This window comes from Triturus cristatus, chromosome 7 (assembly GCF_964204655.1).
Source record: "Triturus cristatus chromosome 7, aTriCri1.1, whole genome shotgun sequence".
Taxonomy (NCBI): Eukaryota; Metazoa; Chordata; class Amphibia; order Caudata; family Salamandridae; genus Triturus; species Triturus cristatus.
The window spans coordinates 1,841,819,072-1,841,963,250 of NC_140590.1; the positions used below are offsets into that span (position 1 = coordinate 1,841,819,072).

The 144,179-nt window shown below is 46.1% G+C and overlaps 1 pseudogene; it reads right to left on the reverse strand.

Annotated features, from left to right (window-relative positions):
* Positions 1–5,743: 5,743 nt before the first annotated feature.
* Positions 5,744–86,939, reverse strand: LOC146813394 (olfactory receptor 1f45-like; annotated as a pseudogene).
* Positions 86,940–144,179: the final 57,240 nt, after the last annotated feature.

Sequence of the window (144,179 nt, forward strand, 5' to 3'; positions counted from 1 at the left end):
TCTGTCAATAAATATGGTACCTCACTTGTGTGGGTAGGCATAGTGCCCATGACAGGAAACGGGCCAAAACGCAACATGGACACATCACATTTTTCTAGTGAAAACTGACCTTTTTTGCAAATTGTCTAGCTGTGTATTTTGAACCCTAGCTTAGCCGGCACCCAAGGAAACCTAGCAAACCTATACATTTCTGAAAACTAGATTCCCAGGGGAATGCAGAATGGGGTGACTTCTGTGGCTCTCACTAGGTTCTGTTACCCAGAATCTATTGAAAATCTCAAAACTTTCAACAAAAAACACATTTTCCTCACAATTCTGTGATTGAAAGTTCTGGAATCTGTGTGGATCCACAAACTTCCACCTACCCCGCATTCCCCAAAGTCTCTCGATGAAAATGGTACCTCACTTGCGTGAGTAGGCCTAGTGTCCATGACAGGAAACAGGCTAAAACGCAAGGTAGACACATCACATTTTTCCAATAAAAACTGATCTTTTTTTGCAAATTGTCTAGCTGTGGATTTTGAACCTTAGCTCTGCCGGCACCTAGAGAAACCTAGAAAACCAATATATATTTTTTTAACTAATTCCTGAGCAAGGAATCCTACATTTGTCCATCGGACGCCTATAAGCAAATGGCTTCCAGCGTGTCTGGCTACTCCTGATTATGTCAGCACGGGCTGTGCACGCTGATGTCACAGGATCACTGAGGGGGGTCGGGGTGGCAGCGGAAACTCTTCCGCTGCCATCCCTGCTTGGGAGTGTAGATGGGCTGCCCATGTGGGGAGCGCTAGCGCTTCTCCCATGGGTGGGTGCCATGACGGAAAAGTTCCGTCATGAACACACGCCCATTGTGGCTCATGACAGGACCGTTCCGTCATGAGCACAGAAGGGATTAATTGTAAAGTTGTTTTTTTTATTACTATTCTAAAAATGACACTTGTGGGAAGTTAGGCACTTTCCTGCTTTTAGTTATTTGGTGTCTGCTACTTGTCTCTGATCACTGGCTGGGATGGGTGGCAGTTCACTTTTTGTATTCCCTATAGACAGAGAGCACAAAGGAAGGCTGGGTGTGACTTCATGCATCTACCTGGGAGGATGGGAGAGAGAAGCTGGGCACCACCTCACACTTACACCTGAATAGGCTGTGTCTTCTCCATACAAAAAGGGCTGCATCCCCTGCAAGGGTTGTAGTGAGTCTTGAGCCAGTGCAGGAAGAAAGGACGTCCTTGCACTTCAAAGACCATTACTTGAAGTCACTCCCACTTCAAAGGCACAACTTGGTATAAGTACTAGATCTCCTGTGCCTGCTTCTTTGGAAGTGAACCCAGGTGATTGATCCAGAAGAACCGACGCATCCTCTTTTGCCAGAGCAGAATCGACACATTGCACTTGGAACCAGCGCATCGCAGTCCAGAACCACCATATTGCCTCCACGACAAGAAGAGATGATCGATGCATCCCCTTGTCTGCGTGGTGAAACGCAGCGCATCGGCTTTAGAACCAATGCATCTTGGAACGGGCACTTCATCTTCAGAACCAGTACATTGCCACTGTTGCATGGAGAAGATCAACGAATCACCTGGACTACGAGATCGACATCTGGCTGTTTGCAACGAGGATCAAGGTGCATTTGCTCACCGGGCCCTGCATGGGTTCTGTATCTGGCCCACATTCGATTGTGGTTGGCCTGAACTCTTGACTTTGCTGTGTTCTCTTTTATTCTTTAGAAAATTATATCTTGACTTCTACTTATTGGATAGTTGTTGTTTTGATCTTATTTTATTTATTAAATTAAGAGATATTTTTCGAACTTGGCATGGAATCTTTTTGTGTGGTGTTTTCACTGTTTTACTGCCTGATGTGCTGCACAAAAACTTTACACCTTGCCTTTTAAATTTAGCCTGACTGCTCAGTACCAAGCTACCAGAGGGTGAGCACAGGTTAATTTAGGGTGTGTTTGTGACTTACCCTGACTCGGACTGTGGTTTCTGCTTGGACAGGATGCATACCTCTGCCAACCAGAAATCCAATTTCTAACAATCCTTCACAAGAAGCCTAAAGATGCAGGATGGAGTCTTCAGATTTTGTTTCAAGTTGTTTCATGCACTTACTCGAGTATGCCAGTCTTAGAATATTTCTATTGTTGAGTATATCATCACTATAAGGGTGTGAAAAGTATCAGTCAAATATCCACCACATTCTAGAGACCAGTAGAACTCTTATAAGACAGAAAAGAAGACTTTGCAGTCAGGCGGAGATCTCCGCTTGGTAAAGTATAATGAAAAATAGAAAAGTTTATTGAACTATAGAATATATATTTAATCATGGTAAATAATAATTGGGCATTAATTTCATATAGTCACTCTAAATGTATTTTGCTGCATCACTAATAAACATATTTTAAATTGAAACGTTTATTAATGAAATTATATTACATTTTTTTAAAATTTGAAATAGGTTGTTAAAATATTTTATAATTAAATATCAAATATATAGAATTTTTATTTTATACAATTAACTATCATTTATTTAAATTTGTACCTATTTTAGACAATTTAATTTAACATTATTTCCTATGGAGTTTTATTTCAAGTCCCTACCTTTATTAATTTCTATGGCGGGTGCTGCAGCACCAGTGGTTTGCAATGTGCTGGACTTATTACTGTCTTTTATTTAATAACTTACATTCAGAGGGCCTTATTCTCAAAGGTAACTTAGACTTTTGGTTATGTTTACCTCTTTTTGGTATTCACAAACTCCAAGTATAAGTTACTACTAAGGGGCCGATTCCGATTTTGGACGGAAGGGCTCCGACCGACGGTCGGAGCCCTTCCGACCGATTCGGATCATGACGGCCGGATTTCTTTCCGACCGAGCCATTCTCATGGGCTCGGTCGGAAAGGAATCAGACCAGGATTTCTGGATTGCGGATGACAGGCTCGGAGAGCCCGTCTGCCGTCCAGAAATCCCTCAGTTCTCCCCCGGCCGCCTCTTTGCGTCCAAGGGAGTACGATGGCAGTTTTTTACTGCCTTTTCGTGCGGGTTTTTCCGGCACGAAAAGGCAGTCAGCAACTGTCTTTGGGGGCCCCCAGTTGAACCCCATGGGTGCGAGGCTGTGTATGGCAGCCTGGGGGCACCTATGGTGCCCCTCTGTGGATCTCTGCACCCAGTGGCAGGCACCTTGGGGGGCACCCCTGCTTTCCACGATGCAAGCATGCATTCCACTTGGAATGCATGCTTGCATTGTGTTGTATACTTGTGCGACCGAACCCCTGTTTGGTCGCATTGTACTAGCAGGGCTGTAACCGACGACAGCAGGTCGGTCGGTTACGGCTCCTGACCGATGTCGGACGGACCTGAGTCCATCCGACATCGGAATCAGCGCCTATTAAGGAAAAAATAAGTAAGTCCAACACTGCTCATGTTCATGCCCAACCACTGGTTCAGCAACACCCCTCCTTAGAAAGTGATGGCGGTAGGGACTTAAAATAAAACCGCATAGGAAATATTATTAGTGTATATAACATTATTTAAAACAGTTAAAATATAAAAAAATAAAATGAATGTTAAAGATATTTTAAAATAGTACATACTTATTGTTTAAAAATTCATTCATAGCATATTTTAATAACCTATTTTGAATTTTAAAAATAATTTAATTATACATTTATTTAAAAAAATGAAAATCATTTTAATTGAATACATCGCTTTTAATAATATTAATACATCAAAAAAAAATTTTTTTTTCCTTTAGGTGCTTATTTGTTACTTTAAACTTCAGAAATATAAATTATGGTAAATATAGTATATTGCCTGTAATTAAAATTTTAATTCAAATGAATGTAATAGTGTTGTATCATGTTTGGATTTTGTTCTTCCTTTAAAGTAAATACATCAAATGAATTTACTTTAAAATGTGACACAAAAATGCCTTTAATATTTGTTTTTGAGTTAAATAAACCTTTTTCCCTATTCAATACCATGCAGAGATCTCAACCCACACTGTAAAGTTGTCCCTTATTTTAGAATTAAATCATACATATGTACTATTTTTATAAGTTAGTTTGAACATTCATTTATATTTATTTCTATTTTTATCAATTTTAAATAATTCAATATAATTTAACAATATTTCTTGTGGGTTTTATTTTGATTCCCTTCCACCATTATTTTCAAAGGGAGGGTGTTGCTGTACCACTGGTTGGCCATGTGTAGTGCTAGACTTACTCCTGTTTGTTGCTAGTATTTACTTACACTCACAGTTCATGAATTCCAAAAGGCAGTAAACTTACTCAAAAGTGGAAATGTATTCAAACATTTAAATTATCTTTGTGAATAAGGCCCTAAATGTGCAAACTGAAACTACTTCGGAAGGTCTAACTAACCACTGTAGAACAAATTTATTAATTTCAAATGTGTCATCTTTCTGTAAATAGCTTCCTGCACCTATAAAACAATATGAGTTGCACTCAGCCTTCGAGCCTTTATTTGAAAATGTATTGAAACCATGTATTTAGCTATTTTGAGCACTAACCATTACTTTGTTTTGACAAACTGATACCACTCATTTTGTTCATTTAATGGAGTCATTTCCATAAGACATTCTTTCAATTTTAGAGCTCTAACTCTAACAACATGGCATCCAGATATGCCTTGCTTTGTCATGAACACTGAATTGTAGCTCTCTAGTTGTTCATTTGGACTCTGTGGTGACGCTATAGTAGAACAAAAACTCTGGACAGCCATCTGGAAGGCTGCTGCTGTTGGAAGTACACGATCAGCATGCCAAAATTTGTTTCCTCCATAGCTGAGGAAGATATTTGTGCATTTCTTGAAAATATGTCCACAGTTTACCTTCTAGAGATCCTTATATAACTTCTATGAGAAAAGTAGGAAAGTAAATGTTTTTCATCACGCATGAGTTGTCAGATTCCAGCAGAATGTCACCATTCTTCACAGGCTAAAATCACTGTAGAAACACCACAATTTCTAATATTAGTTTGGTACCACCAACAAATGATTTATATTGTGTCTAGAATCTGCTATTACTCTGTCGATGCACTCCTTTTTGTGCACTTAAATCCAGATAATTGATGCAATGAATTTCAATGGGACAAAAGTGACAGACCATTTTTACCACAATAAATCCAACATATATGTTTCATGCAGCCTCCCACAAAAATAGTCCAAATAAAAACACATCTAAACATTTTGTAATTTTGTTCACAAACAGTCTAGTTTTTCAATAGCCTTGATCTTGCTGACTCCTCCCCTGTCAAGAAGTACCTGGGAGTGCTGCCCTCCTTGATAACTATTGCTTACATAAACAGATGGATGTGGCCAATCTACGTAATGGGGTCCCTTTCAATTAGTATCCTTTACAATCACATTCTTTGAAATAACAGTGCATACATGTTCCTGTTCTGGTCAATAAGTAAACAATTTATTTGCAAAGTTCGACATGACAACATGCTGTACACCTTTAGGTAAATTGATTATTGTGCCTCATAACATTTTTGCATTAATGTGTGAAAGTTGTTGATCAACGATTAAGCTTTGTTTTTTTTAAAGTCTCAATTAAAGAAATTCTTAGATGTAATTTATGTTTTGCTTTATTATTACCAATTCTTCTTTACGAATGTTTATGTCCATCTGCAAGGGTTAGTTTCTTAGTGCATTGGTAACATTTACTTGACACAATAGTAGATAAGACACATCATGCAACTTAATGCAGGGCATTATCTTAGCAACATATCTTCTTTCTGGTTTTCTGCAGAGCTCTTTTTACCTCGTTGTTTCTCAAACTATAAATAAATTGATTTAACACTGGAATGACAATAGTAAACATCACAGCAAACAGCTTGTTTTTTTCCAGTGACACCTTGGATGTTGTTTTCATATATGAACCAAGTTCAGTTCCATAGAACATAATGCCAGCAATCAGGTGGGCGGAACAGGTGGAAAATGACTTTTGCCTCCCGCCGGTGGAGGATATCTTCATTATATTTATAATAATTAACACATATGATGTAATTGTTAATATTAATGGACACAGTGCTGTTACAACACCATCAGTAAAAGTTGCTATATCAATGAAAAATGTGTCTGTGCAAGAGAGTTTCAGAAGAGCAGTAAGATCACAAAAGAAGTGATTGATTGCATTGGATCTACAGAAGGATAAATTTGATACCAAAACAGCATGTGGTATAACGTTCAGAAAGGAAAGAGCCCAAGAACCAACAGCCAGCAATCCCACAACTTTCTTATTCATCATGGCTGTATAGCGGAGGGGGTTGCATATAGCAATGCACCTGTCCAGCGCCATGACAGAAAGCAAGAAAATCTCTGTGCAGAAGAAAGAAGAGCAAAAATAGAACTGGAGAATGCAGGCAAAGAAAGTTGTGAAGAAGTAGGATACACCAATTGATTATATATCTTCTTTTTTCAAGATATACATTATCCAAGGCCTCATCCACAGGACATCAGGCATCAACTGCCTTCAGGTGTTCATCTCACCAGTCACCGTGTCATCACATTCTGTTCTACAGTTAACATTCTATTGCAAGATAACCAATTAATAACATTACTATGCATGCCCAGAATTAAAGAATACCACACACATTCCCCCGAACCAAAAATTAAAAAAACAGTTATGAAAAAACAGAGCAAAATTGAAACCAGAACTAAAATTACAGTCACTTTAACACATAATCATGCAAAGCTGCTGAGACTCTGACTACACGAGAGCTCCTACGCAGAGAGGCATTACCAACAGTTTTGCTAGACTGAATAACAGAGTCAGGCACCTTGCTATTACACTCGGACAAAGTAACAGAAATAGTTCCAATCCTATTTAAATTCCATATACGCCCATCATTCAGTTTAACCGCATTTCTAAAAAGTTTAACAACTTTGAGAGGAGAAGAGAACTTTGATCCAGAGGATTTGTGAGGACACCGTACCCTAACACGATCTCCAACATGCACACTTGTGTAGGCAACAGCATGCCTAGCGTCAAAATTAATTTTCCTTTGAGTAGACTTGACTTGTTGTTTGGTCAACAACTGTGCATCACTAGGATTTCTAGCCTCAACACCTTTTTCCCTCATCCATGACTGAAACAATTAACTGTTCGGAGTGCGGCCTCTAAACAGCTCAAAGGGAATCCCACCAGTGGTGAAGTGGGGTGTGATTCTGTAGACCCTGACTCTCTCATGTATTTCAGCTACCCAGTCTTTACCCTGTACTTTAGCTAACTGGATAGATTCCTTCAGCACACGGTTGAACCTCTCCACCATTCCGTTTCATTCAGGGTGGTAGAGAGAGCAACGTTGGAGCGGATGTGACGTTTTGCATTTCTAACTTTTATAAAATGACTTTAGAACTAAACCTAGAGAAGAAAGTAGTTAGTTACAAATGTTATTAAAGAAGCAGGTATTGTGTAATGAGAACGTGAACATAGAGTTATTAATGCAACAAGGATACACCAATTGATTATATATCTTCTTTATTCAAGATATACATTATCCAAGGTCTCATCCACAGGACATCAGGCATCAACTGCCTTCAGGTGTTCATCTCACCAGTCACCGTGTCATCACATTCTATTCTACTGTTAACATTCTATTGCAAGACAACCAATTAATAATATTACTATGCATGCCCAGAATTAAAGAATACCACAAAAGTGATTGATTTGTTGCCTGTTAAACAAATTTCCAGCATTTTCGGAATGGTGCCAGATGTTCAACAAATATCTAGAAAGGACAGGTTCATGAGAAAATAATACATGGGCTTCTGAAGATGAGAATCAGTGCATATTATTGTAATTATGACAATGTTTCCGAGCAGAGTCAGTAAATACATTTGTAAAACACAATGAATATTGGAACCTGAAGCTGAGGATTTTGTGATAGCTCCAGGATGAAAAATTCTGTTAAGAAAGTTTGATTGATCTTTTCCATAGTTGTTATGCTTTTCGGTTGCTGTTCAATGAGCAGAATGGTGATCTGAAGAAGCAAATACACATATTTTAGAAAGGCAATGATACTGAAATACAAATACTTTTGTCTCTTTTTAGTATGCTATTATTCAATCAGAGAAGAACAACAAAGTACATGAGAAAGAAAAAAGGACAGTTGTATGTAGTTGTCCTACTGGATCTTAACTTACACAAAGCAGTACTGAACAGACTAACATCATGAACAAATGATGGTTTTCACGAAATTCAGAAATCAATACAAATCACAATTAACTCATTTAAATCTTTCTTCTGAAATAACATCTGCTGAATAACAAAAAAACATTAAATAACTGTAAATCACATCACTCACATCACTCAAATTATCAGGTACAACATTGTCATTATCATTTAGTTATCATATTGCTGTGACTGGTGGGCCCCAAACTGCTGCAAATATTTGTAAGCAACTTGATTATTATGTGGGGTAAATCACTGCCTGCCTCAAGGAATAATCACAGCTCATGTCAGGGTGAACCTTTAATGTCACTAAATTAAATTGAGCTCAGCTATGTCACAGAGCAGACAGGCTTAATTCAGGGCAAGGTCTAAAGTATTTATGCATTGCCAAAACTGCAATAAAGGCAAGATGCAAAACAATAAAAGTCTGAACTGAATTGGAAAATGTAATTAAGAAAAATATACCAAAATTACAAAAACCCAATAGGTGTTAAGTATGATTAGAGGCAAGTAAACTTTAAGTAGCAATGATAGTGAATAGTTATGGTAGACTGCGATCAAGGTGGAATTTCAGGCTGACCATAATAGAGCCCGGGCCAGATGCACCAAGAGTATTGGTACCGGTGAAAGTTTGTAAGTCAGAAAGTTTGTAAAAGTTCCCACTGGTCTGGAGGGAAAGTTTTCCAAATTTTACAACTTTTTCTTCTAATGCCCAGGAAGCTACAGTAGTTCTTTTCTAAAGCACCCAGAGGAGGCACTAGGAGTCTTACAGGATGCCACTTAAAGGCCAACTGTAGTGTCCAGTATAGATCCAAGTGCCACTCATCAGCAGAACACTTTCAGGAATGGGCCTCTCGCAGCTTGTTATCTCTCTGTGGCCATGCAGAAGGAAGGCCAACTGATGCTTGGAGTTCTTATCTTTGCCCTAGGGGTAAGAGGTAATGAGTACAATACTTCAGAGCTCCTCTAATGACATAGTCAGCCAGTCCACTCCTTTTCTGATCTTACACAGGTCTAGAAAGTGTTCTGTCCTGGTGTCTTGGAGTGCCAAATGTATGCTTTTCAACAGCTAGTGGGTGGGAATGGACTAGTGGACAGTGTCCTCCTACATCTAACTCCAAAATCCAATTTTAAGCAAGTGCGGCACCCACAACATGCCCAGAGACAGAAGTCTAGTAGGACAAAAGCATGGTACTTCACCAACCAAACAGGGCAGACACAAGAATTATCTTGGATTCCTGTTGTCTCCCTTTTGAGTGTTCCAAAACAAGATGTGTGGATCAAATGTCCTGTCCAGCAGGATTTGACACTGTGGTGTCAAAAGTATTCCCACAGCTTTAGCTCAGATGAGTGATTTGTGCCAATCAGGGTAATCTATTGTTTGTTCCTGGAAGGCATTTCATTAATTTCCACACCTATTCAAGGTTGAGGATAGGCTGGTGGCTGGCAGATGCCAATGCAAATTAGACTTCTGAAAGCTCAGGCAGGAATGTACAGGCAATTTAAGTGTGCCAATAAGAGATAAGCCAGGTTAACCATGTCAACCCAAGTTTAAAGGGGGAGCACAGACCCATTAACACTATCTAGCAGGGGTAAAGTGCACAGACATCTACACCATGCAACACTTTCGTCCCAGAAAGGTAAAAAAATCTGGGATGTGACTAACAAAAGGTGGATTTGCTACACTTTTTATGTAAGGGCCAACTGTAATCCACCAAGAAAATAGAGTATATACCAATACTACATACAGTTGACAAGCTTTGGGACATACCTCTAGTCACCACTCTTAATATTTTCTTTACTTTTCTTCTTCATTAAAAAGTTTTCTGGGCCCCTCCTATATATTCATAAAAGAGTAAAACAAGTAGCCTAATGTCTCCTTGTTGTAACAATATATTTCATTAAGTGTTGCCATTTAAATATTTTTTGTAATTATCTCTAAACAACTAAAAGCATACGTTTGTGTCACATTCGGTTACCTAATGAGGAGGTTAAAAATATGAGAAACCTCTTCACAAGTATTGTAACCTAGCATAATCTAGCAGAAGTTGTCAAAGTTTGTTCTCACTACACTTCACTTTCATTTCGTGTCAATGTGTTTCAACCGTAGATATATTTACTTGGCCTCTTCAGAGGAATACAGACCTAATCCAACAATCACCATGTCAGGTGTCATTAATAATTGAAATTATGAAAACGTAAAAGCAGCACTGTTGCACTGTGCTTCTATGCATGAATATTTTATGTTAAAAAAAGAGTTCCAAGCACCAAGTATAAATCCAAAGACTTTGTAGTCCACGCAACAATGTAATTGCTGTTGTCTCTTTATGTTCATTCTTCTTGAATGTTCAACGGAAATAGCAACATAAGCTCACAGCCAAGGATTCGTAGCCAACACGTGTTTTGTCTTACGGTATTGTTATCGATGACTTCATCAGTGCTACATTGCAAACAATAATCATCCTAATTGATCTTTATACTTTTTCTTATATTCTCTTAATCCGCCACGGAGTGAACAGTGGTGTCTGTGGGATAGTGCAAGATCATATCACGATTTTATTACAGACCAATCTTGTGAACCAAGCAGTAATAAAAATATACAGTGATAAAATCATAATGTTACAATAATATTCCTATTTGTACGAGTATTTACTCTTGTCTCGGCTTAGATCACGGCACATATGTGAGTGATGATTAGTAAAGTTAAAGGTAAAAATAAAATAGTAATACATTTTTTTTTTTTAAAGTGTAGTGAAATTTCGAGAAGTACAGTACAAGTCACCAACCCAAGTAATGCATAACTATATATATATATAGATATTCCATGGGCTACGGAGTCCATGTGGCATTGCTGATCCCAGAGGGCAACCTTGAAGCTTACATTTATACGTGAGGGATGCACCCCCGCGAGGATGGCAGCGGGTCGGTGAGATGAGAATCATGCTCAGTTTGCAACGAGGGGACAGCGCCGGAATGAGTGACTCCAAAGCACATGGAGCCCATCCAGGGCATGAATTAGTGACTATGGGTTGATGGCACCTATTCAGGTTTTATTGGCGCCACACTACTAATACCACAATGCTGTGGGAGACTGCTGGAACTGCTCAATGAGTGGGAGCCTATCAGGAGGCAGCACATTTGAATAAAGGTGTGACGCTTGATGTCATTACACACATAGGAACGGCCTCTGAAGAAGATTGTTTGAAACTTGTCAGGCTGCATTCCATGGGCTACCGAGTCCATGTGGCATTGCTGATCCCAGAGTGCGTCCCTGCCAGCTGGGCAACCTTGGAGCTCACATTTATACGCGGCAGGCCTTACCGCGAGGGATGCACCACCGTGAGTATGGCAGTGGGTCGGTGAGATGAGAATAATGCTCAGTTTGCAACGAGGGGACAGCGCCGGAATGAGTGACTCCAAAGCACATGGAGCCCATCCAGGGCATGAATTAGTGACTATGGGTTGATGGCACCTATTCAGGTTTAATTGGCGCCACACTACTAATACCACAATGCTGTGGGAGACTGCTGGAACTGCTCAATGAGTGGGAGCCTATCAGGAGGCAGCACATTTGAATAAAGGTGTGGCGTTTGATGTCATTACACACATAGGAACGGCCTCTGACGAAGATTGTTTGAAACGCGTCAGGCTGCATTCCATGGGCTATGGAGTCCATGTGGCATTGCTGATCCCAGAGTGCGTCCCTGCCAGCTGGGCAACCTTGGAGCTTACATTTATACGCGGCAGGCCTTACCGCGAGGGATGCACCACCGTGAGTATGGCAGTGGGTCGGTGAGAAGAGAATCATGCTCAGTTTGCAACGAGGGGACAGCGCCGGAATGAGTGACTCCAAAGCACATGGAGCCCATCCAGGGCATGAATTAGTGACTATGGGTTGATGGCACCTATTCAGGTTTTATTGGCGCCACACTACTAATACCACAATGCTGTGGGAGACTGCTGGAACTGCTCAATGAGTGGGAGCCTATCAGTAGGCAGCACATTTGAATAAAGGTGTGGCGCTTGATGTCATTACACACATAGGAACGGCCTCTGAAGAAGATTGTTTGAAACGCGTCAGGCTGCATTCCATGGGCTGCTGTGTCCATGTGGCATTGCTGATCCCAGAGTGCGTCCCTGCCAGCTGGGCAACCTTGGAGTTTACATATCTATATATATATATATATATATATATATATATATTCACTGAAAAAACCATGGGTTTCACGCACGTTATAGTTAGGAATTAGCATTTAAAAAACCTTAGAAATTCAATGAAAAAACCAAAGGTTTCACACATGTTATAGTTAGCTGGACATTTCACTCGTAAAAAACCAATGAAATTCCCCCGTTATAGTTAGTTCAGCTAACTATAACTCGCGCGCCCGCAATGCACTACTGATGACGTCACATATTACATCACTCATGACATGGTCAGTGACATCACTCATGACATCACTGATGACATCTCAAATGACATCACTGATGACATCATCCAGTGAATGTGTGTTTTTCTGAAAATTAAATATGTTTTATATATGTATATCTCAAGGTCGATGGAAGAATAAATGAGTATATAAGTGTCTAAATGGATGATTTGTTTCTGAAAAATTGATTGTATAACTGACTGATTAAGTGTATCATAGTGAATACATGGCTTAGTGAGTAATGTTTAAATGTGTAAATACCTGTATCAGTCTCTCACTTTGTATATAAGTGGCTGCATGGGTTGGTGAGTAGCTACATGAGTGTCTATATAGGTTAATAGTTGGTTTTTTGAGTATCAGTATGAGTGTCTGAGTGTCTTCATGGTGCGGTGGGGGGTATTACGTAGTGCATAGATGCATGAATGAGTGACTCACTGTTTGTATGTGTTGAAGACAGCATGTGTGCAGGACTGTATGGGTGGATGAGTGTGTGCATGGGTGTGTTAGTGAGTGAATGACTGTCTGAATAGTGTATTCATAAGTAACTACATATGTTTTAATCTAGTATATGTGACTATTGGTGTTTATAAGTGAGTATATGTGAGAGTGAGAGATTGGAAGAGTTCCTGTATGAATAAGTATGTGTTTCTATAAGTGATTGTTAAAAAGACTAAGTATGTGTAAGTTTCTGTAAAAGTAAGTGTGCTGGTGTGTGTATAACTGCATATGCAAGTAAATGGATGTTTGATTCTTTATTAGCATGAGTGACTATGTGTGTGAGTAACTCTATGGATGAGTGGGATTGTGTTACAGGATGTTTAGGTGTATGAGTACATATGATGTGTGAGTACATGTATGAGTGACTGTATAGGATTGTTGGTGGATGAGTGGATGTGTATGTGGATCTTAGAATTACTGAATAGGTTGTTGTAACTGTTATTGGTATGTCCATTGTTTTGAAAATTTTAGTCTCTATTTTTGAATGTTTGTATCAAAGGTTATATTAGGGTGAGAGGAGGTCTACCACTCTGTCACAAGGATAATGTCATCAGTGATGTCATTTGAGATGTCATCAGTGATGTCATGAGTGATGTCACTGACCATGTCATGAGTGATGTAATATGTGACGTCATCAGTAGTGCATTGCGGGCGCGCGAGTTATAGTTAGCTGAACTAACTATAACGGGGGAATTTCATTGGTTTTTTACGAGTGAAATGTCCAGCTAACTATAACATGTGTGAAACCTTTGGTTTTTTCATTGAATTTCTAAGGTTTTTTAAATGCTAATTCCTAACTATAACGTGTGTGAAACCCATGGTTTTTTCAGTGAATTTCAAAGGTTTTTTAAATGCTAATTACTAACTATAACGTGTGTGAAACCCATGGTTTTTTCAGTGAATTTGCAAGGTTTTTTAAATGCTATTTTTTTTTTTTTCTTCTTTTTTTTTTTTACATATTTTTATTTTAATTTTCTATCCTTTTTTAAAGACTATGGATAAATTTTTAAAATTCTACAATATGTTTTTTTAACATATTTTATAAAATAAACAGGTAAAATTTATTAGCAATACATTTTTTCCTTTTTTTTAATTTTTTTTTAGTACGCGTACCGTAAGCTTACGGTAAGCGTACGGTTTACGCAATGTCCGTAATTTATCTACGCTGTTTGCGTATAGTTACGCAATTTGCGTAGCCGCGCGTACTCCGCGTGGGGCGCGTACGCGTGTACGCTACACGCGCACGTTACGCGGAAGTGTCGGGGAGTGACTGTTATGCGCATGCGCGCAAGCGCGTGTCTTTTTTATGCACATGCGTACTTTTGCCATAAGCATACCGTAAGCGTACGGTAGGTCATGTGATCATGAAACACAACTTTTGATTGGTTGAAACTACTTTCAGTTCTAGAACTCTCCTACACCACACCCATTCCTCTCATTTCTGCTTGTGATCCCTTAGGAGAAGGAGCTGGGTTGTCTTTGTGATACGATGGCAGAACAGCAGAGCTCTTCTGAGAGTGAGGCTAGCAGCACTACCTTGAGGCAGAGAGCGAGGAAACAAAAGACCTCTTACGTATGGGAGTATTTTACTTTTCCAGAAGGCCAGCAAAAGGTAAATGCACCCTTAGTGACTTGCAAGCTGTGTAAGCGTGTACTTTCAAGAGGTAATCCTGACAGGAAGTATTCCTTTGGGAATCACACCATGATGAGACACCTTAAGGATGTACACAGAAGGACACATGCTCGACTTACTGAAGGTAACCCTTCAGTAAGTCAACCAAGCACATCCACAGCAGCTCAGCCTGGACCATCATCTGCAGAGCCGAGTCCTTCTTCTGCAGGTCAGGTGAGCCCTTCATCTGTGGGGGGAGCATCTCCTTTTTCTGGTCCTCTGGAAATTAACCCTCGGTTTGCGAGGGTTGAAGTACGGTGCACCAATTGTCACGATCTAATTACTTATAGGCAGACCAGTATGTCCCTAGTGAACAATAAAATAGATCAGCACACTTGTCGTACCGTCTAATATTCCCATTCTTTCTTTTCTCTGTCCCTGCATAAACACAACGGCTCTTTTAAGAGCCAACCTTACCTTTCATCTATTTTTTATATATGTTTTTAAAAACTTTTTTTATTTATTTTTTTACCGTACGCGTACGGTACGCGTAATTATTATTTTTTTTTTTTAAAACACTAAAAATCAATTATCACATTACAAGGTCCTTGAGAGACTACAATTAAAAACTGCAAATGTGATTGTAGAGAAGTGGAAAAAAGGGACCATGACATTATTGACTTACCATACCCACTCAAAAAAAGATTTATTCATTTAATTTATTTTTAATTGCTTTTAAAATGGTTCTAGTTTTCGAAAATTTTCTATCTCAATCTGAAAAAAAAGAAAAAAGTATTAATATTTAATAAAACATTTAATAATACAGTACACATATTTAAATATTTTTCAAAAAATATTTTTGCCTTTTTTTTGCTGTTTTCAGAAAATATTGCATTTCACTATAAATTGTGAAAGCAATTGCATTCATCATTTAACAGCAGGCAAAAAAAAATTAACAATCTCAAAGATTGTTTTTAAAAAAGCCCACAATCTCTTTTTGCATAAACATAACTTTATAGAAATGCAAAATATTCTTAAAAAATATCATCTAATATCAATACTTATTTCTTTAAAATACCGTCTGATATTTTTGTTTCAGAAGTATAATCACAATAATATATGTCAAATAACTCCACAATACATCTGGTTCCATTTCCTTTAGGCCAAATAGTAATTTTAAAATTCTTTTTTTGTTTAATTTCCAATGGTAATCCAATAAAAAACAAAAGTTTAAATTGTACAGATGTCACCGATTCTCTGTAACATTTTGGTTTCCGAAAGATTAATTAATAATTAAATAAGTCCACAATAGAATTGTTTACTTTTCCGCATGGCCAAATAGTAATTTTAAAAATCTTTTTTGAAAAAATTTCCAATGGCAATCCAATAACATTCCAAAATTTAACTTGTGCAGATGTTACCGATTTTTTCTAAATTTTTGGTTTTCCAAAGTTTCCTTAAAAAATGGAAAAATTCCACATTACAATTGGTTACCTTTCCATTAGGCCAAATGATAATTTGTTAAATCTTTTTATTTGTAAATTCCAAATGGTAATCCAATAAAATGGTAAAATTGTTTTGTCCAGATGTTGTCAAATCTCTCTAAAATTTAGGTTTCAGGAAGATTAGATAGGAATTTGCTAAATCAAAAGGCAAACGTTGCTTAAAAATCAATTGGGAATCATTATACAGTGTCCAGCCTTTTTCACATTTAAGATAAACTGTGTAATGACCAGAAGTTACAGTAGGTCCATCATGGAAAATTATTGCAACTGTTACAAAAGTTTTTCCTGAAATTGATAATTGCTGTCCTGTAAACTTCTTTATTAAAGTATCCAATTTTGAACCATCAGCTCTACATCGTTGCATCATTAAAATTACATACTGTCTGTATTCCTTTAAAATTAATGTTGAAAACATGTCAGATTTACACTCACCGCATTGCATGCTATGATTAGCATCTTTAACTAATTTAGCAAAAGTGACTGTTTTACTCTCTGGCAATGTTAAATAAATAAACCTTTCAGAATCAACATTAGAGCCACATATATTATAACAGTTTTCACAACTATGTTCCCATTTATAAGAGAGACAAAATAAATTTTCAATGTTAACCCCTTCTTCTTCCAGTACCTGAAGAAAATAAATCAAGAATTCCTGTGCGTCTTGCTGTACATTTTGAGAAAACTGTGTTCGTCCTGAACATACATCTAAAACTTTTCTAATTTCAGTAGCACTTTCTATTTGAGTTTTATCATTACTCAGCTTTTCAAAAAGGAGACTCAGCACAGTACAGAATCTTTTTCCCTGATTTACTATTATCTGCTCTTGCAAACTTTCCAGATAAAATGCAACATTCAGCACTACATTAGCGTAGCAGTTGACACCAGAGCTATTTTCAAAATAACATCCTACAACCTGTTCTTCATTTTCCTTATTCTTTTTGCTTGCAATTACATCACTCCTCTTTTTTTTCCTCCTCTCTACATCTTCATTACAGATATTCTCATTTCTCCTTTTACGAGGAACTACACGTTTCTCCAACACAGGATACTGACCTAAATGAGGAGCATAGCTTCTTCTTAATCTATTATACTCCTTTACACAATTTGTATCAGCACTAACTTTGGAATCATCAAAGTCTATCATGAATAAACCTGATAATGTTTTCACTTGTGACAAAGCAACATATGCCATACCTTCTTTGAACACAGTTGAACCAATGTTCACAAATGCACAATCTACAGTCAATCCTTGAGACTTGTGAATAGTTACAGCATATGCTAGCGAAAATGGAAACTGCTTCCTACGTACATATAAGTCTTTCACAAGCATGAAACGAACTGTACAACGACAAATGTCTTTAACTTCTTCTATCTGATCAAATTTTATTTTTAAACATTCAATTCCATCTTTTTTCTGAAAATAATAAAACCCACAACTCTTCCCATAGCTCCATTAACTAAACCTTTTTCAACATCCAAATTTCTCCTTAAAAATACTCTACAGTTCATGCAAACATATAGATTTTTTTCTAATCCAGCTGTTTTGGAAATCTTCTTCTCTAGTGAATCCAATTTATTTTTCAGTGTGCCTGTTAATGTGACAGTAATTCTTCCATCCTCAATTTTGTCCACTGCTTCCAATTTCCTGATATCTTCCTTTTCCAATTTCAAAAGCTCCTCATTGAATATTGAGCATTCACGTAGAGTTGGCATTAAGCAGATGACACTTTTGTTTTCTGCAATGTTCTTGTATATCTTCTCTGCAACTATTTCTTCCTTTGGAAATAAATTATGTAGCAGCCGAGTCTGTAATGCTTTTTTGCCAGCTTCTGTGAGTAGTCCAATCCTGATATCTTTCAGAATACTTCCATATTCTTCATCGTTTGCTTGTCTCATATTAGTTGTAAGTTCCTTGTACTCAAAGAAGGACCAAATATTTGTATTACCGATGCTTCCCAATGACTTCTTCGTGTCTTCATGTGTCACAGTATTAAACACTGGTTGTCCTTTAACTGGAGTAAGTTGCAAAAGATCTCCAAAAACTATGACGTGTTTTCCTCCAAATAACACGTCATAGTCTGACTTCAGAATTTGCTGCATTCTTAAATGCACAAAGGCAAGCATTAAGTTCGATACCATGCTCACCTCATCAATAATGAGAACTTGCATCTTCTTCAATACTCTTGAAACTTCCAAGCATGCTTCTCCAGTTAGCTTGTTGTATTGTATTTTGTTCTCATGCTCCACTGGTAACATTAGCAAACGATGTAAAGTGATTCCTTTTATGTTATATGCTGCTAACCCAGTTGGAGCAGTAACCACACAAGACAAAGTAGAATCCGTTTTTTGCTGTAGGTAGCTTCTGATGACTTTTATTAGGAAACTTTTTCCAGTTCCAGCTTGTCCGCTTACATACATCCTGATTGGATGAAATGATGTGCATGAGCACTCTTTTTTTTCATGTAGAAATCCGTGATTAATTTTGTTTCTGATCTCTTCATAAATTTGTTGCTGCTCTTCGTTCAGTTGTCTTTCCAAATTTTGTAAGTCTATAAATTCTCCTTGAGCTTGATTCATAGCCGTTTCCACTTCATTCATGGCTATTGATGCTTCATTTTCAATGATTGGTTGTCCTAGGGGATCTTGACTGAGTGTTCCTGAACTTTGGCTGTCCTGAGAACTGTCTCTAGCTATTTCTGCTGCAATTGTAGTTTCCTGTTCAATTTCTTCATTTAACATTTGCAGATAAGTTGTGAATGTATTGCATTGTATGCTGTCTTTGCAAGCATTAAAAGAATCTTCATAGCTTTGAAATTCTCCCAGTAGTTCATCCTCTGTACGCCATGGTTTAAACAGCTGTAAAAGAGCCAAGTAGTAAAATTCCTTTTTGTCAGTAGTGTCGCAACTCAGCTTCCGGTGATTTATCAAACTTCCTTTTGTTTGCTTCACCAAACATCCTTCCTCACCAATGACTTTATATTTTCCATTTTTGATGTCTTCTGTGGCTGAATGTATTTGCATTACTGACTGAAACCTCAAACCCCACTCGCTTGTGAATACTGTGCATGATTCCACATGGTAAGCAGCTACCTGTGTGCTAAGAGTCTGCTTCTGCACCAAAAAATGGCTACCCCTTTCCATCTAATGCAACTGTGAAATCACCAGAGCAATACGCAATAAATCTCTGCCTGTAATTCCTATTTGCACACAGAGTCATGTTTTCACATTAGTCACAAAACGAAATTTCTTTGCCAATTTGAAAGCACACTTACTGCTCTTTTTTTTGGCAAGTAATAAACACTTTTAGAGACTGACACATTATGAATCCACTTTTCAGATTTTTTAAAAAGCACATGTCCAAACTGCTTTTTCAGACCAGCATCATTTGTAACCTGGGTGTCTGCCTACACTCCAGCAAGGGCAACCAGCCTTAGTGATGCTGAATGTATTTGCATTACTGACTGAAACCTCAAACCCCACTCGCTTGTGAATACTGTGCATGATTCCACATGGTAAGCAGCTACCTGTGTGCTAAGAGTCAGCTTCTGCACCAAAAAAAGGCTCCCCCTTTCCTTCTAATGCAACTGTGAAATCACCAGAGCAATACGCAATAAATCTCTGCCTGTAATTCCTATTTGCACACAGAGTCATGTTTTCACATTAGTCACAAAACGAAATTTCTTTGCCAATTTGAAAGCACACTTACTGCTCTTTTTTTTGGCAAGTAATAAACACTTTTACAGACTGACACATTATGAATCCACTTTTCAGATTTTTAAAAAAGCACATGTCCAAACTGCTTTTTCAGACCAGCATCATTTTTAACCTGGGTGTCTGCCTACACTCCAGCAAGGGCAACCAGCCTTAGTGATGCTGAATGTATTTGCATTACTGACTGAAACCTCAAACCCCACTCGCTTGTGAATACTGTGCATGATTCCACATGGTAAGCAGCTACCTGTGTGCTAAGAGTCTGCTTCTGCACCAAAAAATGGCTCCCCCTTTCCATCTAATGCAACTGTGAAATCACCAGAGCAATACGCAATAAATCTCTGCCTGTAATTCCTATTTGCACACAGAGTCATGTTTTCACATTAGTCACAAAACGAAATTTCTTTGCCAATTTGAAAGCACACTTACTGCTCTTTTTTTTGGCAAGTGATAAACACTTTTACAGACTGACACATTATGAATCCACTTTTCAGATTTTTTAAAAAGCACATGTCCAAACTGCTTTTTCAGACCAGCATCATTTGTAACCTGGGTGTCTGCCTACACTCCAGCAAGGGCAACCAGCCTTAGTGATGCTGAATGTATTTGCATTACTGAGTCCAACCTCAAACCCTTAAACTATTCTTTTATTATACCAGTACACCTTAATTTATTGTGAAAACATAGTCCATATTATTTTACTTGTTCCTCACATTTAAATTTCTCCCAAAACAGAAAATAATAAACACAACTTCAACAAAAAGAATTGCATTTCAATTATTCATTTCTTAATTTACCATATACATCCCCTCTCAAACTCTAAACTCACCTTTAAAATTAGTTAGTTGTGAAAGAAATGTGGCACTCAAACAGCAGATTATCAGAGCCAGGATCTCTGTTCTTTACACCTCTCTCCTCTCAGCAGAACCAGATAATGGCAAATTTTCCCTCTCTTTTTCCACACATATACATGTTAGTTTCAAATCTCAGTGCTTGCCCCTTTTTTTCAAATGTAATCACACATTTCTATTGGTTGAAAACCAACCCTTTTCCAAAAGTACCCTTCCCCCAACTTGACTTCTGCCTAGTACCCTTCCCCCAACTTGACTTCTGCCTGCTACCATAGCAACAGCTCATGGAACACTGCTGTGTGGAGTCAGGTCAGAAGTTCGCCAAACAATGTTTCAATTCCACAGAGCAAGAGTGCTTGACTTTTCAAACCTAACAGCAAATCCATAGTACTGTTCTTTGGTAACACATTTTTCTGTACCAATACAAAACATGCTTCTATTAATTTACACATACAGCCTAGTTTTTATTCTAGAATGCCAATCAGTTCTTTTTTTTATGAAAAAAATATGTATGCCTCCATTTCCAAACTGTCTTTCTTTTCATATTGCCATTCTACTGAATTACACCTCCTGAGTGCATCCAGTTCTCCTTTGAAGATGTTCACAGTGTGGATTGTAGGGCACAGCTATGTCTTCTGGAGTGAAAAGTTTGCAGAGAAAACAGGTATGGTGAGAGACCTTGCTTTGCCAAATGTAGACATTAAATGGATTGGTCAGAGAGGGTTAAAGTGGCACCAATTGATGCCATTGGTGAAATCCTTCATGCACATCCAACACCCTGACCTCATAATAGTGCACTGTGGTGGCAATGACCTAGGCACTTTGACTGGGGTAGGTCTGGAAATGCTTATGAAGAACACCTTTGCACAACTGTTTTCACTTTTCCCTAAAACTGCCTTTGTGTTTTATAACATATGCCAAAGGCAAAAATGGAACTGGTCCAATCATTTCTGTCCGCAGATTGACAAAGCAAGAAAGCACGTCAACAAATCTGTTTCTGCTTTCCTCCGTGACTATGGTATGGGTTCTATTTACCACAACAACTTGCGTTATGACATGCAAGACATTTATAGAGGAGATGGTGTACACTTCAATGATGAAGGGAACAGAGTCTTCCTCTTGAACCTTAGACTCTGCATCGGTACTTACTTGTAGGTACCACTAAAAAATCACTTCATAAACACAACGGCTCTTTTTAGAGCCCCCTAATATCTAAACACTTAAATCTGATTTTCATTTCTTTTTTTTTTTTTTTTTACCGTACGCTTACCGTACGCGTACACCGTGATTTTTTTTAAAATCAATAAATGTTTTCTTTGTACTTTTCTGTCCTTCTTTGACACCCTTACAAATGTTAGGGGGTCTGTAACTCTCCTCCTTGCCCCCTTTTCTTGTTATCACTCTTTTTTTTCTGAGTGAAACACACGAAATGGCGGCCGCCGCTTCCTGGTTTCGACCGATTCGAATGTTTACTAAGATCTAAGAGCCAATCAGAATCGCGCTCGCGCACGCCACCGTACGCGTACGGTAAGCGTACCGTAAGCGCACCGTAAGCTGGCTCAGATATATATATTGATTTAAAGGCAATTTTCTCAGAATCTACTGAACAGATTTACACCAAACCTACAAAAGGCACTTCCTTGACCTGAGGACTACCTCTCTGCCAAATTTCTAGTAATTCTGTTCAGCCGTTCGGGCTGTAGCCCTGTCTAAAGGTCCTATGGAAAAATGCATGGGAAAAACGCGTTTTGGGACCCCCCTTTTATCTCAGCCCCCGCTTGACGAATCCCCCCGAGACTTTCAGGGAAGGAGCGGAGCGTAGCGCCCCACCTATTTTGAAAACTTTGCGAGGATTCGTCGACCGGCGCCAAAGTTATTCAAAATAGAATGTTGCGGATTTCCTATGGAAACGTGGTCCTAACTATAACTACCTACTGGCGACCGCCAGTAGGTAATATATGTATATATATGTGTATATATATATATATATAGAGAGAGAGATATATATATATATATATATCTTGTGGTGACTAATGTTATTTAGTTATTTTCGGCATAAGAAATAAGCCAGCACCTGTGACGAAAATAATGTCACACTAAAACTTCCCCTAACACAAGTAATTCTGGAAAATCATCCAATGTACAATATTGTTTCACCAGTTCCTGAATACATAAAATAATTTTGAATATCAGAAATTTGCTATATCACAATATATAATATAAATGATGTAGCTAAGAAAGCACGTCACTTGTTCCCTTACCAGGCAATATCTAGTAGCCATTATATAATATGCTCAAAAGGGACCACGTCCTAATTTCCAAATGTATCCATAATCCAACTTCCAGTATTCAAAATATATTTGTTAATATAGAATAATTATATACTGTTAGTATCAACACTATCCTAGCTTAATCAAATAGTAAAGAGAAATGTTATGAGTATTTTCATGAATGGTATCTCTGGTGTATTCTCTATGAACATACAATTGGTATCTAACTTAACCAAAATCAGTATATAAGAAATATTTGACTCCGACTTCTTAGTCACAATTTATAAAACAAGATTCCCTAGGGTGTGCTCCTTTTAACACTCTCTCCTCCTATGACTCCGACTTCCTAGTCACAATTTATAAAATAGCAAGATTCCCTATGGTGTGCCTATTTTATTTGTCTCTCCTCCACTCAAGCCCGAATTATGCTTGAGTGATTGTTAAGATTGTTAACCCATAATACATATAAAAGAAACTAATGTGCAGAATCACTAAAATTACAAAATGTTATCCTCTCCTCGGTAATTATGTCCTGTGCAATGGAAAGTATTCCGTCCGCACTGTATCGCTGTGATACAACAACGCCATCTTGAAATATATATACACTCCTGCACGTGCCCCAATATAAGTACGTATATGAATGGTACCACTAATCTATTCTCTTATGAGCGTATGATTGATATATAACTAACCAAAATTAGTATATAATAAATATGTGACTTGCACTTTGTTAGTTATATTTCATGTAATAGCGAGAGTCCCAATAGTATGCTTAGTAATCCGTCTCTCATCCACCCAAGCCATGATTGTGCTCGAGTGATTTTAAGAGCATTATACCATAATATATAAGGAAAGATTAATGAGCTGAATCTCTATAAACATCAGAGTGTTATCCTTATCTCAGTAATAAGTGTCGTGCAACGGAGAGTATTCTGTCTGCACCTTATCAGCGTGCTACACCGTCACCATTTTGAAATGGCTATATATATACTCTTGCACATGCCATGGTAGAAAATGTAGTGTCCTACACAATTTATTTGCCTGTTGCCATCTTAGTATGGAGTGTGGTACACATACTCCTGCATGTAAATAATATCCAATTCCTATTTGTATACACAGTAAATACATAGACTGTCCTTCCTGTCTTATTTTGCAAGCCACTATGGGATAAGTTCCTAATTTAGTATTATAACATTTTACATCACTATTCCACATATAATTCACTAGTACTCACAAACATAAATGGAGAGTTGGAAGCATAAATCCACGCCCTCTCTAAATAGCTAATTGTATCACTGCGCATGTCCCTTGTAGTGAGAAAACCATTTAACCCCTTCAGCGCTGCGCGGATTTCCGCGCAGTGCTGAAGGTTCTGAGCGCGGGCGGGGCCATGACGGAACGGTTCCGTCATAAGCACAGCCCAACCGACGTGCATGACGGAACCGTTCCGTCATAAGCGTCGAAGGGGTTAATAAGTCTATTCGGACAACAACATCTTCTTATGGAGTATAAATACACATACTCCTAGATATAAGCAATGTACATTATATTAATATGAAATATAATACAATTACTAACCATCCCGGTATGCAATCTTATCGGTCGGCGCCATCTCTGTGTCTCATGTCAAAATAATGAACTCGCTAGTGCTCGTCAAACAGAAGGAAGGAAATGAGTGAGGTTGGAAACACACCTAACAATCTCTGAAAATTCGATCCCAGCATGTCGGCAAACCTCGGCATATAATTATATATTAATATATATAATTAATCCTCATCTCATCTTGACTATAATGTTCTGCGCCTATGGCTAATAATATATTGTATGTTTTTATAATAAACCTGTATATGAGTTTAAAGTACATAGTGCCCAAACTGTTCCCGAAAGCTATTCTCAATAATGCATCCGGATTGCAGTGTACTTATACCAATATTTGCATATTCTAAGTTCAGCTATGAATCATAAAAAGACAGATGATAGCCAAAATTACAAATTCACGGAGTAGATTCAAAATCCCTCCATGCTCACTAGTAGAGTACCCTTTATGGTACCATGTAATCATGAACAAGAGAAAATAAAGAGGAGAGGAGGATTATCTGTGTGAATGAGAGACAGGAATTCAAAGTGGTTCTTAGTCACTTTATAAAATTGTATCAGTTATGGGTGAATTATGTGCCTAAAACTTATTGGAGCTCATGATCAAAATCTAGACCCAAATCCACCTCATGCAGTCTCATTATCCACCATGCCTTACATTGTTGTAGCCTCAGTTCATGGTTACCCCCTCGCACGTCCTTCTGGATGGATTCAATCCCGTGAAACCTAAAGCTAATTGGTATATCCTGAGCCTCACAATCTTTTGCATGTGCTGACATCACCTTGCTTTAATGCTCTGAAATGTTCTGGGATACGATCCTTAGGGGACCTAATAGTGCTTCCGATGTATATCCTGTCACATTTGCAAATCAGAACATATACAACAAATGTGGTGGTGCAATCTCGGTGTGTGTGCATCACAAACGTCTGTGTGTTATTATAGGAAAAATCAAAAGCACCATTAGTAGCTAGTCTACACATATTACAGTGCCCACACTTATATGAGCCTCTAGCCTTTTTGTGTAGTTATGTTTCATTGATCTGTTGTTAAGGGTAACTGGGATTGATAATTGTTACATATAGTATTGCCCCTATGATATGTAATCCCAGGGAAAACATTTAGAAATGGTTGTAATGTCAGGTCTGTCGTAAGCAAGGATCAATGTTTCCTAAGCTTATTAAACACTTTATGTGAATATGGATATTAACTGGTAATCAGCCTCAATGGTGTCTTGCTGCGTTTACTTTTTCTCATAACATCCTTGAGTGTATAGATTCGTTTTAATACGTGTGACTTCCCACTCATTTTGGAGATCACACTCTTACCATAACCTCTTGCTTGTAGTCTTGCTCCGATATCTTCGAAATTTTGCAAGAGTGCCTCATCATTACTGATATTGCGTCTTGCCCATCCATATCATCAGACAGTCATCTACATAGTAACCCCAATAATGTATATGTCCATTCCATTGGCACCCAAAGGGCCCCAGATATGCACTGCCTCGAACCATCCCATGAAGAGGTTTTCAAAAGACGGTGCAAACCTGCAGTCCATTGCAGTCCTACACCTTTGTTTATACTATTTAACATTAAATAGAAATGTTGTTTTTAAGTATTAACTGGGACATGACAATGAGCCTCTCTGAATGATCATAATGCTCTATTGGTCTATTATAAAGAAAATATCTCATAGCTTAAATGCCATGTTAGTGTAGTATATTTGTATATAACGATGTCACATCCATGGTAACCAAAATCATATTGTTTTCCCATGTCACATGACTGAGAACATTAAGTAGATGTTTGGTGTCAATAATGTGTGATGGCAGATTGGACACAAAGGGGTGTAGAAAAATATCTACAATTCAGACAGTCTCTCGGACCAGCCTCCAACACCCGAAATAATCGGTCTTCCAGATGGGGAAAGCAGGCTCTTGTGCATTTTAGGCAATATATATAAACAGGGGAATCTTGGATTATCTATCAATAGGTAGAGATATTCTTCTTCATCCAGTAATCTCAATCCTTGCCAACGTTTCAGGTTAGTATTAATCAGATTAGAAACTTCTGGTATATGGCTATAATCCATCTTCAAATAGCACTTAACATAATTCAGTTGTCCATAGGTCCCTTGGTCATATTCGCTTTCATCCACTACCAGTATGTTACCCCCCTCCCATCTGCTTACCTGATAATCACATTGTGATCCAATCTCAATTCCTTCAATGCCTCATCTTCCTGAAAAGTGAGGTTATTATGGTGGTACCAGGTCATATTCTGAGCTGTCCTATTGTCCCAACTGTCAATTTCTTCTATGACTGTTTTGAAAAACAGGTCAATGTTATTTCCTCCTGACAGTTGAGGAGTTCATTTAGATTTATGTTTAAGACCACTGTTTTAACTAAAGTCAGTACAGAATTCCATATACTATTACCAAGTCTTGAAAGCTTCTATTGGAAGCGTGAAGAATATGCTAAAACCCATCTATGAAGGAACAACCGACCCATGGCTAAGTTATATGCAGAAAGCAATGGAAACATTGACTCTGGAAACACAGAACTGGGGACAAGAGGGCCTTAATTACGCTGCTATTAAAAATGCACTCAATAAACAAATTCACCAATTGACGTGCAAAACAGACTTAGCAAAGTACATATTGGGGGAGGTCTCCTGGGCTGATTATTTCATATACTGGGTAAAAAATACAGCCTTACTTGAGACAAGCATTGGGGAGGAACGTTATAAAAAACATTCATTGGGCCAGATTAGTGCCCCTTCCAATCAAAGAACTAAACCCCGGATGGAGATCCCTTGATTTTATAACCAGGTGTAGAATTTGCAACTATAAAACTGAATCCCTGCTACATTTGGTGTGCTGTTGCCCCAGACTGTCACAGTATCGTCACAAGCTGCTAAAACCAATGTGGCTATCCATAGGAGCTCGGATATGTAAATAAGCAGTTTTGGTTCTGTTCTCCTGCACTGCACTGACAGTCTTGGCCAAAGTTGGGTGATGCATGTCTGAGCGTCAGACTTACCGAGAAAGAAAGCTCGGGAGATACCAGAGGAATTGGAATAGCAGCAAGCCATCAAATAGAAAATAGATTTGCTCTTATTTGTTTAAAGCATAGTTTTAAAGGACATATGGAACTTTGTCACCATAATTCCAGCTGCGCTCACATATCAGTGGTGCCAATACAGAGTTGGATGTAAGATACACTTTGCTATGGAATCTGAAATTAATCTTCTTCTTTTAACTAGTAATGCTGCTTATACAACTGATTGTAACACAAATAGTGTTTTTCTTATCACCACAATCAGACAGAATTTCACCAATGTGCTCTTTTTTTAGATGTAAGATGTATTGCAAATGATTTTAAAGCAATTGTGCTCTTTTTATAGATGTAAGATATATTGCAAATGATTTTATGTAATTGTGCAATACAAGATGTTTTCATTCAAGCAATTCCATATCTTGAAATACATTGTGGATAGTTATTGGATCATCTTCACATTCAGTGGTGGAAAGTAACATAGCCATATCGTGAACATCCAGTATTGACTTACTACAAAACACATTCTCCTGTGCATACATTTTGTCTTAGGGTTAGTGGCAAAAAACCTCTTCAACTTAAGTTGTCTGACAAATGTAGAGATTTCAATCTTGGTGCTAATAATATCATGATTGGTAGTGGAACAGAAACTCAGGGGCCGATTCACAGAACTAACTTAAGACAAAATCCTAAACTTACTACTTTTGGTATTCACAGAAGTTAGGATTTTGTCTTAAGTTTGTCTTAAGACAAACTTAAGACAGACTTAAGACAGACTTAAGACAGACTTAAGACAAACTTAAGACAGACTTAAGACAGACTTAAGACAGACTTAAGACAAAATCCTAACTTAAGTCTGTCTTAAGTCAGTCTTAAGTCTGTCTTACGTCTGTCTTAAGTTTCTCTTAAGTCTGTCTTAAGTTTGTCTTAAGTCTGTCTTAAGTCTGTCTTAAGTCTGTCCTAAGTTTGATTTAAGACAAACTTAAAACAAAATCCTAACTTGTGTGAATACCAAAAGTAGTACGTTTAGGATTTTGTCTGAAGTTAGTTCTGTGAATCGGGCCCTCATACTTTATTTGAGCAAAGAGATCATGTCTTTTCTCAACATTTTGCTAGATAAATTTACCACATTGTACATCCAAAGTTGGATTCTTAGTCACTACTTGTTCTTGTTCCAAGATCTTGTCTGCATCGCTTTCTTTTCTTTTGAAACCCCCTCTTCCCCTTGCTCCCCTCCTTGTCTTTCCAAATCTGGTCCTATCATTCTGCTGATACGGTGTGGACGGAATGCCCTCTGTTGCAGGTCATTAATTTACTAAGGTAAGGATAACACTCTGTGATGTTCACAGGGATTCCTCTCACTAATCTTTCTTTATATATTATGAGATAAAACTCTTAAAATCGCTCGAGCAAAATCAAGGCTTGGGTGGATGAGAGATGGATATATTAAGCCTACCATAGCAATCTCGCTATTACACGAAATATTACTAAGAAGTGCGAGTCATATATTTGTTATATACTGCTTTTGGTTAGATAGATATTGATTGTATGCTCATAAGGGATTAGACTATAGGTACCATTTATAAAAGTACTTATATCATGGCATGTGCAGGAGTGTATACATATATATATAGCCATTTCAAGATGGCTGTTGTAGCACGCTGATACCAAGCGAAAGGAATACTCTCTATTGCACGGGACATACTTCCGGAGGATAGGATAACATTTTGTTATTTTACTGATTCTGCACATTCGTTTTTTCATATGTATTACGTGTTAACATTCTTAACAATCACTCCAACATAATTTAGACTCAAGGGGAGGAGAGACTAATAAAATAAGCACACCTTAGAGAATCTTGCTTTTTTATAAATTGTGAGTAAGAAGTCAAAGTCATATATTTCTTAAATACTGATACTGGTTAAGTTAGATACCAATTGTATGTTTATAGAGAATAGACCATAGATACCGTTCATGAAATTACTCATATAATTTCTCTTTACTATCTGATTAAGCTAGGATACTGTTGATAGTAACAGTATATAATGATTCCATATTGACAGGCATATTTCAAATACTGGGAGTTGGAGTATGGATACATTTGGAAATTAAGACATGGTCCCTTTTGAGCATATTACACAGTGGCTAATTTTATTTAGATTTTTCATTAATATTTTGATTTTTAATTCTAACTTTAACAGTACTAATCATCACTCACATCTGTGCCTTGATCTAAGCTGAGATCAGAGTGAATACTCGTACAAATAGGTCATATTCCTTAAGAGGAATATTATGGTGACACTGTATATGTCTATTGCTGCATGGTTTACAATATTGGTCTGTGATAAGATCTAGGTATGACCTTGCACTATCCCATGGACACCACTGTTCACTCAATGATGTAGTCACAGAATATAAGAACACATTTAAAGATTAATTAAGATGATTATTGTTTGCATTGTAGCCCTGATGAAGTTGTTGGTAACAATACCGTGAAACAAAACATGTATTGGCTACGAATCCCTGACTATGAGCTGATGTTGTTAAACTATCCTTAATCAATAATGTACATAACTCAAAATATGCCTCAAGCTGCTCCAAAATTCAATGTCCTATGACTTGTTAAATCTCATCCCGAAGAAATTTGTCATCCTTCCCAACAGCTATAAGTAATAACAGATTCAAGAGAGGTCATCCAAAATAAAATTATACAACTTTACCATTGACATTTGCCATTCAATATGAAATCACTTTGATCCACCCTTGAAATATCACCTCAATAGGAAACCCACACGAGCACAGTATCAGAAGTCAATTTCACACTTAAACCCTGGTCTTTTCCTACCTCGATGGAAGCAATGCTCAATTTAATGGCATCTCAAAATCCACTTTGGCAGCTCTGAATGGCATCCTAAGAGCTGCATTTTGCATCTTCAAACACTTAAAAAAGTTTGACTGCATTACCCCAACACTGATAGAACTATAATGGGTCCCCCTCCAGTCCTGTATTATCTTGAGGATCAGAGCATCAACTATGAGGCCATCAGAAATGACTCACGTTCATACCTGGATAAGTAACTAATGACCTTAGGTGGACAGCACCACACCCGTAGTTATGACATTGCTCGGTGAAAACAAAATGTGCCCTTTAGGCAAGCTTTATCCATCTATAAATCTAAAATTTGGAATGACATCCCATAGATTTCAGAATAGCTCTGATCCCCTACAACTTTGAAAATAACCCAAGACAAATCTTTAATGGTGAGTATTACACTCTATTAGTAGATCCTCCGTCACCTGCTCTGTTGTAAACTGCTTGGATTGAATATTGGGCTATTGCTCCCCTTTCAACCTACCTTTGCTTCCAAGCTGGATTTTTGCGCTACACAAAAATGCTCCATACATAAATATAGGAGCAATGATATCATGGACCTGGTGAGGTGAGGGAAGAGAAGGCAAGGTTCTGAAATAATTTCAGAGAATTGAATGACATCCTGACAACTGTGGTAATTTTAGGTCTGCAGCTAAGGTCAGAACCAAGGATGCAACCAAGCCCTTTCACTGTTGTTGTAGTGTAGGTGATTTCCCAGTTGGAAGGGCCACCAGTCTAGAACCATAGTATGTGCCAGATACCCAGTGTTCTCCCTGCATTTTATTTCAGAAGGTTTCTAGCCATGCAGTCTTGGATGGTGGCAAGGAAGGAGCTGAGCGCAGATTATTCAGCATCTGAATATGGATCCAGTTTCAGTGAGATGTTTAATTGTAGAAGTGAGGCTGAAGGATTCAAGGTGTTTATAAATGTTCCAATGTTCAAAATAGACAAGGATCCAAGTATGGAAACATCCTTGTGGAATGCCAGCTTAGATTGAAAGAGATGTGAAGGCAAAGGGTCAACTAGTATGAGGGTGGCAGCTCCATTGTGTTGTAATGAATGTGCTTTTCAATAAAATGACACACCCAACCCCTGCACTCCCACTTTGGAGACAAATATACCACTGCACCTTTAAATAATGCACTTTGAGCAGCACTCCCTAAAGATGAGGAAAAAACGCAGCACTCCCTTAGGCGATGCAAGAAAACAAATCCTGGCGCATTTAAAATACAACACACACGTTTATTAAGGCAATATTTTAGAAAGACAGGCTGAATATATCCATAATTGCAGACTCCCAAAAATCAAGTGAACAATTGAAATAAAATGCAGTATATACAAGTAGCAAAGAGTAGAAAATATATACAAAATGGTTAGGAACACCTCACTGAATTTGCATCATCCTTGCCAACTCAAGCTGGGGAAGCCCTGTAACAGCCCAGGAAGGAGTTCAATCAGGACTCAAGTTCCGTCACCTCCAGAGCAACACATCTATTCTGTGGTGAACTTCCACCTGGCCCTCGAAGGCTCCCAGCTTTAAAACCATTACTCAACGTAAGATGAAGCTTCTAGAAAACCTCGCCCCCTTCTCATGAGAAAGAACCGAGCAGGCTGTACCAGTCTGCGTCAAGGCCAAGACGGGGGCTAGCCAAGCTCCCGTATTTTGAGTTAGAGGCAGAGTTGCACATTCTACAGATAATGTCCAGTTCACTCTGGTCAGTGAAGTGCGAAAAACAAGTGAGGAGCAGAAACATGCCCTCCCCACTTTGCAGCTACGTGCGAGCAGCAAGGCAAAGTCAGAAAACAAGATGACATGAGGCCATGTCAAAGCCAATAGTAAGCACTTAAAATTCTCATAATCTATACAACTTATATGCACCACTGTGCACGCAGAAGCAAGGCTAAGTCAGAAAACAAGATGACATGAGGCCATGTCAAAGCCAATAGTACCGTTCTGCTCCGTGACAGCTCCCACTAAAAGGCAGCAAGATTACAAGACAGAAGAGAAGCAGGCATATGCAGGACTGTCCTACGTTAAGGCTAGGGTAAAATAACACACTAAAATCAATTAAAATGGTGGTAGTCGAAGGTCATCATAGGGTGCCAAACCACAAGAGTGCCTCTTTCATTACATGTGTTCACCTTATATCAGAGGTTAACTCATGTGGCAATGAAAGAAGATTCTGTCCCACAATGGAGGTGAAAGTAGGCAAGGGTTTCAGCCAGAATTATCTGCACATTAATGCTGCTGTTAAGTTTAGTGAAAGCTGATTTTTCTATCAGCTATCCAATAAAGGTCTTTCAACAATTAATCTGTTGTTTTTTGGGTTCTGGGGTCAATTGTAATCTTCAGGAGTGTCTTGATGTTTGAGTTTTTCAGGGTGTCCTGTAGACTTTCTTCCTGAAAAAGGTTGTTTTCTGTCTGCATTTATCTGAGACAAATCTGTATGAATGGAAAACGGAAAACCTTAATCTAATAACTGAATGGGTGTTGTGTTTAAACCTATATTCCTGGATGTAATTATTTGATTGGAGTACAAAGGTTTCTCTAGTATACCCCTCAGAACGCTGGAAAATGGCAAATGAGTCAAGAGTACTTCTATACCTGTGGCTGATGGCATGTCCATTGAAATTAAATGTGTGACAATGGGCTGAGAGCTGCAGTATCACAGACGAGACTCTATATGGCGTTCATAATAGCGCTCACAGATGGTCTTGATGCTGCATTAATCTAATTCAAGTTGATTATTTCTACTGCTGAAATATAACGTCAACAAAAGATGTTGATTAAATATTGCCTACAAATGAGCTTAATATCAACATAAAATCACCAAATATAAACATACCAAAATATCTATATGTAAAAAGAGCGGAAATCAGAAATATAATAACTTCTCATTTTTTTAGGGCAGAGTAAATTTACAATTCTGACTCCAGTTCTACAACAATTATTATATATAGATATTTGATAATGAATGATGAACATATGTAGACATTATTGAAACTGGCAAGGGGGTTCTATTCAAAAACTGTAGTTTTTGGAGTTTATTTAGTAGTATTACTGTAATACTTCTAAAGAATCAGAAAATTCCTTTCTTGAACCTATGAGTGTAAATCATCCCCTCCACCTATTTTTTCTATGAGGATATCCTCATATATGTAAGTTTACAACTCAGGGGTCGATTCCGATACCGGGTCGGACAGCGCTCTGAGAGCTGTCCGTAGCCTTACCGTGTAACCGACACGTACCCGTAGCCGGTCCGTCCTGCAGAGGAAGTACGATGCGCATACCTGCCAAAAACACGACCAACACGTAGGCTGTGATTCAAGCTCCATTCTCCGTCCGAGCCGTAACTCCTAACGCTGAACCGAGTAGCCCGGAAGCAGTATCCATAGCAGTTTCCAGCATGACAAGTACGATGCGTACTTCCTACGTGCCGGATGGGTTGCCATGTACAGAGCGTCACAGCATCCGGAAAACAAGCATATCAGCTACGATTCGCGCCACAACTCAATACACGGCTACGAGACGGACCAGCTTGCAGCAGTTACGAGATGGAGCAACAAGCAGCGTGTACGACACAAACACATCATGAATCCCATTCGACAGGTCATACCAGTACTCTACATCTATGACCGGATCAGGAACCGACGCCGACGGCGCAGGCGGTACGTCAGACACCTACCACATAAACAAATGACACGTACCCGCAAAATGGTACACACACACAGGGGATCCACATCATGGCTACTAACAACAGGTCACCATAGGGGTTGTATGGCCAGCACCACTACCAACCCCACTCGTAGGGCTTATGTTGCCCATCACCCCTGCCACCCCCACTCATAGTGGACCTGTTGACCATCACTCCTGCCACCCTCACTCATAGGGCTTATGATGCCCAGCACCCCTGCCATCCCCAGCCATAGGGCTAATGTTGCCCATTACCCCTGCCACCTCCACCCCTAGGGGACCTGGTGCCCATCACTACTGCCACCCCCACTCATAGGGGACCTGTTGCTCATCACCCCTCTCACCCCCAGCCATAGGGCTAATGTTGCCCATCACCCCTGCCACCCCTACTCATAGTGGACCTGTTGACCAGCACTCCTGCCACCCCCACTCATAGGGCTTATGTTGCCCAGCACCACTACCACCCCCACTCATAGGGGACCTGATGCCCATCACCCCTGCCACCCCCAGCCATAGGGCTAATGTTGCCCATCACCCCTGCCACCCCTACTCATAGGGGACCCGTTGCCCATCACCCCTTCCACCCACAGCCATAGGGCTAATGTTGCCCATTTCCCCTGCCACCCCCACTCATAGGGCTTATGTTGCCCATCACCCCTGCCACCCCCAGCCATAGGGCTAATGTTGCCCATCACCCCTGCCCCCCCACTCATAGGGGACCTGTTGCCCATCACTCCTGCCACCCCCAGCCATAGGGGACCTGATGTCTATCACTACTGCCACCCCCACTCATAGGGGACCTGTTGCCCATCACTACTGCCACCCCCACTCATAGGGGACCTGTTGCCCCTCACCCCTGCCACCCCCAGCCATAGGGCTTATGTTGCCCATCACCCCTGCCACCTCCACCCCTAGGGGACCTGTTGCCCATCACTACTACCACCCCACTCATAGGGTACCTGTTGCCCATCACCCCTGCCACCTCCATCCCTAGGGGACCTGATGCCCATCACTACTGCCACCCCCACTCATTGGGGACCTGTTGCCCATCACCTCTGCCACCCCCAGCCATAGGGCTAATGTTGCCCATCACCCCTGCCACCCCCACTCATAGGGGACCTTTTGCCCATCACCCCTGCCAGCCCCAAGCCATAGGGCTTATGTTGCTCATCACCCCTGCCACCTCCACCCCTAGGGGACCTGTTGACCATCACTACTGCCACCACCACTCATAGGGGACCAGTTGGCCATCCCCCTGCCACCTTCACCCCTAGGGGACCTGTTGCCCATCACTACTGCCACCCCCACTCATAGGGGACCTGTTGCCCATCACCCCTGCCACCCCCAGCCATAGGGCTTATGTTGCCCATCACCCCTGCCACCTCCACCCCTAGGGGACCTGTTGCCCATCACTACTGCCACCCGCACTCATAGGGGACCTGTTGCCCATCACCCCTGCCACCTCCACCCCTAGGGGACCTGTTGACAATCACTACTGCCACCCCCACTCATATTGGACCTGTTGCCCATCACACCTGCCACCCCCAGCCATAGGGCTTATGTTGCCCATCACCCCTGCCACCCCCACTCTTAGGGGACCTGTTACCCATCACCCCTGCCTCCCCCACTCATAGGATGGGTGATGTGCCACACATCCATCATACTCCAACATTAGGTATGTCAGCAAAATACATCCCCCTAACATCATGACAACAGTGTGTAGTCTGTGACAAATGCCCACAACAGTGATTATGACTTCGAACATACAATGTAATTAACAGCACATCTGTGACCAACAAATGAGTGTGCCCTACACAAGGCAGGCATCACCATAGCACTGTGGCAATGTAAAAAGAACACCCCTTCACTGAGTAGAACAGAAGTTAAGTGTGGACTTCCAAACTGCAGCAGATGTTGAGCATTGTGGTGATGGGGTCTAAACCCCCCTCATCACAGTGACCAAAAGGTAAAGTGTCATCATGGTCAAAGCTGCAAATAACAAACAGCATGTATGATCCCTGCTCCCAGCACATTAAACACTTCTGGGGCAAACTAGTGGGTGTGTCCCGTTCCCACAGAGATGTGGTGAGGCTAACAGTGCTGTGAAAACCTAACACACTCTCGGCCATGTGCAGACAAGCACCACACATGGGGGCTGACAATGCATACAGTGTACAATGACACAAGAGCAGAAGTGACCATCACCAAGCATACACACATCTCGAAAATAGACACATCAATCAAAACAACCTGTGTAGACTGTAGGTGTCAGGTCACAAACTCCCATTCCATTCCAGCAATGGCACCTAACAACCAGGATGAATGTGCACAATGATGTGATATGACTCACAGGGACAGCAGGGAAAATCACAGAAACAGCATCCAGACAAAGGCCCACAACAGCAATACCAATGCACTGATGCAGATGCACAAACACAAACAGGCAACCTCACACTGCACATCTGACACAGCATGTGTGTGTGTGTGTGTGTGTCACAATATCCCCAGGCAACTACAGAACACATGAGGGGGGCTGAACCACCGTGACACAGATGTGGACACAGTGCCATACAAAAGTAAACCATCATTGGGACACCCTTAGTGGACAATCAGGCATTGTGAGATGAGAGGGAGCACAAAAGACACATGTGGCACAAGCTGGAATGAACACCAACTAACACAGCAAGAGACTGACACACAACAGCACTACCCCCAGGGACCAGACATTGGGGTGACACAAGCATGCATGACACCTCCACTGTGATGACAAAGGCAGATGTCGTACAAACTGGGAAACCCAGACATGTGTCCTGTTCCATAAATGTACATCACACAAATCACTCAGCATGGCCCCTCATCCATGGGCAAACGGGAGCTAGGGGACCATCCATGCAAACATTTACATCAGTCCAGCCCCAACACCACACACCCTGAACTGCAACAATGTGCATCTGTGAAGCCCACATGGACAGATGACATTGCACATGCACCCATGACAAACACAGGAATGTTGGTAGGAACTAAGGTGCACAGACATATCACACAAGGACAGTTTACAACCCTGGGGATTGACAGACATACTGCACAGTATGCGGTACATGGCCATGACTTCAAAGCTCACGTAACCTTCAGAATACCTGCCACACTCCCAGGACAATACAGAAGCCAAGGAGAACCACAAGGCACACATGCTGACACCTGCCAACATTGCAGCCATGAACTCGACAAGTGGGAGCAGTCACACACACACACACATACAAATGTGTCAATCCCTGAAAGGTACCACCTAGGGACAACTACATGATTTTGCAAATAAACAAGTGCCTTGGGGAACCCTGACTGTGTCCTATCTGTGTCTGATAACATCATCACCCCTCAGAACTGACAAATCCCAATGATGATACACCAATTAACAGTAGTGTGTCATGCACCCACACATCTGGTAGCCCATGGCAAAGTAGTGGGATGAACCCAGTACCACTCAGCAAGCATCAACAACAGGAACATATCAAGGGAACACTGCCTGTGTATGAACAGGGATGTGGACACACACACACATGCTCATACAACACACACCATGGGCCCAGGCTATGTCATGGGACAACACGCTTACTTGAGGGGACCCAACTCCTGTGGAAGCCCAGCTGTGCCAAACATATTCACAGCACCTCTCACTCATGTCTGCAGAACACTTGGTCAGTCAGCCATCAGTTACCACACAATATAGGCTTTGGTCACAACAGCCTGGGTACGGGAGTGTCCCCTAAGTCATCTACAAATACTCAAAACATATGTCTAGCAAGTTGCACAGAGGACCCAGTTGCTCCTATACCAATGATGCCCACACCTGTAGGTCCGGTGGTGATGCGCACAAAGTTTGTGGAATTGACAAATTGGACAATGGGAAGCACATCATATGTGCATGGGTGCAAGCCAGAGATGTGACCATGCAAATGAAATGTTCACAGAGATGTCCACAAATAGTTGATCATGACACACCCAGGTAGCTGCAAAGGATGACATGGATACTCACCAGAATGGGATGCATATCTCATGGACCACATAGAGTACCTCACAGCAACACATCAGTATTCAACATTGGAAACCAAGCATTACAGGTGCAAGGGCATGTTAAACATCATCAACATAATGTACAGCTAAATCAAGTTCACAGGGATAAAGAAAAAAGCTTTATTCAGCATATTAAAAGTTAAATGTCCGTTCAAACAAAAGGCCAATGGCCAGTCCATGTCCAAATGCCAAGGAGTGAACTAGAGTGACAACTGTCACACATTGCTTGCCTGCACTGCTAAGGACCGGGGTCATCCCTCGGAGGGGCAAACATGGGGGCAGGCCAGGCACGCAGGGACAGGATCAGGGTGCAGCAAAAGGAGGCAGTGAAGGGGTGGTGGATGCAGGCGAGACACTTGCACCTGCAGTGGAGCTGACTGAAGTGGTGGGTGCTGTCACAACTGTGGGGCACAAGTCAGATGGGGTGGGTGCCGGCACAACTCCAGTGGGCAGGTCAGATGGAGTGGATTGGGACCCCACTGCAGGGCCCAAGTCAGACAGGGTGGTCGTGGACTCCACTGAAGTGCCTACATCCATGGGAGCGGAATGGGGGGCAGGTGAGGTCGGCAGGACAGGGGGGAGACATGGTCCCCACATCAGTGGCACTAACCATCTAACCAGGTGTGGAGGCGCAAGTGGTAGGGGGGGTGGCCTTAGCATTTTGGGGATGGTGTATCTAAGGGTCGGGGAACATGGGGCAGGGAGTGGCGGGGGGACCTCTGGAGTGGTGGCCTGGGGGATGGAGGACGGAGACTTTGCCTTGGAGCTGCATGGTGGCGGGGGGTCTTGCTCTTCCAGCTCCAGGGGGACTTGCGGGTGGGGGTCTCAGTCTGACTGTGCCTGGGGGAGGGTGTCTGGGTGTGAGGGGCACTCCCCTCTGTGTGTGGGGACTTCCTCTTCCCCTTGTAATCAGGATCTGCTGGGTCGGTGGGGAAGAGGCCAAGGTTACAGAGGAAGAGCTTCTGGGGAGATGGGGTTGCAGGTGATTCAAGGGAAGTGGGCTGCGAGGGAGAGGCCTCGGAGGACTGCAAAGTGGTTGTGGATGACTGTGTGTGTGTCTGCAAACCAGTCCCTGTGAGTGTGGTATCAGTCACCTGTGCTTGCTTGTGTGCACGTCTCGACCTTGGTTTGGATGTCTGTGTGCTTGGGACAGATAGGCTTCTAGAAATCGTGGGTGGTGCAGGGGTAGGAGGGGTGCAGGACTGTTGGAGGAGGGACACTGCTGCCGTCAAGGAGGAGGCCATGGACTGATTGGTCCTCTGCAGGGCAGACATGCCCGAGGAAATGCCCTCCATGAACGACACCAGTTGTGTCAACAGACTTGTGTGTGCATGGAGGACCTTCAGCATCGACGTCTGCCCTACATGGATCTGTCTAAGTAAGTCCACAGACTCCTCACTCAGGGCAGCAGGGGACACAGGGGTAGGGGGTGCGGTGCCTGGCACAAAGGAGACATGCTCACGAACACGGGTGCCTACAGGGACCTCTGGGATGGGAGCCGATGGGAGGGTGGTGGTGGTGGTGGTGGTTGCGGGAACAGCCTCACTAGCTGGGGTTTGGTGGCTGCTGACACCCATATCCACAAGGGAGTCATCCTCAGAGCTGCTGTGGCCCTAAGCTGGGGGTGATGGTGCTGACGACTCCTCTGTGTGGCTCCACTCACCCTCCGTGCCACTAGGTCCCCCCGACTCCTCTCCATCTGTCCCTGTCAGGCTCTGTGGCTCCTCCTGGTCCATGGAGCTGTCCCCTCCTGTGGCCGTGGATGTATCTGGATAGGAATAGGAAGTAAGAGAACAACATCAGTCACCTGCACCGACTGCACACACCACAGTGAGTTCATCACAGGGTAAGCTCTGGCATCATCAGCTGAACACAGCTCAAAGTGCCAATACTGTTTAGAATAAGCCAATTGTCATTCTCAACATCACCCATGGCACACATATCCCTCCTTGACTTTCACACATATGTCTGTTGCATGTTAAATGCTAACACCCCAATGTGCCGACATGCACCACCCACACCTCATTTGGAAATGCAAGTGAACATGTAGGAGTATGTAACTATACACACAGCACATCTCTTGCTACTGACTCAGTACAGGTGTCCGGATGAAGGGATGGGCAGAGACTCATTTCACATGCTTGTGCTGCATGCCAGCAACACACACTATGATGTTCTCATGACCTGATGGGCAATGCCACAATGGGTTGCATGGTGCACACTTGAACACAATGCAGGTTCACTCATAGCAAGTTAAATGCCATGGCACTGGGATGCCCAGAAAGTCAGTCAACACTGTCTCCTGTCACAGGGGCAGGGCATCCAGACAACAAAAAAATATGCCCTGACTCACAATCCTAGCTCAGGGGTAAAGCTAACTCTGCAGATGACCAGCGCACTTGCCCATCCCCTGCAAACAACATATACAGGACCCAGAAGACCCCACATCATGCAAATCATACACACGAGTCTCTGCAAACACAACTCCCTGTACATTAACACATCACAGTCTGCCATGCATGTAACCCAGCTGCATGAAGGACACAGTTGCATACACCATTGTGCGCAGTCAGATGATCACACACCTATATGTCACACAGGTCTTGTCTCTCACAGTCACATTCCAGATGTCATGCTGACCCTCTGAATCATGGACACCCCAGTTGTAGGTAATAGCAAGCCACACCCTAATGACACAGAGGCAGACACCTGAGGGCACATGTCACTAAGCACAACCTGTTATTTGATACACAGGAGTGGGATTACAGAGTGTTTCTAAATGCCCTTGAGGAGCCATGACTGGCCAGGTCTCCATGAAACAGTGTTTGGCCCTGGACAGTAGTCAGGTGGCTAAGCAAGTGTGACATACTTGATATACATACTCCTGAGGCCCCAAAATTGGAACCCCCTGCTGCATGGGTTTGTTTGGCATACCCCAGCCACATGTGGCGAGTCAGACCCGCAATTGGAACACATCTTAAGGGCACACACAGATCACATGTCAGATCTCAGGCATTGGGTAAACAATTGACCCACCCATGAAACACACCCCAGAGTCACGGGAACAGATGCTGTCCGGTAGATGAAGCATAGCTGACTACAGGGACACAGTGCCCCAGTGACACAAGCAACAGACTGTAGGGGCCAAACCTGTGGAACAGATGAGGAGGGGGCATCACACAATTGAGGGACCTGAGTATTGGACTACAAGACCTACGTAATGTGGAAGTGTGACCAGGTCAAAAGACTGCAATTGGCATGTCAGACATAGTACACAGATTAGGCATGGACTTGCCCCCTTCCTGCTGCTGTCTGGCCTTCAGCTGTCTATCCAGGTCTGGGAAGACCACCGCCAGGATTCGGAGCATGTGGGGGGTCAGGGTCCGGTGTCCGCCCCTCCTGCGCAGAGGTGACAGCTTCAGCTGGACTCTAGCTATCCTCCGGGTCCAGCCCCGAAGGACCTGCCACCTCTTCTGCCAGTTGCGGATCCGGCGCTTGTAGACCCCCACCGAACGAACAGCCCGGGCGATGGTCAGCCAGATCTCCTGCTTCTGGTGGGCATCCATCAACCTGTGAGGATGACAAAGTGAAAAGTACATTAACACACACGCCCCAGATTTGTGCGTTACAACAAACAAATGATGGACGGAATGCTGACAATGCAGACATTCTCCCCCAGTCAAGAGATCTGGGTTAAATCCATCGTTCTTTTGCCCACTACGCCACCCCAGTTCAGACATGGCCATATGCAAATCAGTCTTGACCCTGTGCCTCATGGGAACAGTCCAGCCCGAACTGCCAAGCCATGTCTTCCCTGGACCGGAATCAAGCATCCTAGGACCGGTTTCTGGCTATCAGCCGTCATCAGCCAGGATAGCTTGACTCCAGTGGCGTAGTGAGCACGGGTCCCACGTCTGGGAATACCCATCCCACTTAGGGCGAAAAGCGTTACAACAAACAAATGATGGACGGAATGCTGACAATGCAGACATTCTCCCCCAGTCAAGAGATCTGGCTTAAATCCATCGTTCTTTTGCCCACTACGCCACCCCAGTTCAGACATGGCCATATGCAAATCTGTCTTGACCCTGTGCCTCATGGGAACAGTCCAGCCCGAACTGCCAAGCCATGTCTTCCCTGGACCGGAATCAAGCATCCTAGGACCGGTTTCTGGCTATCAGCCGTCATCAGCCAGGATAGCTTGACTCCAGTAGCGTAGTGAGCATGGGTCCCACGTCTGGGAATACCCATCCCACTTAGGGCAAAAAGCATTACAACAAACAAATGATGGACGGAATGCTGACAATGCAGACATTCTCCCCCAGTCAAGAGATCTGGGTTAAATCCATGGCATGTAAGGCTGCATTCCCTGGGTGTTTGGGGGGGGCACATATGGTTTGTGCAGCCACTCCCAGGCTGTGCACGTGTACATGGGGGCAGAATCCTTTGTGTGTTGTTCACATTACCACTGTGATGTGCAATTGTACAGTAATGGGCATGAGTCACGGACACAGTTTCATGTTGGATATGTTTGGGGCATGTCACATACACCCTGAGTCCAGGGGCTGATGGCATGTATGTCACAGTGTGACCTGTAGCCACACTACTGATGTGCACCCACAGTCTGTGTGCATGTTGTGTCTCAGATGTGTCTGATCAAATGTGCCCAATGGTTGGCAGTCTCCACATCCATGTGGTATATGCATCAACCTTGATGGTGTGTGTGTGTCTAAGAGATGTACATGTAGGGCCGGCAGGAACAACAGTGGCCACTACCTGTGGGACTTACGCTTGCCTTGTGGTGTGTACGTGATACGCTATGTCCATGCCAGTGTCGATGTGGCAATACAGGGACCCTGGGTTTCTGCATGGCAAAGATCTGTGATGCCTGGGAGACATCAGGCCTCACTAGTCACTGTGGTGTGTGTTTGGAACGTTGCAGCAGTACATAGGTTGGGTGACACAGCCAGATGATTGGCCATTGCACTACATGAGACTCATGTGGACATGTGGAATTGAGATGTGAGGTGGTGGTCATGTAGGTGACATATGTGTCTATGCACAACAGCACACACCTCAGTACATTGTGTAATGTCATGATCTAGCATGTGATTTTGAGCCTGGTCATGGCCACATGGGTGGATGAACTGACAATCTTCCTTTGTGCATCTCTGTACTGCAGGGCACCAGCTGTCCATCGACCGTTCCCAGACCTTGCAACCATGCAGGAACGCGACTGCATCAGACGGTACCGCTTCACCAGGCCGCTGATTGAGGAGTTGGCGGAGCAGTTGGCGGAGCAGTTGGCGCCACATCTGCTACCTGGCCGGACATACCCTACAGCACTGACCCCAGAGGTCAAGGTGATGGCAGCCCTGAACTTCTTTGCTACTGGTACCTTCCAGTACACTGTGGCTACTGCTGGTGGTATGTCGCAAACGGTGTTTAGTCGGGTGCTACGCGATGGCTTGGAGGGGATGTTGCATTTCCTAGACCTTTACATCAAGTTCCCTTGCCCAACTGAACTCCTGGAGATAAAGGATGCCTTTTATACACTGCGGAGGGTGCCGAACGTCATCGGATCTATTGATGGGACACATGTGGCCCTGATACCACCACAGGCACATGAGCAGGCATACCGGAAAAGGAAGCACTACCACTCCATCAATGCTCTGGTGGTTTGTCTTGCTGACATGTCTATCACACGTGTGTGCACGGTTCCCTGGTTCTGCGCACGATGCCTACATTATGAGGAGTAGTCGCATTGCAACGCTGATGTCACAGATGCCAGCTCAGCATGCCTGGCTTGTCGGTGTGTACTGAGTGTTTCTCATTGTGTTTTTGTCAATGTTGTATTCCGCACTCCTACAAAACTCAGCTACTTGTTCATTTTTGTGTGTGTAGGTGACTCCGGATACCCCAACATGCCGTGGTTGCTGACAACCCTCAGGAACCCTTTGACACCAGCCGAGCTGCGCTACAATGAGGCACATGGTCAGAGCAGGAGCGTAACTGAGCGGATATTTAACCTACTTAAAAGCCGCTTTCGCTGCCTGGACAAGACCAGTGGGGCCCTCCTATATGAGCCTGCAAAGGTGTGCAAAATAATCCTTGTATGCTGCATGCTACACAACATGGCAGTGCGGAAAGAGGTGCCTCTCATCCAGGATGACGATGACGATGACCAACCGCCGGCACCTGTGGAGGATCCCGGGCTGGGCCAAGATGCCAGTGATGATGAGGATGAGGGTGACGTCTTCTTCAGCTGAATGTGAGTTTCAAGTGTTTTTATGTGAATGTATGGAGGTAGCCTGGAATGTGTTGTGGCAGCTCTGTTGCTGGCTGAGTGTGTCTGTGTGCCACTTGACTGGATGCGTGCAGTGATGTGTCCATTCCGGTGGTGTGTACTCCACAATAGGGTAGTACTGCTAACTTGTTTTTGTGTAGGTTTCTTGCGACATGTTTTGTGCATGTGTATTGCATTTCTCTCCTTTTCTGCTGTGCTTTTGACTGTGTCTTGTGTCTGTCCTTCCCAGGGTACTTTGCCTGTTGTTTGGTCAACACTGACCCCCAACACCCAGAATCCAACACCAGTGTGGAAGTTGTCAATTCCCATCAACTGACGTACCACACATCCCTGGACTTCAATTCTCCAACACTTTGTGAGTGTGTGTCCACTGTTAAGTGGAATTACCGTGCAACTATTGTGGAATAAACGTGTTGCTGATGTGTAATGAACCTGTGCTACGCTTTGTTATGTGTGTTGTCTATCTTCCCACATCTGCTTACCTCACCTGTGGACGTGTTACCACTGACTGGGGTTGGTGTTGTGTCTGTGCATGCCAATGTGTTTCAGGTCAACATCATTGTGTGTGATGAGTAACATGGCCATGGTGAGTATGTGTTGTGGTTCCATAGTGGTGTGTCTCCCTCACATGTGTCACATCACCATGACTCACCTTACGTTGGTCACATTGTTGCAGTATTTGGCATGCACTGTGTTGTGTAGCAGATCGACATCTCTCTGAACATGACAAGTTGAAATCACAACAGAGGCAAGTATGGTGTACTGGTGAGTTTATTTTCAAACATGTGTGAGGGAAGTGCACAGGATGGTCGGTGCTGTACATTGTTTTTGGAATCCAAAGTTCACATTAGAGTTGGAAGTGCTGGTAGATGAGATGTCCAGAGAAAAGTCCACAGTCATCTGCTACATTGGCCCAACATGAACCCTCCATGTCATGTGGGCGAGTTGTGTGCGATTGGACAAGGTGAATGGGTTGCGCACAAAGAACATTGTCCAGAACAGGTTTAGAGTCCCTGGGGGATGTGCTGGGACATCTGCCTCTCACATGTCCTTCTTCGTACGACCCCTCTTCTTCCAGGGGGGATCCTCATGTGCAGGCCTCTGCGGTGCAGGGGACTCTCCACCAGAGTCCTCCTCCCTCCCTGTGGCGCTGGCAGATGGTGTTGCGAGAGATGTTGTGGCCACCCAAGGAGGTGTGGACAAGTTGGTGTTGATCTGGCGGAGGCATTGGAGTATGTCCCGATGCACCACAGTAAGGGCATCCCACTTGTCTTCCATGCAGGCATGGTGGACGACCTGCTCATGTTACATGTCCTTAAGGATCCCCACTACCTGGCCAAATCCTCCGGTGCTATCCGGGTACGCATCTAGGATGCGTGCCAGATAGAGGTCATCATGCAGTCCAGACCCCTCTGCAAGGCGCGCCCTCTGCCTCCCACCCCTCCCAGCACCCCTATCCACAAGGGCAGGACCAGCGGCGGGATGCACAGGTGACACTGGGACCCCTTGGGTGGTGTTGCTGGTGGTGTTTGCTGTGGCTTCCTGGGGGTCCTGTGTCCCTGTGCTGTGGGTGTTCATTGGCCTTGGTCTGTCCGTGTTGGCGGGGGTGCCCTGTCAGTGTCCAGATGCTGGAGGCGTGGGTACAGGGGATGCAGATATTGATGCTTCTGGTGCTGCATGATGGCTCACACCAGAGGTGCCAGGTTGGTCGTCGTCATCCGAAGAGGACAGAGATAGAGTCAGACCAGAGAGCTCAGTGTCCGCCAGAGTCTGGGCCGGAGAATCCTAATCATTTGGTACTGGGTGCCCAGCGCCACCTGTGTTTGGAAGAGACACACAATGTGAATTATGTTTCTACATGCATTGATGGTTCACAAACATGACATTTTCTACTTTTCAAACAGATACCTGCCTGTACACTGATTTTTCCCAGCTTGTCATGGACAGAGTTTGATATTGTTGTTGGCCATTTCCCAGCATGGCCTTGTGCTCCCCACAACAGAGCCCAGTGTCAGACATCTTGTCAGTCCATTCCCACTCCCTGTATGGCGAACATGTTTCAGTGTGAGCTTGCTGGGCCATGTGGGTGGGGGAAGATTGTCTGTGAGTTAGACTCCCATCATACTCTTGGCTACACCCCCCTTCACAGCATATACATACGTCCTTCCTCTTGACTCTGCTTCCCTGTGAGGGGGTGTGACAGCAAGATGGCTGACTGTGCAGTCCTGGTGTTTGTGGTTGGCCATTTCCCAGCATGGCCTTGTGCTCCCCACAACAGAGCCCAGTGTCAGACATCTTGTCAGTCCCTTCCCACTCCCTGTGAGGCAAGTATGGTTCAGTGTGAGCTTGCTGGGCCATGTGGGTGGGTGTAGGTTGTCTGTGACTATGACTCCCATCATACTCTTGGCTACACCCTCCTTCCCAGCATGCCCATACTTTCTTCCTCTTGACTCTGCTTCCCTGTGAGGGTGTGTGATAACAATGGCAAGATGGCTGACTGTGCAGCCCTGGTGTTTGTGGTTGGCCATTTCCCAGCATGGCCTTGTGCCCCCCACAACAGAGCCCAGTGTCAGACATCTTGTCAGTCCCTTCCCACTCCCTGTGAGGCGAGTATGGTTCAGTGTGAGCTTGCTTGGCCAAGTGGGTAGGTGTAGATTGTCTGTGACTGCGACTCCCATCATACTCTTGGCTACACCCTCCTTCCCAGCATGCCCATACTTCCTTCTTCTTGACTCTGCTTCCCTGTGAGGGGGCGTGACAGCAATGGCAAGATGGCTGACTGTGAAATTCTGGTGTTTGTTTGGCTTCAAGTCCAAAGAGAGCCCCTGTGCTTCACACAGCAGCACCCAGTAAGGGGTATCTTTTGATGATATTTCAATGAGGTGTGTGTCAATGCATTCTACCCGGTGAGTTGTGTGTAGTTTGTGTTGAAGGGGGTGTGTCTCCACATGCTGGTAAGTATGGTCAGGGCTTTCAGTCCTCCTTCCCATCATGAAGCATGCTTCCATTGTAGGGTGTGCAAGTTGTCTTTCAGGATGTCAGTCAGTGGTGTCCTGCTTCTGATTTGCACACAACCCCTAGCAGGGCCTTGTGCTCCCACAGCAGGAGCCGGTGTCAGCCATCTTGTCAGTCATTTTCCACTCCCTGTGATGTGGGCATGCTGCAGTGAGGTCTTGATGGGCCAATCAGGAGGGGGAGCATTCTCTGTGACTACAGGCCCCATCATGCGTTTGCATATACTAATTTCATCTGCATCCCCACAATTCCTTCCTGTCAGTCAGCTGCACTGTGAGGTAGTGTGTTTGTGGTGGCAAACTGTCTGGCAGTGTATATTTAGCTTTCTGACTAGCATATACATCTTGGGATGATTATCTATTGGTTACTGTGGCTTTGCTTGTGGTGCATGCTTTCACTGTCCCCTTGCCACACAATCTTGGGAATGTTGTTTGTGTACTCACCAGGCTCTGGTATGTCTGTTAGGCCATGGGCGCTCTCTGGTGGTAGGATGTCCCGCACCTTCTCCTCCCAGGTCCTGAAGTAGACTGGTTTGGCTGGAGGGCCACCGACGGTGCACTGACTCAGGGTGTGATCTTTTTCAATGAGTTTCTTGACCCTCCTGCGCACGTCATACCACCTGTTCTGGATATCGTCCTTTGTGCACCTTGCTGGTGCTTGTGCGTTCACCTGGTGTACCTTACATCTTCACAGAATCACTTTTTGGTATACTTGAGGTTGTGCCCTAAGTGGAATGGATATGTCCAGATGTGGGTCCCGTGCACACTAGGGCACTCGAACCAGGCTGTACGCAACTGATGGGCCCATACCTAGGGCAAAACTGGTCCTGGGTTACTTGTGTTCTGGTTCAGGAAGACCATTGCTTGGCAGTTCGGGCTGGACTGTTCCCATGAGGCTCAGGGTCAAGACTGATTTGTATATAGCTGGGTCTAAACTGAGGTGGCGAAGTGAGCTAAAGAATGATGATGGATTCAACTCAGATCTGTGACTGGGGGTGAGTGTCTGAAACGTTCCAGCGCTCTGTCCATCATCTCCTTGTGTTTGCTTTATACCTAGGTCCAAACTGAGGTTACATGATGTGCAAAACAATAATGTATTAGGATGTGGCTTCAAATAATTACCAGTGGCTGAAAGTAATTCAACCATTCCATCTATAACTTTTTTACTCACTTTAGTCTGTCACCCTAAGTGGGATGGGCACAGACATGGGACCTGTGCACAGTGTCTCATTGGAACCAAGTTGTACACAGCTGAAGAACCCATCACCAGGGTGAACCGGTTCTTGGTTGCCTGTGTTTCAAATCAGGGAGGACCTGGCGTGAAAGTTTGAGCTGGTCTGTTCCGACTAGAGTAGGGTGAAGACTGATTTGTATATAGCTGGGTTCAAACTGAGGTGACTTGGTGTGCAAAATAACGATGGATTTGGATGAGGCTTGAGTAATTATCACTTTTTTGTATACTTTAGTGTGTCACCCTAAGTGGAATGGGTATGCCCAGACGTGGGCCCCGAGCACACTGTGGCACTGGAACCAAGCTGTACCCAGCTGATAAGCCCATAAGTAAGGTGAAACTGGTCCTGGGTTGCTTGTGTTCTGGTTCAGGGAGGACCTAGCTTCAAAGTCTGGGCTGGACTGTTTTGATTGGAGCAGGTCAGGGCTGATATGCATATATCCAGGTCCCAACTGAGGTGACATTGTGTGCAAAATGTTGATGGATTGGGATGTGGCCCAAGTAATTAAAAGTGGCTGAGATTAATTAAAGCATTCCATCAATCACTTTTTTGTATACTTTAAAGATTTATATTGGTGATAGCACACAGAAGGTGAAGGCAAGGATACTGCAACATTGGAGCCGTATCAACTGTAAACCAACTGGAGCACTGTTGATTAAACACTTTTAACAACATAGCCACACAATGAATGAGAAAAAGTAGCAGTCGGTGGAGGAACCGTATTTTGTCCCAAGAGGTTAATTAACTTAAATAACAGACTACTGGCGCTGGAACGCTGATGGATTGAACGGTACTATCTACATGTGATGGACTAAACACACAGGATGAATGGAGTTTTTTAGTGTTTACTTGTTCAAATTATTAACATCATGGTCCATTTAATGCCTTCTGCATATACGTAATGTTTCAACAAAAAGGCTTTTTCAATGCTCCTGCTTGTATGTCAGTTTGGTCTTTTAAACATGTGGCTGCGATACAAACACTTTACCCCATTTTTCTCCTGAGCAGGCTTTTCACCTTGCATTGCATGAATAATGCATGAATTACACATGTGTTTGCTTTGTGAATATAATGCTGCACTTTTGGCAGATACTGAGCGAGTTGGTTCTTGTGTGCTTTGTTCATATCTTCTTTTCTCTTCTGGATTTGCTCGTGACACAGCCAAGTTGAAATGGTTTACTGGAATGCGCTCTAGTTGTTTGGATAACTGACACCAGTTTGTCCTTTTCTGATTCTGGCTCCTTTTTATGCTATGCTCATTTGCGGTCAAGTTGTGGGATGCAGAAATTCCACCACTGTGTTTCCCTCACTGCGAGCCTAGACAGTGCGCATACACTGTCTGCAAGACCTGCTATATTCCAAAAGGACTTTGTTCCCGCCTGCTGCCTTCCCATTGCTTCAATGCAGTGTTGCTCTTCTTTCCTGCTTCCTAAATGGTTCATGCAGTGATGTCACTTCTGTTTTTTCGCACAAGAGCACCGTCCAAGTACAATCTCCTTCCGATTCCATTGTTAATGTGTTGTTTGGGTGCAGTCTTTTTCCTGTTTCCGATGCACCATGACTTTGGGTGCAGCCGCTTTGGTTTTCACCAGTCGCTGCTTCACTGCGTGCAGCCTCCATCTCGCGGCTTGTTCAGACTGGACAATGATTGACAGGTCTGTCCACGTGCTCTTGGGGATGACTACAACATTTGTCACATATATGGTGGCAGGGGTGGGACTGCAGGAAGCCTGCTTAAATGCTATGAGCGGTGGTCGTGTTCTCGTTGCTGCCGATAACCTGAATTGGCTGTTGTCAGTAATCATCATATGATGCTGTCAGTCACCCCGCTGGCTCCTGTTTCCATGGCCAGTCCCCATATAACTGCACTCTTGACCTCAGGTTGGCAGCGTGCCATACCAGATGTGTGGATGTGCAGGGCCAGCCACTCTCTGGTCCCAATGGCAGAGCTATCATAGTATGCGCACAACGTGACATTCACTCCTCCCCAACTTCTGTCACCTTACCGCCCCGCTGAGCCCAAGAACTCATAGAATTAGGGTTTGTTGTCCATGGCGTAGCCTATTTTATTCACATCGAACCTGGTAATTCACCAACAACCATTACAAGAGTAAAAGTATCCTACTTGGATATATAAAAATGATTCACCGCATCACACTTTAGCGGCATCAACATGTCAAAAGGCAGTAAGGAAATTAGGCATGACATCACACTTGAACTTCAATTTGGCCGTACACTTGAACTTGGCCGTACACTTAACCTCCCAACTTGGCTGTACACTTGAACTGGGCCATACACTTGACCTTCAACTTGGCCGTAGGCGTACACTTGAACTTGGCCGCCTCGGCCCACCAAGCACCCACTCTACTGCGCACATTGTGCCAGCAGGCCCCAATGCGCTACAGCAAACACTTGCACTACTTGAAATCGAGGGCACCACATACCGCACCGGCCCACTGGGGTACCTGAACACAGGCAGCCTCCCCAATATTCTCATCAGTCCATACGTTGTGAGCAGTAGAGTCCAGGACCACCAGCAGGTCAGTCCCTCCTCCCCACCTACCGTACTCACACATTTATCTTATCCCCTCTGGGGGTCCATCGAGTCACTGAACCTCCATTGTTGTGCATTTCCCTTTGTTGTTAACTGTCATTGTGCCTGCCACAGGGCGAGAAGCTCCCTGGCATACTCGCCCTCCCCCCCTGGCGCTGGCTGTGCTTCCCAAGGGAACTGCTTTTGATTCTAATGATTCCCCCTGTACCTCAGACCCGGTGCCCAAACGAGCACAATTGTGCAACATTTTCCCAGTGCTTCACACAGGGGAGTCCCTGCATGATTATAATCAGGCATTGATACGCAACTTTACCCACTTCTTAATATCACTCCCTGTTAGGGGACGTACCAATGACTCATGAATCCAGGGCACCAACTAGTGCACCGGCCCTGCTGAGGTACTTTAAGACTAAAGTTGCAAACCAGACATTGTAGGACAGGAGAGTCCAGGACCCCCAGCAGGTCAGCCATCTCTCCCCCAGCCCCATGTCCATAGGCATAAACATGCTAAGTGCTGACTAACCATGACAAAGCCAATCATGTTCCATACCCACGCTCAGTCATTTGTGAACGATTTCTTCATTGGTTGCACACAGTTAAGAGGCCGCGCTGAAAAGAGCCTGACTTTGCCTTAGGCAGTGTGCAGCACTCCAACCATGGAACACTGTTGAATGGAAGACACCCGACACCAAAGAAAACACTGGAGACACTCCTTACCCCGTCTCCGTTTACCTAACTAATATTTCTGACGGACGTCACATCTGCCCATATTTGAGTGCTGTGGGAATGATTAAAGTAGCCACACTGTTCATTTCCACAGTAAACTAACAGCATTATTGTGAGAGGTGATAATCCCTTATTTCCACCGCCGCCAACTCTACGTCGGTCATATTTCACCTATAATAGTTTATCAGATTTCGGTAACTTGTACTGTCAGACTCTCTGTCAGTATGTAATTTGAACAACATTGTTGTGCCCACAAACCGGCAGCTGTCGCAAATGAACGTTGGCGACCAAACCACCAACACTGAATAGATTTGAGTCCTTGCCGTAGAGCCTTTATACTCTGTTAACCGGCATACTCTGCCAATGTGTTCCCATGCAAGGTACGGCCTTCCTCCTATTCTAGTCTCCAGAAGGGGATTCTGGTAAGCCCCCCTGGCTCAAGATTAAGCATTTCTCTCCATATTTAGCATTCTCTAAGCTGAGAGTATCCAAACATTGAGTAAAAATACGAATGTGAATGAGCCAATCAACTATCTAAACAGACAGTTGATAATGTATGGTGACTCGTCTCCAATTTTGTGGAATGTCCTTTCCCAGATAGGAAGACAGATTGCAATTTAACAAGTATTCGTCCGCTGTAGTCCCAATAAAGCGCCAAAGGTAGAGATACCACACCCTTGTGCGCAGGTGAAACGATGCTGCCCAGGTTTAACTATCCGCCACGCCCCCGGGTTGTTACCGTTAGCAACAGTGTAGCACAGGAGATACAGGTCAGTTGAACAAAACCCCTGTGGATATATTATTAAAATACACAGTAATGGTTAGCTGGGGAACATGCCAACTGACAACATTAAGCTAATAAGACTCCTTCCTGCTCTAAAATAAGCTATAGAGAGTTCTTCATACACCACGACTGTCCCTTTGTCTCCTTAACAACAAGGGGAGAGCAACCGCACTTGCTTTTGATGTAACTTCGAAGAAATATGTATGTGTATATATAGCGCCAACTTGGAGCGCTTTACATGAGCACCATTTACATTACCCAAGATATATTCCTTTGGAGAGTCACCGGCTCGAAAGCCAGTAGCTTTCGCCGATGAGTGACATCTGCTCCCTTTTTACAATGAGCAGCGCAACCATTGTGACGCTGGGGAGTTGGTCCCGGGGCTCAGAAGCGTGGCGGCCATCTTGGGGGTGGATCAGACCCGGAGCGCTCTAGTCGCGCATAAAAGGGGCCCAGATCCCACGCGCCAGTCTGTGTGATTGCGTGTACCCCTCCTGAGGCGGAAGCCGGGAGGCTGTGTGCTCTGCTGTTGTTGCTCTGTGTTTTATGCTGATATTGCGAATATTTGCACATTTAGTCGACTCGCTTTTTAACTTCTTAATTTTTAACTTTTGATAGCATCTTTGCACTAGGCAGACCTCCTCACCTTGGTGTCTTCCCGTTTCCCGCTGCCTGGCGCCCTCTCACTTGCAGCTGACTTGTGACGCTGGGGAGTTGGTCCCGGGGCTCAGAAGCGTGGCGGCCATCTTGGGGGTGGATCAGACCCGGAGCGCTCTAGTCGCGCATAAAAGGGGCCCAGATCCCACGCGCCAGTCTGTGTGATTGCGTGTACCCCTCCTGAGGCGGAAGCCGGGAGGCTGTGTGCTCTGCTGTTGTTGCTCTGTGTTTTATGCTGATATTGCGAATATTTGCACATTTAGTCGACTCGCTTTTTAACTTCTTAATTTTTAACTTTTGATAGCATCTTTGCACTAGGCAGACCTCCTCACCTTGGTGTCTTCCCGTTTCCCGCTGCCTGGCGCCCTCTCACTTGCAGCTGACTAGTGACGCTGGGGAGTTGGTCCCGGGGCTCAGAAGCGTGGCGGCCATCTTGGGGGTGGATCAGACCCGGAGCGCTCTAGTCGCGCATAAAAGGGGAAGGGCATGACTTCGCGCAGCGAACGCGCTCAGCGGGCGCGCCTGACTCGCGCCGGAGTCGTGCCAGAGTCCTGCCCGTCTGCGCCCGTCCGCGTCTCGGACGCGGCCACGCCATGTTCTATCCCCTTGCCGCAGGAGTTCCTCAATCCCATCATTTACAACAGGGAAACCCTTTTAGGCCTTAATTCAAATTCATGCTCTTGGTCACAGGCACTCCAAGCACTGTCGGACGACCTGAGTTCCCTTGTTTTCAAACCCTGCTGCGTACGGCATACTGATGACACTTCTCACCCCGCTTGCCATCTACGTCAGCCCGTACACCGTCAACCTGTGAGCGGCAGGAATACTTCTATCAAAGCAGGACTCATTAATTGTCGCTCGTTAGTAAAACATTCGTTAGACATAGCCCAATCACTCGAGGATAACAGGTGGGACATCCTTTTCCTTACGGAAACTTGGTTGGGAGATGACACCAATCCTGCCCTCTGTCTCGCTATTCCTCCCGACTACAAAATTCTGTGTGCTAACAGGCAGACTTCCCATCCTGGTGGAGGAGTGGCCATTATATACAGATCTATTTGGTCGATCTCCTCCTTCCCTCATCCTCAAATAGAGTGCATAGAAGCATTACCTTTCTGCATTAAACTGGCCGCTAACTTTACCTACTCAGGTTTATTGGTTTACCGTCCCCCCAAATCTAAAATCTCCTATCTTCCGGCCCTTATTGATCTTGCTTTACAGGCATCTTTCCGCTATGCCAATTTCACCCTCTTGGGTGATTTTAATCTGCACGCTGACAATATTAATGAACCTAATGCCTCCAACTTTTTGTCAGCCTTATCTGATGGTGGCCTAAAGCAACTCGTCTTTGGCCCTACACACAAGGGCGGGCACACCCTGGACCTGATATGTACCAACCTTACTGATACTATTTTAGGTAAGCCCACCCCCGTTGTCTGGTCGGACCATTTTTTAATCCCTTTCTCCATTTCCTCCCGCTTAGTGGATCGCTCCAGATCTCAGTCCAACACCATGGGGCGGAATTGGAGGAGAATCTCTCATGAGAGTCTAGGCCCTCATCTCTTCACGACCTCCCCAGGGGAGGCCCACGATCTGGACTCTCGCGTGGCCAGTTTCAACCACTGGGTCACTTCGGCTCTGGATCTTTTAGCACCTATGAGACCTATTAAATCCCTCCGTACCTCTCCCTCGGCACCCTGGTATTCTGAGGAATTGCGGCTACACAAATCTATCTGCAAGAGGCTGGAGAGAAATTGGAGGCGATCTTATTCTCCTGACAGTAGATCCAAATACAAAACCTCCCTTAAGGAGTACAGAAGAAAAATTATTGATCATAAAAGATCATACCTTGAGGAGAAAATCACTAGGGCTAAGGGTTCATCTAGAGTCATTTTTGACGCGGTCAGAGCCTTTACCGACCCCGTGGCCCTTAAGCGCCAACCATTGGTCTCCCAGGCTCTCTGCGACAATCTTTCGAGCTATTTTGAAGACAAGATCGCTCTCATTCAGAACTCCTTTCCCAGCAACATCACTCCTCCTCAACTGAAAGCAGATTTAACTAGCTCTAATCCGGATAAGGTCTTTTCCAAATTTGAGCCGATCTCCCTAGAACAGTCTCTGGCGGAATTACTCAAGTGCAAATCTGGCTCCCCCCTTGACCCGTGGCCAGCGAAGCAGTACAAATCCCTGGCTCCTTTGCTCAATCCAGTATTGAACGAAATATGGAATGACTCTCTCCTGTCAGGTATCTTTCCAGACTCTTGGAAACATGCTCGACTGGTTCCAATCATTAAAAAGGCTACCGCAGACCCCTCTGAACCAGCAAACTATCGCCCCATCTCCTTGCTCCCTGCCCCAGCCAAAGTGCTGGAGAAACTTGTATATGGCCAGTTGGCTGGTTTCTTTGAGAGGAGCGGCGCCTTCCACATCTCCCAGCATGGTTTCAGGCCGGGTCACAGTACCGAATCTGCCCTCCTAGAGATGGCGGACGCTATCAGGTGGAAAGTTGATGAGGGTTCTAGAGCGGTGTTGGTGCTGCTAGACCTGTCAGCAGCATTCGACACCGTATCTCACCCTATCCTCCTCGACCGATTACAGGCAAAAGGTGTTCAGGGCAAGGCCTTGGAATGGCTTGCCTCCTTTTTGTCCAATCGGACTCAGGCTGTATTTACTCCCCCCTTCACTTCATGCAGTCGACCCCTTAAGTGGGGCGTCCCTCAGGGCTCTTCACTAAGCCCTCTTTTGTTTAACGTATATTTTTCCCCGCTGGCCGAGATCATCTCCCAATCTGGAATACAGGCCACATCTTATGCGGATGATATACAGCTTCTTTTTTCATATGATTCCCCGTCTGAGTCTGCTTTCGACCCACTAAAAAATTGCCTTCGGAGCATTGCCAACTGGATGGATAACAACTGCCTCCGGCTTAATGCTGGCAAAACCGAAGTAATATTTTTTCACCAGCCCTCCCCACTGGATGCTACTCTGTGGTGGCCTCTAGACTTGAGTGCCCCTCCTTTGCCTAAGGACTCCGTCAAAAACCTGGGAGTTATTTGGGATAGTGATCTCTCCTTCAAGAAGCAGATTCAATCTGTATCTGTGGCCTGCTTTTCTAAAATGAGGATGATGAAAAAATTCATCAACTTCATCCCTAACCAAACTAGGAAAACAATCGTGCAGGCGCTAATCACCTCCCACCTTGACTATGCCAATGGCCTATATCTGGGACTATCTAAAGGTCTCCAGAGGCGCTTGCAATCAGTTCAAAATGCCGCAGTCCGTCTGGTTTGTGGTCTCCCCCTTAGAGAACACATTACCCCCCACCGCCTCAGGCTGCATTGGCTCCCAGTACATAAAAGGTCGGAATTTAAGGCCCTCACCCTTGCCCACCGTGCCATCAACGGGAAGGGTTCTGCTCATCTGTCCTCATGTCTCTGCCCTTACAGTAACGCCCGCTCACTCCGATCGAGCTCTCAACATCTTCTTTTTACCCCAAGGGCTAAAAAGGCTCGATCCGGGGGGAAAACGTTCCAAGTCTGCACTGCCTCCCACTGGAACAACCTTCCCTTGTACATTAGGAGCATTCAAGACGAACCTCCCTTTCGGAGAGCTCTGAAAACTTTTCTATTCGGCTAATTCTTCACCTTACAGCGAGCATTACACACGTTCTCACACAAGCGCCGGGACACCCCGTTGGGGTATCTGTGCGCTATACAAGCCAAATAAATAAAATAAATAAATAAAACCATTGGCATGAAAACCATCCTAAGAAAATATGTTACCAAGTGATATAGAAGGTGCGTCTTGGTGAGGTTGAAAAAATTATTATCGAATATTGCTTGTTTTGCAGCCGCCCCTTCCACAATGTAGCGCTGCTGCCTGAGAGAGAGAGGGGCATATTATCAAGAAACATAGTTAAAATTATCGCCGCTTGAGCGGCAGAAAACTGCCGCTAAAGCGGAGATAATGGGCTTGATAATATGGCCTTGAGAATTCCCATAGAAGCCCAGGTTTTGGTGACAATATGGGCTTCTATTGGAATTCTCTGCGGCATATTATCAAGCCCATTATCACCGCTTTAGCTAAAGCGGCGATAATTTTAACTCCATTCTTGATAATATGCCCCATTGAGAGCGAGCATGTGTGTGCATGCACATGCGCATAAGCTTGCCCTAGTTTGGGCTGTACAACCCTTCCTGGAAGCGGTGTTTGTACTGTTGCTGGTAAGTCGACCTCAGAGTATACGAATGCTTTGTGCTGGTGCGGCCTTCAGGACACTAAATTGTGAGGCTATAAAGTAGGGTTGTGTTTCGTAGCTGCACCAATTTAGGTTTCAGCAATGGTGCGTCGGTATCCATACAGGCCCTGTACTGAAGGCTTATTTTTTTTTTTTTTTTTTTAATTTTTTTATTTTCTCGATTCAGCAGCACAATTCATTATTTACAGACCATTGTTTTTAACAAAAAAAATAAACATAAGCATACATAAAAACGAAATACAACAGTACAAACAAACCAAAAAGAGCATTATTAAATACATCGTATCATATCATTGCTGTATCCAAGTTCTAACCGGTGCCCAAATGGCCGCCCCCAACTTTTTCTTTGCAATCCCTTTCAGTTTATATAATGCCCATTCCATGTTATATATAGCGATAAGTTTTGCTCTCCAGCTTGTGAAAACAGGTGGCTCTGAATCCAACCACTGGGATGTTATACAAGACCGCAAAACTGACATGCAGATAAATTTAAATCCTCTATCCGATATCGACTGCCTACCCATATCAGTGCTGAATTCTATTCCAAACAGAACCAGAGAGGCTGTAATAGATATAGGTATTCCCAGCGATTGTAACAAAAACCGTTCAATATCCAACAGTAGTGGCTGTAAGGCAGGGCAGGAGTAAAACATATGTAATGAGTCTGCTGCGTAGAGTCCACACCTTGAACAATTAGTTCCCTTACCAGCCTTCCATTTTGCTATTCTTCCTGGCGTATAATATAAATTAAACATGGCCATATACGATTGACTTCTGAGACTACCAGAAAGCAAGATAGAGCTAGCCGTTCGCATTACTAATTGTAAGTCCAAATTAACTATCGACACTTTCTCCTCCCATATTGCCTCCTGTCTTCCTAAGTCGTCAGTTTGTATTAACATAAGCTCTGCATATAATTGCCCTATTTTACATTTTCCTTTTATTAAATCCAAGACATGAATTTGTAATGGGTAGCATTTTCCCCCCACAATTGCAACCTGTAAAGCACTTCTTAATTGCAGATACTTAAAGAAATCCGCTTTTCCAACCCCACATCTACTTTGTAGAGTTGAAAAAGATACGATCTCGCCCTGCTCCAGCAAGTCACCAACTAGCCTAATAACCAGGTGTGACCACCTTCGCATAACGGAGTCCTGAAACACCACATAGGATAAAACTGAAGAGTCTAACGGTGTATACCATGTAATACAAGGAATAGAGAACAGTTTACGAAATCTCTTCCAAACTACATAGGCCGCCTGAATAATTTTAAACCTAGTCTTTTTGTAGTAGCTTGGCTCTAATACTTTTAAAAGTAACCCTTGTGCTGAATTTCCCAAACACCACTCATAGATAGATGGAGAAAAAGCAGAGTCCGACACCATCATCCTACCCCAAATCAAGACACCCATTAATTGAAACAGCGAGGCTGAATAATACAAATAAAAATGTGGGATAGCCAGACCTCCACGTTCCAATGGCAAATATAGCCATTTAATTGCCCTTCTAGAGTGGTGGTATCCCCAGAGAAATCGTGAACACATCCGTTCTATTCTGTCAAATAATTCTTTTGGAAAGAGAATAGGGATGGCCCTAGTACTGAAGGCTTATAGCTGAGAAAGGTTTACGCTCCTGATTGTCAGGGCATAGAAGATGTCCACAAATGTGTGTTCATCAAGCCCAGATTCACTGGAACAAATGCACTTAACGCACCACAAGTCATCCAGCGAGTTCTACACAAAGCAGATATTGTAGGGTTAAAAGGAATAATGGTTTTCCTGGTTGCATCTACAAGAGGGGGTACTTATTAATACCTTTCATTAGAGAATTGGGTGGTATTTAGCCCTTATTATGTGAAGATATAGCCACTCACAAAAGCCATATGTTGTCTTCTTTGCTAGCTATATGAGAATTTAGATACAATTAGTGCCTATTGTTGGTATTGAGAGATGCACAAAGATAACTTCCTTCCACCCGAGTGACTCGCATTACCAACACTCTCAAAAGAACCTCTAAAGACACTCCGGTAATTACACCGAGGATTCATAATTTTAGGAAGGGGTGAGAAGGTAGATAAACTCTTAATAGATCTATATAAAAAGTGTTCATGAATGTACTCAGTCAATTACACTCAGGATTATTCTGCGCGTGTCCAATAAAGAATTGGGTGGTATTTAGTCCTCATTATGTGAAAATATAGCCACTCACAAAACCATATGTTGTCATCTTTACCAGCTATATGAGAATTTAGATACAATTAGCACCTATTGTTGGCGTAGAGTGACGCACAAAAATAACTTCCTTCCACCCAAGTGACTCATATTACTGAAACTCTCAGAAGACCCTCTAAAAACACTCCGGTAATTACACCGAGGATTTATAATTTTTAGGAAGGGGTGAGAAGGTAGATAAACTCTTAATAGAGCTATATAAAAACTGTCCATGAATCCACTAAGCCGATTACACTCAGGACTAATCTGCCCCTGTCCAAGCGCCCACTAAGGAGAGCTGCCTCACCCACGTAATGCCCTAAATGCATTCAATTTATCAACCGTAGTAAAGAAGAGAGGCTTATGGGGCATCGTACTTGCGCCCTGTAGAATTTTTTTTTAAGGTCTCGCATAGGCAGCGCTTGGGCTGCCTCTATGAGGCATCAAGTAATCTTTATATGTTAGCAAGCAGCCAATAGTTTCTCCTGCCGCTTGACATTTGGTTCTGTTAGCTGGCTTTTTACTGGATTTTGATGTCAAACTGACTTCCATGTAGTCTGAAAGCAGCGGCCACTAACTTCAGTTTTCGCCTGCCTGATCGCACTTTTTTTTTGTCGCACATCTTGCCTAATGTAAACATGGCAGTGGTGCATGCGCGTTCTACACCATATTCAGTGCTGTACTAAGCGGCCCTGCAAAGTTGTATGTTTGAACATGGGCCCAGCTGGTGTCTGTCACGGAGGCTGCTTTGCCTGCGCCTAATTGACCCCACGGATCAGCTCTACAGCTCGGTGTGCGTGTCGGCGCACAGCTGTTGTCTGCAGTGGGGTCTACATTGCCAGCTAATTGCAGGATACTGGGAGCCACCTGTGATTCACCACAGCAGGCCCGTGAGCTCGAAAGCGCTGTGTGTGTCACCGCCGCAGGCCCGTTAGCGGGACGAGAGTGTGTGTCGAGAAGCGACGACGCGCCCTGATCATCGGTTGCCGATCACCACTCCGGCCCGAGTTCCAGGAGGAGGACTGCGTCACTGGAGAAGCCGTGCCGTTGCTGGGTAACCAAGGACGCCTCAGCGAGGAAGCGCTGGCAGCGTTGCACCCCACCGAGCAGGACATCGACAACCGGAAGAGGAGCTGCGCTCGTAGTTGGGAAGGCTGCCCCAGCCCCGATCCCTCTGTGAGGCACCTTCGAGGGAGGAGTCCCATCTGCTGATCGCCCCGGCGAGGGCCGCAGTACCAGAATAGCTCCTCAGGTAAACATCTTCTACCAGCATTGCCGCTTCACATTTCCTTAGCGGGTTGGAAGTTAACGGGTCTGCCGAGGGTGGCTCGATGACCAGGGATTATTGTGTACACTTATTTTGACTGCGTACCTGCCTTATACTGTGCCAGCATTGCGCCAGGGAGAAGCACGGCCTGTCCTGTTGTTGGCAGTTGGTTTCTTCATGCCTGGGTGGGCAGAGTTCACCTCACACTGATAGCCCGTATCGAGGGCTGGGGATCGTGCGCTGTTTTAGAAAGCGAAAACAGTCCTTTAAAAGAGTAAACTTGACTTCACCAAGTGCCGTAATTCTTATCAGATCATTTTTGCTCATGTTTCTGGCCTAATACATCTGGAACAGTGTTTCATTGTGCATGTATGCTGGTTTGGAAGTGGTTCAAATGGGCTTTTTACAAGCTGTTTGTTGGACTTGGCCCTTCTGGCAGGTTCACCCCTAAACTTTTTTGCTTTTATTGGTGACTTGGTGATAGTGGTTTTTGGTTTCTGCGCACTTTCCCTGTGTCCCAGGGTAAAGTGCGTGCGCCCTCTGAGTGCATGTGGTGAGATAGGCCTGCCCTCCCATAGGAATGCATGGGGAATGTATGTGTCCCTGGTAGATCCTGATGCGTGGGGTGTGCATGGTCGAGTTTGGTATGTGCGGACTCGTGTGATTGAATGCTGCGCGATGATGCGTGCGGCGTGCGTGTAGCTAGTATGGAAGTGCCACTTCTAGAAGTGGGCACTTCGGTGTGCAGTGTAAAATGTGTGCCTTGTCTGGCGATTGGCTGGTTGAGGTCATGTGACGGGCTAGGGATTCCCCAGAGTCAGGAGGAGTCACCCGGTGGTAAATAGGGAGATCAGCAGCTAGATGGGTGGGAGGAGTACACCTGGGTCCTGAATAGGGCAGGGCTTTCCCCACACAATGCTGGCTCCGCCCCCTGTGGTGCGACTGATGACCCTAGCCTGCCAGTGAATAGAGTGAGGGGCTGAGCACATCAAGGGTGCTCCCCAACCAGCTGCGACTGGTTTTCCCCCTCACCCTGAACCAAGAACAAAGGGTTTTACTGTATAAAAATGGGGCTGTGTCCCCACAGAAGTTGTTCTCTTCCAGGATCCTGAGGGGGGCTGCTGCTGCTGGAGGCGAGGAGGAACCGCCACTTTGGACTGCCTTCCTGCCTGGAGGGCCCAGTGAGCTGGCCCCTGGCCCAGCCTTGCCCCCTGCCCACCTTCCTAAGAACTTTGCTGGACTTGGTGGATTATTTTGCCCTAAAGCGCTGGGAGCGCTTTATCTGTGTCCCTAAGCGCCTGGAAGCACTTTGATTTGCCTTTAGCGCTCAGGAGCGCTTTATTGCTGCCAGCCGGTGCCCACCCGGCGTTTACCCCGCTTATTTAATTATTTGATCCAGCGGGAGCCCACCCCGCATTGTGGTGTGCTTGCGGGTGCCCACCCCGCTTATTTGGTTATTCTTACGGCGGGTGCCCACCCCGCCGTATATCGCATCATTGAGGGAGCCCACCCCTCTTTGCCACCGTAAAGAAAGTCACCGCCGCGGCCCCTGCCGAAACCCAGGAAGTCAGGCAGGCCTTTTGAGACATGGGCGTGGCAACCAGGAAGCAGCCGGGAGCCTACACTGCGCTGTCCCGGACAAAGCAGGAAGAACCACAGAGAGCGAGAGAGCCCCAAGGAGCGGGAGCTCTCTGGTGCTGCCTCGCACTGTCCAGGAAGAGTCCGGTGTGACGGGAGCTCCGGAGGCTCCCTAAGCGAAGCACAGACCGGCAGCGAGAGGAACGGAGTCCCCCTGCCAGCGGCCCGGTGAGTAGGGGAGGGCCCGGGGGGCTCCGTGGTGCCGGTATTCTCTATTCTAGAGCGCTTAGATGCTCTAAACGTTTGGGGGCTTTGTTCTTCGTTTGTTCTTGAGCCCCCGAGAGGCTCCGACGAAGGGGGCAGACGTGTCCAAGAGCCCCCGAGGCTCCACCTTACGGGGGCATTTCTTTTATAAGGCGGGCGGCCCCGGAAGGCAGCGGGCCGCCCCAACGTTTCTGGGGGCATTATTCTTTAGCATTGCAGAGCACGAGTGGCGCTCCAACGTAGAGGGCACTTTTCCCGTGATCAGAGCGGCCCCGGAAGGCAGCGGGCTGCTCCAACCAAAGGGGCACACTATTAATTTCAGAGCCCACGAGGCTCCAATGACGGGGGCAGTATTTCGTGGAGTCCAGAGGGACTCCCACGAGGCGCATTGGCGTAGAGCTCAGTGTAGCTCCAACGTTGGGGGCAAATTACTTGTTTAAAGAGCCCCGAGAAGGCTCCCAGTGCGACAGATTGCTTCTAAAGGGCACAGTGGTGCCCACGCCCCTTTCCCCAGCTGCCCAGCACTTAGTGGGCAGCTGCAACGTGTAGGTTGTGCCTCGCGCGCCCTGGTCTGCGCAGCCTGCGCAGTCGCGCCCTGACTTTGCTGGACACAGGGTGTTTGAGCCCCGACAAGGCCAGTTGGCCTAGGGACTGCCACAGGTGGTGGCGAATGTACGTTTTGCGCTATTGTTCCTAACCTGAACCTCTGAATGTGTTTTATGCGTCAGGTGCCATGTGTTTACACCTCTGAATGTGTTTTTATGCGTCATGTGTAATGTGCTATTACCCCTACAGGTATTGTGATACTTAGGTGGTTGTTTGTTTACTCCTAGCACAGGTGGTACTAGTGAGGTCCTGATTCCCTGCGTAATATTTTCCTAAGGTGGTTAGGGTTGCGTAGGTGGTACTTACATGTGACCAGTAGTTACTGGTTGTGTGCTACATTTTCTATTTAGTGCTACAGTGATTGTATGTGCTATGTTCTAAAGTATTATTCCTACGTTCTAATTGCTATTTCTACAAAGTGCTAATTCCTGACAGTGGTCCATGTGGCCCTGTCCCCTGTATATATAATCCCTTGTATATTCTGCCCGTGCCTGTTGGCACATTGTAAAGTGTGTGTTTTTATCTAATGTGTTTGGTATAATACAAAGGTTATTTTTATATAATACCTTGTGTGGAGTTTCCTTTGTGGTGGGCCTTGGGTGTTGTTGCTGGGTGCGCGCGCAAACGCTTTACACATTGCCTCAGAGATAAGCCTGACTGCTCGTGCCAAGCTACCAAGGGGGTGAGCAGGGGTTATCTTTGGCGTGTACCTTCCTTGCTCTGACTAGAGTGGTGGTTTCTGCCTGGCTTTGGCGCAAGCCCTAGCCAACCAGAAATCCCATTTCTAACACTGTTGATGTCAAACTGACTTCCATGTAGTCCGGAAGCAGCGGCAACTAACTACAGTTTTTGTCTGCCAGATTGCATCTCTCCATCTCGCCTATGCTGAAGCTCGAACCCGGGTCCCCCCAAACCGTAGTCTACTGCTCTGCCTACTGAGCCACCCCCCTCAACATGCGGACTCATCCTGCATGGCCTCCTCCCAATTCCATCGCTCCGACAAAACGGCTGAACTAACTAACATTACCATAATCGCAATTACATTTCTCAAACAACTGCACCTCTGTCCCTTAAATAATACCCAATACAGTTATGAAATAACACTGCATCTTTTCATCACGCCTACGATGAGGCTCGAGCCCGGGTGTTAATTGAGGCATCCCTTTACACGACGCATTACATTTTGAACACTGCTTCCACTATGCCATGGCCCCCTTGAACCCCCCAGTGCTACACTCCACCAGTAGTCAACCTGGAAACTACGCTGCGTCGACGACTCTCCTGCAGCTTGGTTGGGGGTCCAAGGGGACAAAGAGGACGAAACCCCTGGGGCGTGGCCTTAAATAACCTACTGGGTTTTCCCTGAGCTCCCTGATGATGTCACCTGACCCCTCCTTCATCAGGCCCCCTTTCTTGCCCCAAAGGAGGCTCAGTCCCATGGAGCTACTAAGGGCGCCTCTCCCCTGGGCAGGGGGTGCCTGTTTATTAGGGTTAGAGATAGGATGGCACCGAAGCTCTGGGCCTCAGATGCCCACTACGCTCCAATTATTGCTGTTTTGCACTGGGGGTATCCTTGCTTGTATTAGAGCCCATGCACTCCTGCCCCTTCTTATGTCATTGTCAAGTCAAACAGATCTAGGTTTTCCTCATTTATCTCTTCTTTCACAAGTTTTGGCTTTTTTGGTGCATATCACTAAGCTGTACAAACTGAGCCACCACCTCACTGTTTTAGCCACCACCTCACCCTTTTAACCACCACCCCACATTTTTGGCTTGTCTGTAACATCCCTGTGCAGCGGTTTTCCACCATGGGTGTTTTGTTTGCGCTCATATTCAAGGTCAAGTTCAACTTTTGGAATAAACATGGCTTCCGCCAGGGCAAAATATAGAACTCTACTTTTATCCTTTGGACAACGGCATTTCACTGTGAAAAAGTGAACCCTACAAAGTTATGGTACCAAATATGGATGTGCCCGAACAATTCACAGCACAGGTAATCCTCTGGTGCAAACACGCTTCCTTGTTCCTTTTTAGGTCTCGCTAGACTAGAGCCAGTGCATGCGCTGTTCTGGCGAGACATTTAGTAAGCGGGTTTTTAAAGTGCTGCCAATGTCAGCCACCAGCTTGCTGTTACGCGCACAAGTGCGAGTGCCCCGCCCCGCCTCTCTAATGTACTGTTGCTTGTTGAACTTGCAGCGCAAGGCGTGCTTGCTTTTCTTTTCTTGTTTCACTTTTGCCGGCGCATGCGCACCACTCGCGTGCGGCCATTTCATTCTTGTTCAAGATGGGAGCTATCCACGAGACTGTATTGGCAACATAGTGTGCATTTATTTACATGCAGGGAAAACACATCGGAGCATAGAGCACTGCCACTCCAAAAGGGAAAGTCAAACATCCCTTTGAGACAGTCAGTGCTTTCTTAATTTTGTGCTGACTCATTAGCACACCTGATGCTGTGTCTATAAATCAACACTTCACAGACCGGAAGCCATCAATCAACGCATTATGCACGTGAGCCCGTCCAGTGTGCCTCAGTGTTTGGACGGGTAACTTTATTTATTTAATTCTTTATTTGCATTACATGCCGGTTTGTAAGTGCTCTGCGGCATCTAATTTGTCTCGAAAGGTTGCAATGAATTTGAACAAAAAGACAAGACGTGGGGCACACGTTAACCAGATTCTAAGGCAGACGACAGAGGTCTCGTGATGTAAAGACATTGAGGATGGCGATTTGCTGTTTTTAATTGATTCCGAGCCGAGGCAGCGCACACGCTGATTGGATGGCAGGTATATTTTACGCCATAATCGCAATTCAGAAAGCCACTTGTATGCGTAAAAAAAGCGCACAAAATTGTCGATGTGCTAGAATCACATTGCATACGTTTAAATGTTTCTACATATACCGAACATAAAACACAGATCACTACAGTGTTTTAAATACATTTAGATGTACTGGTAAGGCGCCACACGCACATTTCGTAAAACACCTTCTGATCAAAAGATTTACACACAAACACCCACTAAATAAACTTCTGGCAAGGACATCACAGCCAGCCGTAAAATCTACAATTGTAATAGGTGAACCATTTAGACTGCCCATGAAACAAAACAAACAGTAAAATTAAACATGTTCCTGTGAATCAAACTGAAAACTGAGCCTTTGCTGCCACCTGGTGGCCCATTGAATATTGCGGTGAAACATTATTATCTCAACAGCTTATGTAATAGATTTTTGGACAGCGCACAGGCCTTCCTCGCTGCCCGTCACTACAGTGTGTATAAGATTAAAGTTCTGAGTGGTTCCCTTAGGATATTGACAGAAAGAGGCAGGGCATTGGCAGTAACCAGGGTGACCAGATTCTCAAAACAACAAGCATTGGTATAGTCAATAGGTCTCGCCTTTGGGACCTTATAAGTGTTTAGCCATGCAACAGTTGATGTTGTTGCACTAAGGATATTGTGCTGCATAACTAAATACTTATAAGGTCCCAAAAGCGAGACCTATTGGCTATGCCAATGCTTTTTCTCTTATATTCCTCTCTCCATGTCTCTCCCTCTCTTCCTCCCATCTTGTCTATATCACAGGCCCCACTCCCCGTGTCCTTATTTCCATCCCTCCCATTCCGCCTCTTTATTTACTTGGCCCCAGTGGCTCTATTAGCATCTCCCAAGCAATGCTCCTAAAATCTATCTCACAATAGGACAAGGACAGTGGGAACCTCTCCACTTGGTCAAAGATAGCACACCTCTTAAGCACAGTGTGGGAGGCATCATGTGGACAAGAATAATTTACATGGTCTTCATGGCCAAGCACTATAATTAAAGATTTTCTTAAGTTGTTTTACGTCCATTTGGATCTTGTCCAAATCACATGTTACCAACAGCCGTAATTGAAAGAAAACAAAATACAAAAAAGTAAGGAACTTATAAGAAGTCGGGATAGCACACCACAGGCACATGGTTTATAAAGTTGCTAAGTGTTTTAAAGAGAGCTTTTGTGGACTTTCCTGTTAGCTCAATTTTCATTGTAATAAAATCTCTCTGGGCAGTCTTCATATTATGATGATAAGCCTTAAGCAGCAGTTTTAGTGCTCCTTTAATGGAAAGGGATTTAGTCCTACGACATCACCTTTCTAGCTTTTTACACATAGATTTTTCTAGTTTCAGGTTCGGCAGAAACCAGGGTGCATTGTTTCTTCTGGGGGTAACTGACGACTTTTTGAGGGGTGCTACTAGGTCAAGGGTCTGAGTGAGAGAGCCATGGAAGCTGCCTAAAGCATTGTCTATGTCTACGGCACTAGCAATAGAGAGGGAGTAAATGTCATAGCAAAGGAGGCCATTGAGACAGATTTCCATGGTCTTTTAGCCTGCCTGGTCTCTTCTTTGGGAGGCACAGGTTAATTTGCGTTAGGGACATGAAAATGTATTAGGGAATGATCCATCCAAAGGAGAGGTAAAGAAGAGTCATACCAACGCTAAAGAGAATTGGTAAAGATTAGGTCTAGGGTATGACCTGCCAAGTGGGTGGAACCCACCACGATCTGAGTTAAGCCTAACATCTCCATGGAAATTAAAATCCCCTACAACTACAAAGTGCTTGGAAGCCAAACTGTGAGGATTGATGCATTGTGCTAGAAGTTAACTGAAGTCTCTCTTTGCACCATGTGGCCAATAAATTAAATCACCCTTATAAAAAGTGGTGGTTGAGAGCTAAATTCTAAAGACAATCATTTGTACCCACTCCGCTTACAGGGTCTCAAATACTACTGTATTGACTGTGTCTTTGAAAGCGATAGCCACGCCTCCTCCTGGTCTGGTCTCTCTGGTCTGGGAGGGGGAATAGTCATTCGGGCTTCTGATTCTTTATAGAGGTTGGGCTCTGGGAGTTAACTGGTATGGAACTAGCCGCTAGAACAGCACTAGGTGGAATGGGAATAAAGGAACTGGAGAACCTGCATGTTAAACAAGAGACGGGACGTTCTAAGTTAGAAGGAAAATTGCCAGGGCAGCACAAGGGGAGTGAGTCAGAGTAGAGATGGAGTTCTGCAGAGGAGTAGTTTAGATTTGATAAGGAGGCAGCAGATGTTCAGGCTCGGACAGGGGCAGATGGGCTTGCCTTTGCCACGCTATGGTGTACCCGCTGCGCGAGCCCACTGCATGTTTGGTTTTTCATATGCCCTAAATAGGCATCTCTGGAGAGTAAGCAGAGATGCCTAGACCACTAACCCACTCCAAAATGAATCAGCACAGAATTGCAACCAGCAAGTAGGCAGCACACAGGCACTCTCTCCGCAACAAACGGCATGTCCACAGTAGAATGAAGAGTGCAAAAAGTGCTACTGCTAAATTTAAAAAGCAGCAATAAATCCCCCCAAAAGATTACAAAAATTGCACTTTTCCAAAATGAGATTAAAGTATTTAAATTAACCCAAAGCATTGAGGTAGCCTGAAATTGGTTCTGCAGCCCAGAGTCTGTACCCTGGGGCTAAACTGGAGTCATCATTGAGTCCTTGCTCCCTCGCCACTCTTTTTGGGCCTCTTTTCTTTTTAAACAAACTGTATTGAGTTTTATATGCAGACTTTGCTGTTACAATTGGTATCTGTCCCATGGCATGAGTGCACATGTATAAATATCACAGTGCGAGTGGTACAGTTACAATGCTGTAATAAAGTTGCTGCCTCTTGGCATTATCCTACATTTTCAAAATTTGTCCTCCTCATATTATGTCTTTATCCACCACGAATCTACTATATACGATAGTTATAACAGGAGGTAAATATTCCTATTACTTGTACTATTATACTAAACAATCCAGGTCCCCCCCGCCCTCCAACCCAAACTAACTGGGCATCACAATTGGTATCTGCACTGGCTTTAATAAAAAAGCAAACATAACATTACTGGCAGGCAGCAGGCAGGAAACATTTGCAAGGAGCCAATTTCCATTTTACACTTCTTGATCATAGGTCACATTGCTCATTGTACCTTTACATGTGGTTTCTGTGGCTTAGGGCAGTACAGTTGCAGTGCTGTTGTGTATTAGCGGTGTGGGCGACTTGCGCATCTATCTATGCAATAGCATCTGCGGACACTGCAGTTGTTTGTGTATTTCTGTCCCATGATTTGAAGGATTCCCGTAGCATATCCCAAACCATTCCTATGGGTATTTTATGATGCCCTCGCTGTACCTACCTGCGTATTGCTGCGCTCTCAGCTAGGCTCCATTTCTCTACGTCCTCTTTCCATGCATCTATTTTTGGTGGTCTTGTTTCTTTCCGCCTCCTTGTAATAAGTCTTTTGGCAGGTATTAAGGCTAGGTTCGCAAGGCGCGCCTGCATTTTGTATCCCTTTGAATGTGGGTAGAACCCGAGTACACAGCTTTTAGCTGTCTTCCACATCTGCCCACCCACAGTAGTCAGCCAACGCTGGGCAGGACAACAGCACATGGGCGAAGTTTGCGTCTCTCTCTGTGCATCTAGGGCAATTTGCTATAGCAGTAGGGAACATCTTTTGGAGCCTGTGTGGTGTTAAATATGCCCTCTGCATTATCAGGTATTGAATGAACTTGAAGCGCGCATTGCGTGAGACCGCTTTAGGATAAGCTAAGAGAGATGTCCATTCTCTGTCTGTTAGTTCCTCCCCCAACTCTTTGTTCCATTTGGCTCACAGAGCCGTTAGTGGGGAGGCCTGCGTCTCTCTTATACTTGTATACAGCCACTTTGTCAGGTGTCTACCATTACCCATTAAGTGCAACATATATACTAGTTTATTGGTGGTTCCTGTCCATACTGGGCACACACCTTCTTAATGTAATGAACCAACCCAGCATGCAGCAAAAACAGGGTATCAGGAAGGCTATGGGTATGTATAAAGTGTGCATGTGATAACAGGGTTCCCTCGTTGAATAGCGCCCCCACTGTGGTTTTCCCTCCATCTTCCCACCCTGCTAGTTGGCCGTGTGTGATTGTTCCCATTGGTATGGGGAGTCCCAAACGCAGGGTATTTGGTGCTTATGGTAATCGTGGCTGTGTGCACCTCAGTGCTTGTTTCCAGTATGGCAGGGCTACCTGAAGTAGTGGTGACCCAGTGTTATCAATTGGGTGCATGCGGTGCAGCAAGGAATGCACTTTCCCTTGTGCCAATAGCCTGGGCGTAAAGGCAATTTCCTGCAGGTTGCGGCCAGCTAGCCAGTACGAGAGCCATTGCAGCTGACTCGCCATGCAGCAGGCTCTGAAGTCTGGGGCTCCCATTCCCCCTGCTGTTGTCGAAAGTTATAGCTTCTTCAGGCTTACTCTACGCCTACCTGTACCCCATATTAACTCTGTCTGCAAAGAGTCTAGTACTCCGAATACTTTCAGAGGGATTAGCATTGGGAGCGTTGTAAAATAGTACAGTAACCCGCGCCAGCATAACCATTTTTGCTATGGCTAGGTGTTAGACGGACCGGGAGGGTCGGCCGAGGACAAGGGGAGAGGTCTCCGGGGAGAGCCGTCTCCAGCGATCGTACAGACAAGTAACTTCCCCCCCACAGAGGTACACCACACAAGGATAAGATTTAACTTCTTTATAAGCGATTTCTTGAGGTACGATGGAATGGTACAAGGAGGTCTGGACTCCGGGGTCCCCTCGATTATAGTCTCGTAGCTTGGGGAGAAGGGTAGCGGGACAGTCTGGTTACCAATCTGGTAGATGCGATGATGGGTAGCTCACAATCCTCGAGCTCGGTGTTCGGGCTTGGACGGGCCGCGGCAGCGCCAGCAGGTCCCGGTGAAGGTGGTAGTTCCAACGGGCCGCGGCAGCGCCAGCAGGTCCCAGCGTAGATGGTAGTTCCAACGGGCCGCGGCAGCGCCAGCAGGTCCCAGCGAAGATGGTAGTTCCAACGGGCCGCGGCAGTGCCAGCAGGTCCCAGCGAAGATGGTGGTTGCAGAAGGCCACGGCAGCGCCAGCAGGCAGCACGATAGTTCACAAGGCAGGGCTACGGCAGCGCCAGTAGTCCGTCAAGGATGAGTTCTTCTCGGTGTCTCTCGACTCCAGGATACAACTGCCGTCCTGCTCTGGAGCTGCCCTAGTTATAGGTCTGGCGCTCTTTGATGTCCGGACCCTCGCACTTGGAGGTCGGAGGGTCCGGGATGAAGGTGTCCAGACACCCAGCAGGGGGTGGAGCCAGTGCCTGGGGGAGCTGGAGGCGATCGGCACCTGGCGGGGGAGAGCCCTTGACGCTTCGTTCTCCCATTGACCTGCCAAGTGGTCCGCTCACCTCCTGGGTGGATGGTGGTGCCGGGATGTCGGGGCCGGCAAGGCCCAGGGTTAGGGTCGGGTCGAGGCCACGCGGCCTCGTGGCGCAGGGCCCAAGATGGCGGCTTGATCCGGCCGGGGGAGCCGGTGGTGGCTCGGTCCCGTGATACATGGAGGTCCGGGGGCAGGAGTTCCGTCGGGAGACGGGGTGCGGGTGATTCTTGTGGGTCACGCTTGGCTTGGGCCCTGTCATGCGGGGAGGGAGCAAGCCCGTTGTGTGGCCTGTCCAACATGCGTCCCCCCCAGCTGAAGGCGGGGAGAGTCACCCATCTTCCTGGGGACTCTCCTCGTCGAGGCGGAAAAAGCGTGACAGGCCATCTGCGTTGGCGTGGTCTTGGCCCGGTCGATGTTCCACAGTGAAGTCCATCCCCTGCAGGGAGATGGACCAGCGCAATAGTTTTGGGTTCTCCCCCCGCATCTGCATCAGCCACTGCAGGGGTCGATGGTCGGTTTGTACCCGGAAGTGGGTACCGAAGAGATAGGGCCGGAGCTTTTTGAGGGCCCACACCACTGCGAAGGCCTCCCTCTCGATTGTGCTCCAGCGCTGTTCTCGGGCCAGGAGACGTCTGCTGATGAAGGCCACCGGCTGGTCATGACCCTCAGGGTTCAGTTGGGAAAGAACCGCTCCGATGCCGTGATCGGAGGCGTCTGTCTGTACAATGAATTCCCGACTGTAATCGGGGGCCTGGAGCACAGGGGCGGTGCACAGGGCGGCCTTCAGCTTTTCGAAGGCCGCTTGACAGTCGGGGGTCCAGTTAATCCGCTTCGGCTGGTTTTTGGACGTGAGACCCGTGAGGGGCCCCACAATGCTGCCGTAGTCCCTTACGAACCGCCGGTAGTAGCCGGTGAGCCCCAAGAAGGCTCGGACCTCGGTCTGGGTGACGGGGGGCTGCCAGGACTGGATGGCAGCAATTTTAAGTTGCAGCGGGGCCACCAGCCCGCTTCCCACCTGGTGCCCGAGGTAGGTCACGGACCCTTGACCAATTTGGCATTTGCCGGCCTTAATCGTGAGGCCGGCCCGCTGGAGGGCCTGCAGGACCTCTTGGAGGTGGAGGAGGTGGTCGGACCAGTGGCGGCTGTACACAGCGATATCGTCCAGGTAGGCGGCGCTGAACTCTTCGAGCCCCGCCAAGACCTGGTTCACTAGACGTTGAAAAGTAGCGGGGGCATTCTTCATGCCGAAGGGCATGACCTTGAAGTGGTAGTGGCCATCGGGGGTCAAGAAGGCGGACCGTTCCTGAGCCCGGGGTGTGAGACCGATCTGCCAGTAGCCCGCTGTTAGGTCGAAGATGCTGAGGTAGCGGGCGGCCCCCAGCCGGTCGATCAATTCATCCGCTCGGGGGATAGGACGAGCGTCGGTCCGGGTGACAGCGTTCAAGCCCCGGTAGTCGACGCAGAACCTCAGTTCAGGTGTGGCACCAGGGGCAGCGGCTTTGGGGACCAGTACAACTGGGCTGGCCCAGGGACTGTCCGAGGGCTCGATGACCCCGATCGTGAGCATTTTGGCCACTTCCTCTTGGATGCAGGCCCGTACCCGATCTGGCACGCGGTAGGCCCGGTGTCGGATAGGGGGACTGTCCCCGGTATCCACGTCGTGCAAGCACCAAGGGGTGATCCTGGGGGTGAGGGAGAACAGGGGAGCGAACCGCAGCAGGAGGTCCCGGCAGCCCTGGCGTTGCTCTGGGGTGAGGGCATCGGAGAGCCGGACCCCGTCCACGGAACCGTCGCTCTCCTGAGTCTGCAGGAGATCCGGGAGGGGTTCGGAGTCCTCCTCCGCCCCACTGTCCGTAGCCATCAGGAGGCTGAGTTCTGAGCGCACAAAGTGTGGTTTGAGTCGGTTGGTGTGGAGGACCCAAAGGGGGTTCCGGGGGGTCTCCATGTCGATGAGGTAAGTGACGGGGCTCTTGCGCTCGACCACTTTGAAGGGCCCGTCCACTTATCTTGCAAGGCACATGGTTCGGTGGGGGACATCACCCACACTTGTTGACCAGGTTCGAACTCGACGGAGGAGGCATTGTGATCGTACCATTTTTTCATGTCCTCCTGACTGGCCTCAAGGTTCGCCTTGGCCATCTCCCTGAAGCGCCGTGTCTGATTGCGTAGGGCCAGGAGGTACTTGAAGACGTCTGGAGGGGTCTTTAGGGGGGCCATCTCCCAACCTTCTTTGACTAGGCTGAGGGGCCCTCGCACAGGGTGCCCGTACAGGAGTTCGAAAGGGCTAAAGCCGAGGGACTTCTGGGGAACTTCTCGATAGGCGAAGAGGAGGCACGGGAGTAGTACATCCCACTGGCGACGGAGGGGCTCTTCCAATCCCCCAATCATCCCCTTGAGGGTGCGGTTGAATCGCTCCACTAGTCCGTTCCCCTGGGGGTGATAGGGGGTCGTGAATCGGTAGGTGACCCCGCACTGTTGCCAGAGGGACTTCATATATTTTGAGATAAAGTTCGTGCCTCGGTCGCTGACGACTTCTCGGGGGAAGCCCACCCGGGAGAAGATCCCCATTAGGGCCCGGCCAACCACCGGAGCTGTTACAGTTCGTAGGGGTACCGCCTCGGGGTAGCGGGTGGCGTGGTCCACCAGTACCAGGATGAACCTATGTCCTTGTGCCGTGCGGGGGTCCAGGAGCCCCACAATGTCTATTCCTACCCTCTCGAACGGGGTGGTGACCACTGGGAAGGGTTGCAGAGGGACTTTCAGCTTACGGCCGCTCTTCCCACTGGCCTGGCACGTGGGGCAGGACCGGCAGTGGTTAAGGACGTCGTTCCGCATCTTTGGCCAGAAAAAGTGAGTCACTAGGCGACTGTAGGTTTTGTCCTGGCCTAGGTGTCCAGCCAGGGGGACATCGTGGGCCAGAGTTAGTAGGAAGTCTCTGAAGCGGAGAGGTACCACCAGCACTCGACTGGCCCCTAGCTCCGCGATTCTTTGTTCGCTGTATAGCAGGTCGTTATCCCAATAGACCCAATGAGTTCCGGTGGAGTCCCCCGCGCTCTGGGCGCTGGCTTGCTGGCGGAGTCCCTCGAGGGAGGGGCAGGTCTTTTGCTCCTGGCGGAACTGTTCTTGGGTGGGCCCCCCTTCTTGACGCCACTGAGCCAGGCCGGGGAGGTCCTGGGGTTGCGCGACCCCTTCGGCCGTTGGTTCTGGGGGGTTGACCTCGTCGTTGTCCTCTACGGGGGCGACCGGGGGCGGAGGTGCTGGCCATTCTGGTTCTTCTGATCGGGGGACGGCACGGGCGGCCATGGACCGGGTGGTTACGCAGGCCCAGTCCGGGAGGCCCAGCATCCCCAGGTGTTCTCTTCTTTCGACGGTGGCCCACGGGGAACTCTCAAGGTCATTCCCCAGGAGGCAGTCCACGGGGGCATCATCCCGGACCGTCACTTTCAACAGGCCGGAGACCCCTCCCCATTCGAAGGGGACGCAGGCCATTTGACACAGACTTTCGGAATTGTCGGCTGAGCGGACGGGGCAGAGAATGTTCGGCAGGATCTGCTCGGGCTTCACCAGGTGACAGCGGACGGCCGTCACACTGGCGCCTGTGTCACGCAAGGCCTCGGCCCGACGCCCATTAATGGTCACCCACTGGCTGTATTTCCGGGTGTTGGCGGGTAGGGGAGCCCGCGGGACCATGTCCTCTCCCCCTAGGCACGCTAGAACCATGGCGGCCGGTTCCCACTCTTGCTGGGCCGGCTCATATTCTTCCTGTTCCTTTGATAGTCGTTCTTCCCCCAGGGCGGCGGCAGCTACCTGGCGGGGCCTTGGTGTTTGGTTCTGCGGGCAGCTCGGGTCATTGGCGTAGTGGCCGACTCGCTGGCATCGGTGGCACGTGACGTTGGCTCGGAACCCCGGGCGCATCGGGGGGTTGCCCCGGCCGGCCGGGGTTGGGGTGCTGGCCACGGGTGTTGCCGGGATGGTGTCTCTCCCTCGCCCCTGGCCTCCTCCTCCTCCCCGGGGACGGTGCTGGCCTTGGTTGTTTCGGCTTTGCTCGTGTGGTCCTCTCCGGCCCACTCGGGTGCTTTCCCATCGGTCAGCTTCGGCGGCGAGTTGCCGGGGGTCAGTCAATTTACTGTCGAGGAGGTGCTGCCTGAGCTCGACGAAACAGTTGTTCGACAGGTGCTCCCAGACCATAAGGTTAAAGAGTTGCTCGTAGGTCGTTACATGGCTCCCCTTGATCCAACCCTCGAAGGCTCGGCTGAAATAGTTGACGTACTCCACCCAAGTTGTACCCGGGATCCGGGTGCAGTCTCTGAACCTCTGGCGGTACATCTCGGGTGTGAGGCCGTAGCGGGTGAGGAGGGCAGCCTTCATGTGGTCGTAGGACGACATCTGGTGATCTGGGAGCTGCAATAGGGCATCGCGGCCTTCGTTGACGAACCTCCCCCATAGTCCGGCTCCCCAATCACTCCGGTCGATCCGGTGGGAGGTCATGGCGATCTCGTAGGCTTTGAACCACTGTTGTATGTCGTCCTCTCGGACATACTCTCGGACAACATCCTTGGGGATGTGGACTTTTTTCTCGGTTGCTCCCGGGGTGTGCGGTCGCTCAGGCACCCCCGGTTCTTTATTCTGTTTCCGAAGTTCTATTTCCGCCAGTTTGCGCTCGTGTTCGAGTGTTATTCTTTTTTCCTCGAGCTCTCTCTGTCTCTGTTTTTCTTCTCGTTCTTCTCGGAGCCGTAGATGTTCTAGATTTAGTTTCTGCTCGGCTAACTTCAGTTCACCGTCCATCTTGAGTCGCGCCATTTCCAACTCATGTAATCTGGTTCTTTCTCTTTCTTGGATCTCTTCCTGCGAGAGGCCCGTTCCTCGCTCCTCGGGAGCTGTGGCGTTCCCCTCTGGTGCTACCCCGTTTCGGTCGGGGGATCCGGCGGCCCCGGTTCCCGCCCACGACTCAAGGGCGTGTTTCAAATCGTCTTTGGTACTCAGGCCGGTGGTAGCAATGCCTAGTTCCATGCAGAATTGTTTAAGTTCACGATGGCTATACTCTTCTAATTTATCCATCTGGAATTTCTCGGTGGAACCGCTCTCTTGGGTTGACATCGTGGTTTGTCGTGGGGTGAGCTACTCTCTGTACGATTACGCGTTGATTCGGAACGCGCCGCTGGCCACCAATGTTAGACGGACCGGGAGGGTCGGCCGAGGACAAGGGGAGAGGTCTCCGGGGAGAGCCGTCTCCAGCGATCGTACAGACAAGTAACTTCCCCCCCACAGAGGTACACCACACAAGGATAAGATTTAACTTCTTTATAAGCGATTTCTTGAGGTACGATGGAATGGTACAAGGAGGTCTGGACTCCGGGGTCCCCTCGATTATAGTCTCGTAGCTTGGGGAGAAGGGTAGCGGGACAGTCTGGTTACCAATCTGGTAGATGCGATGATGGGTAGCTCACAATCCTCGAGCTCGGTGTTCGGGCTTGGACGGGCCGCGGCAGCGCCAGCAGGTCCCGGTGAAGGTGGTAGTTCCAACGGGCCGCGGCAGCGCCAGCAGGTCCCAGCGTAGATGGTAGTTCCAACGGGCTGCGGCAGCGCCAGCAGGTCCCAGCGAAGATGGTTGTTCCAACGGGCCGCGGCAGCGCCAGCAGGTCCCAGCGAAGATGGTGGTTGCAGAAGGCCGCGGCAGCGCCAGCAGGCAGGACGATAGTTCACAAGGCAGGGCTACGGCAGCGCCAGTAGTCCGTCAAGGATGAGTTCTTCTCGGTGTCTCTCGACTCCAGGATACAACTGCCGTCCTGCTCTGGAGCTGCCCTAGTTATAGGTCTGGCGCTCTTTGATGTCCGGACCCTCGCACTTGGAGGTCGGAGGGTCCGGGATGAAGGTGTCCAGACACCCAGCAGGGGGTGGAGCCAGTGCCTGGGGGAGCTGGAGGCGATCGGCACCTGGCGGGGGAGAGCCCTTGACGCTTCGTTCTCCCATTGACCTGCCAAGTGGTCCGCTCACCTCCTGGGTGGATGGTGGTGCCGGGATGTCGGGGCCGGCCAGGCCCAGGGTTAGGGTCGGGTCGAGGCCACGCGGCCTCGTGGCGCAGGGCCCAAGATGGCGGCTTGATCCGGCCAGGGGAGCCGGTGGTGGCTCGGTCCCGTGATACATGGAGGTCCGGGGGCAGGAGTTCCGTCGGGAGACGGGGTGCGGGTGATTCTTGTGGGTCACGCTTGGCGGGCCGGGGCTTGGGCCCTGTCATGCGGGGAGGGAGCAAGCCCGTTGTGTGGCCTGTCCAACACTAGGCAACCTGTGGCGGAAAACAGGAGCGTTGTCCAGAACGCTATTTGTGACCGTAGTGCGGCAATCGTGCTCTGAATATTGCCGTCCGGCGTAGCCTGTTGTGTATTGTATATCCTCACTCCTAGGTACTTGAATGTGGTTGGGGTCATCTGCACAACATTATCCCCGAACCTGATCATGTGGGGTGCATTGGTTTCTTTAAGAGAGAATGCTATTGATTTATCAAAATGTATACATAGCCCAACACCTCACCAGTGTATAGTACTATATCGTCTACATATAGTGACACAGCATGGACCGCCGGACCAACAGGTATGCCCCATTCCTGGGCTGACGTGTGAAGTTTTTGGGCTAGTGGTTTCAACGCTAATATAAAAAACATGGGAGAGAGTGGGCATCCCTGCCTAGTGCCCCTATAAATTGCATACTTTCTGGAAACATACGTACCTGATCTTGCATGAGCTGCACAATAGTCTGACCCAGTTTAGGTATGCCAAGGGAATACCATACCTGCCCAACACCATCAGTATGTACTCCCAACTCAGCGTATCAAACGCTTGATGGAGATCCAGTGAGAGACACCCCGCGATTTGGGAGGTGGTCTACAGAGGCCCACATCACCTGGTATACCTTCTCACATTGTGTGCTGTGCTCCTGCGTGGTGCAATCCCACATTGGTCTGCATGTACCTACTTTGTTGAGATATGCCAACAGTCGTGATGCTAAGATATTATCTGTATTTTGCACTCCGTGTTTAACAGTAATAGGGGTCTGAATGCTGTAATGTGAGTGCCAACCCACCCAGGTTTCGGCAGAGAGATCACCAACTCCTGGTTTGTGTTCGGGGGTAGTGCACCCTCTCCTAGCGCCGCCACATACAGATTTTCCAATTGGGTGCCAACTCCTTCGCATATGTTGCATAAAATTCTGTGGGAAAACCATCCAGCCCTGGGGTTTTATTTCACGGCAGGTCCCTGATTGCTCCCTGGATTTCGGTCGCTGTGATAGGTGATTGCAGTTCTGCCCTGTCTGCTTCCTCCAATGCAGGCAAACTCACTCCCTGGAGAAAAAAGCAACTCTCCTGTGTGTGTGTCTGTGCAGGGGCTCTGTACATGTGCTTATAGTACTTCTGGAATGCCTCATTTATTGCTAGTTGAGTGTCTACTACACCACATGGGGGTATCGGATCCTTGTTTTTGGGGTTGCGGGGTGGTCCCGTATTATCCTTGCTAACAATGTTCCTGGTTTATCTGCCTCTGTATGGGCTCTTTGGATATACGTTCTATAGTTCAACACGCGCAGCCTCTCAAGTAGCTCCGCATAGGCTATACGCACCTTTTGCAACTTATTTGCTCTGTCCAGGGACTCTGCCTCTTCTTTTTCTAGAGGCCCAAGCTGCGATTCTACCTCCGTTAGGCTTCGCACTATTGTTTGTCTTCCCCTATTGCTGCTCCAATGGTTGTGCCCCCCACCACCACTTTAAACGCATCCCACTCTATCAGTTGGGAAGAGGCAGTGTCGGCATTTTGGGAGTAGTCATTTTTTATGGTGCTCGATATTTGTGTTTTAAAGGTGCCGTCCTCTAGTAGGTGGGGGTGAAATTTCCACGTCGGAACTCGGGTGGGGACATGGCCCCATTCGATTGTAAGCTCCATTGGGTTGCGGTCCGATACAGTTTTCCCTATATACGCAGTATCTAGCACCTGCGTAAGTAGGTCAGGGGAGCATAAAATGTGATCTATTCTCAAGAATACTTGCGCGTTGCTGCGCTCTTGCTGTGCCATACGTCTGTCAATTCCCACCCTCGTACCCATATTTCCAGTGTCTTGGCCTGCCATGTTGTTATTACTCCCCTAAGTGGAGGGTGTGATCTATCTAGTTGCATGTTCAGTACTGCATTGTAGCCCTCCCCCAGTATCCATGCGTATTGTACCCAATCCGCTAGGGCAGCACTCACTCTCTTCAGGAACCCCTCTTGCTTTGTATTTGGGGCATATATACTACCCATCACCATCGCCTAACCATTGAGTTCCCCTTTCAACAGCACATACCTGCCCTCCCAATCTATTCACTGCTCTAGGAGGTTGAAAGGAACTCCCACCCTTATCCACACCACTGCACCCCTTGCAAACGCAGAATATGTTGTGTTTTGTAATTGGCCCTCCACTTTTTCTGGAGTTTACCGGCCTCAGCTGCATTTAAATGTGTCTCCTGTATAAAGACTATTTGCGCCTTACGTCTGTTTAGCTGTGCATGGATACGATACATCTTATGTATCACCGAAGAACTCCAGATCTCCAAACGTACTTGCCGGAAACTGGAGGAGAAATGGCTCCACGAATGAACACCGGACAACCACGCAACCCAAAAGGACGCCACCCGCAGACACCACCACCTCATCAGACTTGCCAAGAGATCTTCCTTCAAAACCCGCTTGGACAACAACGCACATGACAGCAAAGAGCTCTTCAGCATCGTGAAAGAACTCGCCAACCCCAGCGCCAATCCCACCCTCACAAGCCCTCCCTTCCGCTCCGAAGCCACCAACATCATCAGCGGCGTACCCCAGGGATCTTCCCTCAGCCTGACGCTGTTCAATATCTACATGGCCCCCCTCGCTCGAGTCGCCCGCCAGCACGACCTCAACATCATCTCCTACGCCAACGACACTCAGCTCATCCTCTCCCTCAGCAAGGACTCGCACACCACCAAAACCAACCTCCACGAGGGAATGATGGCCGTCGCAGAATGGATGAGGAACAGCTGACTGAAGCTGAAGTCGGACAAGACAAAGGTCCTCATCCTCAGACCCACCCCCTCGGCCTGGGACGACTCCTGGTGGCCGACCACGCTGGGAACAGCGCCGACAACCACCGATCACGCACGCAACCTAGGATTCATCCTCGACTCCTCCCTCTCCATGTCGAAACAGGTCAACGCCGTCTCCTCCTCCTGCTACAACACCCTCCGCATGCTTCGCAGAATCTACAAGTGGATCCCCATTGAAACTAGACGGACGGTGACACAGGCCCTCGTCAGCAGTAGGCTGGACTACGGCAACGCACTCTACGCAGGAATCCCGGCCAAACACCTACGACGACTGCAACACATCCAAAACGCCTCCGCCCGACTGATCCTCAACGTCCTTTGCCACAGCCACATCACCCCCATCTGAGAGACCTCCACTGGCTCCCCTTCGACAAGAGGATCACCTTCAAGCTACTCACCCACACACACAAAGCACTCCACAACACCGGACCGGCCTACCTCAACAGCAGACTCAGCTTCTATACCCCCACCCGACAGCTCCACTCCGCCAGCCTCGCCCTCGCCACTGTCCCCCACATCCAACGAAAGACCGCCGGCGGAAGATCCTTCTCCTTCCTCACCGCCAAGACCTGGAACACCCTCCCTACCCACCTACGGCAGACCCAAGACATGCTCACCTTCAGAAGACTCCTCAAGACCTGGCTCTTCGAGCAGTAGCTGCACCCCCTCCCCTCCAGTGCTTTGAGACCCTCACAGGTAAGTAGTGCGCTCTATAAGTACTATGATTGATTGATTGATTGATGTATAGAGCCAATGCCCTGCACATTCCATGTGTGGAACTTACTTTATATGATGATCGTAATGACATTTGTATTATGTATGATACCTAGTGTCTGCCTACGTGTTTTCGCTCTTTTTCCCAGCAAGTCCTGCATTGTGCCCAAATGTGTGTCCTTGTAACTTCTAACTATTTGAATACAAACAACCCCAATACTACGGTCCAACCTCAAACTTGTGCTCAACCAAACAGCTGCCAGTAACGGCGACAACTCTAACATTCTATTTGCAGTCGCTAGGCGGGAAGGTACGCCAGCCGTGGACCCTCTCACCACAAGCCAACTCTCTTGTGCTGCGTTCAAGGGCAGCATTCTGATGTACGTACAGTGGAATAGGACATACGTATCCCTACCCTCCTCTTCGCGGACGACACCCTTTTACTCTCCAAATCCCCTATGGGCCTCCAAAAATTACTAAATAACTTCCAACTCTTTTGCGCTAAACGGGGCCTGGTAATCAACACTGACAAAACGAAATATCTTGTGATGAACCCCCCCAAAAAACTTGTGCGCCCTTTGAAATTAAATGCCGTACCTTTGGGGAGGGTGGATGTGTTTGATTACCTAGGGATCCGCTTATCTCATAATATGCAATGGGCCCCCCACTTATGCAAGATGTTGCTAGCCCACAAGAGGGTAACAGGGGCCCTATTGAAGGAACAGCGCTCCTGTGCTATTAGACCTATAGCCCCTGTTATGGAAATCTATGCAGCAAGGGCAGTCAGCTCTGCTCTTTACGGGGCCGAGCTGTGGGGTTCATGCAATATTAGCGAGTTGTCAAGAGCTGAGAGAAAGTTTTGTAGGGCCATCATGTCACTCCCTCAAGGTACTCCCACGACCCCACTGATGCTCGATCTAGGATGTCGTCCTATTAATGACCTGGCGAAACTTCGCCCTCTACTGCTATGGGCCCGACTATGGCGAGTCCCGGAACTAGCTAAATATGCCAAAGGCCTCTCCGAAGTTATGTCACTCCCCGGATGGCACAAGATAAAGTGGCTGAGCGACATGAAAATCCTCTTGTGCAATCTGGGGCTAAGCGCAGCATGGGAAAACAGGTCTTCCCCCCCGAAAGCTACGCTTAAGTCTCTATATTGGAATTGGATTGCGACCCAACGAAACACGAACTGTACATTGGGTAGACTCACGGAGGACTTTCTGGAATTCAAGGATCAGCCGATCCGGGAACTGTATCTTGACATTATTGAGAGTCCTTTTGATAGATCTCTTTACTTTAAATTTAGGACCGGGACTCTCCCACTTTATGTTTTTACTTCCCGGTGGAATCCCCCTGCCCAGACTACTGAATTTTGTCCTTTTTGTATATCTAGACAAGAGTCTGTGGCCCATTTTTTATTTGAATGCCCACAGTATGTATACCCAAGAAGAAGATGGCTTAAGCAATTGTGCCGTTCCTTAGGTACTAGGCACTACATTGAGGCGTTACGTATTTTAATGTCTGACTCCCGCCCTCTGTATGCTTGCGCCCTATCAAAATTTCTATCTTGGGCATGGCGCATCAGAAGCAAAAGGCTTAAAGAAATTGTTTAATCCGTTCTTAACATCTATTTATGATATGTCTTTCTCTTATTGAAAAATTTGGATTTTAACCTAAATGAATTTAAACTCTTTTTTAATTGTAAAGCTTTTATGATATGTTTTTATCGAAATAAAGCCTTTGACTGACTGACTGACTGACTGACTGACTGACTGAATAGGACATAGGAAGAAGAGAAGTATAAGAGGGTTTAAAAGAAAGGGAAGAGGAGAGAGAAAAAGAAGAGAAGTGGAAGAAGTGGCCTCACATCCCTGGCCCGGAGCCCGCCCCCCCAGCTCCCCCACAAAATCTTACTTAGAACATAGAAATTACATCCGCGCCAATACATGTATCAACAGTGGCCAGTTACCGCCTCTGGGCTTATATCTGTCCATAGCCATACTTTGTTTTCATTTGTCCTGTGCTGTGATTTTATTCACAGGACAAATGACACCACAGACAGTCCCGGGCTGTCTGTGGTGTCAAAGAGGGAAATAGAGGCTGGCTACTCTCCAAGTCCATTGCTGGCATTCCATCCGAGGACGAGTCACGTCTGATGGTTTCACCTGTTGTCCTTAATGTCACCACAGTTTGCAATTCCGCTCTCCTACTTTCTATTTTTTGACCCAGGGTAGGCACGCTCTCATTCCTTAGTCCTTGTATTTTAGTTGTCCACTGCTTGGTGCGCCTACGGCGTTGGCTTAACTTTCGGGGCTGTTTGTGTTATCGCCAAGTTCGGGAAATTGACTTCTATCCACATCCAGGGTGTCTCCACGTCCTCGAAAAAATGACTGGCATTGTCATGAATGATCTTGAGCTTGGCTGGGAATATCAATGCATATATAATGTCAAATTTATCTGGGGGTAGATCTGTTTGCGTAGGGCTGTCTGGAATTTCTTCCTGCGTTAGCGGCGAGTCCCTCACTGGGTTGGTACTAGAGTCTCCAGTTGGACCCTGCTCCGCTTGTTATCCTTTCGGACTTCCCATTATGGTTCTACTCGGCACACAAAATGGTGGCTAGAATGTTCTGTAACTTGACCATGCAGGAAGTCTACTGCACCGTACACACACTGCCATTATGCGTTGCTGCTCCTTAGATGTATTGGCCGTGACGGGCTGTGTATTATGCAGGAATGTACCCTCTGCATCCTGTGTATCCGTTCTCACAGTTCTGCAGGGCAGTGGCACACTTTCGCAGCCTGTCACCTAAACAGAGAGCCTCTAGGTATTATCTGGGCATCTGGCTTCTCTTCAGTGCATGCAGCCCTTCAGCACACAATAGGAGTGGCACTCAGCCCAGTTCCACCTTGTTAGGCTCCGTCGGGTCTCAGCCCCACACTTCCGGACGCCCTGCATGGTTAGGCCTCACCTTCTTTTCTTTGTCTGGTGCGGCTTCTGATTCCAGGGTGCCATGGAAGTCAGCTCGGGTGATTTTCCATGCACGTTCCCTCTGGCGCCTGCGGGCACCAGGGTTGCTATTCCGGACGCGGTGAATCGCTGTTCCAGGAAACCTGTGGCTGTGCCACCACCAGAGGCACCTCATCTCCTCCGGCAGTGCTAGGCCCCAACTGGCAACCCTGCATAGTTCAAAGCCCGGCCGCAGGTCAGGTCCCCGTTCGCTGGTGTAGCGCTCTTGTGTTTGCGCTCACAGAGGGCTGCTTTATTTTGTCGATCCCCTCCACGCTTCAGCCGCACATAGTCTCAGCGTGGATATGTGCTATACTGAGGGATATGGGAGAGTTATCGGCCCGGGAGCTCCCGCATCAGGCATCCGCCATCTTCCAAAGCTGGCCACGCCCCTCTATTTAGGCCTCTTTACCCTTACTTTGGGAGTGATACTCCCACAAATCTGACCTTGCAAGGCACCCAGGGTGGCTGCCCTTCCCAGCTCTCCTGACACAAATGGCAACTCATTCCCCAGAATGCAGTCATTAAGCATCTGGGGATTAACTTTGAACCATCTCAGGGTCACCTCCCCACACCCCCTCCAGGGATACCAGTGCCATGGAACTGAAAAAATCCTGCCCTTGGGCCTGAGTTACTCCACATAACTGACCAGTGTACAGCTCTGAAGACACCAGCCTTTCTACTAGCATGGTCTAACAGGTCTGGTTGTCCCTCAGAGCAGTGACAGGGACTCCATTCACCTTGCCCTGGGCATCACAAGTCTACCCTCTAAATTCACCACCGATTAAGGAAGAGTAGGGCATGATCTACCTCATATCCCTGGGACTACTTTCCATTAAGGCCATAGTGGCCACCCCTGTATAGGTCTTAGCAATGGGTGGTTTCTTAGGACAGGAAGAAAACCCCTGCTTGTGTCGTAGCTGAGAAAATCAAAGGAGAGGGGTTGGAAATGGGGCACCCTAGGCGAACCCCCACCAGAACCACCTCTCTGTTTCATGAACATGAACATGAACCACCTTTCTTGGGGTCACTTCCAGGGACATTCTTATGGACCTTGGTGCTTAGCCAGTGGTCCACCTCCCTAGCAAGCTTCTTGAGGAACAGTGAGCTTACTCTCAATCAGGTGCTGCTGCAGATCTGCAAAAAAAGATTGAACTTGTGCCCTTATGCAATCAAGTTATGCAGCCCCTGGTAAACCTTCACATCAGTGCCCTTTATCCAACCATCAGGTTCTTTACAAAAGGAATCTACACAATCCACCAGAAGTTGGGGGGGGTCAGCTTCTGGCTGCCCCTAAATGTTTGCCTATAGTTTTCACGTTTTGGACCATATTTCCTGTCCTCCTTCTCTAGGGCAAGTGGGGCATCCCTTACTAGAGATATGCTTCTAGAGGCTAGCCTCTCAATCCTTCTCAGGGATCCTATGCATCTGCAAAGCTACCTCATAAGCTTCAAACCGTTTGTCAATGTCATTCCCAACAACAAAGTCAGGCGCCAGTACTATATGAATGTGGACCTTCTTGTCCCCAGAGGGAACTGTAGGTACACTGCCACCATCACTTCTGGACCCTTCCTATCTGGCCTAGATGTCCAGCTCCTTAAGACACATTTCATGAACCAACAAACTTTTTCTCTCCTCCTAAGGTTCTCTCTGCCTCAGCCTTCTTTTGTTCTGCCTCCATGGTCAGTTTTTCCTTTGCTAAGGCCCTCCCAGCCTTCTTTTCCCCCATGGCCAGTTTATTTTCCACTAAGGTCAGTTTATTTTCCTACATTCTTAACTGGGCCATCTGCAGGCGAAACTCCCTTTCGGCCCTCCCTGTCCCTCAGCTCCTCTGGAGACAGGCCTTGAGAAGTCATACTGCTCTCTGCTCTGGCAGGGATCTCCAACTCTGGAGACAACTCATCCCCTGCTGCCTGCTGCATCTCAGGACCTCCATCCGGCTCTGGCTCCCACAAATCATCTTTTCCATCCTGGTCATCTGGTGTGACTGGCAATTCCTGGGCCTCCACCCATGCCCTCTGTGTCTTTTGGAGCTCTGCCTTCCTGATGCTCCTTTTGACTGGCATCCCCCCTCCATATAAAATTCCTTACCATCATCCACTGTGTAGCTCCCCAGATTGAGGAGCTCAAATTCAATTCTTGCAGGTGAAGCGACAGATGCAAACAGTTAGGTAGAGTAAGGGTGAATTTGGGAAAAAAGCAAAAAGGCCAATCAGGAAGAAATTTAAAACTTGTTTTGGTCTCAGATTATTTATTTGGGTTCAGCGTAACACAAAATCACTGTATGGCTGATCACAAATGTAAGAAATTGGGTTACTGGTTGAGAGATGTGAAACCCTTCTTAAGCAGCATTCATAGACTTTGTCAGGGTGAAAATGCAACACAAAAAGATGATGGACGGAATGTTGAACATTGTCGAACATTCACACCCAGTCACAGATCTGGGTTTAATCCATCGTATTTTTTCTCACCACGCCACCCCAGTTCAGACATAGCCATGTGCAAATCAGTCTTGACCCTGTGCCTCATGGGAACAGTCCAGACCGAACTGCCAGGCCATGTCTTCCCTGGACAGGAATCAAGCATCCTAGGACCGGTTTCAGGCTTGCAGCCATCATCAGCCAGTATAGCTTAACTCCAGTGGCATAGTGAGCACGGGACCCACGTCTGGGCATACCCTTCCCACTTAGGGTGAAAATGCAACACAAAAAGATGATGGACGGATTGTTGAACATAGTCACAAGCAAAACCCAAAATTGACCTGTGCTCTATTATCTAGCAGCTTGGCACATTTTAATTAAAATCACATAAAAATCAATGAATTATACAAGAAATTCCTCACTACATACCATATGCTTTAAAAATCACTTTGAGATATATTACAACATTTTACAAAACATAATTTTTTTTTATGATTTCTAAAATCTTGTAATATATGTCAAAGTGATTTTTTAAGCATATGATATGTACTAAGGATTTTCTTGTATAATTCATTGATTTTTATGTGATTTTTATTAAAGAAACCTTTGTAAACACTTTAGTTCATGTGTTAGAATTTATTTTAAATGGCTCATCATATTTGAGAGATTTTGATCTATAAGTTTAAGGCTTTAAACTTGTTATCTGTTTTGTAATCACGTACATGGTATATGTTATCTAGATTTGTTCCAAAGGGAACTTGTATTTTACTTGTTAAGAGTACCTTATCCCTTTGGTCCTAAAGGGGTCTCTCTCTTTAATTATCACGTAATTAAACCGAGACCAGAACAACAAAAATCAAGATCAGTAGCACTGAAGATATGCAATTTTTAACATTTCAGTGAAAAGAGCGCCAAAAACCATAAAACATCAACTGTGGTTATTTGGTTGCGCTGGACCGGGACAAAGTCATAAGTTCAGACCAACCAAAATGTAGCGTGTGCTGGCTACAGGGACCCATTTAGGCCCACTGAAAACAAGAGTACCTTAACTCCTGGTTGTGAAGAGATGGAGAGTACCGTGTTTAGGACAGGTTGCGTAGCAGATGGAATGCAAAGTCTGGGTGAGGAGATGTGTCGCGCAGAAGTGGGTGCGAGGCGATCTACTTGCATGAAAATGCATTGCCTCCACTCAGCTGTGATGGACAATGTGAAGTCCTTGTGTCGAGGAGGTCTGCTCAGCAGAGGCAAAGCACTAAGGGCAATGCATCGAGCAGCAGAGGTGATGCACCGGTCCTGCGAGAGATGTGCTGCCCTGAGAAAGAGATGCGTCAGTTTTACTCGGTCCACAGATGGGCTGGTAGTACAGCTTCAGGCCCACTTCCGAAAGTCCAGGACTGGTGTGGCACCACTTCTAAATGCGGGGCTTGCAAATGGCAGAGTCCAGGTGCTGAGTTCACGGTTGTTGCAAGCCTGCTATGTCCCTGAGGTGTCTGACCTGAAGGGCAGCCAGCAAACACTTGGAGTCACTCTGAGGTCCCGGGTTTAGAGATGCAGGTCCAGTGCTTCTCCCCATCAGGCAAAAAGCAGCAGCCCTTCAAAACAGTAGTCCTGCAGAGGGGTGGTCCTTTCAGTAGCACAGAAGTTCTTTTTCATGGCTGAGTCCACAGGTCCAGAAGTGTACTCAAGAGTTGGGTCTAAGGGTCCAATATGTATGCCTGGTGTCCACTTTGGAAGTGGAGGAAGCTTCTACAGGTTTCCACCCCCCTGAGGTGTCAGGCATCCTGTCCCTCCCTGTCCTGGCCCCAGCTTGTTTGGTGTCACAAAATACCAATGTCAAACCCTTTGTGAGAGTGCTGTGGCAGAGCCTTTGTGATGTGCAAGTGTAGTATGTAACAGCTCCTCCCCCTTGTCAACTCAAAGTGGTCTATCCTGCCAACACCTATCTCATTGTCTGGAAGCAACACACAAATACCAACTGCCAGCTACACCTAGTAATGGGGCCCAGAAACAGGCTGCATGCACCAAATGGTTAGGACAAGAAAATGCTAACTTTCTAAAAGTGCCATTTTTAAAATTGTGATTACAATCCGACCTTAGCTAACACAAGTAGATGATGGACGCAGTGCTGAAACCTTTCAGACACTCACCCCCAGTCACAGATCTGGGTTGAATCGTTCATTGGCTCACTTTGTCACCCCAGTTCAGACTCAGCCATATGCAAATCAGCCTTGAGCCTGTTCTTCATGGGAACAGTCCAGCCCGAAATGCCAAGCTAGGTCTTCCCTGAACCGGAAACAAGCATTCTGGGACCGGTTTCGGGGTATCAGCGCTCATAAACCAGGCTAGCTTGAATCCAGTGGCAAAGTGAGCAAGGGATCCATGTCTGGGCATACCCTGCCAACTTAGGGCGCACAAAGCAAACACAAGTAGATGATGGACGGATCACTGAAAATGTCAAACACTCAACCCCAGTCACAGAACTGGGTTGAATCCGGGCCAGGATACTTTTTCCTGGTCCAGGGAAGACCTATTCAAGTCAACATTGCTCTGAAGCATCACACCAAATTCAATGTGTAAAATCCCAAGGTTAATCGCTTTAGGGGCTTCTTCAACTACTCCTATCCTTATAGGAGCAGCAGCCTGAGATACAGGTTGCACATTTCTACTTTTGCTTGGCACTGCTGTAGTTACTAATGCAAAAACAACAATTGATGGACAGAATGCAGAACAATGTCATACATTCACCCCAGTACAGAGATCTGGGCCTAAATCCATCGTTTTTTTGCTCACCATGCCATTCCAGTTTGAACCCAGCCATATGCAAATCAGTCTTGACCCTGTGCCTCATGGGAACAGTCCAGCCCGAACTGCCAAGCCAGGTCCTCCCTGGACTGGAAACAAGCATCCTAGGACCGGTTTCGGGCTTTCAGCCCTCGTCAGCCAGGATAGCTTGATTCCAGTGGCATGGAGAGCACGGGACTCACGTCTGAGCATACCCTTCCCACTCGGGGTGACAAATGCAAAAACAACAATTGATGGACAGAATGCAGAACAATGTCATACATTCACCCCAGTACAGAGATCTGGGCCTAAATCCATCGTTTTTTTGCTCACCATGCCATTCCAGTTTGAACCCAGCCATATGCAAATCAGTCTTGACCCTGTGCCTCATGGGAACAGTCCAGCCCGAACTGCCAAGCCAGGTCCTCCCTGGACTGGAAACAAGCATCCTAGGACCGGTTTCGGGCTTTCAGCCCTCGTCAGCCAGGATAGCTTGATTCCAGTGGCATGGAGAGCACGGGACTCACGTCTGAGCATACCCTTCCCACTCGGGGTGACAAATGCAAAAACAACAATTGATGGACAGAATGCAGAACAATGTCATACATTCACCCCAGTACAGAGATCTGGGCCTAAATCCATCGTTTTTTTGCTCACCATGCCATTCCAGTTTGAACCCAGCCATATGCAAATCAGTCTTGACCCTGTGCCTCATGGGAACAGTCCAGCCCGAACTGCCAAGCCAGGTCCTCCCTGGACTGGAAACAAGCATCCTAGGACCGGTTTCGGGCTTTCAGCCCTCGTCAGCCAGGATAGCTTGATTCCAGTGGCATGGAGAGCACGGGACTCACGTCTGAGCATACCCTTCCCACTCGGGGTGACAAATGCAAAAACAACAATTGATGGACAGAATGCAGAACAATGTCATACATTCACCCCAGTACAGAGATCTGGGCCTAAATCCATCGTTTTTTTGCTCACCATGCCATTCCAGTTTGAACCCAGCCATATGCAAATCAGTCTTGACCCTGTGCCTCATGGGAACAGTCCAGCCCGAACTGCCAAGCCAGGTCCTCCCTGGACTGGAAACAAGCATCCTAGGACCGGTTTCGGGCTTTCAGCCCTCGTCAGCCAGGATAGCTTGATTCCAGTGGCATGGAGAGCACGGGACTCACGTCTGAGCATACCCTTCCCACTCGGGGTGACAAATGCAAAAACAACAATTGATGGACAGAATGCAGAACAATGTCATACATTCACCCCAGTACAGAGATCTGGGCCTAAATCCATCGTTTTTTTGCTCACCATGCCATTCCAGTTTGAACCCAGCCATATGCAAATCAGTCTTGACCCTGTGCCTCATGGGAACAGTCCAGCCCGAACTGCCAAGCCAGGTCCTCCCTGGACTGGAAACAAGCATCCTAGGACCGGTTTCGGGCTTTCAGCCCTCGTCAGCCAGGATAGCTTGATTCCAGTGGCATGGAGAGCACGGGACTCACGTCTGAGCATACCCTTCCCACTCGGGGTGACAAATGCAAAAACAACAATTGATGGACAGAATGCAGAACAATGTCATACATTCACCCCAGTACAGAGATCTGGGCCTAAATCCATCGTTTTTTTGCTCACCATGCCATTCCAGTTTGAACCCAGCCATATGCAAATCAGTCTTGACCCTGTGCCTCATGGGAACAGTCCAGCCCGAACTGCCAAGCCAGGTCCTCCCTGGACTGGAAACAAGCATCCTAGGACCGGTTTCGGGCTTTCAGCCCTCGTCAGCCAGGATAGCTTGATTCCAGTGGCATGGAGAGCACGGGACTCACGTCTGAGCATACCCTTCCCACTCGGGGTGACAAATGCAAAAACAACAATTGATGGACAGAATGCAGAACAATGTCATACATTCACCCCAGTACAGAGATCTGGGCCTAAATCCATCGTTTTTTTGCTCACCATGCCATTCCAGTTTGAACCCAGCCATATGCAAATCAGTCTTGACCCTGTGCCTCATGGGAACAGTCCAGCCCGAACTGCCAAGCCAGGTCCTCCCTGGACTGGAAACAAGCATCCTAGGACCGGTTTCGGGCTTTCAGCCCTCGTCAGCCAGGATAGCTTGATTCCAGTGGCATGGAGAGCAAGGGACTCACGTCTGAGCATACCCTTCCCACTCGGGGTGACAAATGCAAAAACAACAATTGATGGACAGAATGCAGAACAATGTCATACATTCACCCCAGTACAGAGATCTGGGCCTAAATCCATCGTTTTTTTGCTCACCATGCCATTCCAGTTTGAACCCAGCCATATGCAAATCAGTCTTGACCCTGTGCCTCATGGGAACAGTCCAGCCCGAACTGCCAAGCCAGGTCCTCCCTGGACTGGAAACAAGCATCCTAGGACCGGTTTCGGGCTTTCAGCCCTCGTCAGCCAGGATAGCTTGATTCCAGTGGCATGGAGAGCACGGGACTCACGTCTGAGCATACCCTTCCCACTCGGGGTGACAAATGCAAAAACAACAATTGATGGACAGAATGCAGAACAATGTCATACATTCACCCCAGTACAGAGATCTGGGCCTAAATCCATCGTTTTTTTGCTCACCATGCCATTCCAGTTTGAACCCAGCCATATGCAAATCAGTCTTGACCCTGTGCCTCATGGGAACAGTCCAGCCCGAACTGCCAAGCCAGGTCCTCCCTGGACTGGAAACAAGCATCCTAGGACCGGTTTCGGGCTTTCAGCCCTCGTCAGCCAGGATAGCTTGATTCCAGTGGCATGGAGAGCACGGGACTCACGTCTGAGCATACCCTTCCCACTCGGGTGACAAATGCAAAAACAACAATTGATGGACAGAATGCAGAACAATGTCATACATTCACCCCAGTACAGAGATCTGGGCCTAAATCCATCGTTTTTTTGCTCACCATGCCATTCCAGTTTGAACCCAGCCATATGCAAATCAGTCTTGACCCTGTGCCTCATGGGAACAGTCCAGCCCGAACTGCCAAGCCAGGTCCTCCCTGGACTGGAAACAAGCATCCTAGGACCGGTTTCGGGCTTTCAGCCCTCGTCAGCCAGGATAGCTTGATTCCAGTGGCATGGAGAGCACGGGACTCACGTCTGAGCATACCCTTCCCACTCGGGGTGACAAATGCAAAAACAACAATTGATGGACAGAATGCAGAACAATGTCATACATTCACCCCAGTACAGAGATCTGGGCCTAAATCCATCGTTTTTTTGCTCACCATGCCATTCCAGTTTGAACCCAGCCATATGCAAATCAGTCTTGACCCTGTGCCTCATGGGAACAGTCCAGCCCGAACTGCCAAGCCAGGTCCTCCCTGGACTGGAAACAAGCATCCTAGGACCGGTTTCGGGCTTTCAGCCCTCGTCAGCCAGGATAGCTTGATTCCAGTGGCATGGAGAGCACGGGACTCACGTCTGAGCATACCCTTCCCACTCGGGGTGACAAATGCAAAAACAACAATTGATGGACAGAATGCAGAACAATGTCATACATTCACCCCAGTACAGAGATCTGGGCCTAAATCCATCGTTTTTTTGCTCACCATGCCATTCCAGTTTGAACCCAGCCATATGCAAATCAGTCTTGACCCTGTGCCTCATGGGAACAGTCCAGCCCGAACTGCCAAGCCAGGTCCTCCCTGGACTGGAAACAAGCATCCTAGGACCGGTTTCGGGCTTTCAGCCCTCGTCAGCCAGGATAGCTTGATTCCAGTGGCATGGAGAGCACGGGACTCACGTCTGAGCATACCCTTCCCACTCGGGGTGACAAATGCAAAAACAACAATTGATGGACAGAATGCAGAACAATGTCATACATTCACCCCAGTACAGAGATCTGGGCCTAAATCCATCGTTTTTTTGCTCACCATGCCATTCCAGTTTGAACCCAGCCATATGCAAATCAGTCTTGACCCTGTGCCTCATGGGAACAGTCCAGCCCGAACTGCCAAGCCAGGTCCTCCCTGGACTGGAAACAAGCATCCTAGGACCGGTTTCGGGCTTTCAGCCCTCGTCAGCCAGGATAGCTTGATTCCAGTGGCATGGAGAGCACGGGACTCACGTCTGAGCATACCCTTCCCACTCGGGGTGACAAATGCAAAAACAACAATTGATGGACAGAATGCAGAACAATGTCATACATTCACCCCAGTACAGAGATCTGGGCCTAAATCCATCGTTTTTTTGCTCACCATGCCATTCCAGTTTGAACCCAGCCATATGCAAATCAGTCTTGACCCTGTGCCTCATGGGAACAGTCCAGCCCGAACTGCCAAGCCAGGTCCTCCCTGGACTGGAAACAAGCATCCTAGGACCGGTTTCGGGCTTTCAGCCCTCGTCAGCCAGGATAGCTTGATTCCAGTGGCATGGAGAGCACGGGACTCACGTCTGAGCATACCCTTCCCACTCGGGGTGACAAATGCAAAAACAACAATTGATGGACAGAATGCAGAACAATGTCATACATTCACCCCAGTACAGAGATCTGGGCCTAAATCCATCGTTTTTTTGCTCACCATGCCATTCCAGTTTGAACCCAGCCATATGCAAATCAGTCTTGACCCTGTGCCTCATGGGAACAGTCCAGCCCGAACTGCCAAGCCAGGTCCTCCCTGGACTGGAAACAAGCATCCTAGGACCGGTTTCGGGCTTTCAGCCCTCGTCAGCCAGGATAGCTTGATTCCAGTGGCATGGAGAGCACGGGACTCACGTCTGAGCATACCCTTCCCACTCGGGGTGACAAATGCAAAAACAACAATTGATGGACAGAATGCAGAACAATGTCATACATTCACCCCAGTACAGAGATCTGGGCCTAAATCCATCGTTTTTTTGCTCACCATGCCATTCCAGTTTGAACCCAGCCATATGCAAATCAGTCTTGACCCTGTGCCTCATGGGAACAGTCCAGCCCGAACTGCCAAGCCAGGTCCTCCCTGGACTGGAAACAAGCATCCTAGGACCGGTTTCGGGCTTTCAGCCCTCGTCAGCCAGGATAGCTTGATTCCAGTGGCATGGAGAGCACGGGACTCACGTCTGAGCATACCCTTCCCACTCGGGGTGACAAATGCAAAAACAACAATTGATGGACAGAATGCAGAACAATGTCATACATTCACCCCAGTACAGAGATCTGGGCCTAAATCCATCGTTTTTTTGCTCACCATGCCATTCCAGTTTGAACCCAGCCATATGCAAATCAGTCTTGACCCTGTGCCTCATGGGAACAGTCCAGCCCGAACTGCCAAGCCAGGTCCTCCCTGGACTGGAAACAAGCATCCTAGGACCGGTTTCGGGCTTTCAGCCCTCGTCAGCCAGGATAGCTTGATTCCAGTGGCATGGAGAGCACGGGACTCACGTCTGAGCATACCCTTCCCACTCGGGGTGACAAATGCAAAAACAACAATTGATGGACAGAATGCAGAACAATGTCATACATTCACCCCAGTACAGAGATCTGGGCCTAAATCCATCGTTTTTTTGCTCACCATGCCATTCCAGTTTGAACCCAGCCATATGCAAATCAGTCTTGACCCTGTGCCTCATGGGAACAGTCCAGCCCGAACTGCCAAGCCAGGTCCTCCCTGGACTGGAAACAAGCATCCTAGGACCGGTTTCGGGCTTTCAGCCCTCGTCAGCCAGGATAGCTTGATTCCAGTGGCATGGAGAGCACGGGACTCACGTCTGAGCATACCCTTCCCACTCGGGGTGACAAATGCAAAAACAACAATTGATGGACAGAATGCAGAACAATGTCATACATTCACCCCAGTACAGAGATCTGGGCCTAAATCCATCGTTTTTTTGCTCACCATGCCATTCCAGTTTGAACCCAGCCATATGCAAATCAGTCTTGACCCTGTGCCTCATGGGAACAGTCCAGCCCGAACTGCCAAGCCAGGTCCTCCCTGGACTGGAAACAAGCATCCTAGGACCGGTTTCGGGCTTTCAGCCCTCGTCAGCCAGGATAGCTTGATTCCAGTGGCATGGAGAGCACGGGACTCACGTCTGAGCATACCCTTCCCACTCGGGGTGACAAATGCAAAAACAACAATTGATGGACAGAATGCAGAACAATGTCATACATTCACCCCAGTACAGAGATCTGGGCCTAAATCCATCGTTTTTTTGCTCACCATGCCATTCCAGTTTGAACCCAGCCATATGCAAATCAGTCTTGACCCTGTGCCTCATGGGAACAGTCCAGCCCGAACTGCCAAGCCAGGTCCTCCCTGGACTGGAAACAAGCATCCTAGGACCGGTTTCGGGCTTTCAGCCCTCGTCAGCCAGGATAGCTTGATTCCAGTGGCATGGAGAGCACGGGACTCACGTCTGAGCATACCCTTCCCACTCGGGGTGACAAATGCAAAAACAACAATTGATGGACAGAATGCAGAACAATGTCGTACATTCACCCCAGTACAGAGATCTGGGCCTAAATCCATCGTTTTTTTGCTCACCATGCCATTCCAGTTTGAACCCAGCCATATGCAAATCAGTCTTGACCCTGTGCCTCATGGGAACAGTCCAGCCCGAACTGCCAAGCCAGGTCCTCCCTGGACTGGAAACAAGCATCCTAGGACCGGTTTCGGGCTTTCAGCCCTCGTCAGCCAGGATAGCTTGATTCCAGTGGCATGGAGAGCACGGGACTCACGTCTGAGCATACCCTTCCCACTCGGGGTGACAAATGCAAAAACAACAATTGATGGACAGAATGCAGAACAATGTCATACATTCACCCCAGTACAGAGATCTGGGCCTAAATCCATCGTTTTTTTGCTCACCATGCCATTCCAGTTTGAACCCAGCCATATGCAAATCAGTCTTGACCCTGTGCCTCATGGGAACAGTCCAGCCCGAACTGCCAAGCCAGGTCCTCCCTGGACTGGAAACAAGCATCCTAGGACCGGTTTCGGGCTTTCAGCCCTCGTCAGCCAGGATAGCTTGATTCCAGTGGCATGGAGAGCACGGGACTCACGTTTGAGCATACCCTTCCCACTCGGGGTGACAAATGCAAAAACAACAATTGATGGACAGAATGCAGAACAATGTCATACATTCACCCCAGTTCAGAGATCTGGGCCTAAATCCATCGTTTTTTTGCTCACCATGCCATTCCAGTTTGAACCCAGCCATATGCAAATCAGTCTTGACCCTGTGCCTCATTTGAACAGTCCAGCCCGAACTGCCAAGCCAGGTCCTCCCTGGACTGGAAACAAGCATCCTAGGACCGGTTTCGGGCTTTCAGCCCTCGTCAGCCAGGATAGCTTGATTCCAGTGGCATGGAGAGCACGGGACTCACGTCTGAGCATACCCTTCCCACTCGGGGTGACAAATGCAAAAACAACAATTGATGGACAGAATGCAGAACAATGTCATACATTCACCCCAGTACAGAGATCTGGGCCTAAATCCATCGTTTTTTTGCTCACCATGCCATTCCAGTTTGAACCCAGCCATATGCAAATCAGTCTTGACCCTGTGCCTCATGGGAACAGTCCAGCCCGAACTGCCAAGCCAGGTCCTCCCTGGACTGGAAACAAGCATCCTAGGACCGGTTTCGGGCTTTCAGCCCTCGTCAGCCAGGATAGCTTGATTCCAGTGGCATGGAGAGCACGGGACTCACGTCTGAGCATACCCTTCCCACTCGGGGTGACAAATGCAAAAACAACAATTGATGGACAGAATGCAGAACAATGTCATACATTCACCCCAGTACAGAGATCTGGGCCTAAATCCATCGTTTTTTTGCTCACCATGCCATTCCAGTTTGAACCCAGCCATATGCAAATCAGTCTTGACCCTGTGCCTCATGGGAACAGTCCAGCCCGAACTGCCAAGCCAGGTCCTCCCTGGACTGGAAACAAGCATCCTAGGACCGGTTTCGGGCTTTCAGCCCTCGTCAGCCAGGATAGCTTGATTCCAGTGGCATGGAGAGCACGGGACTCACGTCTGAGCATACCCTTCCCACTCGGGGTGACAAATGCAAAAACAACACTTGATGGACAGAATGCAGAACAATGTCATACATTCACCCCAGTACAGAGATCTGGGCCTAAATCCATCGTTTTTTTGCTCACCATGCCATTCCAGTTTGAACCCAGCCATATGCAAATCAGTCTTGACCCTGTGCCTCATGGGAACAGTCCAGCCCGAACTGCCAAGCCAGGTCCTCCCTGGACTGGAAACAAGCATCCTAGGACCGGTTTCGGGCTTTCAGCCCTCGTCAGCCAGGATAGCTTGATTCCAGTGGCATGGAGAGCACGGGACTCACGTCTGAGCATACCCTTCCCACTCGGGGTGACAAATGCAAAAACAACAATTGATGGACAGAATGCAGAACAATGTCATACATTCACCCCAGTACAGAGATCTGGGCCTAAATCCATCGTTTTTTTGCTCACCATGCCATTCCAGTTTGAACCCAGCCATATGCAAATCAGTCTTGACCCTGTGCCTCATGGGAACAGTCCAGCCCGAACTGCCAAGCCAGGTCCTCCCTGGAATGGAAACAAGCATCCTAGGACCGGTTTCGGGCTTTCAGCCCTCGTCAGCCAGGATAGCTTGATTCCAGTGGCATGGAGAGCACGGGACTCACGTCTGAGCATACCCTTCCCACTCGGGGTGACAAATGCAAAAACAACAATTGATGGACAGAATGCAGAACAATGTCATACATTCACCCCAGTACAGAGATCTGGGCCTAAATCCATCGTTTTTTTGCTCACCATGCCATTCCAGTTTGAACCCAGCCATATGCAAATCAGTCTTGACCCTGTGCCTCATGGGAACAGTCCAGCCCGAACTGCCAAGCCAGGTCCTCCCTGGACTGGAAACAAGCATCCTAGGACCGGTTTCGGGCTTTCAGCCCTCGTCAGCCAGGATAGCTTGATTCCAGTGGCATGGAGAGCACGGGACTCACGTCTGAGCATACCCTTCCCACTCGGGGTGACAAATGCAAAAACAACAATTGATGGACAGAATGCAGAACAATGTCATACATTCACCCCAGTACAGAGATCTGGGCCTAAATCCATCGTTTTTTTGCTCACCATGCCATTCCAGTTTGAACCCAGCCATATGCAAATCAGTCTTGACCCTGTGCCTCATGGGAACAGTCCAGCCCGAACTGCCAAGCCAGGTCCTCCCTGGACTGGAAACAAGCATCCTAGGACCGGTTTCGGGCTTTCAGCCCTCGTCAGCCAGGATAGCTTGATTCCAGTGGCATGGAGAGCACGGGACTCACGTCTGAGCATACCCTTCCCACTCGGGGTGACAAATGCAAAAACAACAATTGATGGACAGAATGCAGAACAATGTCATACATTCACCCCAGTACAGAGATCTGGGCCTAAATCCATCGTTTTTTTGCTCACCATGCCATTCCAGTTTGAACCCAGCCATATGCAAATCAGTCTTGACCCTGTGCCTCATGGGAACAGTCCAGCCCGAACTGCCAAGCCAGGTCCTCCCTGGACTGGAAACAAGCATCCTAGGACCGGTTTCGGGCTTTCAGCCCTCGTCAGCCAGGATAGCTTGATTCCAGTGGCATGGAGAGCACGGGACTCACGTCTGAGCATACCCTTCCCACTCGGGGTGACAAATGCAAAAACAACAATTGATGGACAGAATGCAGAACAATGTCATACATTCACCCCAGTACAGAGATCTGGGCCTAAATCCATCGTTTTTTTGCTCACCATGCCATTCCAGTTTGAACCCAGCCATATGCAAATCAGTCTTGACCCTGTGCCTCATGGGAACAGTCCAGCCCGAACTGCCAAGCCAGGTCCTCCCTGGACTGGAAACAAGCATCCTAGGACCGGTTTCGGGCTTTCAGCCCTCGTCAGCCAGGATAGCTTGATTCCAGTGGCATGGAGAGCACGGGACTCACGTCTGAGCATACCCTTCCCACTCGGGGTGACAAATGCAAAAACAACAATTGATGGACAGAATGCAGAACAATGTCATACATTCACCCCAGTACAGAGATCTGGGCCTAAATCCATCGTTTTTTTGCTCACCATGCCATTCCAGTTTGAACCCAGCCATATGCAAATCAGTCTTGACCCTGTGCCTCATGGGAACAGTCCAGCCCGAACTGCCAAGCCAGGTCCTCCCTGGACTGGAAACAAGCATCCTAGGACCGGTTTCGGGCTTTCAGCCCTCGTCAGCCAGGATAGCTTGATTCCAGTGGCATGGAGAGCACGGGACTCACGTCTGAGCATACCCTTCCCACTCGGGGTGACAAATGCAAAAACAACAATTGATGGACAGAATGCAGAACAATGTCATACATTCACCCCAGTACAGAGATCTGGGCCTAAATCCATCGTTTTTTTGCTCACCATGCCATTCCAGTTTGAACCCAGCCATATGCAAATCAGTCTTGACCCTGTGCCTCATGGGAACAGTCCAGCCCGAACTGCCAAGCCAGGTCCTCCCTGGACTGGAAACAAGCATCCTAGGACCGGTTTCGGGCTTTCAGCCCTCGTCAGCCAGGATAGCTTGATTCCAGTGGCATGGAGAGCACGGGACTCACGTCTGAGCATACCCTTCCCACTCGGGGTGACAAATGCAAAAACAACAATTGATGGACAGAATGCAGAACAATGTCATACATTCACCCCAGTACAGAGATCTGGGCCTAAATCCATCGTTTTTTTGCTCACCATGCCATTCCAGTTTGAACCCAGCCATATGCAAATCAGTCTTGACCCTGTGCCTCATGGGAACAGTCCAGCCCGAACTGCCAAGCCAGGTCCTCCCTGGACTGGAAACAAGCATCCTAGGACCGGTTTCGGGCTTTCAGCCCTCGTCAGCCAGGATAGCTTGATTCCAGTGGCATGGAGAGCACGGGACTCACGTCTGAGCATACCCTTCCCACTCGGGGTGACAAATGCAAAAACAACAATTGATGGACAGAATGCAGAACAATGTCATACATTCACCCCAGTACAGAGATCTGGGCCTAAATCCATCGTTTTTTTGCTCACCATGCCATTCCAGTTTGAACCCAGCCATATGCAAATCAGTCTTGACCCTGTGCCTCATGGGAACAGTCCAGCCCGAACTGCCAAGCCAGGTCCTCCCTGGACTGGAAACAAGCATCCTAGGACCGGTTTCGGGCTTTCAGCCCTCGTCAGCCAGGATAGCTTGATTCCAGTGGCATGGAGAGCACGGGACTCACGTCTGAGCATACCCTTCCCACTCGGGGTGACAAATGCAAAAACAACAATTGATGGACAGAATGCAGAACAATGTCATACATTCACCCCAGTACAGAGATCTGGGCCTAAATCCATCGTTTTTTTGCTCACCATGCCATTCCAGTTTGAACCCAGCCATATGCAAATCAGTCTTGACCCTGTGCCTCATGGGAACAGTCCAGCCCGAACTGCCAAGCCAGGTCCTCCCTGGACTGGAAACAAGCATCCTAGGACAGGTTTCGGGCTTTCAGCCCTCGTCAGCCAGGATAGCTTGATTCCAGTGGCATGGAGAGCACGGGACTCACGTCTGAGCATACCCTTCCCACTCGGGGTGACAAATGCAAAAACAACAATTGATGGACAGAATGCAGAACAATGTCATACATTCACCCCAGTACAGAGATCTGGGCCTAAATCCATCGTTTTTTTGCTCACCATGCCATTCCAGTTTGAACCCAGCCATATGCAAATCAGTCTTGACCCTGTGCCTCATGGGAACAGTCCAGCCCGAACTGCCAAGCCAGGTCCTCCCTGGACTGGAAACAAGCATCCTAGGACCGGTTTCGGGCTTTCAGCCCTCGTCAGCCAGGATAGCTTGATTCCAGTGGCATGGAGAGCACGGGACTCACGTCTGAGCATACCCTTCCCACTCGGGGTGACAAATGCAAAAACAACAATTGATGGACAGAATGCAGAACAATGTCATACATTCACCCCAGTACAGAGATCTGGGCCTAAATCCATCGTTTTTTTGCTCACCATGCCATTCCAGTTTGAACCCAGCCATATGCAAATCAGTCTTGACCCTGTGCCTCATGGGAACAGTCCAGCCCGAACTGCCAAGCCAGGTCCTCCCTGGACTGGAAACAAGCATCCTAGGACCGGTTTCGGGCTTTCAGCCCTCGTCAGCCAGGATAGCTTGATTCCAGTGGCATGGAGAGCACGGGACTCACGTCTGAGCATACCCTTCCCACTCGGGGTGACAAATGCAAAAACAACAATTGATGGACAGAATGCAGAACAATGTCATACATTCACCCCAGTACAGAGATCTGGGCCTAAATCCATCGTTTTTTTGCTCACCATGCCATTCCAGTTTGAACCCAGCCATATGCAAATCAGTCTTGACCCTGTGCCTCATGGGAACAGTCCAGCCCGAACTGCCAAGCCAGGTCCTCCCTGGACTGGAAACAAGCATCCTAGGACCGGTTTCGGGCTTTCAGCCCTCGTCAGCCAGGATAGCTTGATTCCAGTGGCATGGAGAGCACGGGACTCACGTCTGAGCATACCCTTCCCACTCGGGGTGACAAATGCAAAAACAACAATTGATGGACAGAATGCAGAACAATGTCATACATTCACCCCAGTACAGAGATCTGGGCCTAAATCCATCGTTTTTTTGCTCACCATGCCATTCCAGTTTGAACCCAGCCATATGCAAATCAGTCTTGACCCTGTGCCTCATGGGAACAGTCCAGCCTGAACTGCCAAGCCAGGTCCTCCCTGGACTGGAAACAAGCATCCTAGGACCGGTTTCGGGCTTTCAGCCCTCGTCAGCCAGGATAGCTTGATTCCAGTGGCATGGAGAGCACGGGACTCACGTCTGAGCATACCCTTCCCACTCGGGGTGACAAATGCAAAAACAACAATTGATGGACAGAATGCAGAACAATGTCGTACATTCACCCCAGTACAGAGATCTGGGCCTAAATCCATCGTTTTTTTGCTCACCATGCCATTCCAGTTTGAACCCAGCCATATGCAAATCAGTCTTGACCCTGTGCCTCATGGGAACAGTCCAGCCCGAACTGCCAAGCCAGGTCCTCCCTGGACTGGAAACAAGCATCCTAGGACCGGTTTCGGGCTTTCAGCCCTCGTCAGCCAGGATAGCTTGATTCCAGTGGCATGGAGAGCACGGGACTCACGTCTGAGCATACCCTTCCCACTCGGGGTGACAAATGCAAAAACAACAATTGATGGACAGAATGCAGAACAATGTCATACATTCACCCCAGTACAGAGATCTGGGCCTAAATCCATCGTTTTTTTGCTCACCATGCCATTCCAGTTTGAACCCAGCCATATGCAAATCAGTCTTGACCCTGTGCCTCATGGGAACAGTCCAGCCCGAACTGCCAAGCCAGGTCCTCCCTGGACTGGAAACAAGCATCCTAGGACCGGTTTCGGGCTTTCAGCCCTCGTCAGCCAGGATAGCTTGATTCCAGTGGCATGGAGAGCACGGGACTCACGTCTGAGCATACCCTTCCCACTCGGGGTGACAAATGCAAAAACAACAATTGATGGACAGAATGCAGAACAATGTCATACATTCACCCCAGTACAGAGATCTGGGCCTAAATCCATCGTTTTTTTGCTCACCATGCCATTCCAGTTTGAACCCAGCCATATGCAAATCAGTCTTGACCCTGTGCCTCATGGGAACAGTCCAGCCCGAACTGCCAAGCCAGGTCCTCCCTGGACTGGAAACAAGCATCCTAGGACCGGTTTCGGGCTTTCAGCCCTCGTCAGCCAGGATAGCTTGATTCCAGTGGCATGGAGAGCACGGGACTCACGTCTGAGCATACCCTTCCCACTCGGGGTGACAAATGCAAAAACAACAATTGATGGACAGAATGCAGAACAATGTCATACATTCACCCCAGTACAGAGATCTGGGCCTAAATCCATCGTTTTTTTGCTCACCATGCCATTCCAGTTTGAACCCAGCCATATGCAAATCAGTCTTGACCCTGTGCCTCATGGGAACAGTCCAGCCCGAACTGCCAAGCCAGGTCCTCCCTGGACTGGAAACAAGCATCCTAGGACCGGTTTCGGGCTTTCAGCCCTCGTCAGCCAGGATAGCTTGATTCCAGTGGCATGGAGAGCACGGGACTCACGTCTGAGCATACCCTTCCCACTCGGGGTGACAAATGCAAAAACAACAATTGATGGACAGAATGCAGAACAATGTCATACATTCACCCCAGTACAGAGATCTGGGCCTAAATCCATCGTTTTTTTGCTCACCATGCCATTCCAGTTTGAACCCAGCCATATGCAAATCAGTCTTGACCCTGTGCCTCATGGGAACAGTCCAGCCCGAACTGCCAAGCCAGGTCCTCCCTGGACTGGAAACAAGCATCCTAGGACCGGTTTCGGGCTTTCAGCCCTCGTCAGCCAGGATAGCTTGATTCCAGTGGCATGGAGAGCACGGGACTCACGTCTGAGCATACCCTTCCCACTCGGGGTGACAAATGCAAAAACAACAATTGATGGACAGAATGCAGAACAATGTCATACATTCACCCCAGTACAGAGATCTGGGCCTAAATCCATCGTTTTTTTGCTCACCATGCCATTCCAGTTTGAACCCAGCCATATGCAAATCAGTCTTGACCCTGTGCCTCATGGGAACAGTCCAGCCCGAACTGCCAAGCCAGGTCCTCCCTGGACTGGAAACAAGCATCCTAGGACCGGTTTCGGGCTTTCAGCCCTCGTCAGCCAGGATAGCTTGATTCCAGTGGCATGGAGAGCACGGGACTCACGTCTGAGCATACCCTTCCCACTCGGGGTGACAAATGCAAAAACAACAATTGATGGACAGAATGCAGAACAATGTCATACATTCACCCCAGTACAGAGATCTGGGCCTAAATCCATCGTTTTTTTGCTCACCATGCCATTCCAGTTTGAACCCAGCCATATGCAAATCAGTCTTGACCCTGTGCCTCATGGGAACAGTCCAGCCCGAACTGCCAAGCCAGGTCCTCCCTGGACTGGAAACAAGCATCCTAGGACCGGTTTCGGGCTTTCAGCCCTCGTCAGCCAGGATAGCTTGATTCCAGTGGCATGGAGAGCACGGGACTCACGTCTGAGCATACCCTTCCCACTCGGGGTGACAAATGCAAAAACAACAATTGATGGACAGAATGCAGAACAATGTCATACATTCACCCCAGTACAGAGATCTGGGCCTAAATCCATCGTTTTTTTGCTCACCATGCCATTCCAGTTTGAACCCAGCCATATGCAAATCAGTCTTGACCCTGTGCCTCATGGGAACAGTCCAGCCCGAACTGCCAAGCCAGGTCCTCCCTGGACTGGAAACAAGCATCCTAGGACCGGTTTCGGGCTTTCAGCCCTCGTCAGCCAGGATTGCTTGATTCCAGTGGCATGGAGAGCACGGGACTCACGTCTGAGCATACCCTTCCCACTCGGGGTGACAAATGCAAAAACAACAATTGATGGACAGAATGCAGAACAATGTCATACATTCACCCCAGTACAGAGATCTGGGCCTAAATCCATCGTTTTTTTGCTCACCATGCCATTCCAGTTTGAACCCAGCCATATGCAAATCAGTCTTGACCCTGTGCCTCATGGGAACAGTCCAGCCCGAACTGCCAAGCCAGGTCCTCCCTGGACTGGAAACAAGCATCCTAGGACCGGTTTCGGGCTTTCAGCCCTCGTCAGCCAGGATAGCTTGATTCCAGTGGCATGGAGAGCACGGGACTCACGTCTGAGCATACCCTTCCCACTCGGGGTGACAAATGCAAAAACAACAATTGATGGACAGAATGCAGAACAATGTCATACATTCACCCCAGTACAGAGATCTGGGCCTAAATCCATCGTTTTTTTGCTCACCATGCCATTCCAGTTTGAACCCAGCCATATGCAAATCAGTCTTGACCCTGTGCCTCATGGGAACAGTCCAGCCCGAACTGCCAAGCCAGGTCCTCCCTGGACTGGAAACAAGCATCCTAGGACCGGTTTCGGGCTTTCAGCCCTCGTCAGCCAGGATAGCTTGATTCCAGTGGCATGGAGAGCACGGGACTCACGTCTGAGCATACCCTTCCCACTCGGGGTGACAAATGCAAAAACAACAATTGATGGACAGAATGCAGAACAATGTCATACATTCACCCCAGTACAGAGATCTGGGCCTAAATCCATCGTTTTTTTGCTCACCATGCCATTCCAGTTTGAACCCAGCCATATGCAAATCAGTCTTGACCCTGTGCCTCATGGGAACAGTCCAGCCCGAACTGCCAAGCCAGGTCCTCCCTGGACTGGAAACAAGCATCCTAGGACCGGTTTCGGGCTTTCAGCCCTCGTCAGCCAGGATAGCTTGATTCCAGTGGCATGGAGAGCACGGGACTCACGTCTGAGCATACCCTTCCCACTCGGGGTGACAAATGCAAAAACAACAATTGATGGACAGAATGCAGAACAATGTCATACATTCACCCCAGTACAGAGATCTGGGCCTAAATCCATCGTTTTTTTGCTCACCATGCCATTCCAGTTTGAACCCAGCCATATGCAAATCAGTCTTGACCCTGTGCCTCATGGGAACAGTCCAGCCCGAACTGCCAAGCCAGGTCCTCCCTGGACTGGAAACAAGCATCCTAGGACCGGTTTCGGGCTTTCAGCCCTCGTCAGCCAGGATAGCTTGATTCCAGTGGCATGGAGAGCACGGGACTCACGTCTGAGCATACCCTTCCCACTCGGGGTGACAAATGCAAAAACAACAATTGATGGACAGAATGCAGAACAATGTCATACATTCACCCCAGTACAGAGATCTGGGCCTAAATCCATCGTTTTTTTGCTCACCATGCCATTCCAGTTTGAACCCAGCCATATGCAAATCAGTCTTGACCCTGTGCCTCATGGGAACAGTCCAGCCCGAACTGCCAAGCCAGGTCCTCCCTGGACTGGAAACAAGCATCCTAGGACCGGTTTCGGGCTTTCAGCCCTCGTCAGCCAGGATTGCTTGATTCCAGTGGCATGGAGAGCACGGGACTCACGTCTGAGCATACCCTTCCCACTCGGGGTGACAAATGCAAAAACAACAATTGATGGACAGAATGCAGAACAATGTCATACATTCACCCCAGTACAGAGATCTGGGCCTAAATCCATCGTTTTTTTGCTCACCATGCCATTCCAGTTTGAACCCAGCCATATGCAAATCAGTCTTGACCCTGTGCCTCATGGGAACAGTCCAGCCCGAACTGCCAAGCCAGGTCCTCCCTGGACTGGAAACAAGCATCCTAGGACCGGTTTCGGGCTTTCAGCCCTCGTCAGCCAGGATAGCTTGATTCCAGTGGCATGGAGAGCACGGGACTCACGTCTGAGCATACCCTTCCCACTCGGGGTGACAAATGCAAAAACAACAATTGATGGACAGAATGCAGAACAATGTCATACATTCACCCCAGTACAGAGATCTGGGCCTAAATCCATCGTTTTTTTGCTCACCATGCCATTCCAGTTTGAACCCAGCCATATGCAAATCAGTCTTGACCCTGTGCCTCATGGGAACAGTCCAGCCCGAACTGCCAAGCCAGGTCCTCCCTGGACTGGAAACAAGCATCCTAGGACCGGTTTCGGGCTTTCAGCCCTCGTCAGCCAGGATAGCTTGATTCCAGTGGCATGGAGAGCACGGGACTCACGTCTGAGCATACCCTTCCCACTCGGGGTGACAAATGCAAAAACAACAATTGATGGACAGAATGCAGAACAATGTCATACATTCACCCCAGTACAGAGATCTGGGCCTAAATCCATCGTTTTTTTGCTCACCATGCCATTCCAGTTTGAACCCAGCCATATGCAAATCAGTCTTGACCCTGTGCCTCATGGGAACAGTCCAGCCCGAACTGCTGTAGTTACTGTCTCAGTTGGTGCACTGGGTAGTACTGTACCACTATCTCCGCCAGCACCAGTGTCTAGTGCTTCTGTAACAGGATTACAACTCCTCAGTAAATGGAGGTGGTCTCATATTCAAAGGCTCATTTATAAATTTATCATCATCATCTGACTCATCAGATTGTTAACTTTCTTTGTCTTTTCCTGCTTCTGCCTCTTTCATGAAGTTCAAAATTGACTACTGCTTTGAACCATTTTTGGATGAGGTGGAACCCCCCCTTCTAGAACCTCCTATTTAAGTTTCCGTGTAGGGATCCCCTTCTATAACCTCCTATTTAAGGTCCTGTGTAGGGATCCTCCCAATTTGTGCTGCACAAAGGTCTGGGAATTTGGAGTCTGACAAAACATGTATTTTCTGCCCTGGGTTGATCAAAGTGGTTGAACATGTAATTCTATTTTGTCCAGCCTATCATGTGTCTGAGGGATTGCATTATCGCCCTTAGGATACTCAGAGGTAACACAAGCCAGCCCATTGTTTTGCAGTCTCAAGGTATCTGATGTGTGTGGAGGATAAGACAGAAAAAGGCGTCCCCCTTAATGGTGCTGTGTACTTAATGTTTTACATATTTTATCCTGGATTTATCGTAATATATTCAGTCAAATTTATTTTCTTTTATATGCATTGTATTTTTATCTTGCTTTTATATATTTTGTATTTATTTATTTATCCTACTCTTTTTTGGCCTTTTAGGCCAAAAGAAAGATAGATATTGACTGAATTTTCCTTGCTCATCTAATTTACTCTCTAACCAATGTTTAGAATACCTTTCCACCTCCTACGTTGACTTTCCTCTCTCTTTATCTCTCACCATGCTGTGCCATTTATTAAGCATCTCAAACTGTGTAGGTCTGGGCATTGGACTCATTACATACATGGTTTGTCTCAGAAAATCAAACTTTTTAGTATTAAAGGTCCTTTATAATAGAAGTTGTAAAGCCTGATCGTGTGCTGTGTATTTATTCCAGTCTGAAATCCATGTACTGTCATATGTCCCATGCAGGCCCATTGTTGTTTTCCCTTATGTTAGCCTGAGCACATAGTAGGCTCCTCTATGCTTTGCACACGTTGCTAAACCAATGTATCTTGCTTCGTGCCACGCTGTACTTTCACACAGAACCTGCTGTTGTTTTTGCGATCTGTTCTTTTCTGGGATTTAGTCTGAACACCGTAGACACGGTCAAATAACAATGCCCTTTGTTATTCTGTTCTGGTCAGGCTTAAGCACCTAGACACAACACACAAGTGCAGCTGTTGTTTGGGAACACATACTCTTTTGTCATATAGGTATGCACAGATATGAAGGGACGCCGAAGAAGATCGCGACTGCACCTGAGATGTAGAAACTTCATCAGTGCATGCTAAAGTACGGGTTACAGTTTTTGAAGCACACGCATCCCTGTTCTAAATTCAAGTAAAATACATTTTAAAGAACATGAAAACTGTAATAAGGGCTTTGTTTCTTCTTTAATAATTCAAAATCTTCCACTCCCTTAAGCCAACACGTTTCATCGTTTCAGGGTACACACCTTACACCTTATGACTTCATCAGGACTGGAAGTAATACAAATAAATTCAGTGAATGCTAAGGTATGGGGTCTGCTACAAACACCCAGAGATCTTTTGATAAATAATCTCTTTGCTTCTGTAGAAGGGGAGGGGGTTAGCTTACCCTGTCTTATACAATGACAGCTCCATTTATGGTTTATGGATTACTTACTATGCTGATTGTATTTGTGTTAGGCATTTTCTTACTTATTGTGGCATGTATGCTGCATCCTAGAGCAAAATAGTTAAAATAAATATTTTAAACTTTTCTCGTGTCAGATCATATTGTGGACAAGTATGAGTGTGAAAGCGAAATGGTGTGTTCTGTCACTGCAATTCCTGAGGTGGTCGGGAGTATTGTGTTCTGGGGTGTCTAATCACTTGTTCCTCTGTGAGTAGGAGGGCAAGTGAGACACTATAGCTATTTGGTCCTAGGCTCATGGGTGCTTAGGTGGTACGATAACTCAGTCCCTGCCTACTAAGGTTCGCAGAATCCCTGCAACAGTATAACTGTAGTACCCGGTTTGTTTTATAATTTCATTGGCTGGTGTTCCTTCATTTGGCAATTTCGGACCCTCTCAAGGTAATATTATCCTTAGATTTGGACTTTGTGAATACATTATCCATGATTTGCACCTAAACAAACTCAAAACGACAATAAAAGACAATAAACAATCTCAGCTAGCAGCACACAATAACAGCGTGACTCTGCCGAAGGACAACCTATCACAGTGCAACTATGTCAGCAACCACTCAATCAGAGCACAGCTTTGTGGTGAAGCTTCAACAATCTCAGCACAGGTCACAAGCTGAGAAACCAATCACTGCAACTTCTTCGTGAACAGGTAAGCAATTACATAACCACTTTATACCACATAGCATCAATAAACCCTTGTTGGTTTACCCTAGAAAGAAAGGACATAAAGGTAAAGTACATAGAGCAGAATAATTCAATCGCACACTGAGAAACTCAAATATGAGTGAAATGTCAAATCAAATACAGCAATGAATAACACAAATAACCACAAGAACCTATAAATCCCTCAGTAGGCAAAACTCCAACCAGTGGAAATCTATCTAAGAGCTAATGCACTTTACCCCGTGCACACAAAGTGAATACGATAACTCAAGTTAAATTTTCAGTCCTGAAAAATAAACTTGTTAGTTCTGTAACTCTATAGATGTGTTTTCTGTGCCTAGCAGTACACACCACAATACAGACAAGTAATCAATATATCTCACTTTTTCGGATGTGCAACGAATCTGATAACCAAACCGAAGCAAAAAATCTATCGAATCAATTGAACATCAAATGTGTTAAAGATATAAATAATACATATTCACAAAGGTAATCAATCCACCCACTGCACCAACAATCATGAACACTGTTCATACTTACAATCCAAATCATTCAGGAACGCTCAGCTTGTCCCTGTGCAGGAGTCTCTGATATCTGAACACTTGGCAACTCTCCAACATTTTTTCCCTTTGGAATGATCACAAAGGACCAAAAAACTTTATGCACTATCGAAGACTCCCCAAAGCTTACCGGGGCACTCTGGTTTGCCCGCCTTCTCCACCAAATTTTTGTGAGCAAAACCCCAATATTTCACCATACCCCAATATTTCATAACATCTCAGAATTACTTTAGGGTTCCACTTCTGCACCCTTAATCTAGACACAGAGCCGCCACTACAGTCACTGGAGGCAGGGGGGGGGGGTCAATTAAATATTAGCATTAGAACAAATAATCTGGAGTACTCAAAACTGAGTTCTAGTCCATGGGGAAAATTTAAACATCTATTACAGAATTTTATAAATACATGAGAGAGAATAAAATGTTAGTTGTCATAAAGACAATGCATTACAGATTAAATATTCAAAGTAATCACAAAATCCCAACACTACAGTAAAATATGTAAAGTATCACAAGGCCAGTAGCATGAATAGGGAAATAGGAAGTCTTAATTAACTGCCTACAACCTGAAGGTAACCAGCAGCATCTCTAGTAGGGAAACAAATTCTCTACAAATAGGCAGAGTCCCGGATGAAATGAGAAAGTCTGCAATAAACTGTCTGAATCACGAAGAAAGCCAACAGTATCCTTGGAAGAAAAGGGAAAGTGTTCTCGCTCATCCCCAAAACCAGGGGGTTTTGTACACATGTTCTCATTGATAATAAACCAAACTACAACTTACAGTAGTATGAGCCCATATCGAACCAATCAGAGGAAGCAACATCACTATTAAGATTTATAGCACTAACCCACTCTTCCTACTGCTGCTAGCAGCCACTATGTCAAGATCACCCGGAGGCGACAACACATAATGTTGCGTCTTGAACCATTGCCCATTCCAGAGTTTTTCAAACATGTCAACTAGGAAACTTCTAAGGAAGCAACCTCACTAAACTACATTTTATTGCAACTAAAGCACTCGAAACGCGTCGGGCATGGTTGATTTTAAGGACAGAGGTAATGTGTGCCGCCACGAGGAAAACACTGAAGGGAACATCGTTGAGTGCATGCCTGAGCGCAAGGGCGTTTGTGGAACAAAAATATGCGTGGCTGCCCGAGCCGCGTCAACGGGCGGGGCACCATTTCTGAATGCGAAAGACTGGGAAGGCAAGAATTCCTTCTGAAAGGTACGATGTTCTTTGGCAAAAGAAATCACACAAACCCAGAAGTCATTTCCTACAAAAGGATGTTAAAATGCTGTAAAGAACATACAGGGGCATGGAGCCTACTAAGGATATACACTGATACTCACTTATTGAACTGCATTTACTAGCATGCAAATGTGGCAGTCACTATGAGCCACGCCCACTGTGGGAGGTTGCTCATAATAAAAATGAGCAAACTGATAAGTGAGCCTTTCCACGCCTCTGTATGCAGCCCATGATTAAGAGGCGTTGTCCTCGAAATGCGTCGGGCATGGTTGATTTTAAGGACAGAGGTAATGTGTGCCGCCACGAGGAAAACACTGAAGGGAACATCGTTGAGTGCATGCCTGAGCGCAAGGGCGTTTGTGGAACATATATATATGTATATATATATGTATTACCTACTGGCGGTCGCCAGTAGGTAGTTATAGTTAGGACCTATTTTCCATAGGAAATCCGCAACATTCTATTCCCAATAAGTCTGGCGCCGGTTGACGAATCTTCGCGAAATTTTCCAAACTTTTGGCCAGCTCCGCTCCGCTCCTACCCTAAAAGTTTTGCGGTGATCCGTCAAGCGGGGGCTGAGAAAAAAGGGGGGTCCCAAAACACGTTTTCCCCATGCAATTTCCCATATGATCTGTTGTCGCACCTACAACCCGAACCGCTGAACGGAATGACACCAAATTTGGTAGTCCTCAGTTCGGACTCATGCCTTTTGCATATATGGTGTGAATCTGTTCAGTAGTTCCTGAGAAAATTAGGGTAAAATAGTTAGTGATATCTATGGCCGCGGAGGATCCGCGGACCGTACACGCACCGTAAGCGCACCCTCCTTGAACCGAGCGCGCACCCTCCCGATCGCGCGCTGAATGCTAATTGGCTGTCGAGTGTCTCTCTACATTCGAAACCATGAACTGTTGGCGGCCATTTTCTGCCTCGGTAGAAGCGAGGCTGAAGAAGCAAGGGGAATAAGTGTGTAAAACATATAAAGGGGGCAGAGTGGAAATACTCTGACCCTCTAGAGGTGCTTGGGGGTCCCAGAAGGACCCCCTAGGGCCCCCCTTGTTTTTAAAACAAACACGGCGAAATGCGTGCATGGTGCACGCATCCTATCGCGTTGGATGCACGGATCCTCTCGCGGTGGGTTCGCGGATCCAAAAATATGGAAAAAATATATATAAAATAAAGTTTTGCACATATAGTTAAAAAAATATTTTGAAAAACATAAAAAAATATGTTTGAAAAACCCATTAAGTTCAAATAATATTTTGAAAAGAATTAATTGAAAAAATACAAATGGTGATAAAAAAGTATTTTAACAAAAATGTAATTAATGAAATGACACACTGAATTTGAAAAATATAGAAATCCAATCAAAATCATTAAACATGATATCTTCAGAGATAAATTATAGATAGGAATTAGCATTTAAAAAACCTTTGAAATTCACCGAAAAAAACATAGGTTTCAGGCCTGATATAGCTAGGAATTAGCATTCAAAAAACCTTTGAAATTCACTGAAAAAACCAAAGGTTTCAGGGGCGTTATAGTTAGGAATTGGCATTTAAAAAACCTTAGAAATTCACTGAAAAAACCATAGGTTTCAGGGGTGTTATAGTTAGCTGGACATTTCCCTCGTACAAAACCCTAGAAATTCCCCTGTTATAGTTAGTTCAGCTAACTATAACTCGCGCCCCCGCAATGCACTGCTGATGACGTCACATATTACATCACTCATGACATGGTCAGTGACATCACTGATGACATCACTGATGACATCTCAAAGGACATCACTGATGACATGTATAAACCGTGCAGGTGTTCCCTTGGCCAGGGGGATAGGCCATCTGTCAACTTATAAATAAGGCCCAAAATGTTTTCAAGTTTCTTCAAAAGCTAATTTTTGCAGGTTTTCTGTAAGACTATTATACCGAACCACCAAGAAAAAATATATATATTGTGGCATTACTTTCATAAGCATTTATGGGAACTTAAGGTAAGACAATCCATGATTAGAAATACATTTATGAAGCAACCTAAATTACTGATTGAAATAGGACACGACAAGTCCCCTGACCAATCATATTGGGTTCCCTTGTCCTTTATAAACAATTTCTATTGATGGCATATAGCTGCAGAATATAGTAGGGCCATTCTGCATTGGAAATTGGAATACTCTCGGCCTTAAAATCTAGTGTCACAGCAATCTACTATCAGCGACCAATATTTATGCGAGTCATCAGAAAAGGCAACCTCACTCAATGTAATCGATTTCTGTCCCTCTTCCCTCCTATGTTAAGACACCTTCCATCTGGTTCTCACCCACTTCAGTCAATTTCCCTTTGGGTCAGTGGCAAGGGCTACCTACATTTTCTGAGCAGTGAATTTATACTACGATTTACCTACTTTACCTCCCAAGAGATAACTACAGGGGATTTAATACTGGTGGTATTTGTTTTCCTCCGAAATGATCAAAACAGGGAAAACTTTTCTTCAAACCATATAATAGGGTTCTCTGAGGACTGAGGGGGCCAAAGTATCCATTTTAACATAAGCGGTCAGGTTCATAATATTTTCTGACAAAAAAGTGCACCTATTTCTTTTACTGTAAACGATGGAGCCATTTCCTAAATCAGCTCTCAAATATCTTAAGCTCTAGATCAAAAACCACCAAAAGAATACTGTGATCACTTAGATCCATCCTTAATACCTCAAAATGAGAGCAAGTACCAAACATTTGGTAAGATACCAACATACAATCGATTAATGATTGACTCCAAAAGGAGTCATTGGTAAAAGAGGCTGCCAAATCCACCGGAAGCCTTCCGTTCAAAGCGATTATGTCATTAGATTTCAAGCAATCCATAAAAGGGCAAGGCACCGCCTGTCTGATCTAAAGTTACCATGCAAAACAGCCTCTGGAATATTTGACACCTCTTCTAGCTGGGAAGCAGACTTTACAATGAGGTTTTTACCTCGTTAAGCCTTTACAACTAATTTTTTAGCACAGATATTTTTGCAGCGACTATGCATTCATGTAAAATGCATGCCACTACAACACATTTAAGGAAAGTTGGGTGGGTGGAGGTCTCCCCCACAAATACATTATTTTTAAATATAAAACAATGAGTGGTATTGGCATGCATTTTAAATGCTATTTTGCGGTAAAAACATGCGCGCTAAAAAATGCATGTAAAAGGCATGCAAAGTAATTGCATTTGATGTACCGTTGTTCAACCCTTTTAGCTCTGTATTTAACAAATTCATTGATGAACAGTTCAAAATGTTTGCATTACAATTTCCCACAATGATTATCAGTGTGCATTGAGTTGAGTGCTATCTGCATATTCATGGATTTAGATATTATTGTCAATCAGTATATGGGGATTTCACGTAGAAATTGAAGATGGTGGGTGACAGGGCGGACCCTCGGGATCTTGTAATAGTCAGGGTGATTGTAAGATGTAATGGATCCTCTCTGTATGAGCTAGTGGTGGTTGGCAAGGTAGGAAGTGAGTCATTGCATAAGTGTTTTAGAGAAGTCCACGCATGCTTCTAAGTTTTCAATCAGTGGTGGAAGATCAAATATGATGAAGGATACCAAGAGGTTGAGACTGAATGGGAGGCAAAGTTAATTTCTGGTGTTGAAGCAGGTGGTGTCATCACCTGCTTAAAGAGTGGCTGCTTTCATGCTGTAGCAATGTTTGAAAACAGATGCATGATTCAGTATAAGAATGCTCTTACATTAAGGCCATTCAAGAGGGTTCCTTGGCTAAGGGTTACATTCAACATTTTGAGAAGGGCATCTGCTGAAAGAGACTTAATGATGGATGAAAGTAGTATATCTTCTTCACAGTTGATGGTTTTGAGTGGGTCGTGGATGTTGGGAAGTTCAATATGTGGGAGGAGGATGTAGAAAATCCACTTGGGTCAAACAATGGCAATGGGGGGGCAATTTGGATGTGTGTTTTTGGACTAGAGGGCTGAATATGTGCGTCTTCTTGGGGAGGAACTGATTATTTCAGGTGTCGACTGATGGTCCTACTGGAGAATCTAGGAGAGGACGGAAGTGTTTTATGACCTTGAAGAGAGTTTTGTCTCTGTTATTTAGTTTGTCGATGGTGGTTTTGTAGAATGGGATTTATAAGTGTTTTTTGTCAAAATAGTAAGTGAAAAATATAGACAGATACTTAAATTGACTGCACAATATTGACTTCCAAAATAACATTGAGGTAAGTGGTTTGACAGAGATTAACATGATTGATAAGCCCATTTTTTTCCTCAGATGTGTGGGGTTCCATAAGAGGGTGAAGGGTTGATAGATTCATGCCATTTTCTTGTGGCTTTCAAATGTATTTATAATCGATGATTATGATTCCTAATTTATTTAATGTAAGTCACTGAAATGTTACAATATCATCACTTCAATTATTAATGACACATAACATGGTGATTGTTGAATTAGGTCTTTGGTCCTCTGAAGAAGCCAAGTAAATATCTCTGCGGTTGAAACACATTGACATGAATTGGAGGTGAAGTGTAATGAGAACAAACTTTGACAGTTTCTGCTAGATTACAATACTTACGAAGAGGCTCATAATATCATTAACTCCCTCGATAGGTAACCGGATGGGACACAAAACTATGTTTTTGATTGTTAGGAGATCATTTAAAAAGTCATTAAATGCATTAACTGAACAATATATATTGTGGTAACAAGGAGGAATTAGACTACTTGTTTTACTCTGTGATGAATATACAATAGGTGCCCATCACACTTTTTGATAAAGAAGAAAAGTAAAGAAATTATTCAGAGTGGCTAATAGAGGTATGTCCTGAAGTCTGTGTATTCTAACCCAGTTTGTCAAACGTATATAGTATTGGTATATACTCGATTTTCTTGGTGGATTACAGTGGGCCCTGGTATAAAAAGTGTAGCTAATCCACCTTTTCTGTGTCGCACCCGATATTTTTCACCTTTTTGGGACACAAGTATTACATGTTGTAGATGTCTGTGCACTTCACCCCTGCTAGCTAGTGTTAATGAGCCTGTGCCCCCCCCTTTAAACATGGGTTAACATGGTAACCTGGCTTATCTCTGAATGGCACGCAGTGGGAAAATAGAGGCATTTACCTGAAATGTATAATCCAACCACAGCCTGGCAACCATATGTAGTATTGGTTTGAACTTTCTTGGTGGATTAAACAGGGCGCTTATGAAACAAAGTGAAGCAAATCCCCTTTATCTGAGTGGCATCTCAGATTTTCCACCTTTTTCTGGACCCTGTTTTTGCAGGCTTTAGAAATAATTCTGTGCGCATTTTATCCCAGGTAACACTTAATGCACCTGTGCTCCCCAGTAAAACATGAGTAGACATGGTTAACCTGGCTTATATCTGGTTGGCATATTTTAACCTACATGTTGGTCCCATACATATTGTTTAAAAAGTGCACCCCTGGCCTAGATGTCCAACAACACTTATGGATCACAGCGCCTATTGTGCCATTCACTATAGAGGCGGTGCAAACATGACTTCTGATGTAACCTATGTAGCCTAATGGCTGTAAAGTAAATAAACGTGCAGTGCTACCTATATAATAATAAATACTTTCTACAGGTAAAAACCTCCTTTTAAACATTAGTATGTCACCCTTATGTAAGCATTGTTGCTCTCTAGTATGGTGCAGGATATTTAGTAGTGCGATCAGTAGAAAATTAGTATTCCCATGCCCCTATAATGTCAAGGCAAAAACCCGATTTTCACTGTGGCAAATTTAGATGTCCTATGAAGAAAACTAGAATGCCGATCATAATATTTACCATGCTACCAGGGCAAAAGGACAAGCTAGAAAAATCCAATGGTTCAATGGTGAAGTTGTTTTTGTAATAAATGTTAAGGAAAAGTAACTTTTAGAAAGTTACCCTTTACACGCCTGAGCTTTCAGTAGGATAATTATCATTGGCATCTGCCAGCCGCCTGCCTGTCCTCAACCTTGGATAGATGTGAAAGAGGTGTGAAATGCCTCCCAGGAACAAACAATGGACAGGTCTGAATGAGCACAAATCACTCCTCTGAGTTGAAGCTGTGTGCATACTTTTGACAAGCACAGTGTTAAATCCTGCTGAACAAGTCTGTTGATCCATGCATCTTTCTTCAGCACATTTGAGAGGGAGATAAGAGGACACCAAGGCAATTCTTGTGTCTCCCCGTTTGATTGCTGACGGACCATACTTTTGTCCTACCTGACTTCTGTCTCTGGGTATGTTGTGCGTACCATGCCTGCTTAAAACAGAACCTTAGAGTTAGATGTGGGAAGACACTGGTAATTTCCCTATGAAAATCCCAAGCATAACCCTTTACCCTCGCAACCCAAGCTTAGTATGGCAAAAGACTTTCACCATCTTGCAAATGCCCTGACACTTAGCTGTGGCATGTTGGTACTGCTTGCAAACAGAAGTCACTAAAGAAGTTGATAGAGTTAGCCACTGGAACTTTTACCCCATTGATTAGGGAGTGCCGAAGAGCCTGCCCCCACCCCCTAGCTATTGACAAACATAAATGTGGCATTCCAAGGCACTGGGAAAGAATACTTTCTGGGTTTGTGGAAGATCAGAAAAGGCCTGGTCCAGCTGTTTGCCACCATAGAGGAACCCTGAAGTATTGTACCTACTCCCGCTTGTTTCTAGGACAAAGATGCAAACTCCAAGCGTCAGTTGGCTGTCCTCTTCTGGTCAAAGGGAGCCACCTGCAAGAGGACTTTTTCTGAAAGAACTCTGCTGATTGGCGGCAACTGGACCTTGAGGAGACCCTACAGTTGGCCTCTGATTGACACCCAGTGAGCCTCTGAGTGCATCCCCTGAGACCTATAGAAGGGTACTAATGTTATTTGGGCACTAGAAGAAAATGTGTAAACTTTGGACAACTTTTCCTAAAGACTAATGTGACGTATACCCAAGTGCACAAAGCTTCCTGTTTGCATATCTTAAATAGCCATTCCTTAGGAATCCCTATTTAAGAAATGCAAAAGGATATGTACTAAATTTGCGATTCCCTAATAGAAATTCCTACAAGGATGTAATCGTTATTAGGGAATCGCAAATATGAAATGCCATTGCTTTCTGGCCTATGGGAAGAATTGGAAATGGTTTGCATTTCCTAAATTGCGATTCTCCATTAGGAAATCGCAATTTAAGAAATGCAAAGCCCAGGGTGCTTCTGAGCTTAAGGCTCCCTGGAGGTACCCTGAGTTTCCGTGTGCACATGTAAGTGCACATATGCTCTAGGGCCATTTGTGCTCTTCATTTCTCATTAGAAATTCACTTTTAAAAGCATTTTTAATTTTGCTCATGGTTCCCCTCGACTTCAAGTCAATGGTAAAAGCATTGCCTAAAAGCCCAACTCGCATTTCGGAAAAGCTATGTACATGGATTCTAGAAATCGCAAATAGTAGTCCCTATTTGCTATTCCTAAATCGCTGTCGCAAATTGTTACCAGTTTCGCCCCTTTGTATTTCTGAAAAGACCATTTAGCATTTCTTAAAAAGCAGAAATAGTGATTCGGCCCATTAAGAAATGCTAATTGGCTTTGTGCATCTGGGCCTTGGAATCTTTTACAAACTTCCGCCGAGACCAATACTTTTGGTGCACCCGGCCCTGGTTCAATTGCGGGCCGCCTGAATGAGCACCTTGATCGAGGTCCACCATGACTATTGGCTATCAGTGGTACTTTTAGTTTTCTTGTTGCTATTCCCACTTAAAACTTTAAAAAAATATATCTCCAGTACACCTTATTGAATTTTTGTCATTTTGGTGTCCTTTTGTTTATTAAATGGTACTCTCTGTTTTCAAATTCAGTTTGGGACTTTTATTGCTTTTCATTATGGCTTTATGAACGCTTTGGTAGTGCGTCAATACTTCAGACTTTGCCCTGAATTAAGCCTATCTGCTCTGTCACGTAGCTACAAGGAGTTGAGCTCAGGTTAATGTAGTGACTTTAAAGGTTCACCCTAACAAGAGCTGTGGATATTACTTGAGGTGGGCAGTCACCCACCCCAAAAAATAACCAAACTGCTTACAAATAGTTGCAGCAGTTTGCACAATAGTGACAGCAACATGCTAACTAAATGATAATGGCAATGTTGTACCCGATGATATAAGTGATCATTTACAATTGTTTCACAATAATTGTGATTCAACAGATGTTATTTTCAGAAGAAAGATTTGAATGAGTTAAACATGTGTATTGTATTGCTTTCTGAATGTTATGAAAACCTAAGTTTGTTCAGTGGCGTTATGAAACTTGAAGGCCCCCCCCTGCAAAGTACATGGAGGGGCTACTTCAGGACTCACTCAGGAACTCTCAGGCCAGGGTATTGTGCTGAGGGAGCCCCCTGGAGCCTGGGCCCACCCGCACAGCAGGGGACTTTAGTCACCCGCTGAATTTGTTCATTACTTTAATCTGTTCAGCACAGCCATAGCTGTTTGTGCAAGTTAAGATCTGGTAGGTCAACTGCTGTATGTGTCTTAAGAGAGTCCCTAGACAACTATATGCAAAAGTCCCTTTTCCTTTCTGAAGTACTTTGTTATGCTTCTCTGGATAAACAATAGCATAATAAAAACAGAAAAAAATGCTTGCTTTCTGTCATGGCTTTGGACAGGTACGTTGCTTTATGCAACTCCCTCCGCTATACAGTCATAATGAATAAAAAAGTTGGGGGCTTGCTTGTTGTTGCTTCTTTGGCACTTGGTGTTCTGTACATTATGCCACAGCTGTTCTGGTATCAAATATATCCTTCTGTGGATCCAATTAAATCAATCACTTCTTTTGTGGTAGTAGTAGTAGTAGTAAGGCTTTATTCGATAGTAGACATATCTTAAAAGCATCACATTATAAAAAATTGCATTTACACATATATACAGAGACAGGTTTAAAAAGCTGTTTACATAAAATTAGGTTAAATAGACAATATTTAAACACAATTCGACCATAAACTTTAAAATACATATTAAACGTTTTGTTCAAGCCTTTTTGTTCTAATGGACCAAGTCTATGATAAAAACTTTGATAGACCACAAACAAACAAAGGTCGTGTGTCCGACATTAAAATGCGGAGTGCCTCGTTATGATGCCTAGTACCCAACAAACGACGAATTGGTTTTAGCCAGCTTTTCCGCGGAGACACGTATGCCGGGCAGGCAAACAGGATATGGGCAACAGTTTCTGCTTTGTCTTTACAGATTGGGCAATATAATGATGTTTGGGATGGGGTTTCCAGTGGGCAGTAAATGCACGCCCTGGAAGGACCCCCACCCTAAATTTGAAATACAAGGCCCTGTCAACGGGTTTCCAGATAATGTCTAAATAGGGTTCCTGAAATACCACATCCTTTATCTATAGAAATTCTTCCGTTAGCCTACCAGGAAATGAATCAGAGCTGGCTCTCGCTGCAACCCATCTCCAATACAAGGTCTTTAATGTTGCCTTCGGGGGAGAAGACCTGCTTAACCACGCTTCGTTAAGGCCCAGTTCGCCAAGTAAGAATTTTACGTCTTTTAGCCATTTTATTTTATGCCACCCTGCCATCGACATGACTTCTGATAACCCCTTCACATAATATGCCAATTCCGGGACTCGCCATAGACGAGCCCACAGGACCAATGGTCAAAGTTTTGCTAAATCTTTAATAGTATGACAACCTAGATCGAGCAGTAGGGGTACCATTGGGGTGCTCTGGGGAAGTAGCATGAGGTCCCTTAAAAATGTATTTTCGGACCTAACCAGCTGGTCTATATTAGAAGAACCCCACAGCTTGGCCCCATAAAGGGCAGAGCTTACTCCCTTTGCTTTGTAGATATCGATGACGGAGGCAATCGGTCTAATTAAGGAGGAGCGCTGTTCCTTAAGGAGCACCCCCCTGACCCTCTTATGGCTAAGCAACATTTTAGAAAGGTGCGGGGACCACTGCATGGTATCTGATAAGCGTATACCTAAATAATCAAATACAGTGACCCTTTCTAGTGATACATGGTTGAGTACTGGAGATCGCCCAAGTTTTTTCGGGGGATTCAATACCAGAAATTTAGTTTTTATCAGTGTTGATTACAAGCCCTCGTTTGATACAGAAAGCCTGGAAGTTATCTAGGAGGCTTTGGAGGCCCACCGGGGTCTTGGAAATTAAAAGCGTATCATCAGCGAATAAGAGGGTAGGAATTTGCTCGCCCGCCAGGGAAGGCGCATCAGATGGAGTTGACAGCAAATGCTCAACCACTCCATTCACATATAGTGAGAAAAGAGTGGGAGCAAGAACACATCCCTGGCGGACCCCTCTTTCCACTGGAATTCTAGTGTTTTTTTGGCCCTCGGTGCCCCACCTCACTTGTGCAAAGTTTCCTTCGTGTAGCCTCACTAAGATTGATAAAATATTTGGTGGGATCCCCATGTCGAGCAGTACTCCCCAGAGATGTCCCCGGGGTACAAGGTCAAAGGCAGTCCTTAAGTTTATAAACGCAAGATAAAGGCTGCCTTTGCCTATGACAACCACTTTCCAATAGATTAGCAATAATCTGAAAGCCTGCTCTATTGTCCCAGTTCCAACCCGGAACCCCGCTTGGTACTCAGAGAGAATCTTATGTTCTTCAGCCCATTGTAAGATTCTCTCGAGTACCACCTTTCCAATAACCTTCTGGGAGGAATCTAATAGGCTAATTGGACGATAATTGGAGGGATCGTCCCTATGGCCCTTTTTAAAAATAGGGACGGACTCAGCCCCCTTCCAAGACTCAGGGATGGGGGCACCGTTATCGATAGCTATAAGTAAGGTGTGAATAAGCTTCCCCCAGGTAGGCAAGTCAGAACGGAACAAATCTCCAGGGATACCATCCGGGCCAGCTGCCTTTTGGGGCACAAGACGACTAATCGCATTTTCGACTTCCTTTACAGAAAACGGGCATGTTGAGCTATCACCTGGGGGTATATAGAAACTAGCTATATCTAGATCGCTAGCCGCTCCTTGCTGAGAGAGATATAGTTTGGAAAAATGATCGACCCATGACTGGCCAGTGATGTTACACGTAATAAAATTACTATCGGGGCTATTCCTAGCTCTAATAGTTTTCCAGAAGAGGCCGGCATCCCTCCCAGCGCTGGCCTCTTTTAGTGTTTGCCAGTACTTGGCCTACCACTCCCTTTTGGCATTTGCTGTCGCCAGATTGTAATCTTTCCTCGCTTGTTGGATCAGAGGTTGTGACTTCAACTTGACTGCTTTAATTAGAGCGGTCTTCTTTTTGCTGCAATTAGATGTATACCACCCTTGTTTGCCCATGGGCCTCTTAGGGCCTCTCCCAACCCCCCCTCGTGTTTGTGCAAGGAATCGTTTTCCCACCAGCTTGATGGTATTCTGGAATACTGCCGTTATCTTTGAGGGTTCGCAATGGTCAGAGCAGATCATGTCCAGCTCATTCTGGGAGGCTACCAACAAAGCTCCTATAGACTGGACTTTCCCTTCGTCCAAGGCAACTTTACACCACTTAAGGCGCCTACCACAATTTGATAAAGTAACTTTCGGGATGGACTTCACTTCACTTAATACTATTGGGTCATTTACACTCGGCCATAAGTGCTTTAGGCTCAGGGAAAGAAGGTTGTGGTCGCTGTCTACAGTTGGTAGTATGGCCATGTCCTTCACATTTTGCCAGAGTCCAAAGTCAAGGAGAATATAATCAATCCTAGACGAGTGATTGACCCTATAATATGTATGAGCCCCAGATGAATCCGAAATAGTACGACCATTTACTGCTCTTAGCCCAAATTCCATGGTTAGTGCATTCAATTGGATGGCCCTTTGCGTCCATCTTTTTATTGGCTGGATTGTTAATGGGGGTATACCCCTCCTAGCATCATCCTCACTAAGATCTAAAATATCCTCTGTCGCAAGGGGCTCAAATGTACAGTTGAAGTCCCCTGCGACCAGGACTTGTGTGCCAACATAACAATTTCTGAGTTCGCTTTCTAGCGTTGCTACTGCCAGAGATAGGGAGCCGCCTTTGCTCCCCCTTGCATATATGTTAAATATGTCAAGAGTTTTCCCCCTTTTGGGGCCTCTAAGTGTAATCCTTAGAATATCTGGTGAGTTGCATTGTTTTTGTTTAATAACGCAACCCAGTGAGATGCTCACCCAGATAAGGAGTCCACCTGAAGGATGACCCCTCCCAGTTATTGAGGGTACCGCTGGTATAAAAAAGGTAGTGTAGCCGACTCTATGGTTAGCTTCTAGACTCCAGGTCTCCTGGAAGATACAGATCTTAAAAGTCTCCACCAGGGTATTCCACTCTGGAAGATCTAGCTTCCTGGAGATACCTGCGATATTCCAGCTAACTATCTTTAAGGTTGAGTCAGCCACTACTTGCTCCTGGGAGCATATAGTCGAAACACTAGATGAATTTGTCAACTCGGCTACTGGATCTAATGTCGAAGGCAACGAGGGAGGAATATTCAAGAGGGGGAAACTGCTCTGATCTACAGATTGGGCTATTGGGGTCACGCAAGTGTCAATAAGACCAGCATGATTATCCCAGTTATTAGTGGACCCAATCTGAAGTTTGGGTTTATTAGTTAATACCTCCAACTCCATGCCCCAACAATTATGCTCAGTGATTGGGGGTACTAGCCCTAGCCTTTCCCCCAATTTTGTTAAATCGGGGAGAATAAAGTAGGAAGGGTAGGGAATATCCCAAGGGAATGTGTCTAAAACCAAGGCCTATAGGGCCTTTTATTATCATCAGCAAGAGGCAAACAGTGGGGAAGCACATAGCCAGTGGGTCAATACCCAATATCTCTTTTGTAACAGCAATCTGCACCTCTGCCAAAGGCAGCGGATAGATGCATCTCGGAGTCCCCAAGAAGCCTTCCCCCAAAATGTTTTCCATTACTCTGTATTTGTTGTTGATATGGGAGCTGCGGATAAAAGTAACCCAAGCCAGATGTGCCAATTCCAGTACCATCATACACATTCTGTTGGTTACAGATGGACCTTACAACTCGTGCGTCCCTGAAGTTGACAACAATACAATCCCCTGGGATATCCTTGAACCTACTACCCACCCAGCCAATACGTCTAGCAAAGAGGATTTGACCATCGCGTTGCCTTAAGAGGGGTCTGTTGTTATTTAGCCAAAATGTGTTTTTGTTTTTAAGCTCACTAAATGATTCCAATTTACCCGGTGTTAACCGTGGAACTCCCGTCAGAACAACTACATATGGCATGCAAGCAGGAGGCAAATTAATATGGGTGGAGCTAGTGTTGACATTACCAACCAAATCAGTTTTTTGGGATGAGCTGAGTAAATCTGCCCCCTGCCTCACTGCAAGCTTACAAGTATGGCCACCTATCTGGCTTGGTATAGATACACTCCCATGAGTTCCCTTGTTCCCTTTAGATGGTTGCGTTATTGATTTGCTACCTTTACGATTTAGTGTGGCCGGGACAGGGGAATTATTTCCACTCTGGGGTTCAGAGGCATCTTTTTGATTTGAAGAAGCATGTTTGCCTGATTGTAAAGGGTCTACTGTTGGAATTAATTTCTGTTCAACAATGACAGGGACACTTTTAGAATGTAGTCTGATTAGAGCTTTTAGTGAAAAGAAATTATCAAGGGTCCCTTGTTCAAAGCGATCCAATCTTTCTGTTAAAACTTTAATCCTCTCAAGCACTGGCAATATAAGGGACTTCATAATCTGCTCAATGTGGGCAATAGAGAGGATTTCCTTTGCAGAGCTTGGAGAACACCCTGTATTTGGACTATCGTTAGGCGGTGGAGCAATGTTAGTACTGGGTGGTCTACTGCTTACTGGGTCATAACAAACATTTTTGACAAGAGTCTCCATTCTTTCCCAGAAGCTTGCGTCGGCTAATATACCACTTCCATTATCAACGTTGGGTGCAGATGCTTTGCTGTTAACAGCATTCTTCCCCTTTGGGGAGTTCTGTTTAGCAGTCACTTTCTTTAGTTTATTACCACCTACATTCCCTTTAACAAGTTTCGAGTTTGGACATCCCTTGTTACTAAGCTGTAACTTACGCCTAGCCTTTTGCCCTCTAGTGATTACACACGGGCTAACACTACTTGTGCTAGGCCTTAGATCAGAAACCAAGATTGGACTTAATGGCGTCTCTGAACACCCATTAGCTATGGGGTCTATGGCACGGGAAGAAATATCAGGAGTGACCTCGTTTGGGAAAAAATTAGGCGTTACTGATAACCTTGTAGGTAAGGGAAAAAACTCGAGAGATGAGTTACCCATAATAGAAGTTGTATCCTGATTTATCGGGAAATGGTGGACTCCTGGAAGAGCAACAAAAGATGGCACTAATATCGGGTCCTGTGAGTTAACAGTAGGCGCCGATACATTTACAGACGAAAGGGGGGGTAGAGAACCAAGAGGAAGTGAGAGGCGGCGTTCTGTGCTTTCAATAGCATTAGCCCCCACCCCAATAGTTTTTTGCAGCATGCGGTCTATTGCAGTTAAACTGGGTAGTGGGGGTTTAGGAGCCACATTTTGTTTTGGGGCAGAAACAGATGGCACAAGATCATGCTTTCCCATATTTTACCTGTTATAAAAACAAGTATAACTGCTGATAACAAGCGTGCTGGATATACAACAGACACCAACTGGCGCAACACTGGGGTTATCCCAATAAGCAGCGCTATGAAATAACCCTGTTTATAATGCAATAACTGTATTACCTTAGGAGCACCTGTGGATGATGTGGGACCTTAAACATCTAACGATATAGCAGATTGCCAGCACACATGCACACACAGCGCAAAGGGGGTGGCCCAGCCTCCCCGGCCACTAACGGCCACAAACGGTCCCGCCTTTGTCCCGGGCTTCTCCCGGCACGTCCCACACGCGTCCTCGCGGGGCGAGGGACCAGTCTGAGCTTTGTAGCGCCTCCTGGCGCGCTAAGGTTTCTGGGGCGGCAGCGTGTCCTGGATGGGAGCTGAGGGGCTGCTGGTCACTGTAGTCCCGAAACAGGGGGCGGAGCCTAGCCCGGCCGGCGCTGGAGCCTGCGAGGATTGTGCTCTTGCACCTCAGCGGAGCGGAGCTCTGCGCGTCTGCTATCAGGTAGGTGTCCCCAAGAATTGTGTCCCACCAGGGGCTCAGCCCCAGTCTGAACTTTGTGGCGCCTTCTGGTGCGCTAAGGTTTCTGGGGCGGCAGCGTGTCCTGGATGGGAGCTGCGGGGCTGCTGGTCACTGTAGTCCCGAAACAGGGGGCGGAGCCTAGCCCGGCCGGCGCTGGAGCCTGCGAGGATTGTGCTCTTGCGCCTCAGCGGAGCGGAGCTCTGCGCGCCTGCTATCAGGTAGGTGTCCCCAAGAATTGTGTCCCACCAGGGGCTCAGCCCCAGTCTGAACTTTGCAGCGCCTCCTGGTGCGCTAAGGTTTCTGGGGCGGCAGCGTGTCCTGGATGGGAGCTGAGGGGCTGCTGGTCACTGTAGTCCCGAAACAGGGGACGGAGCCTAGCCCGGCCGGCGCTGGAGCCTGCGAGGATTGTGCTCTTGCACCTCAGCTGAGCGGAGCTCTGCGCGTCTGCTATCAGGTAGGTGTCCCCAAGAATTGTGTCCCACCAGGGGCTCAGCCCCAGTCTGAACTTTGTAGCGCCTCCTGGCGCGCTAAGGTTTCTGGGGCGGCAGCGTGTCCTGGATGGGAGCTGCGGGGCTGCTGGTCACTGTAGTCCCGAAACAGGGGACGGAGCCTAGCCCGGCCGGTGCTGGAGCCTGCGAGGATTGTGCTCTTGCGCCTCAGCGGAGCGGAGCTCTGCGCGTCTGCTATCAGGTAGGTGTCCCCAAGAATTGTGTCCCACTTCTTTTGTGATCTTACTGCTCTTCTGAAACTCTCTTGCACAGACGCATATTTCATTAATATTGCAACTTTGGCAGAAGGTCCTGTAATAGGTCTGTGCCCATTAATATTAACAATTGCATTATGTGTGTTAATTATTTCCAATATAATAAAGATGTCCTCCTCCAGCAGGAGGCAAACGTCATTTTCCACCTGTTCCGTTCAACTGATTGCTGTTATCATGTTCTATGGAACTGAGCTTTGTGCATATATGAAAACAACATCCGAGGTGTCACTGGAAAAAGACAAGCTGTTTGCTGTGATGTTTACTATAGTCAGTCCAGTGTTAAATCCATTCATTTATAGTTTGAGAAACAATGAGGTGAAAAGAGCTCTGTAGAAAACTAGAAAGAAGATATGTTGCTAAGACAATACACTGCATTAAGTTGTCTTATCTACTATTGTGCCAAGAAAATGCTACCACTGCAATGAGAAACTAACCTCTGCACCTGGACGCAAGCATTCATAAAGAAGAAGAATTGGTAATGATGCAGCAAAACATATATTACAGCTAAGAATTTCTTTGAGTCTTTCAAAGAAACAATGCTCTTTTGTTGATCAACAACCTTTGCATAATAATTCAAAAATGTCATGAGGTACAATGATTAACTTATCTGAAACTGTACTGGATCTTTTTCATGTCAAACTTAGTGAAGCAATTGTTTACATGTTGTGCTGTTCTTTCAAAGACTGATTGTAAAGGATACTATTTGAAAGGGACACCATTAGGTCAAATAATATAGCAAAATGCCTTCTATTTTCTAGATTGGCCATGGCCATCTGATTATTTAAGCAATATTTTTCAATTGGGGGCAGCACTCCAAAGTAGTTCTTGCCAGGAATGGATACAGCAGGATCAAGGCTATTGTAAACCAGACCCTTTGGGAATAAACATACAAAATTATTGGGTAGGTGTTGTGTTTTGCATTGGACTATTTATGTGGAAGGATATTTGAAACAATTATGTTGGATTTATTTTGGTAATAATGGTCTGCTACTTTTGTCCCATTGAAATACATTACACTGAATGTCTGTATTTGCACACACACACACACACACTAAAATCGTGGAAACACCACAAAAAGACTCCACACAATTAAACAAATTATTATATTCTAAAAAAACAATATCAAAATGACACAAGTCCAATAATTACAAGCCAAGATATGAATTGTTACAGAATAAGTGAAAAAATAGTGCTTAGAAGAAAATAGAGCTTTGAGGTTACTGAAGGTCATGCTGGGCTGGGGCAAAGTCAAGAGTTCAGGCCATTCACGAATGATCACATGTTGGTTACAGGACTCATGCAGCACCCACTGAGCAAAGTACCTCAATCCTTGTTGCAGAACGAAATGCAGTAATGGTGAGGCATTGGTTCCCTGAATGAAATGCAGAGTTCAGAACGTGTGAGCGATGCTACGCTGGATACGATGTGCTGAAGGTAACACGTTGATTCTTGAGCCATTGATTCGAGAGATGACGAGTGCAGAACGCCTGGTCCAGACCTCGCAGCGACGGTGATGTGTCTATCCTCATGTCATGACAGGCGATACATCGGTGTCTGATCAGCACAGAGATGTCGAAGCACAGGTTCTGGCAGATGCAGTACTTTAAACTCTCATCCAAGGGCCCTGGAAGGGATTAGCACCACTTGGCAGAGCAAGACTTACAGTCAGTAAAGGCCAGGTGCAGTGATGAAGTTACAAGTTGAAGTCTTTGACATTCCTGAGACTTCAGCAACAGGAGGCAAGCCAGCAAGAGCAAAGGAGGTAGAAAAGAGGCAGTTTCTCCTAAAGCTTAGCAATCAGCAGACAGCAGGCCAACCCACAAAGCCGTTAGCAAAGTGGCAGTCCCTCCTACAGCACAGCAGTTCTTATTCCTGACAGAATGTCCTTAGTTCCAGCAGTGTTCTGAATGCATGGTGTCAGAGTTCCAGTACTTATACTTATTTTAGCCTTTGAAGTAGGGAGGCTCCAAAGAAAGGTATTTGTAGTGCACAAGACCCTATCCTTCCCTTCCCTAAGTCCAGACTCACTACAGGGGGGTAGTCAACCCATTGTGTGGGGAAAGGACACAGCCCATACATTTAGAAGTGTTCGCTCCTCTCCCTCATCCTGCTAAGGCAGGCCCATCAACATGCAAATGACCACTCTGGCACGCCTACCCTTCCTTGGTGTGTGGCTGTCTAGAGGGAATGCAGGAAGCCAGCTGTCACCCACCCCAGACGATATTCCAGAGAAAGGCAGAAGGCACCAAATGATTTAAGTAAGAAAAATGCCAACTTTCTAAAAGTAGCAATTCCAGAACTGCAATCTAAAAATCCAACCTCACTAAAAGATCTGTTTTAAAATTGTGAGTCCAGGGACATCAAAGGTGTTTTTCCTATTTTTTCCCATTTGGAAGCTACACTTATAAAATGTTACAAGACAGCTCCAATGTTAACCTACGAGAGAGATAGGTCTTGAAGTAGTAAAATATGAATTTAAGAGTATTTCACTACCAGGACATGTAAAACCTAAAAGCACATGTCCTACCTTTTAAGTACACTGTGTCCTGTCCTTGGGCTGTCCTGGGCCTAGGGGTGACTTATGTGTCATAAAAAGGAATGATTGGGCCTGGCAAATACGTTAACTTGTCAGGTTGACGTGGCTCTGCAGTGGCACGCCTGAGACATGTTTAAAGGGTTACTTATGTGGGTGGCACAATAGGTGCTGCAGGCCACCAGTAGCATTTGATTTAGAGGCCCTGGGCACATGTAGTGCACTGTACTAGGGACTTATAGGTAAATCAAATAAGCCAAACAGGGATAAACCAATTATTATTCATTTTACATACAGAGCACATGCACTTTAGCACTGGTCAGCAGTGAAAAAGTGCACAGAGTTCTACAAGCAGCAAAACTGAAGTTCAGCAAAACAGTAACAAATTGAAGGTCATAAGGCAAAAGTTAGTGGAAAGACAGTTTATAGCCAATCGATGGATGTTCGATGTTCTACAGGAAGCCATTGTTCTAAGCCTTTGATCAACAAGTATCTATTCATGCAAGGCCCATGCAAGGTTGATCTAGTGGGTTAACAAATTTAGCTTTGGCATCAGAAAACTATCTGTCAAATTGTTGGGCAGAATACTAGTGCTACGTTTGTGCTCAGTTTACCTGCGCTGATACTGATGACGGTAAAGATAACGTTTTAATCAATCAATCATTTAAAGAGCGCTGTAGCTCACCCATTACGGTCTCAAGGCGTTAGTGATCAATTTGCATTTGCCTCTAAATGCCAGTCGGTTTCAGAAAGATTTGAACTTTTTCAAACACTCTAAGGAGTTTGTGAGTTGCACCAAGATGACACAATCAACAATGTAAGGGATTTCAATCGAAATATAAGGGGATTGAAATATGATTTACAGAGTAAATGCTGTCAGTGAGTTTTGACAGATTCCTGCTTCTTCTTTCCAATTCAAATTAAGGCACAAAATGAGAGTTATTGTTTTATCATTTAAGGGGTTTACATTTGCGTCCTTGAATGCAAACACAGTCCTTTTTTAAAACAGATTCATGAAGGCTCAATATTCCTACAAAGCATATCTAAAACAAAAAGTTTTTAAATATCCACACATGACAATTACTAACGTAATTTCAATGTGACTTATTTTCATGCACTTCTTTGTTAAAATGTTTAAAATACAGTACACTTTGCAGTGGTTAAGAAGAACCCTAAGTCTACACAAACATCAAATGTGTCCACTCTTAAAATAAGGTTGAATGGCATTTTATTTCATTGAATTGCTTTCACGTTCATTACAAGAGGCGATCTTCCACCCTGAGCGGTAACTCAAGGTGGAATTCCATCACTGATATATATTTCCTGAGAGGTGAGAGCCTACTGGAGGTCCTGCATGGAGAAAGTGGGAGAAGTACAGCTCCCACCGTAGAGCAGCGTGTTCCAAGATGCTGTGCTCAACACATGACTAAGCTTCACGCCTCAACAACCTCCATGGAATAATGTTCCATAATATGCCTAGAGTCCTAGGCATGGGTAGCAATGGTGAGATCACAGATTGAAGTGATGGGCAAAAGCTTCTTCTTTGCTTACCAACTGAAGATCCTGTTTTTCAGAAAAGGGGTATGAACCAGTCCTTTCTTTTCCAAAATGGTGGTTGAGATTACCAATGTAAAGTGAGGCGGAGTCTTTTACTCATACGTCAATATCTGTCAGTACTGTAGCATGCTGCCAGCCTAAGCACTCGCCAATAACTATATCACACACAGAGAGTATTTGTACACATCTTTATTCCACTGCATGTAAGTCAGAACCAAACATTCTAAGCCTGACTACAACTCATCCCTACAACGCTTACAGAGCAGGCCTACAGTGTACAGTGGAAACCAAAAGAGTTCCAGCTTTCTTTTATTACAAGATACTACATCTTCCACTTTGTTAAAAAAAAGTCATAACTTTCAAAAATAGATAAATAAATAAAATAATAAAACACTATATGAATAAATACATCAATATATATATAGATACACAAGCAAGTAAAATTCTTCAATTAAGCACAGTGGCTCCTGAATCACATGCCCTGATTGGGTCATTAGAAACTGGAAACTGCCAGTCGAAGGCCCTAATTCACAGAACTAACTTAAGTCAAAATCCTAAACGTACTACCATTTTGGTATTCACAGAATGCACTTACTACTTCTGGTATTCACAGAATGCACTTACTACTTTTGGCATTCACAGAATGAACTTACTACTTTTGGTATTCACCGAATGGACTTACGACTACTAACTTTACGTCCGCACTCGGGCCGGAATTTCTGCTCCCGGAGTGGGAATTCCGCACCCGGAGCGGGAATTCCGCTACTGGGCCGGAATCTCCACCTACGGGCTGGAATCTCAGATTTCGGGCCGGAATATACGAACTGTGGCCGTTGATCATTTTAGCCAAGGGTAAACACCTGTCCAAGTGCCTACCATCCCCCACCATGCATCAGCCGACACACTGCAGCCAATCCTAGCCCTGCAGCATGTATAAATGCAGAGCAGACACACACAAACCTTTTCAACATGTCACTGAATGTGTTTGTTGCACTGCCCCTTGCCATGCGGCAAAACTACTTGAGGAGGAGGAGGAGAGCAGAGAGGATCTTCAGACAGAGGATCAACCTATTTGGAATGTCCAGCCAAGCTGTAAGGGCCAGGTACCGTTTCCCTCCAGAAATCATCTTGGATATGGTATATGAGTGGGAGCAGGAACTTGACTCTGTGACCTGCTGCTCACATGCAATACCAGCATATCTCAAGATCCTTTCTGCTCTCCATTTCTTTGCCACTGGGTCTTTCCAAAGGGTCTCCAGTGACCATGTGGGCATTTCCCAGGCAAGCCAGTCGCGGTGCCTGCATCAGGTACTGAGATGCATCACTGCTAGAGCCCACAACCACGTACAAGTGCCACATACACTGGCCATGAGACAAAGGGGAGCAAGAGATTTCTATCTCCTTGAACAGTTCCCACGTGTGCTGGGTGCAATTGATTGTACCATTGTGGCCCTTCAGCCACCCCACCGCATTGCACACATCTTCTGCAACAGACACCGATTGTATTCCATCAATGTGCAAGCTGTCTGTGATGCCAGTGGGAGGTTATTAATGTACATGAAGTGTTCCCAGGCAGTACCCATGACAGCTTCATATTCCGCATGTCACCTCTTGCCCGGCGGATGGCTGCGGGAGAATTTGGCAACATGTGGCTACTGGGTAAGTACAAAGCACTAAAAATTAGGAATATGTGTTATTGAAATTTCTGAATGCCCCCCAACATTAACCATTGTACATTAAGAATCATAAAGCTACATACATGGCCCAACAGACACTGCATGTACTAAAGTATAGATCATGTCCTGTGCAAATCAAAGAGGGAAATGTAACCAACTGCCCTTTCTTCACTCCTCAGGCAACGCTGGGTATGCACTCTCCCCACATCTCCCCACCCCTTACAGATGTGCAAAAATTGTATCTCAGCGTAGGTACAATAGGGCACACATACGGACTCAAGCACACTTTTGGTCTGTTGAAGTTGCGATTCAGATGTCTCGACCGTACAGGGGGTGTGCTGTTGTACTCCCCAGAAGTCGTGTGCAAGATCATATTAGCCTGTTGTATTTTGCACAACATTGCTTTAACGCATGGCTTACACATACCTCTGGAACCTCGGCTAGCTCTGAATCTGGGAAACCGGGCCATTGCACGTAACCGGTCAGGGCATGCAAGTCCGTGATCAGCTCGTTGCCACGTTTTTCACATGAGCAACCTGTAGTGTCATGGACAAAATGTGGTTTGCTGTCTGTTGTCAATGATAAAACTTGGATATACACGATTGTGTCAATAAATTCCATCCTGAGACGACTTTGCAAGCCACACTAACTTCATGTAAATCACTGCTGCTGACAGTAGTCAAAAGGTGGAGCATGCCTCAGGTCATGTGCCCATGTCAGCGATCAGTATAGTGGATGTCCCTAAAAACAACTATTCACACAGATGACAAACGATACATGTCCTGAGAGACCTACCTGGACCATATGAGGATGGGTCACTTAATCACAAAAGGCCATAACCATTGCATACTAGGCCTGTGCTCTCAACAGATTTGACTCCCCCAAAAATGATGGGCCCAGAATGTGAGTGATTATGTCATGGGTGAATCAGGCACCATGTGTCTGTGATATATCCACACTGCTCCACCCCAATGTTGCGTAACACATCACACAACTCTGGTAATGAGCACTCAATTTGGACTACATGTACCATAATGCAAAGTAGGAGAAAATGAAACTGGGGTTTGATGTTTTGTCAGTTCCCCCCCCCCCGTCTGTGCAAAAATGTCATTAAATGGTCTGTTCCCCCTTTTGTTAAATATTCATGATTCTCACCTGCACTGTCAATTCAGTTTTTTCCACAACAGAACAGCAGTATGGCAGTGGATTTGATTACTGATTGTGGATGGATCAGGATGAACACAAAATGGCTGCCAACTTTTTCCTGTGATGTTTTTCCTGCCTCCCACTTCCCGTATAACATTTCCTTTATGAAATAATGTGTTCCGGGTCATTTTCGGAGTTTACGGCCAGAAAACGTAATTTCCGATCCCAGAGTGTAATGCGCATGTGCGGACCCACCGCTCCGGAACCGGAAACTACGTTTTTGGACCGTAATCTCCGAAAATGACCCGGAACACATTATTTCATACAGGCAATGTTATACAGGAAGTGGGAAACAGGAAATACATCACAGGAAGTTGTTGACAGCCATTTTGTGTTCATTCTGAGTCATCCTCTATCACAGATCAGATCCTCTGACATCCTGCTCCTCTCATCTTACTTAGTTGCCCCAAAATGGCTGAGGTTTATGAAGAGAAAGCACCCCCTTTCACTGAAAGGGAATTAGACATCTTAGCTGAGGGGGTGCTGTCCAAATATCCTCAGCTATATGGGAACCCAGAACACCAGATGAACAATGCAGGCCGGGCCAGGCTATGGGCCAACATCGAGGAGTGCTGCAGGGCAGTGGGGGTCCACACCAGGAGTGTTAGGGCATGACACAAGCGCTGGGAGGACCTAAAACGCTGGTCTTGGCACAAGGCTGAGGAGCTGGTGGGCCTGGCTTCCCAGCACCATGTGCATCGTCCTCGCCTCTCCCCAATGTACAGGAGGGTCCTGCGAGCAGCTTGGCCGACCCTCCATGCTCAGCTGGAGGAGCATGAGCAGCAGAGACCTAGTAAGTGCATCATATGCAATATGTGTCTGGGAGTATGATGTGAAACAGTGCTGTACCAATGTGTGTCCCATGCCTCCATTCACCAATTCCAATGGACTGTACAGGGCAGAGTGCATTTTGGGAGTTGTAGTTTCTTCATGACAACTGGGTAAATGAGCCACACTTGCACATTCATATTGAAATCTGCTCTGCCAGCACCACTACCATTGAACAAAGGAAATCATAACTGATGTGTGCATTGGATGAGCAATGGCACAGACACTGTCCAGTATGTGCATGGCAGGCCAAAGGGTATTGGATGCTGTGACTTGCATTGCATTTGTAGAGTTTGGGTTCCAATTGAGACAGATCATCATGTGCCATGAAGTCAAGACAGACTTTGAGATCCTTGCATCACTCTTAAGTGCTTCTAAATTTCCAATGTGTGTCCACTGACAGACGTCTCACCCTCAGTGGCCTGTATGACATTTCACATGTACAGGTAGCTGCCACAACGACCCACCACTATTCACCGGTGTACTGCACTGCCTTATCAGTCACCAAAGCCAATATGTGGCACTGGATTGTCAGATTATGTGTGGGGACAGCAAATGGCTAGACTCACAATGTAGCTAAAGAAATAGCCCAGACCCTATGTGGATATGTGACCCAAATTCGGCATTTGTCTTGTCCCATACAATGCTACAAAGCAGATGACACTTGTCCAGATGTTAAATAGCTGCAACTCCATATCAATGGCCAAATTCAATTAAATCTGGACTCTTCATGTTCTCCTTTGGTGGACTGGTTTTTGAACCTGCACATATAGCAATAACAGGACACACAGATCAAAAGAATGCCAAGGTTGAGGGTTGGCCAATACAGTTGTGTAAGCCACAAACATTCACGTGAGATGTCGATGTCAGACTCAATTCAGTAAATGACAGTGAACATCCACGTAATGTAAGTTCATAAACACTGACAACTGTAGAGTGTGATCAGAGGAAAACAAAGCCTGACCTAGGCTCATCTATGTATGTATCTCATCCTGCATGACACAACCACCGCATCAGGATTTTGCTTACATTTCAGCAGGCCCAGCTGGCGAAATGGAAGAACAGCAGGACCAGGTCCAGAGCGGGAGGCCATCAGTGTGCCGGTGGCTACACCCTCTTTCCACCAGCAAGGAAGAAGAGGATGAGGGGGGACCCTCAACATCAGGAGGCAAGGGGATTGCACCCACCCGGACTGACAAGGAACACAACTCTGGTGCTATGTCCCTGGTGGAGGCTGTGGACCTTGAAGGTGGGGGGGGAAAACCCAACACCTCTGCCCATGATGTGGTGGGGAGCTACTCTCCCCAGACTCTTCACCTGTGGGTCCTGAAGAGGTGTCCCCGGGGCAGGCCAATACCCAATCTGGGCCTGCCATCAGCCCCTCCCTACCTCTAGAGTCCCCCATTCCATCGAGGGCTCCAGCTGCATCCCCTGCAACCAGTCCCCCTCCTCCTAGCTGCCAGCTCGACCACAACATTGGCTCCGGACCTGAGGCACCACATCCCTCCTGTCTCCCCCAAGGCCTCTCCCAGTGTTGTTCCTCCCGTGGCTGTGCCAGGGGACTTGAGGTGGATGTGTGAGGGTCAGCCAGACATGTCTGCTTGCATTATGCTGCAAGTGTGTCTGGAGATACGCATGATGCGGGAAGACATTGTCCTATCTCTGGCCACCCTCACCACCAACGTCAATTCCATGGCCACAGCCATGTCATCTGTTGTCTCCCAAATCCCTTCCCAAACCACCATCAATGTCTCCCCCTGTCCGTTGCCCACCATTGTTTCCCCAGTACTCCTCGTGTGTCACGAACTCATGTGGTGACTGTTCCTGCACCAGCCAGCTGTGTGCCTGCATCGAACACTGAGGATCTGGACATTGTGTTAGGAGAGGATGACCAGACGTCGTCCTGAACAATTATTTCATTTTCCCCTTGTAAATAGACTGGTTTCTCTGACGCCCCCTGACGTGTAATATTTGTGTTGCCCCACCCCAATTCAAGTTCCCTTCGCCATCTGCATTAAGATCATCATTTGTTTTCCTTTCTCCCTTCCAAATGGACGGTTGTTCTTCTGTTCATACATAAATATCTTTGAGGAATTCTACTTACTTTAACTTGCTTGACTTAATTTTGAATGTCTGGTTCAGAATATGGACACATATTTGGTGAGTCATCTGCTATGCACATAATAGTTTGTTGCAATGATGGGTTACACTTGTAACTGTTTCACACACACACATACCTCCTCACATCTCTAGGCCACCTACATCGTTATACAGGACTTGATACACAACAGAATCTTACTTTTGTAGATCTTTATTTTTTCTATACACATATTCAAGTGATCAATTTGTCTTGGGGTTCTTGTCACTGGCGATCGTGCTTGCGACATCGCAATTTTGGAGGTGATGATCGCTGTGAGGGTCAGGTCGGGCTTGTCACCTATGTGTAGGTGGGTGTTGTTCATGTGCCTGTACAGGGTGATCTACATGTGCAGGGGCAGATTGTGTAAGGGGTTGATGGTGGTTGTGCAGGTAGTGGCAGTGCCTGTACAGGGGTTGGTGGTGGTTGTGCAGGTGGTGGCAGTGCCTGTACAGGGGTTGGTGGTGGTTGTGCAGGTGGTGGCAGTGCCTGTGCAGGGGTTGGTGGTGGTTGTGCAGGTGGTGGGAGTGCCTGTACAGGGGTTGGTGGTGGTTGTACAGGTGGTGGGAGTGCCTGTGCAGGGGTTGGTGGTGGTTGTGCAGGTGGTGGGATTGCCTGTTCAGGGCTCTGGTGTGGATGTGTACCTTTGCTGTGGTGCTGTGCAGTTGGTGGTCCAGGTGTGTGGATGTGCTGTCCTGCAGGCAGATATGATGGCTCCCCTCCCTGCGTTGACCGTGAAGGGAGACTTTGGATCACTTTCAGCATGCCCTCCATCATCTTCATGGCCAAGGCATGGTGTCTTGCACTCTCTTCCCTTTGGATGGATATCATGTCTCTCATATTCCTGGACATGTCCTGCCAAGTTCTATCCATCCTATAAAAAATGTGGCTCCGCCTGTCCACCACCTGAGGGAATTGGACCATGTCCTGCAGGGACTCAGACATGTCTGACAGGGTAGACCCTATGGCACGAATGTCCTGCCTCACATCTGTCTGCTGTTGGAAGAAGTTGGGAGGGGGTGGCAGGTGTAAGCCTGTGGGCAGGAGAATGGTGCCCAGGGGATACCTGCACCACAACAGGGCTGGTACTTCTCCCAGATGGTGGAGAGGATGGCAGGGATACACTGTATAGGGAAGAGCGGGTAGGGGAACCACCATGTCGGTCCTGGATGTGAGGGTTGTGAGGGAGTGATGTCTGTGTTGGGATGCGTGGGAGCTGTGGCTGGTTTGCTCCATGCTGGGGACAGGCAATTGTTTGTTTGGGAGGAGGCTGACGAACGTTGCTTGGTGGAGGATGTGATGCCATGACTGATTTTGGCAATCTGACAAGATAGCTCTCATTGGTATCAGAATCGTCATCTCTGGAGTGGATGGACATGTAGTCATCATCATCCACCAAGTCGACATCCTCAGGAACTTCATCCTCTTGAGCAGTACTTGCTGCCGACATAACTGCCTGGAGGATCAGGGGATTCTCCCCTCTAATTCCCCGTCGGCCCGCACTGGTCGTAGGTCTGTCATTCTCATCCTCAGCATCCCCTGGAACACAAAGGTTGCAACCGTATTAGTGATTGACCTGGTATTACATGTGGTGCAACACAAGCGTTCTATTAACTGTACTTTGCATCAACAGATGAGGATCATGTGACCTGGTTAGGGTACCACCACAAATGACAGCTCACACCATAGCACTGAGGTGTTACACGGAGATGTACACAATACAAGCAAACTCACCAGCTCCAGCCACAACTTTCTGTCCCTTCGCATTCCCCCCTGGTATCACCTGCTGAACCTGTCTCCTCATAGATGTTGCAGACATAGCTGTCCCCGATCCAGCAGCTGTAGAGGGAAGTGACAACATTCTCAATGATCTGCATCACTAATTGACAGACAGGCACATGTGACACTCCTGATTTGTATTTCACTTTGTAAACAACAACTGCTGATTCCATGCAGAAGGGGATCTTGATCTCTGTCATGGCTTAGTAATCTAAGCTAGTGACACACCTCATGCCTCATGAGGGATGTTGTTAGGGAAATTAATTCTCCCCAATCTATCGATAGAATAGAGGTGCTGCACATAAAACTAACAACTAGTTTGGCTAACATATTTAACCCACGTCATATCCTAAAGCAAAGCAGGGTTCCAAATCAACCTGGTACAATGACACTTGTCGCAAGGCTAAGAGAGCCCTCCCCGATGCTATCAAAAGTAGTGATAGATTCCTGATTAAGCAAATGAGGTGCGGCTATTGAGATTGCATTAAACAAGCAAAGAAGGTCTGTGAGTCAGATAGATGGGATGCCATCAGATTAGCCCTTTCAAATAGAGACATGAAGTTGTTCTGGTCAATAGTGTGCTCAGATAGCAACGACGGCCAGCCAGTTCTAGAGCCCAATATTGCTGCAGCGGCATGGAAGTCTCACTTCCAAGTCTTATACTCCACGGAAGTAGGCACTGACCTAGAATGTGTCAGCTTTTCACCCATCCCCGGGATAGCAGCCAATGAGGACCAAGGGATCACCCTAGTTGAGGTCCTAAATGCAATTAGGAAACTCTCTCTTGGCAAAGCACCGGGTTTAGACAAGATTCCAAGGGACTTATTTAGGGAAGAACCAACAATATGGAGACCCTACCTCTGGGTAGACTTCATTGCCATCCTGCGAGGCATGTTGATCCCGGACATCTGGCTGGGGGCTGAAATTTACCCTGTCTTCAAAAAGGGCTCACCTCTTTTACCGACCAACTATAGGCTGATCAGTCTGATCGATGTCACACAGAAACTGTTTGCTAGGGTTCTCCTCGATCGCCTTCAAGTGTGGATGGAGGAGTGTGAAATCTTGAGTCACTACCAGGCAAGTTTTAGGAAAAACATCTCCACTATTGACCAAATATTAAGGGTACAGCTATTATATTGGAAGACGGTATCAATGGAGGGTGGCAGCCTCTATTTGATGTTTGTCAACCTGAAAACTGCCTTCGATTGGTTCCTAGAGATAAATTGTGGGAATCCCCCCTTATCTCTTGACATTGATCATGAGACTGCACATAGGCAATTATGCCCAAGTAGGTACGGGAAATTTGGGGAATTAACCCCTCGTTTTCAAGTCAATAGAGGACTAAGGCAGGGGTGCGTGCTTGACCTAACCCTCTTTTGTCTTTTCATCAATGCTCTGGTTGCCCCTAAGTTGGTGCGGAGCAAGGTGCCAGCCATGATGTTTGCAGATGACACCTCGCTCCTTTCTAAGTCACCCATGGGAATCCAGAGGGTTCTTGATAGCATTGTAACATTCTGTGGAACTACGGGGGTGGAGATCAATACTCTTAAAAACAAATTTATTGGTTTTTAATCCAGCGAAAACCTCCCGCCCTAACCCTTCTTCAAGTGGTACCTTGCTAGAGCGGGTGACTGTTTTTGACTATCTTGTTGTCACACTGTCTGAAAAGTTTGACTGGGGCCCATAACTAGTTAAAGCAAGCCTCAAACTTGCCCAGACGGTAGGGGGAGTATTAAAAACTAATAGGAGCTCCTCCTGCAAAGCGGCTGCTACTGTGGCAGAGATTTATAAAGTACAAATTAGGAGTGCTGCAATACATGGGGCTGAGCTTTGGGGCCATTTCCCCCCCGTGGTCTGTCTAAAACTGAGAATAGCCTCTTGCGGGCAGTTGCTGGGTCTTCCACCAAGTACCCCTCTTATTCCTTTACGTATGGAGCTTGATATTAGATCCATAGCAGAGGAGATCGGTTTCCGACCACTAACATTCTGGCGCAGAATGTGGGCTACCCCAGAACTCGCAGGCCATCAGTTAGAACTTAAGGAGATTCTGGATCCTACGGGTGCGGACAATCTGCCATGGTTTTCCTACATAAGGGAAACATGCCATAAACTAGGCCTTACAAACCTATGGTGCAATCCAGAAGTAGTGTGTCAGGCTACCTCGCATCTTGCACTAGTCAGAACATATAGATCGCTCAAACTAGCTGATATTCTGGGGAAAGCCCAACTTGGTAGTCTAACAGCTGATTTTTTAAATATCAAAGCTGAGTATCACTTCGAGGACTTTTTGGATGCCATACAACCTCTTTTGGCAAGGAAAATTTATTTCCAGTTTAGAATAGGGACTTTGCCGCGTTGTGCCTTCACAAAAAGTTGTCAAAAGCCTCCGCCCTGGGGTGCCCCGAATGTAACTGCACCAACGAGACTGATATCCATGTTTCCTTTTTTTGTCCCGTAGACAGAAATGCGAGACCGCGATGGCTAGTCCCACTTTGCAGGAACCTGGGGTGTAGGCAGTTTGCGGAGGTATTTAGACTATTGCAAACAGACTCCCATTCCACCCATAGTTTTCGCTATCTCCTGTTTCTTGAATTCTATGTGGCACAACCGGAGGTCATTGTTTTATTCAGTTTTGTAAGTCTACAAAATCTTTTTTATAGTGCTCATCTTGTCATTTTTTACTTATTTTAGTCATTTTAATCTTTCAATTTACTTTTAACCAGTTTCCAACATGTTATATTTTAAATATCAACATCGTTGAACAATGGAAATTTGAAGATACTGACTTGACAAGGCGTAACCGGTGGTCACTGACTAGTAACATCTTAAATCTAATAATCTTTTTTGTCATTATGAATTTTACTGGAGTTTTTAACTGAGTTTTGTTCTCATTTTATGATGTCCAAACATTGCCTTTTACCATTTATTTTATGTATTATTGTTTGTATTGTTCACTTTTCAAGGTCTCACAGACCGGAATAAAGTTTATTAGAATGGAATGGATCGCTTTTTCTTGCTTTATGTTGAGGTGATTTAGAAAGTCTTTAAATTCCCGACTATTGAAAGGTGGGCCATTGTCACACTTTAATACTGCAGGTACACTCCCTGTCGCAAAGATGCCATATATTTTTTTAATTACCTTTTCATGTGTCATGGATGAAAGGTCTTCCACCAGTGGAAAACGGAAGTATTGATCAACAATGACTAGAAGATAATTTCCATTCTCAAGAGGACAAAAGAAATCAATAGCAATTTTCTCCTAAGCATAATGTGGCAATTGTGACATGTTCAAAGGGTGCTGAATGACTTGAGTTGAAAGACAGTTGCATATATGACAAGTCTTTAATTATTTTCCGACCCTTTAGTCGAGGTATGGAAAACAGACTCGGTCATGGAGAGATCTCTTGTTGGCAACTAATCCTTAGTGTTGTCGTTGACTCTCAGGAATAGCAATTCATGTACCTCGCAGAATGAGGCCTTCTTGAGACACTGAAAGCTCATCTCATACATTTTTTAACTTCAAATCTTCATCGTCATTAGTGAAAGATGAAGAGTGCCGGTTCCACGATTGAGGAGCTAAAATGTCTTTTAATCATAACGTCTCACTATTTTGGCTTGTGGCAGTGACAATTTGTTCTAAAGACATGGAAGCTGATGATGTGTTGGATTTCACAATAAAATTGATGTAGGCCTCCGCTGAATTAGGTGGGGTACTAGGACATTGCAATGGCACCCATGAAAAATAATCTGGCGGATTCTTATCTTTCCCTGGACGATGAAGAAACATATAGTTGTATTCTTTTAACCTCAAACCCCAGCATTCAATTCAAGGTGGGATTTTGACTTTGGGCTTGCCAAATATCGTCAACTGTGCTTGATGATCAGTCACTACGGTGAAAGGCTTTCGGTACATGAAAACATGGAAATATTCACAATCCCAAACGACTGCCAACATTTATATCTCAGGTTGCGAGTAAGCACGTTTTGTTTGTGACAGTCTCTTACCAGTATATACCATGATTTGTCTTCGGGCATTTGGCTGTCCACTGTGCTGTGCAAGAACTGCGCCACACCCTAAAGGGCTAGCATCAACTACAACCTCTGCAATTAGTTTGGCAACAAAGTAGGCCACTTCATCGGTACTCTCAATGGCTTGCCTGATGTGTTGGAAGCTCTACTAATACTCACATGACCAATAAACAGATTTGTTTTTTTTCGTTAGTTCTCGTAACGGTGCAATGACTATGGCAATGTCTTGAATGTATCTCAAACAGTAACTGACCAGTCCAAGAAAGGATCATAACATAGAAATGTCTTGTGG